Source organism: Onychostruthus taczanowskii, unplaced genomic scaffold, assembly GCF_017590055.1.
Source record: "Onychostruthus taczanowskii isolate IOZ18803 unplaced genomic scaffold, ASM1759005v1 scaffold1, whole genome shotgun sequence".
Classification (NCBI taxonomy): Eukaryota; Metazoa; Chordata; class Aves; order Passeriformes; family Passeridae; genus Onychostruthus; species Onychostruthus taczanowskii.
Genome location: NW_024496525.1, coordinates 7,411,293 through 7,533,188, shown reverse-complemented (window position 1 = coordinate 7,533,188; position 121,896 = coordinate 7,411,293). Strand labels below are relative to the sequence as shown.

Genomic DNA, 121,896 nt, shown 5'->3' with positions numbered 1-121,896 from the left:
TAGAATAAAAGGTTAGAAGTGTGCTGTCTTTTAAAAGAAATATGAGATTCTGGAGCAAAGCTTGGTGGTCAGAGATTAAATCATTGCATGTTCTGACTGCAGAAAAAGGAACCTTCAGTACCAATAGCTTGGACTTGCAAGCTAGTAATCCTACAGTGAGGTATGTGGGCCCTGGAGTTGAAACATTGCTGCATTACTTTCAAAGCATGTGGAAGCTTGCTGCTGTGCAAGTACATGCTTTTTCTTCTGGAGCTGTGTTGAAGGTCCTGTCTCGTTCAGGTCAGCTAGCTCTAGTGCCCCAACCAGCACCTCCCAGCACTCTTCAGCTTAAATAGGTCCTGAAGCTCAGGCAACATAAATCAAGGACCTCTGCAAATCAGGTTTGTCTGTGCTGAACTGGATCTGCTGGCATGGTGAGCTGTTCTGCCACCAGCTCTGAGGGTGGGTAACATAGCTCTTCTGTTCCCTTCACTGTGATTGTGGGCTAAAGCAGAGCTTCCCTGCCCAGCACTCTGAATGTGCTTCTGCAGGAACAGAACCTGCTTTCTACTGCTAATTCCTGCAGGGAGAGGAGAGTAAAAACAACTGCCCCCTAGGAGAAAGACCTCTTGACCTGGCTTCTGTCTGGGACCCTGCTGAAGCTTGCCTACAGACCACTCTGCTCGTTTCTGAGACTTCCCTACATGCCACCGCTTAAGAGGCAATTGTGATGGCATGGCAGCTCATAGGGTGTGCTAGCGGGGTGAGGGGGCAACACAGGGAGAAAATTAATGGCTGCAGTGGAAAAGGGAAGCAGCATGCTTGGAAAAGCAGGAGAAGGCAGTATGTTAATTCAAGTCTTGGGGCAGAGGATTTTCTCCTATTTCAGACAAAAGTCTCCATTGCTGTTTGTGATTTGCTTTTCTGTAGTGAATCCCACGAAAAGGTGAGAAAAGACTAAGAAGGAATCAAGCATAATCTGGTATGATCTGCACAGTGGTGAAAGAGAAGACACTCTGCCTGGCTCTGCTGTCACATGGATATGAATACATCTTACTTCCTGTCTTCCTCTTTTCTGATTTCTTGGTACAGCTCCTCTGCCTCTCTTCATGTGCCTCTGCAGCCCAGGCAGCTGCTGGATCCAAACCCACACAGGAGAGCAGATGCTCTTTTTCCAGTAAGACTGTGAAAGAGATTGAAAAGAGTGGGAGCCCAGCTTCCACAGAATAACAGCTTAGACTAATTATGTTTTTGTTGATCCCTTAGAAGATTTAGGTTTTTAAAGGTCTCAAACTTCCCCTTGCCACTGACTATGACTAGTCAGCCTGGGAAGCTGTGTGTGGTTGACAGGTCATTGGGAAAAGTACCTAGGAGGATGTGAGATGGTTTCTAACATTTTCTACATCAGGCCTGCAGCGTGCTTTGCAGGGAGGTTGATGTGGAGCCGTGCTGCAGCCCTGGGAGGTGGTGGTCCTGGAGACAGCACTCTGCCCTGAGTGCCCACAGAATGAGTCCGACGAATGAATTTTGTACTGTGCTGTACTTCAGGAAGCAAGCAGTGTGCAGGTAAATCTCAAATGGCAATTTAGCAGGGCAGGTTGCAATTACACTTAGAGGCATGTGGTCAGGAGGAAAGTAGGGCAAAACGTTATTTAGAAGCCCTGATGACATTTTCCATACTGTAACGCAAATACTCTAATCCCCTCATCGGGTGCCTTGGAAGCACCTACATTTTCTATCTAGGCCTGTCATCAGGTGCCTTGGAACCACCTTTGTTTTCTAAACATTTGTTTTCCCTGTAAGTTTTCACGGTACCTCCTCCTGCTCTCACAAACCTTAAAGCCATAGTTGCTCAGCAGCTGCACTGTGCCTAAATGTCACTTGGTTTCACAAGCTGCATGCTCTGTTGTTTAAGCTGCCCGCAGGGCTGGATTCAGTGAGCTTTTTACCGCTACAGCTTTAGCAGTGCCCTGTAATGTGGAATTGTACCATCGTTGCCTCTCCACTGCCATGCTTGTCCTCCCGCAGGGCTTGAAAGGCCTCGAGGCTGTGGCGCTGGCCCAGGTGCCAGCCCTTGTGCCACTGTGTGAGGGTTGCGTGTGGCAGCGATGGGAGCGGCTGCTTGGGCAGCTCCAGCGTCAGCCCAAGAGCCTTGCTCCCGTCAACCACCACAGCTTCAGTGGCAGATGGGCTCATCTCCATGGAGTGGGTGCCTAGATCCCGTGTGCCATGGGCCGCCACGGTGTATTCGCTGGCCGCTTGCCTACGGGCACGACTATGGCAGCACAGACACGAGTCCCACCGGGGCAGCGGTGCAGGAGGGCAGGCTGGTGCGCTGCCCGCGTCCCAGCAGCCATCTCCCGGGCTGAGCCCGTGTCACCCGCTCCCCGCCAGGGGGGCCCTGCCGCTCCGTCCCCGCCGCAGCTGCGGCGCCGAGCGCAGCCCCTTCGGCAGCCGGGCCCCGCTGACCGCGCCGGCCCGGCCGGGAGGAGGAGGAGCAGGAGGAGGCGCGGAGCCCTCCGCCCCCTGCGGCGGAGCGGGCGAGGCGTTAGGACCCGGCGGCGGCGGCTGGGCGGTGCGGGGCCGGGGCCGGAGCCGGAGCCGGAGCGGTGAGGGGCGGGGGAGCCGCGCCGCCGCCTCCTGCTCTCCTCTTCTTCCTCCCGCAGCCGCCCCTGCCCGTCGAGGCAGCGTTCCCAGGCTCTCCCGGGGCGCTCGGCATGAGGAGGATCAGGGCTAATGCCATCGCCATCCTGACCGTCGCCTGGATCTTGGGCACTTTCTACTACTTATGGCAGGACAACAAGCCCCGCTCGGCGGCTGCCGGCAGGTCCGCCGGAGGCGGTAGCGGCGGCGCCCGGAGCGGGCAGAGGGCGGCCGGCAGGCTGGAGCTGCGCCGGGAGGAGAGGACCATCCCCCTCATCGTGAGTGAGCGGCGGCCGCCAGCATCCCGTCCTGCCGCGGCGGGGAGGATGCTCGGGGAGGGAGCCGCCGGCGGAGGGCTGCGCTTTGCCTTCGGGTTGCTTTCTGTTTATTTTAGCATTCGTGCTTGTCACCATGGCAGCCGCTACAATCGGGGAGCAGGGTGGGCACTCTCGGGGGAATAGAGTAATGCCGTGGGTAAAGTGTTTGCGAGTTGTCTCCGCCGCTCTCAGCCCGGGCTCTGCTCCTCCGGCTGAGAGCGGTTGCCCTTGGCCGAGGAAAAAGGCGGGTGAAACAGCTGGAAGGTTTTAAGTTCGCGTTCGGAAGGTGCTCACATGCAGATATGTACGCACACACGCACGTATGTGATCACAGTGCTTTCCCGTCAGGAGCGGCTGAGAGCCATGACCTCTCACAAGCCCTTCCTCCGGCCGGCCGGGCTCCGAGCGCCGGGCCGGGGGGATGCGAGTGGCTACAGCTTGTACCAGCCTCTGCCTCGGCCCCTCCGCTTGGCTGCCAGAGGGCGGACCTGGGCGCCACTCGGACTTCAGACTCTTTCGAACCAGAGGCAGCAGTGTGAGGCGGGCTCAGGCTAGGGTTTGGGCATGGAGATGGCGGGAGCCCCCAGGGCTCCATTCCTAACCCGAGGAGTGATAGCAGTGCCCTGATGTGCTACTTCAGTTTTGTTGAAAGCACCACGCTCTGCCCTCCTTGGGTATCTGTGGGCTCAGTAGAGGGATAAAATTGAGCTCCTGACTTGAGGATGATGACGACCTTTCTGCTCTGTCCGTGGGGGTGATTTGTCCTCCCTTAAGCCTGTATAACAGCATCAATAAAGCTTTCCCAACTCTAGGCAATCGCTTCATAAAAAATAAATCAGCCCCTGAAGCAAGAAGTGGCCCAGCAATACCATTCCCAGGAGTGATCCAGCTGAAAGCTGTTCGGGAGCTGCACTGTGTGTCACTCTCTGGCTGTGAATCCATTTGTCAGCTGGTTACGCACACATGGAAGCGAACAAAAGCAGCAGCAGCCCGGTCAGAGTCGAGCAGGGGCCAGGCGCCAGGGCTGCCCGCCTCCCTCCTTGGCTGCCACTGGGATTTTTTGGCCTGTGTCTCGCTTTCTTTCACCTGTAATGCGGGGATGGGAAGTGTTTATAGGTGTTTGGGAAGTCCTGTGAATGTTTGGAAAATGCTGTCAGAGCAGTCCCAGCCCTCAGGCAGCAGGGTGGAAACTCTTCAGCTGAGCCCCTTGGCCATTGCTTGCAGCTGCTGAAACTCAAAAGTCAAGGCTGAGGCTCTCGGACAGAGCACTTCTGTTATTTGCTGCTCACTAGGGCTGGGAGCTGCCGGCAGTTCAGGCTGCTTTGGACCCTCTGTGGAGCAGGGCTGTGGAAATGAGCACGGTGAGGAGCTCTGTGCAAGTGCTGCTGTTGCTGAAGCCCTTCGGGTGCACTGGGAAATGCTCTTAGGCTGGCCAGGGCTGAGTTGAGGATTTAGAGCACTCCTGCTTTTTTGATTCCACCTTAGTGGCAGAGGAAGCTCTCCCTGAGCCTCTGATTTCTTGTGTGAGCTTGAACATGCTGGTGTAGCAGTTTTATTTCTCTGTTCCCCCGCTTATCCCTTCTGGTTTTTTATAGCATTTACTTTACTCCCTCTCAGAGGGCTTGTGAGGTTACATGAATCCATATTGTCTGCCAAGCACCTTAAAATCCTCATGAGGAGGATGCTGTGGCAGTGCCACACATGATTATGTTGCTGCTGTTTGGGGGGCAGTATGTGCTCATGGCTAACCACAAAGCCTCTCCTTACAAGATACACTGCCGCACAACAGCCACTCCAAATCTGATCCTGCTCTCAAAACTGTGTAAATCATTCCAGTGCTACTCCATGCCTGAAATCCCTTAGCAAGGAAAAATAATCATCCTTTGCATCTCAAGTCTCTCTGTAACTGGGGTCCTAGGATGTGCCAGCCTCCCACCAGGGCTTTCAGTAGCAGCTCAGATGAAGGAGGACCCCCTTCTTATGCACCTGGTTAGTGGGGCATGGTGGAAATTTCACATCCTGACCTGCCATGATGTATTTGGATAGAGTAGGAAACAGGAAGGGTTTGTGGTGTTTGGGTTTTCCCTCATGCATGCAGGTTTCCCAAGGGTTTGGTGGGTTGCCGTGAGAGGCAAGGTGGTAAAACGCAGTGTGTGTACTCATGTAACTATGCAGTGCTATGGCTGTGGGGAGCCTGACAGGCATAGCAGTGATGAGGCTTGCACAATGAGCTGTCCCAGCCTTGGCCTCTGCCTGCGCTGCTGGGGCAGGAGCAGGGAGGTGACTGCGTGTGGGCACAGGGCAGGAAGGTTGGTGGAGCTCTGGGGACAGCACTGTCCCTCGGAGTGTGGCATCTAGCAGGGTCTGAGCAGTGGGTCTCGTGGTCTGAGCTGTGTGAGCCTGAGGGCCGCTCAGGCCAGGGCAGTAGCTGTGCACACTGTCCTCAGCATGTGGCCACCTTTGTTCCCCAGCACAGCGCACTACCCTCTCCCAGCCAGCACAGGAAATGTGCCAGTTCTATTGCCCCACTGGGGAAATAACAAATCTAGAGAAGCAGCTGTCCTTTGGCAGCACAGAGCCCTCAACCCCGAGTTCATTCCCCTCAAAGTCAGATTATCTGACTTAATGTACGATGGTGGTCATGTATAAGGGGAGGTGTGCTCGTGCTCTGCGTGCTTCTCTATCCCTTGGCTTTCTGCAGAGCCAGAGACAAGCTGCCCGTTTTGATTCAGCTTCTGGTTTCCTCTGCTCTGCATGAGTGATGATGTTGGAGTCCAGGTTTGGGCTCATCTGCAAATAAGGGTGACTCATGTGACTTATGGGTCTCTGGAAAAATATTTTTTCAATTTTCTAAAATTGGCTGCTTTTCTGTCTGGGAAAAAGAAAAAAATCTTTCTTTTGGATGAGTGAGTCCAAGAGTTCTGCTCTTGCATCTATGCTGTGACATTTCAAATCCTGGGCAAGTGAAAGTGTATTGCATGGGTTTAAAAACTGAAGTGCTTTCTGGGCTTCTGTTTTTCTCCTTTATTCTCTCTTAATGTGAAGAATAAAAATCATCTCAGGTAAACACTGTAGTCAATTGCAAGTCTCAGCTTGAAACTGTTTTTTATTTGTTGACCTCATATTTATTAGCACAACTTTGAACTTAAAATCTGGATGTCTGACTCCTGGAGTCAGCAGGGAAATCTTTGAATATTTAAGCTGGGGCATGGAGCTGTCAGAGATCAGTGTCCCAGAAACAGCTCGTGCATTAATAGTGATCCTACAGATATCTGTTTTATAGATAGAAATCTTGACATGTGGCCTTTCTGCAATAAGCTCTTCACAAGCAGGCTCTACAGATGCTTGAAATGAAAATTCAGATATTGGGAAATGGCAGGGCTCACTTGGTGACGTGACTAGCTCCTGCAAGCTTCTCCCTCCACTTACCACGGAGGGTAGAAACACAAGTGAGTACCACACTCCTAGAAATGCATTTTTTTCTCCAGAGCACAGCATAGTTTCATATAGATTAGAAGGAGCCCTAAGACCTCTGACAGTTAGCTTGTGTGTTTTTGGAAGATGAGCTTCCTCCCTGAACTCTTTTCAGTCATTTCTAGGCAAAAAGTTGTTTCCTGTCTCCAGGAAATTTCCAAAGGCGAGAAGCTGTGCTATGTCTCTTTAGAAGGGCTTTGGCATCATTCCTGCACTATGTACAGGTGGTTAATTGTGCACCATGTGCTGCCTATCTGCTTTAGGATGGCAGTGATGAGCAGAGCCCAGGGCTCTGTTCCTCCCTGTCTAAAGACTGCAGCGTGGCAGGCTCGCCCAGCGCACTCGTGTCCCAGTGAAGGGAGCGAGGCCATTGCTGCAGCGTGGGCAAAGCTTGTTAGCGGGAGGGATGGTTGGTAGGCAGCTTTGAAAGAGAAATTTTTCTGTTGGCTGACTGTGAGCTGAGGGTGGGAGTATTTTCTCCTTTTCCCTAGTCAAATGCAGGATGTGAGGTTGCCCACAGGGTTCTCCAGCTTGCTGACTTCTCTGGGGTGGCAGGGAAGCAGCAACATGCCTGGAAGGTGGAGATAAAGGTGTCATTATTTAAATGCTCTGAATTGTGTTTAGGCTGATGCCCTGTTGCTCTTTGGAGCAGGTATGATGCCTCTTATCTTTGTAAATTGCTCTTTGGATTTTGGTGTGCTGTCTCTTGTCTTCATCCTGCCAGCTTCTGTGAGCTGTGTAGTTGCTCTGTGAGCCCTCTGGAGCCAGATTGGCAGGGGACAGGCCCTGTATTGTAATGCTGGCTCAGGTGACCTGAGCTCAGCCCTCCTGGCTGCTCCCTACCGCTGTGCTCAGCCTTGTAAAATGAGCACTGGGGAGATGAGATCAAGGTACCCTTTTTCCTTGTAGCTAAGGGTTTCTAAATGCACTGCAAACATCACTGAACTGTGTGTCACAAGCCTGTGGTGAGACAGCAAGCAGGAGATTCCACTAGGATGCTTGCCTCAGAACAGGTGGTGTGTGTAGGCAAAGAACAAGTTGGCGAGGAAAGATGTCAATTGTTTAATTCCCACATCTTGTTTAGCCAGAAAACAGGCAGTGGCTGGGCTTTACCTGCTTCTCTGAATTGCCAAACTGGCACATTTAGCCATGCTTGTATTTGCCATCAAGTAAGACCACCTTGATAGATGCTCTTCAGACCCTGGAACACCTAGTTAACAGCACGCTCTGCTGCTTTTGTTTTGTGTTGCCTGGGTATCTGAACCCACAGAGCAGGTGCTGGCTGATGTTCACCACTCATTCATCCATGATTTTATTCTCATCTCTTCATCACATTTCCTCTGTGTGCAGCTTTCAGAGGATGCTGTTTTCCTCACAATGGGGATAAGCTGCAACTTTAATGGTTTGCTAAATGATACCATTTTTCAGGGACCTGTATCTCTTGAGGCTCCTGCATGTGTGCCTCCCTGGAGGCAGGTCTTGTAGCCTCAGGCATGTAACTCTGGAAACAGGTGGATCCTTAATAAATAAAAAACCCCAACAAACACAGCAAGAGGGGTATCAGCACTATTTCCTTGCATTGGCGTACTGTCAGGCTTAATTTCATGACCTGCTGTGCTATGAAGAGAAAAGGCCTAGTTTTTAATGATGTGTCACAGTTCATTTGAACAGCTTCCTTACCATTTTACTCACAGCAGGTTGTGAGTAACTCCCTCTTGAGTTTCCTACCTTTTGGGGCAAGGATCATGTACAGTTCATTTGAACAGCTTCCTTACCATTTTACTCACAGCAGGTTGGTCCCTCTTGAGTCTCCTACCTTTTGGGGCAAGGATCACGCGTATGGCTCTGTAGGTTTCTTTCTGTCTTATGCTGGGTGTCAGTGTTTGAGTTTGCAAAGCAGCTCTGCTCCCTGTGGCTCTGCAGATATCTGGGCTGTTGGAAATGAGATGGAAAAGAAGCTGCCAGTTGCTGGGTTTGTCTGTGCTGTTCAGCCTGGCCCATTCCACTGCCAAAATCCAGCACCTTCCTGGCTCTTTCTAGCACCTGTATGGCCTCTGCTCTTCCCAGTTTGTATCAGGGTGGGGAACACAGCCCTTAATGCTTGGGGTTTTGTGACAGCCATTCATGCTGTGGCCAGACCCTTGCAGTACTGATTTTTTTTTTTGGATCTCTGTGGCATCTCTCTTAGGGCACATGAGGCCTGTGCCAGCTCACTGGGAAAGGATGACTTGGTAACTTTTTCTCTAAGGGTATTCGTGCAGGAGGAAGATTCAGTGACAGCTTGATGGTGTAATGTTTTATTTACAATGTTTATGTTTTAAAAATGTGAGAATGGCTGCTGTTTGCCTAAATGGCAGAAAATGATTTTATATTTAATTTGTCCCAGGGGCCCTTGTGATGCATAAAAATGAATGAAAATGAAGGAAATTGTTCACAATAGTAATGTTAATAAAATCCAATTGGAACCACTGGCTTTAATTGTTAATCAAAATGTTGTAGCTGCAGTGAGGTAGCTGGGGCTTAGGGAATGTGGTGGTCTGGGCAGCCTGGGAGGGTGTGTAGAAGTGAGGGGAGGGCCAGTGCAGTGCTCCTGAACATGATTTATTTTACTAGAGCCTTTTCATTAAATCAGTGGGTGAAGCAGTTGCAAGTTTTAGCGAGCTGAAGCATTCTTTATATGCAGCCTCTTCTTCAGTTAGATCTTTGCATATACAAAACTGTCTTAAGATTTAAAACCTAAAAATTTAGTGGTGTTGCTGGAAACAGAAAGCTTTGATAGATATCTCACGTTGCTGTTTGCCATGGTGAAACTTGGTCCAGACATTTTATCCCAAGGCAGGCAGGTTGAGAGTCACTTAAAAGGCAAGGGGAGAAGATGTTTTTTTTAGTGGTACTGAACTGGGACTGCCCATTTTGGAGCACTGAATACTGACTTAATTATTCCTGCTAGAAAAGCACTCAGAGCACAAAGGCAATGAAACAAACAGAGGCAAATGTATTGGGAATGAAGGATATGGGACAGCAGGGGACCCTGGCTCACCTGTGCATTGTCTCACTTCTGCAGGGGAAGCCCCAGGGCAGAGCTCAGCAAAATGGGATCTCTTGCTCTTCCTTGGCTCCCCACAGAATGCCAGCTGGTTGTTTCTATTCCATGTCACCTCAGTGAGAGTCCCAGGACCTTGCTTTCTCTTTCCTGTTTTGCTCGTGGATGCTGCTCTCATGTGCCACTCCAGCCCTGTCCGCCAGCTCCTGCAGTGGGCTTGTGGGCTCCTTGGGGTTGTCCTGTCAGCTGGCACTGCTGGCACTGTGTCTGGTGCCCAGGCCATGATCCACAGCACACCCCATCCTGTTGCATTAAGGTAAAGATTGAATCACAGTGAGACCCGTGGAGTGGGAGTTGAGCTGCCTTATTGACTGAGCTGAACTCATCTTCCTTACAGGCTCTTCATATCCCTCTATTTCCCCAAAGTCTAAAATCAAAATTTTATCTACTTCACAGGGCTTTTGGGCAGCTTAGCTTGCACATTTTGTAAAGGGCTGGAGATGAGAGAGATAACCTTAGCAAAACAAGTGGTTGAGTCCTCCCTTTGTATGTCCTCTGAACAAGGAACAGGATTAGCAGAAATGTATCAGGTCAGGGCCGATCTGCTGCAAGAGGAAGGGGTTGAAGGCACAGCATGGGCTGCTTCATGCACTGAACAATAGGATTTGTTAGAAAAGGCTGTGTATTACCCACTGCTGTCTTTTGCCGTGTCTTTACAAGCACATATTCTTGCAACTAATAAAAGTGATAAAGGACTGCAGGTGGACTGTCCGCTACAGATTTCCACGTCCCAGTTGTGTCTGGGGCTGTGGAGACAAGTAAAAAAGAATATAGTGGTCTCTTGGGCCCTGTCTCTGCGGAGAAATTACCCATGTTGTGATGTACTTTGAGCATATGGCTAGTTTCTCAGTGTTGGTAGAGACCAGGTTTCTGATAGGCAGCTGCATGCTCCCTTTGGGGATACTTTTTTTTGCCTCCTTCAGGGGCATTGTCCCGCAGAGACCTGCCTCAGCTGCCTCTGCAGGGCCACTGTGTCCCTGTGCATCCCCAGGATGTGAATGAAGCTGCCACATGTGGCTGCCCCTGGGCTGGGAAGCTGTTTTGGCTGGTGAGATGATGCTTGGTTGGTTGTCCTGCCATGGTGGAGCTGGAGGGTTGATTTTGCAGTTCAGGCTTCAAGGCTGCCATGGTTCGGCTGGGGCAGTGCTCTAACTTCTGGCTGTTACAGCATGGTCACTGATGACATTCAGCTAAAGCCACAGAAAATTACCTGCTTTAACCTCTTGTTTTCAATTCTCCCACTTCACAAATTTTTCATCTGTAAGCTGTAATATGATCTTTTTGAGGAGGCTTTGTTTAACAGTAGCAGAGAGAGAAAGCACCTGTGCTGAAATCTGTATCAGACATTTTGTGGGCCTGTGAGGGAAAAAAAAGGACTATTTTTCTTGCCTTTATTGTTTTGGATAACTGCCCTGAAACAGCTAGGGCTTGGCTGGAAAAACGCTTCTAACCAATGAAAGTGTCTTCAGAGGTTCTCTGAAAAAATCTGCAGCACAAAATTGGAGAAATAAAGCTTGCTTGCCTGCTGAGTGCCCTGAACAAAGTATTTGGTGCCAGAGAATGTCATGCCCAGTAATGCCATGCTGTAACTTTGTGCCTTTTGCTACCAAGTGTACAGTAAAAAGTGTCATGAGTAAGGAAGAGTGTGTAAGAGCTGCAAGAAGCAGTGCAGCTCCTTGGGTAACTGGTCAGTTAGTCTCTGAGTACAGGAATCTCGATACAGTGGCAGTGCAAATGGGAGCCATCACATCCACACAGTGAAATTGAAATAATTGTGTGCTTCCTATGTAGTTCCCTGTAGTCTTTTGAAATTGTGAAAAATAATGGTAAAGTGTTGGAGTTAGAAACTGTGAATGGTGCAAGCACTCACTGCCAAGTCCTGGTGTGTGTGATCATGCTGTATTTCCCAGGTGCTGTAATATGCATGTCATATTTGGTGGATTTTTTTTTCTTTATACCTTTCAGTGAGATTTATTCAGCTCTGGTTGTGTGGTAGGAATTATCAACCACCTTACTGCTGATGGAGTAGGCTGCCTTTGTCTCCCAGCCTTCTGAAATGTCTCCATTTGGCTGAACTACCTGTTTTATGCCTAAAGATAGGGAACAGCCTCTCACAGTGACCTCTGAGGGGTTGGCAGGAGCAGTGACAAACAGGTAGGGGCATAGCCCTATTTCTGGCCTAGGGATGCTCAGTTGCCCCATCCCTGTTGGTGCTTCACTTGCAGAGCTGGCTCCTCTGGGCTGGGGTGAGCACAGGGGTGTTTCTCTCATTGCCCAGGTGCAGGGTGGTGTTTATACTGAGCTTGGGTTGGCAGCAGAAGGATGGATGCTCTGCAATGAGGTAACCCTTCCAAAAATTCTCTTGGAACAAATCTGAATGAACTTGGTGTCTGTTTGTATCCTCCCTGTGTTTGGTTGAGCTGTGCCTTGGAATGCCACATTGCTGTGCCATGCCTGCTAGCTGAGTGGCCCCATGGGACATTTCAGAGCATTTCCAGTCTGTACTGGGAAAACTGGACCACACTGGCTGGGCAGCCCAAAAGGAAATTTGGGAAGGGCTGGGAAATAAGCATTCAGTCAGGACTAAATGTGAATCTGTCAGGCCAGGCAATGATGAGATGAGGTCAAGTGAGGTCTGGCCTTGGAGAAGCTGCCCAAGCACCCATCAAAAGCTGCCTTTGGCTGAGTGTGAAAGGATTTTAAGTGAGCAGTTGGACTGCTGGCTCAAGTCAGGTCCTTGAACAGACATCAGTCTCATGCTGCATGTTAGGTGAGCCATGAGGAGGTAGCTAACAGTGAAAGCAAACACTGTCCTTACAGCACAGGATACAGATTGAGTCACATCAGGTAATAGGAAAAATCTGCTGATCTGCCTGCATCACTCTCCTGACAGCATTATTAAAAATGATGCATTGTAAATTATTTAGTCATTAATTTTCCTGGGCCTAAAGCCTCATTTTCAGGACAGACATGTTGGAGTAGAAAGCAAACATGGTGGGGTGATACAAATTATTGTGTGTGGCAGGGCTAATGTGAAATACAGGTTATGGCTATTCTTCTCTCTGCTGCTGTTCAGCTGTTAATTGTGCATCACTGCCCTGGGTGGTTGGCACCTTTGCTACCCCTTGTATCTGTTGCTCAAAAGGGCTACCTGGGTGCTTCTGCACCCCTATCCGTTTGGATGCATCAGTCATGGCATGGCAATGCCATGGCAGTATTCTCTTGCCCACTGCCAGCACCCTTGGGGCAGTGGGTCTCCACTTGTAGTGAGGAATTGGAGGGGACAGTGTTCTTGTGAGGATTCTGTGAGACATTTGATGTGTGCAAAGCTGAGCCCTTTAAATCTTGATGCCCTAGTTAACGGGGATTTAGTCCTTCCAACCTGTCACAGTCCATCTCATTTTTCCCTCTTTCCTTTTAGTTAGAGGATTAAAATTGTCGCATTGAGCTTAAAGGGGATTGGAATGCTCTGTATTTTTCTTCTGCTTTTGCCCAATAGCTCCTAAGAGACATCATAAAGAATGGCCAAGAATGGATAAATAGGTATTAACACCACTGCAAGTGCTGAAGAAAAGGTGAGAAAACTCTCCCTACCCTGTTGTGCCTGCATCATTGCAGGGTCTGAGCAGGACGTTCACATTAGTCTGAGTCCACAGACTGCCTGGGGGCAGGAGCAGGGACCTCGGGCACAGAGCTGGGCAGGACCAGCAGCTGCAGGAGGGGAGAGTGGTGATGGGAACTGGGTGTATCAAGGGATGCCCTTCTTATTCTTCTGTACCTCCTGTACTCTAGGAGCTGTGTGAGGCTCACCGGTTCACCAGTGTACAAGAGGAACTTGCTCCTGCCAGTGGGCTGCACATTTAGAAACCCCAGTACTCACCGGTGTACAAGAGGAACTTGCTCCTGCCAGTGGGCTGCACATTCAGAAACCCCAGTACACAGTTCTGCACAGTTCCTTCACCTTGGCTTCAGAAGATTCCAAGATCTAAACTTTAAATGAAGAATCTTGACTTTTTTTGGGCGGACAGGAGGGAGGGGTGTGGCTGGCTGGCGCTGTTCACCATGAAAGAATACTTGAAAGTGTTACAAATTAGAAACGCAGGGTGACCATTTGGATTCCCTAGTTCATGTGGCAGCCAATCTAAGAACTTAGGAAATAATGCTGCACGTCGTGTTTATTAAACGTCCAGGAAATTGCTAAATTAAGTCTTGTGATAGATTCATAAAGACTAGGTAAATTTTGAGTATCCACAATACATCATCAATTTTCTTGTCCAGCTTTCTGTTGGTACTTTTATAATTCTGGTAGAAATACACCTCCCACTGCTGCATTTAATTTGCTGGCCCTGTGCAGAGCTTCAAGTGTGGTCTTCACCATTCTCTGTGGCAAGGACAGCCATGAAACATGTTGCCAGAAGGTTATTTTGAATCATTAGAGGCAATGTGTATCTTTGTGGTCTTGAGCAGGTGAGTTGAATTTGAATGGAAAATATTTCCATTGGGGTGAGAATTTGCTTTAAATTTTCTGTTCAATATTTTTCTTCCCAAGGTAAATTCCCATATCACTGTCTCTTATCTGAAAGGGATAAATTTAGATGCATTTTGATCAGTGCCTGTCAGTTGGGAGCCATTTGAGTCAGATGCTTATGCTGGGGTGGGCTCAGCATCTGTACAATGCAGAGACCAGATTTGCCCTGGGTTGCCATGGGGGTGACTCCAGCCATTCCCTGGAACTGCTTGGCAGGAGCTGGGTGAGGCTTGGCAGTGTGCTGAGGGTTCAGGTGCAAAAGAACAGACCTGGGGAGAAGCTGTTCTCTATGAAAACTCCCTTTCCCTGCCCTAGGTGTAACTCTGTGTACAAGGGGAGTGCGCAGCTCACAGCTGCATGTGTGTCTCTGTAGCAGGTTCTTTCTGGATGTGGGAGACACGTTCTGTGAAGAGATAGTGAGACAGGGAGACCAGTTGAATAATTAAACCATTAGGGGCTGCCACAAGCCTGCTTGGAGTTACCAGTTGCCTTGCCATCCTTTTTCAAGCAATTTGCATGTAAGAGTTGCGTCAGATCTCCCATTTGTCTTGCTCCTATCCCAGACCTCACACAAGGCCTGTAGTGCTGGGTGCTTCCTGTTTATCTGCAGATCTCTTTGGCTGTCCAGACTGCAGGCTCTTTTGTGCAAATGTGAACAGAAAAGGCAGCTGCTGTCCTGGAGTTTATAACCTCTGTACATGAGTGAGATAAAGAGTTGGGGGTAGAAAACATTCTTTCCCCCATTCCCCTGATGGAGAGCTGAGACTAAGCCTTGAGCTCTGCTGAAAGGAGACAAAGCATTATTCAGAGCTGCTAACCTCTGGTTATTAATTCTGATAAAAATATCAGTGAAGTCAAGACAGCTTGGATATTAATTGTGTACCAACATATTCAATGAATTTGCTACTGGATTCCAGTTACTATCCCAGAGACAATTAAAACTCTGTCCTGTGCTAGCTCCTATTGTAACTGGCCATCCCTCATTACATTTTGCATTGATAATCTATTTGGACCACCTCCCCACCCCTTGTAATTTCTGTGACCAGTGATGGGTTGGCTACCTAAAACCACTTTAGCACATATTGTATGTAACATGAGTGGGCTGGGACACCTTGGGGGAAACAAATATAGCTTGTGGCTGGAGGGAGCATCTTGGGAAATCCCTTCTCCCTGATTACCTCAGTTACTTCAAATGCCACCTTGGGTTTGGTTGTGCATTTCTTGTGCATTTCTTTTTGCATGTTCATTTTCAGGGAAGAAGTAGCATTTGCGAATAAGCTGCTAGGACATGAGACAGGTTAGAAAAAACTTCCTGGTGATGTGTAAATGTTAATCATTAAACCTGTTACCACGTAGCAACATGACTTCTCATAATGATTAACTTCATCACCAGGCTGTGCTGGAGTAAATCTCAGGGTGTTTGCTGAGCTCTGGAAGCTTCAGCTTCTCCCACTGCAGCCCAGCTGCTGAATGGGGTTGAAACACTCCTTAACTCCTTACTAACTCCTTGAAACAATCCTTAACTGGGGTGATAGAGCTTCTTGGGGCTGATGGTGCTTCTTCATTCTCAATTCTGCGTTTGAAGACTTACGTTCTCAGCCTAATCAGGGTCAAGTGAGGTGCCTTGTGTTACATTGTTTTTAATGCCAAATTACATCCTTACCCACGTGCTTAAACCAGCATTCTGTGTAATTTGCTCTTCTGAGTGGAAAATACACTGTAACATTTTTAATCATTCTCTCTGCAGAAAAAAAAAAATAGTTTTCATCAGGGAATATGTTCCTGCACTTTGCAGCCTGCACTCGTTTATTGTCTTGCTGCCCTGTTCTTTGTGCAGATGAAAACAGAGTGCTGGATGCTGAAATTCTTGTATGCCTGGTCAGTGGCATGTGGCACAAGTTGTCATGGGCACTACCATCTGACTGGGCATGTGGTCTTTTCCCTACAGGTTATTAATAGTCAAATGCAAGTACAGCAACATTGTCTGCTTTTGTAGGAGCAGAATTTTACCATGATGGATTTAGCTGGTTGTTCTCATTTTCCTGCAGATAGGAGTCTGAAAGTCGGGCATCCGCTGCTGCCACTGCAGACCCAGCTTTGTGCTGAGACGGGGTACTTGGCCAGTTCAGGCTCCAGCAGTCTGGACAACATCAACTGGAAGATGAAGAGTTACAAATGGATGGCCAGGCCTTTACCACTGTTGTTTTGGCCAGTGATACTGGGTCATATTGCCAATAATTCTGTAATGCAGGCAGGGAGAACTTGGCAGCCTTAAGTGTGGGGCCCCAGGGTACAGCCTGTACCTGGGCTGGATAACCCACTCTGTGCAGCATGCTGGAGAGCACATCTCCTGATCAGAGGGGTGAGGAGTAATGTTTCTAGGTCAGCAGCAATATGCCACCTCGAGAAAGCTCCTAACAAGCACAAGCACCTCAACATCCTTCAGTAAGTCTGTCCTGTTTGACACAGACTTGCTATTGCTTCTTGAATATCTCCACCTGGTGCTATTGGGGTAGTGGGAGTGGGACAGGATTGGTTCTGCAGAACTGGTTTTTCAGAATGGCTCTGCACTGTAAGCAGAAATGGGCTCTTTGGACTTACTTGAGGGGAAAAGATGGCCAAAATAGACCAAGAGCCTGATGATCTAAAAGAAATACCTTTGCTCCTGAAAAGGGTGAGTAAAAAATTCCCACCTGTTTGGTAGTGCCATCCAGGCTCCCTATAGGCTGTGCTTCCAGATGAACTATGTACAATTCTCCTGCCAGTTCAGTACCTCCAGTGTTACCAAAGTGTGTGAAAAACAACTGCATGGGAATCTCTTCAATGTTAGAGGGCAGCTCAGCTATCTGTTTTCAGGACAGACACCAAGGCTGGCAAGGAGGAAAGTATTTATACTGTGCTTTAGTAAGTGTTGACCTGAAAGAACTTGTCACTGTGCATTTCTCAAAAACATGTTTTAAAAAAACTCCATTAGCTTTAATGAAATTGATTTGGTACATTTCTCAGAGTGTGATGATGTGATGGCAATATTCGCCTTAATTTACTGAACTAGCTTATCTGAATTGGAGGAGCTTGCTCGGTGCTTACTTGGGATGAGAAAGATGTATGAAGAAATGTGGAGTGCAGGACTTTTTTGTCTTTATGTGTTCTCTTAGGATAGAGAAAGTGTGGAAGTATTAAAATATATTTAAAACAATTTTAATACATTTTGAATATTTGAATGTTCACTGAAATGTATACTCTTAATATTGCCTTAAAATAACTGCAGGCTCCCTGCAGATGCTGACTGCCTTCTGCAGAAATGACACCATGGCTCCTGGGGCTTCTGGCTTGCTTTGGGAGGTACAGAAACTATCTGATAGCTCTTCCTTTCCTCTGTCCCATTAAATAGGTTGCCAATATAAAATGCAGTAAGCACAATGCTATGGTTTTATCTATATTAGTGTATATTGAGCAAGATTGGAACCAGTGTCTGGAACCATCAGGAAAGATTATCTAAGGATGCTGGGGTTACAGAGTAGAATTCAATGTGACTGGGCTGGAGCTGGCTGCCCTTTAAAGATGTGTGGTTTGGGAAGAGAGGATTGCTGTTAGAGAGGCCTGTCTGCTCCTTCAGAGGTAATTTAACAGCCTGCCTTCCATTCAGGCAAAGGAAATGCTATCAGTGGATTTTTTCCTATTGTATTAAATGACCTGTCTGTATGTCATGGCCTAATTGTGTTACCCCAGAGAGCAGTGGATAGAGGATGATTTTCTTTGAAAGTTTTCTTTGCTGCATTGGGAAGGGGCTGTTCCCACCTGACTCAGCTGCCAGGCAGCCAGATTTCTCTCTGCTGGTCAATAAACAGAAACTGCGGTTTTATGCACCAGAGGCTGGGGTACTGGCTGCTGTAGTTACGACTTAATTGCTGTCAGAAGTGTCAGATTAGTAGGACTTGGATATTGCATCAAGCTAAGGATCTATCTACCAGAGATGTACATGTTGAAAGTGAATCCATATATCTACATTAAACAGATTTGTAGTGGCATCTGTTCTGCCCAATAGTTTTTACAGGAAAAACAGTCCACAGACAATAAGACTGAAACACTTCAATTGGTACTTTCAGTAATAAACATTTTTTGCATTGACAGGTCATGTGCACTTGACTCTTCAGAAATGTGGTAAGTGTTTAAGCATCTTCTTTTACAGATCAAGAGTCTGAAGGAGGCTCAGAAAGGTTAAAGTCTTGATTTACACTGATTGCTCAGGCTCCATTGACTTTCTCTTTGAATGTCTTTCCCGCTGGGCATTTAACTAACATCCCCTTCCTTGGAGCTTCAGTGCATGTTTAAATAGTCATGGCTCTTCTGCCGGGAAGGCAGGGCTAATAAGGAAAATTGAAGTGAATATACCCTGCTGATGCACTGTGCCAGCATGCATTGCCCCCTGAGGATGATGCCTCTCCTCACTGGGTATCTTTAGGAGGCAGCATTGAGAGTGCAGGTCTCTGTTTGCAAGTGGGACATCTTGCAGTGCTGCGAGGTGAAGGCCCTTGTAATAAGAGGCTCAAATGAGGCAGACAGTAATGAGTTGTCCAGGAATGGTTCATTGGCTCCTGCCTGGCAAAGGGAAGAGTGTCCCTGTGATTTGTGCTTACCTTGCTATGCAATTGAATTTTATCCTTGAACTTGGTTTCTGGTTCAGACAAAATCCCTCATGTGAAACACATGCCATTTGCACAGGGCTCTTAATTAGAAAAATTCATAATAGATATGAGCATCTTTGTCTTGTTATTTTGGCAGGGGATAGTGATTAATCACATCTTCAGAAATTCAGAAATTTCCTCAGAAATGTGTCTGTTCTTGTTTACTATTTCTATATCCTTTCAGTCCTTGATGTCTGCAGAAAGATGAGGTCCATTATGATATTGCTGTGCTACCATTTAAAAATGCAGGTGTTAGAATGGTAGAGAATTCATGGGATACTATAACCATTATTATGCTTTTAATTAGTTAGTGAACTAGTGACTTTTGAGTTGAAGTAGTTCCACAAGGCTTGCTATCTGTTGATCAGCAAATGCTTAAAACTTGCATATTCAAAAATATCTTGATCTGCTGGGATAAAGGGGAAAAATCACAGCATGCTGAAATCTTAACAGCTGCCCTCTCCTAAAACATCTATGTGCTCTTTTCCCATACTGCCACTAGAAAGGAAGGGATAGAGTGCAAAAAAATAATTTGCTATGATAATTTAAAATTTAACAGCTTGGCTTGGGGTACATCTTGGAACCCTGCTTTTTCTCCCTGCCCTCCCTCAGGTGGCCAAGGCATGCCATTTTGGAAGCATTCAAAGAAGAGAAAGTCCATTGTCTGTGCAAAGTTCAAGAATTAGAGGTTCAAAATGGCTTATTAGGCTCTTCTATGTGAATACTAGCTTCCAGCACCAGGGATTAATTGCTTACCTTCAGGTTTTGAAAGCTCTGTGTCTTTTGTAGAGAATAAAGAAAAACATTTTGCAGGCTGCAAAGCACATCAGCCTTATTGAAATGTTTGCTGGGGGTACAGCAGGGCCCTTCTCCTAAGCTAGGAACTACTGCAGAACTGATTTTGGTGGGTTTTTGTAGCCAATAACCCCCATTTATCTCCTTGGGGAAATTTTCTTTTAGCTGGTTTGTCTCCTTTCTTCCTCTCCAGATGGATATCATGGTATTAACAGATGGCTAAGGAGAAACGTTTCCTTCCCTGACTAAAAAGAAAGTGAACGTATGGAAGCTGTCTCAGCCATGAGTTTTGAGCCCTCTTCTAACTTGGCAAAGACTTTGCCCTCAACCCTGGAGCCTTGAGGACCAGTGTGGCAGGCAGAGGCAGATGGGAAGCCCACATGGGCAGCTTACAGGGGGAATGGAGTAAGTGTGTTTTGAGAAGGCCAGCATTGTAGCGGATGGGCTCACTTGTATGTACTGGGCCAAATCCCACTCTGGCTCTCACAGTATGTCAAAGCTGGTATTTTCAGCTGCATCTGTCCTTTTAATATAAAAGCTAGGTCAATGTGTTTAATGAAGACCTGCTCTTCAGTGGCTGCTGTGCGCTGCTGGGAGCAGTTAATTAAGTAAAACACTGTGGGTTTTAGACTAGCAAGGTCTTTTGGGTGAAGGACTTGGGTAGATCTGGAAGTAGATGTTTGGTGAAGCCATTTTGTGCTTTGCAGTGTTCCCTTTAAGCTGAGATGGAAAGTGTTAATCATTTTTCAAGGGCGCTGCAAGACATGACTGCAGTCTTGTGAACATCACTGATTGTGTCTTCTAAAAGATATTTATGGGACCACACAAATGACAGAAGTAGTAGACAGGTGTGGTGGCTTGCTGAAAGAAGTGAGAATATTTGATTTGAGAGCCTGCAGGCAAGCTCCTCTTGCTCTGAGAAGGCACTAATCTTATATTTTTTTCTGCAGGTTACGATGAGCAACCTATGCCATTCCTCCAGATTTTGCCAGGTGCTGGTAGGGACACTTTTAGGATGGTTGTGAAATGCAGGAGAAACTAGTCTTACCAAGATATCCCTCCATCTGTCTGCAAATAATGCCTGTATTTCCTTGTCCCTGGTACTGCCTCCCCTTTGAGAGGCAGAGGCTGAGTCAGTGCAGTCCCATACCTGCAGGAGATGTGGGCCCTGCTACATCTAGAGACAGAGGTCATCTTCCAGTAGCTGGACTGAGAAAACACTGAGGGATGTTAGTTGTATTTGGAAGGAGTGTGGGGGAAAACAGGAGAAGCAAAAGCCAGGTTATCTCTACCAGATGTTGGCTGTGGTCCCTGAGGTCCCTGCTTTTGCTCTATTGCCATGATGTTTGTAGTCAAGGTTAAAGCGCTTGGGTGGAGGTGAAGACACCATTCTGGTAATGTTTTGCTTCAGGTGGGTTGACTGCAAAGAAAATTCCTGTTGTTAGCCTGGTATTCCCAGGGGGGTATGAGAGGGATGATGTCTGTTACTTGCCTGGTAACATGAAATTGTGCAGTGAAGAGTAACATAAAGTCATTATTAACTGAAATAAGTTGACAGAGTTCTTCCCCCTCTTGGTTAAAAACTTACTGTTTCACACAGGTTAACACAGTGCTCTGGGAAGAGATTGAAGGGATGAATGTGTGTAGGAAAGCAGAGGGTGGGGATGGGTGTTCTATATATGCTTTTCCCACTTGCTGCTTCCCTACAAAATGTATCAGTCATTTGGAAATTGGTTCTGGCAATACTGCTCTCTGTGTTATAAGAGGAGGAGTCTCTTAAGGGCATATCTGATGGGTGAGGGAGTAAGTGTAGGATCTTTCATCTGTTGAGATGCTACCAGGTTGGAGATGGTCGTTTGCTGGGGCAGTTGCTGCACCCCCAGCTCCAGCTGAGCACTGAGGGGAGGACAGGGTGGAAAGGTGCCAGTTGGACCAGCAGCTCTCAGTTCAGCTCCAAGGACAGCTGGAGCAGCCTTGCTGGGAATGTTCTGCAGCTTGAGCCACTGGCCTACAAGGCTCCATAACTCAGAGAGAATATTAACCTGTAGATAGAAAAGTCTGACAGCCTCTGGCTCAGAGCATCTAAGTGATGTGGGATGGGAAGAGCTTGCAGGGGGCCTGGCAGGATGGATAAAGAAAACTAATTTGGACGGGAAGTACATTGCAAGTAGCAAGATAGGACCAACTTTGTTTTCTTTTTCTTTTCCCCCAGCTCTAGACTGCAGAGAACAGCAGCTATTTAACATTCCTGTAGATCTTCCTCACTTTCAGATAAGGAAAAAAAAGATTTTTTTTTTTTTTTAGGAAACCAAAGATATGGCTACATTCACAGTTTCTGAACTGAGTTGTATGGGAGATTTGTACGTTATTTGTGTCTGTATATACTGAAAGCCTTGAGGTCCTTGTTGCAGAGATTTTTTTCAGTACAGAGGATTTTTATCATCTTTGTACTTACTTTGCTGTTTTGTTCAAATACTAATTCACTTCTATTGTTTCTCCCACTCTTTGAGTGGTACAAACAAAATACTGGCAAGCAATTTGGACACTTGAGCAAAAGCACTGGAGATCAGAATGCCTCCCTGTATTTACCAAAAGAATTGATATACCTAATAAGGTGCCAAGCCTGATCAATTTGGCTGATGCACTTCCATCCCCATCAAGCAGAGGTTTGTCTTGAATACCTCTAAAGCCCCAGAGGGATGCTGCAGAAATGGATGGTGGAGCAAGCAGCTCTGGGACCCAGCTGCCTTCCTTCCTCTCCAGCTTCTCTTGTCTTGGGCACCCACAAGCAGGATTTGGGGCATCCAAGAACTGGGGACAAGCCAGGTTACCCTCCTGTGTGAGGGTGAGCTTGCTCAAGATGGGATCACTCACACATATATCCTTTGATAAAGTCACCAGTGGCTTGCAGTGGGTAGACTCCTCTTTAGCTGGAGGTGATCTCTGAGCCTTGCAGCAGAGGCCCCACCAGCCAAACCAATGAAACGCTTTCAACTCCATTAATTAAAACCACAATAAATGAGCATTTACTTGTCATTGCTATGAGAGTTGCAGTACCTCCGCCCATGGGATTTTAATGGATTTTTTTAGTGTTCCCAAGTTAATCAGCCTCCTTGAGATAGGTATCTTTTCTCTTGACACCTATCAGCATGTCTTAGACCTGGCACAGTAGGATTTGAACTGTTGACACTGCTTAATGCAGAGACATAAATTGCTGTTGCATTGTCTTCACGACAGTGCATGGTCCGTGTCAATTGTCTTTCTCAAAGGCAGCCATTTCTGAAGCAGTCTTTCTCATATTAAAATTTTGCCTTTAGTGAGGAAAATCACTTTTCTGCAATGAGAAACATGATTTCTTCCCTAATCTCTGACTAAGGATCAGTGAACTTTTGAGAGATACCTTTCTGCTGTCTTCTAATGAAATTATTCATTTTCTTGTTCTGCATGGCTGACAGATATCTATCAATTCCAGGCCTTTAGTGTTGCAGTACAAACGTGTGCTGCCTGTGTTTAAGGAATGATTCTTCATTTGCAGGAGCCATACCAGGCAGTTACCCTCTGTGAACTGGCATGCAGACGTGGGTTGTGTGCAGTCCAAGTGCATCAGCAGGATAGGTGTGCAAAAATTGTTCCATTTTATGATGAACATTACTCACAAAGGTTTGATGGTGGGAGACAATTTTCTATTGTTTAACTTCACTGGTTTCTAATGAAGTGTGCTGCTAAGCTCTTCTGCTCCACTAGCTTGGGGCATTGATTGCTAAAGTGCCAGCTTTCCAAAATTACCCAAATGTACCAAGTGTTTGACTATTAAAAAAAGATAGAAGAAATCTGCTGGCAAAAGAATGTATTTCTTTCTTATTCTGGAAGGATTCTCCTGTGGATAGCCTTGATTCTGAACATGACTACAGTTAATTTTATTTGATGAGTAAATAGTTGTCAGTCAACTTTTTTTGTCTTTTTCACATGCTTTGAGTAGCCTGTAAATGGTATGCTGAAAAACAAGCTGTTGTCCAAGCTGTGTGTTGATATGGCAGGCCTGGAAAACAGTCTTAGGGTAGATGTTTTAAGGCTTCTGTAGATCACTACCAGACCCTGAAGTAAACTCTAGCACTGAAGAAAAAGTTGGCTTTATGTTATTTGTGCTGGTCTTGTAAGCTGCTTTTGGCTGAGCTGTTTGAGTAAGAAGCTGAAAGTGGATGCTCCTAAGAATCTGATGGGTGTTCTGAGAAAAGTTAATCACAAGAGGTCCCCAAGAGGTAAGAAGTGCAGTGATGTGGTGCTGATCAGCGTGGGTAGGAAGCAACACCATGCTGGGTGCAGGCGTCAGCAGCGGCTTTGGTGAATGAAGCGCGCAGAGCCCTGCAGTCACAGTGGGGCTGAGGCAGGAGCTGAGCATCTCCTCAGCACCCTGCTCCCAGGCAGGAGGCTCTGCCACATCCACAGCACACTCAGCTTTCCTTCTCACATAACTGGGGATTGGCTCTGTGTGCACCGGATAGGGACTTATCTTTAAAAAACCCAAAAGCAGCTAAACAAGCTAAAAAGCACTGTGGTATTGCTATGGTAACAAACATCTAGAAATGCAGGCAGATCTCTGTATTAACTGTAGGCTTGGGCTTTATAGCCTGTGCCCTGGTGGTTGCGTATGCAATCAGAGACAGAAATGTGCTGTAAAGGGAAACTGCAGCAGGTTTATTATACCTTGCGATCTTTCCAAATATGAGACCTACTGCTCCCTCTGAGGCAGGCTATTGGTGTGTGTCTGTCACTGCCTGTTTGCTACCCATCCAGGCAATGAGAGATGAGTGGCCAAATTCTGGAGCACTGGAATGTCCTGCAGTTTGAGTTTAAGAATAGCTTGGGCCTTTCATCTGACATTCAGAGGGCTTAGACTATTGAAGGAAACAGGTATCACTTGCTACTTCCAGCAGTACATTCAATGGCAGGTCTGGGAGAAGGCAAAGGGAGTTCAGCTCCTTCCCTGGTGTGGTGCTTATTTATGTGTGCAGTAGTTCTGGGTTTTGCTGTGATTTCATTCTTGTTTTCCATTTTGCCACTGTTTTGAGCAGTTTTAAAATCCTACTAGAGGGAAGGTAGCAGAACACATTGAGTTTCTGGCAGAGATGGAGCAGGCCCTTCCACAGCATGTCTGGCATGGGGTTTCTTGGTAGCTTGGATAGCCATTTTTCTCTCCACAAGCTGGAAATACTGCAGGACTGGGCAATAGATAAGGAGAAGGGAAGGAACTTCCAGAATGGCAGTTAGAGAGGTGTAGGGGACCCTGCTATAATTATAGAGGCTGATGTTAGAAGAGAAACAGATCTGTCCTGAGAAGGCCTGGCTTTGAAGAGGAGAAAAGACCTCAAAATGACAAAGATGATGAGGGAACTGGACCATCTGCCTTGTGAAGAAATGCTGAGAGGGCTGGGCCTGCTCAGCCTCCAGAAGAGATGACTGAGAGGTGACCTTTTCAGTCTTGAGGGGAGTGTCAGAGGGTGGAGACAGGCTCTGCTTGATGGTGCTGAGCAATAGGACAAGAGGCAATGGGCAGGAAATGATGCACCTAAACAGGAGGAGGAACTTCTGTCCTCTGTGGGTGACCATCCACATGGAAGAGATTTCTCAGAAAGGTTGTGGAGTCGTCCTCACTGGAGATATTCAAGAACCATTTGGACGCAATCCTGTGCAATATGCTCTAGGATCACCCTGCTTGAGCAGGGAGGTTGGACCAGATCACCCACTGTGATCCCTTCCAATTTTACCCATTCCGTGATTCTGTGAAAATGCTGCCTCCTGAATATGAAAAGTCTTGTTTCCTGCATCCCTTCCTAAGGGTGATCCTGACAGGATTCTAGCATGTGTAAAGGAAGCTGCCCCTTGGAATGCAAAGACTTCTCTGGCTTACAGATGCTCTGGCTCCCCTTGCAGGCCTGACAATGATTTCAGGCTTCAAATTTTTTAAAGCTACGGTGTGTGAGATAACAGTGGGGCCTTGATCTGGACGCTTTTGGCATGCCACTTGTTTCTGTTGTACTTTGCACATGACTGCAGGGAAGCAGAGGAAGAACTCCATAGAGTTCAGTCTCCTGCATGAAGGCACACACTGGCATGTAATTATGTGCAGTTGTGCCAGTTAAAGCTTTTAGTGGACATGCATGACAGAAGTAGCTTTGTATTGACACTTACAATTCAGGATTGCCCTTTTTGTCGAGTGCCTAACCCTACAACCTTAAATATGCCTTTTTTATATTGGCTGGGGAGGAAATGATGAGAGAGAGAGCTGTAAGCTGTATGAGTGACAGCTGTGTAAAAAGCTGTATATATTGACAGATCATGAAGAGTCTTTCATCAGTACATGTTGCTTAACTATCTTAAATAGGGAGAAAGCTTGGAGAATACTGTCCTGGAAGTTGGCTGGAATCTGAGCAGTGAATGCTACTGGGCATGAGAGCTAATGTTCCTGTTGTGGTTGCAGGGACCTCACTGGAAGCTGCCTTTGTGCTAATCAAAAATAAGATTTGAACAGTTAAGTCTGTTTTGTTCAGTACAAGGTGCTCTGCTGAAGAGTGTTGCTCTTTATTGGCATTTGAGTGTGTTTCTGGTCCGACCACCTCCAGCACTGGCAGAGAGAAGCTGCCTGGAACGGGGCATGGAGATGAATACACTGCCCGTGTGCCATTGGCCCACAGTCTTGCCATGGTCAGACTCGTACAGAATGCTTTTTACATTCAATCAGCTGAGGTAAGAAATGCTTATTCTAGACTGTGATGCAGAATTACAAGCTAATTTCTCTTTCTCATTAACCTTTTGTAATGAGGGACAGGCCTTCTGCTCCATATCTATAACAGTCCTTTCAAGTTTTTGTGGGTTTTCAGGGTTTGGAGTTTTTTTAAGTTTATTTTGAGATATCTTTGATGCTTGAAACAACAGTTCTGCTTTTGGTTTTATGATTTTATTTTTAAATCTACTTTGAACAAACCTCTCAGCACATTTTTTTTGTTCATGTTTGTTCATTGCCCATGTTCCTTTGTGGAGCCAGAAATGCTGAAACCCAACAAGAGCAAGCCAGAAATGTGAAGAATGTCTCAACTCTTTTTTCTGTTTGGGAGAAAAAGCTGTTTTACAGACTCCATACCTCAAACAAGCTGTTTTGCTTTTACATTTTACATCACCACCACAACTTCCAGCTAGAAATTTATACATTATTTGTCTTCTGGGTAATGAAGGCCATTTACAACATAGTTAAAATGGTTTCTAAACAAGAGCCATTTTCCAAAGCAAATAAAGAGTTGTAAGAAAGGGAACTTTAGTGTGCTAAGCAGTTTAATTTTTCTAAAATTCTGAAAGATAGCAGGAAATTGGGTCCTCTGTGAGTACTCTGTGTGTGTTTGTTTCTCACTATTTTTATTTTTGTTGCAGATGAGATAGCAGGAAATTGGGTCCTCTGTGAGTACTCTGTGTTTGTTTCTCACTATTTTCATTTTTGTTGCAGCTCAAATTCTGCTGATGTCACTGGCAATTTTAACACTGAATTTAGCTAGTAATTTACAATCACTCACACTTTTACACTGTGTTTTTCTGAAGATGAACAATGCCTATGTGCTTCATGAAGCTTTGTGTGGAGAGGAGAAAGCAGAACTCACTGAGCAGTGCTCATCCTCATGAGCAAACCTGTGGGTTTCATGGAGCTGTGACAGGACTGAATGTGTCTAAGTTTACTTTTCATTCATGTTTAGGAAGGCTGCTGAAGGCCTGGGCAAGGTTCTTTGACAAGTGGCTTTTTGGAGTTGTTCTCTCTCTTTGGTGAAAGAGGTCTGTGTGGTGGAAAATGCACCTGCCCAGTGCTCCTTAGGCCATGGGAGGTAAGTGAGGCTGTTGTGTTGCCCAGGGCTGTGAGTGGAGACCACTCAGTCCTACTGGTTATACTCAGCCATCATACTTTGGAAGAGGAGAATTTAAAAAAAATAATCTGATCTTGAGAAGGGAAAACTGTCTTCTTGACAGTGTTGGTTCTACTCACACAACACCCTTGAGAAGCCAAAGGTTAGGATCTCAGCCCCAGCTATCAAAAACAGACATCCACATTTCTTGCTGTGACCCATATATGAACTTTGAGAAGTGAAATCCTGCTCACAGAGTGGAAACTGCTGAGCTGATCACTGGGTGAGCTGGATGGCCAGGAGAGGAGTCTGGTATGTCAGTAGTACAGTTTTTGGGTGAGAGGGAAGTGGGACTTGGTTGCATGACTGAGAGCTTTTTAAAAATGGAATTTGGGTGAAATTTCATTAGTTGAATAAGTGGAGAAAAATGCCAGATATACCTTTTCATAAATGAGCTCAAAACAAGCAGCTCCCAAAATCTGCCTGATCATATTCATGGTTAAGCCAGGCCAAAAGAAACCACTATAGCCCAAGGTTTCTGTAGTGGTGTTACTGATGACCACAAAACATTCAAACATTACTTGATTTGAAAATCAGTCTCTGTGTTCTTTACCTTTGGGGTTTTGAATTTCTAGATGTCCACCTTTTTCTTTTTTGCAACTTTGACCGGAAAAATTTGTCCTATCCCTAGAAAACTGTGAGTTTTCCTAAAAACATAATCCAGGAGCTGTATCTTTACGAGATCTTCTTACAATACAGAATTTTGAGCATTGTGTGTGCAGAATCAGATGATGCCCTTTGTATTGGACAGGGATTGATTGAGTAATAGATTTTAAAGATCCTCACTATCACTGTTTTGCTGCAGTTTGCACCTGCAAAATGAGACAAGGGGCTGTGTGAGGAGGTGTGGCACTTTATGCATGGGTGGAACTGTATTTCCGTGAGCAGTGGTGTAGCCATACCTGTCCTGAGTGTATTTTTGTGATGCTTCAGTGGTTCTGCTCTTCCTTATGTGCCCAGCTCTTTCCTGGTTGACAGTGTCTAAATGGCAGAGCTGAGGGGCTGTTGAGGGAGCCTCTATTATTAGTGTGATTGAAGTCTAGAATGACAGAGGCCTGCACAGCATAACACAGGTGTTTTTCATATTTGACAGGCATATATGAGCCCGTTGCACGATTCTTCATTGGTATGCATCCTTGATTAAATTTGCTGTTGGGGAGGTGAATTTAATGCCTTTGCAAATGGAGACCCAAACAGAAGCAGAGTGCAGCTCTGAGGGTTTTGTCAGTTCACATTGATTGCTAAGTCCTGGAATTGGAGCAATGCAGTAACTGAAAAATTAATCAATTAAAATGGAATATCATTTGGCTCCTAAACAAAATGGCAATGGCCTGATAGTCTCAAATCTTCACGGACGAATAGGCAGTGAGTTTTTCCACTATTAGAAAACAATGTTGCATGCCGCAGGGCTGAATGCCTAGCAGAGAAGATGTCTGAGTGAAGAAGGTCTTATACAAAGGGACTCATTTTTGTAATAAATCATGGATGTATATGCACCATCGCTATTGTCACTACAGAAGGAATGTCTGTACAGTCTTTGGCAGTAGATCTCATAGCTTCAAACCTCCAAAATACAAGTTTACATTGTGAGCTGAAGGTCATTCTTGAAATTCTCTAAGAAACCAGGTCATGATTCAGCAGTGACATGAGGAGCTATATTAAGTCACTCTGCTAAATGTCACTTTGGTTGTTGATTTACAGACAATTTGCATTTTCATATTGGGCCTGTCTGACTCCCAAACGATATGTCCTGTCTAAAGTTTTTCTCTGTGATGTTCAAAATTTAATGTGAGGAGGAGCTGTGTGTGTGGAGCATTGTGGTAAATTACTTGACTCATCAAGGTCAGAATCTGTTCAGGTGTTATCTCCTGGTAAGCCAAGGTCCGTGCAGGCTCTGGGGCTGTGGGCCAGCATGGTACTGGGCGCAGCTGGCACAAAGGCAGGGAGGAGTGTGGCTACTGGGGCCAGACTGCCACCCTGCTCCATCTGCAGGGTGTGCAGTGCTTCTCACCTGGTGCAGCTACCTGTGAGAGGAGTGACAGGGTCAGTCTGGTGATTAACATGGGGAGAGGGGACAGATTTGGAGCAGAATTGGTTTATATTTAAAATCATGACTGTTTGAGCAAGACCTGCTAACAAAAACACATTAGAGGAAGACAGAGAGAAATTCCCCCTCCTGCTGTAGGGCTGGCTTTGTCCCTGGTGGAGATGTGAAATCTCCTAAGGTGTCCCTTTGTCTTCCTGGCTCAGCTGTGCATGTGCACAGTATTTTTGTGGAGTGTGAATGTTGGCTAGTTGCAAAACCGCACTATTTTATGCTTAATCTTCTAATCTCAATTTAAAGAGATTTAATTCATCCTCATCTCTTGAGGATGAATGATTAAAGAGGTACTTCAGCTTCCTTTCTCTAGCCTTAGAAAAAGCCCTTACAGTGTGATCTTGAAGGCAAAGAAAATGAGCTGCAAGCTTAATATAATTAAATACTTTAATACTTTGGGTGAGTGGTGCCCACTTCTCAGTGCCAGCTGACCTCTGCCCATCTCTTAGGTAACCAGTTCACTGCTTACTGTGTTAGCAGCTTATGAGGCCTAAAGGTGCCTTCTCCTTTTCTGTGAAAATATCTGTGGTGGCATCTGTCACTCCAGACAGTTGTGATTCACTGGGAGGAAAGGACTGAATGTAGGTCACTCGAGTTCAAAGGGAATAGATTAGTACATCAGCGGGCCGGCACATACACATGTTGTGCCTGTGCAGACAGCGTAGGTGGGGGAGTGGGCAGAGGGAGATGCAGTTTATGTGACTGATGATTTATGAAGACATGGACCACCTTCATTTGAGCTGTCTTGTTGGCTTTTTGGCTGTTACCACGTGGCCGTGGTGGCATCATCTTGATACAGAATGCTATTTGTCAGTCTGGCTTGATACAGATGCTGTAGATCAGGGTTCAGGTAACACCCAAGTGGCCACTGAGTATCTAACAGAAGACAAATAACAGAATATTGTTCCTTTTTCTTCTTTGTTTTCCAGCTTCAAAATCACTGGGAAACCAGAGGCATTCTTTGCATATTTAAATGTCTATGAAGATAGGGATATTTTTCCAAGAGAAAAAAATGCTTCTTCACAATAGCACCTTTTTTACTCTGAAGGACCTCAAAACACACTTTTAAAGATTGTGTAGATATGACCTTTAGTAGGGCAGTATTCCTGCATACAGTAAATAACCTGGATGGCTTTTGCTGAGTAGATTTCCTGTGTGATACTGAACAGATGTCTGAATGCAGACAGCTTCATGTCCCTGTGACCATCTTCTCTGTGCAAAACCTTCATACCCAGAGACGCTGTGTCCCCAGCTACCTGCTGGGATCTCTCTCTGACAGTGCTGCTGCTTTGATGTGGGTGCCAGCATGAGCAGCCTAGTTCCTTAGGTATTCAAAGAGTATGCTGTCCTGTCTGTCTTCTCCCTGACACCAGATGTTGTCATGGATATTTATGGATACAGGGAAATGTGCTTGGAAAACAAGTGCTGTTTCAAGGAACAGCAACCCTACAGACCTTACACTCCCTGTGTTGGTAGTCAGCAGTTTTGAAATCTGTCCACTCATTATTTCTCATGAGGTTTTCTACATTGTTTTTCTCCTGGAGAGGAATACAACAGCATAAAGGTTCCTATGAGGAAAAGTGGCAGTGTTCATGTCACAACAAAGTTTGCTGAATAGGAAAAAATGGCATTATTCCAGGGTATGAGATAAAGACTGAATAAACATAGAAGCCAGATGTATGTGAGTCTGGACATGTGGGTGTTTTTTATACAAAATCAATGTACGTAAATATCATAAGTATATCAAACCAAAAAATTATATTGTACATTTGCATAATAGACATTTGTGTGCATTAGACCTCAAACTGAGGGAAGAAAGGCACCTTGGCAGCTACATTACCTCATCTGGGGACTGAATTTCTGTGGTTCTGAGCAGCCTTATTTCCTCCAAGCTGTTTGGAAAAGAGTGCCCTTAGGCATCTATCTTTGAAGCCCATTTTGCTTCCATTGCTTTACTTTATTCAACCCTCCTGAAAACAAAAGGCCAGAAGGATACCTTAGCGCATCATGTCCCCTCCCTCCAGCTATGGGCAATGTCTTCCTGCCTCTGGACATCTGGGCCAGAACACTGTTTAGGGTGTAATCCTTGTTAACTGCTGAAAGTCTCTTCAGGATTGAACAGCTGGGTCAAAAATGGACACACTTGATAGAAGTCATCTCCTTATGCTATATGTTATATCTATATATACTATATCTGCCTTGGCCAGCAGCAGAGCAGGATAAAGAGTGATATTGTGCACCTGTCACATGAGAGGTTGTAAAATAAATCCCAGCTTTTCAGGTTATCTTTCTCCCCTGAATATTCATCACGACTGTATTCAGAGGGGAATCCACATTGGCAGGGTTTATGCATTGATTGTTGATCTAGGTGGGCATGGAGAGAGGTTAGTTGGTGAGGAAGCCAGTCACTGCATGTGGAAGCAACTTCTTTGCGCACAGTGTGGTGCTGAGCTTGTGTAAGCAGCACAGCAGCAAGTATCCCATGTTCTTTGGGCTGCTGTTTGCAAAATGAGTGACACTGATGTGTGCTCTAGTGCTGGCACTTGTGCACACTGTTACTTTTGGCCATCCTCCAGCTGTCAACCCTCGCTGCATTGCTTGTCCTTGAGATTTGGGCAGACTGATCCAGCCAGGCTTTCTGGAAGCATCTCTTCCCTCCTGTAGACAAGGACATGCAGGATCTGGATGAAATACTGTGGGAAGGATGCTTCTCCACAGAGACACTAAAGAGATAGCTAAGCAGGATCATTAGGCAGAGGCCACGTGGCTGCCTCAGGAACAAGACTGTGAGTACTTACACAGGATAGCAAGGAGCTGGGAGTGTGGTGTGCTGAGAAGTTGGATGAGGGTATCAGAGAACCACTGCTCGTGACAGAGGCAGTAATTTAATTACTCAAGGGGTTTTTTTGCTGCTCCCCCTGTAAACTTCCCACACACTGTTTTGCTCTCTTGTGTTGCTTTCTTCCCTTAAACTGCCCAAAAGACCAGCTGACAAACCGTGACAAGTCTGCTTGAAGGTTAGCGACTAAACCTTGTCCACCAACACACTGTTGTGACCTGTAAGTCAGCAACATCCTGTTTCTGAATTCTTCACACCAACCACCCATGTCTGCTTGTGGCAGACATCATAGTATCCTGTGATGTTCACCTAATCCATGCTGTAGGCAATAACATGGAGTACATTGTGCCATCTTCTGTATCTCTTGGAGGAGGGTCTGAATGTTGCATCCAAAAATTGCTGGTTGTGGGGAGAACATTGCTATGGAAACCAAACAGAAATGTAATTGTTTCTCCTTTCTTATCTTGTACAGAATTTCCACCTTTGCAGGTCAGATTCTTGAGGATACTTTCTTTGTCAACCACTCAGTGTCTGGCAAAACTGTGAGGCAAGAAAAGAAGAACAAAATAGAAAATATTTGGTGGAATGGTATGACTTTCTAGTCATGAGGCAGGCATAGAGAGAAAACGCTTCTCAGGGTAAAACCAGAAGAGAATTGAGATGCAAGTCTTGCAGAGGTGTCAGAGAATTGCCTCTGCATGCACAGAAGGCAATAAATGCCCAGAGGCTATAGAAAAGAATAAGGAGGTAGAGAGGCACTTTGGGCAAGCATCAGTACTGGAAAGCAAACCCCAGCAGACAACCTCAGTTTCGCACTTTTACCATCCCATGGCAACTACAGCTCTGTCACAGAGTGACTCTGTCACGGAGTGTGGATGGATGGAATGCAGGAGAATAGAGATAGTGATGAAGGTAATTTCACCCCTAAGGAGTTACAGCTGCACTAATTACCAAGAATTAGGGACACGCCTGCCCTTAATAGGCCACAGCTAGGTCCAATTGGGATGGATATTATAAAATAATAGGTTGGCTGGTTGAGAAGTTAGTGTTTGTTGGCTGTGCTGTGGGGAAGAAGAAGGAGTCAGTACTGCAAGGAGCTGCCCATAAGAAATCACAGAGGAAGGTATGGAACTTTTGAGACAAGAGAACAACAGTGGAGAAACTCTATGAGCTGGTGACTATGGGCTCTTCTCAGAGCGCATTGGAAATAGCCCCTGCTGGGCATCTGCTGCTGGTCTGCAACTTGGAACTGGCAGCACGCCTCAAGATTGCCCAGTGTTAATGGCAGTAGAAATTCTTTTCAGACCAGCTAGGTGCCATGGGAGCTGATCAAGTTGCTTTACTCTTTCCATTGCTTTACTCCAGTTTGTGCAAGCTACAAAAGAAACATTCAAATTGGTCTCTGGGCTCTGCTGTCAGCACTTGCACTTCTCAAAGAACAGTGATGGTGCTATTTAATTGTGGTAATTTTAAAAAAAATGTCATAGTAGAAGTTCCATAAGTCCATGGTTCCCAAACCACCTTTAAAATGCTTTGCACAGTTTAATAAAGCATGAATGAAATAGGTCCTGTGCTGTTAGGCACTGGCTTTTGTTTCTGAGGACTAGGAACAGTTTTTTGGAGAAGGGTACAGATTTTTCATGAGATGTAACAAAAGCCATATGCACACTGGGATTCCTAGTGCAAACTGGAAATGCAACATACCCTCCAAAGCAAATGCTTTTGGCAACAGGTATTTAGCTCACGTGATCTTGCCGGTTCAGCCCATAGAGAGTAGGTTGCTCCCTTGGAATTTTTTGGGAGTTGCTGTAGCTCTCAGTCCTGCCCTGTGATCTGTGCCAGTTGTAGCCCATCCATGTACAGCGTGTGGGTTACACAGCTGAGCAGCACCTGTCTCTGTAGCATCCCCAAGCTCTGCTCCGCTTCCCAGCGTCTCACTGCTGGTGCTTGTGCTGTGCTGGCTTGTCCTCTCCGGGACTTCGGTTCAGGTCACTGGGACAGTGTGGAGTGAGCCTACAGAGAAATGTCACACCACGCAGGCCCCAACAGCACCAGTGGGGTTTGCAGAGGTGAACGTTTGTCCTGAGGGATGGGGATTTGCACAGCCAGCAAGCTTGTATCTCAATATGATGGGTTGAAATTGGCAGTAAACCAGTTCAGAGGAGAGAAATCTGCTGGGGGGAGTTGGCCATGCAGAGCTTGTTGAGAGGGAGGTGCTGGCAGGGTTGTGGGTCAAGGCAGTGAAAATGTGTGAGGCATGGCAGCAGGTTAAATTGAAGGGGGGCCTCAAGAGGTTTGTTGAAGTTGTTACTCCCTGGCTTGCTTTGTGTCCATACTGGTCAATTAGACCTTTCATGTCAGTTAGGTCTTCCATGGAAAGACACTTAATGGGGATGGCTTGCAATTGGTGCTTTTCACTTCTGGGGTTTGGCAGAGCTGAGGTAATTGTGAAAATTAGCTTAAAACAAAGGAGAAGCATGGCATCCCCTGCTCCATTTGTTGTACTGGCACTAAATGCTTGTAAGAAGTGCAAGAGCTGCAAAGTGTATGTCCTGTCACATAAAACTGCTGCTGGACTAATTTCACAGTAACTGTAAAATGATTAGTTGTGCTTGCCTTTGAGAGTTTTACATACTTAACTCTAATTAAGTAGTGATTCCTCATGACCCCTGGAGTATGGTTGTTCTTTTGAATTTGGCCAAGCCTGCTGTTAAAAAGATGCACCTTGGGGTCCTGAATTCCCCAGCTCTGGTTTTAGTGGCTGTTAGTGCAATGTGGCAGCTGGCGTGCCTGTGTCTGATGGCAGATTATGACAATGCACAGAGATGAGTGGCACTGTCTCAATTATAAGAGGAATCAGACCTAGAGGAATATCCCTGTGCTAGTCGAGAAATGAGGCTCTCAAGTTTTCGTAGACATGCACAGCATTAATTCCTTTACCTTAATCCCTCGCTTACAAAGTTAATTTTGCTATTTAAATAGTTTTTGCTCTCTTGAACCATGTCAAAACACAAATCAGAACATGCTTTCAACAGCAGAAGAGCATCTTTGTCCATTCTGTCACTGAAAGGGAAAAGTGTGTGTGAAAATGAGAAATGGTGAAATAATATTAGAAGGTCTACAGTACTTCCTGAAATTTTCATATGTGAATTTTTTTGGAGGTCTTAGCAATGTTTGGGACAAAACTTAATTTGTGCAAACTGTTTGCTAATCCCTAGTCTAGACACTCACATTTCCAGTGCCTATTAATCTTTTTTATCTTCATTTCTGCTTTAATGTAGTGCTTTTTTTTTTTATTTTTAAATATCTATCAGAGAGCAGCAGTCATAAGGAGCTGGACTCTTTCACTAGGCTCTTCTGCTCCCCTAACTTGCACTTGTATTTCCAGCCCCAAGCATGGGGATGCATGGTGTGTAACTACATCAAGGACCTATGGGATTGAACTGTCCTGTTTGTATGGTAAAAGTCTTGACTCTGCACTCAGCTGTACATAATGTACCTTTAATATGCTAAAGCTAATATCTGCTTATATTGACTACTTCCTGAAGTGGGAGATGTTAAGGTAAGGAGACAGGAAAGAGGAGGGTAGACATTAGTCTGCCTTTCTGATGGGGTTTGGCAGGGTTTCCTAGAGAACCTGTGCTGTTCCTGTCAAGTACCATTTGATTTCACAGCAGTAAATGTCCTGTAGTGCAACATCTATGTTCTAGGAATATAATCTGATAAAGCAAGTCAGTCCTTAAAGATAAGCTTTATATTTGCTTTGTCAGCCTAGTTCATAACTGTCTAGGCTGCACTCAGGATTGTGTTTGCTCTGCTTTTTTAATCTGACTTTTCTGTCATGTGGTTTGTAATAAGCTGTAATGTCTAGGGCATTTCTCAGGAGTTTCTACTGTGCTGTCTCTGCCATATTTTTTGTCAGCACAGACTTGGTGAACTGTAAAGGTCTGCAGTGCCCTTATTGAATTGCTTTTACTGTTTTCAGACGTATTTTCTATGTGTTAAAATAATTTGAATTCTAATCCTGTTAACTAATGTGTCGGGCATTTTTTCTGGATTTCCTATGGATTTGACAAACTTACTGTATCTGAATCCAAGGTATTTATGAAAATACTGAATAGTGCTGGATCTGGAAGAAACCCCTAAGTCCTGCTCTTACCCCTGTGCTCTGACAGTGAACAGCTAATAATTGTGCTCTGTCAGTAGCTTTCCAACCATTCTCACCCATTCTGCAGTAGTTTCACCAGACTATTACTTTTCTAGCTTGCTAATGACAACATCTTAACAGCCCCTACCAAAAACATTATCAATGTCATGATGTATCTGTCTCCTTCTTCACCATACCCTTGAGCCTGATTACTCCATCACAGAAGAAAATTAGTCTGGTCTGACATGACTGGGTCTTGACAAATCTCAGTTAGCTCCAATTTATTACCTTGTTATCTTCTTGGTGCTCATAGATGGATGTTTGGTTACTTGTTATTATCTATCGATTAGCTGTTTTTCTGGTAGCTGAAGCCAGGCCCTCCTAGCTATCATCCTCTGAATCCTCCCTTTTCCCATTTGCAGAGAGCACAAAGAGATACTGTCTGAGATAAAACTGCAAGTAGGACTTAACTCTTAATTTCCTAGCTCTTTTACCACTTTTTAATATATAAGTAATGTGAGAACCATACTATCTAGAAGAATTACCCCTGAGAGTTCAAGTTTAAATATGTCATGGCTTTTAGGGCAACAAAGGGCCTTCCTGTCCCTGCCCACTCCCCAGGACTGGAAGGAGTCTCCCCAGGGTCTCACAGCCCCTGCCCCAGTGATGCTGCAGCAGGGCTGGTCTCCAGCTCCCAACAGCCCTGCCCTGCCAAGGTGGGCCCTCATCCTGTCCTTCCCCAGAGAGGTATGGGGATTCCTTGGGGTGGGGCTGCCCTGGTGCCCACTTCTGGCTGGGGTGTGGGACTGTCCCTGGCTGCCAGACCCTGCTCTCCACTATAGGGATGCCCAACCCTCGCACTGTCCTGGGAAAAATGTCTCCTGAAGATATGTTGTCATTTCCAGTGTTTTCTAGTATGTTCCAGGCAACATAAACCAAAACCAGCTGTTGCTTTTGGGGGACTTGGAGGGGCAAGAGAGAAATATCAAAGGGTAAGTGAGTGATTGCAAAGTATTTAAAGGTGTGTCATAAGCTGGGCATTTGCTTCAAATCAGCATTGTTTTCTAGGGCAAAAGGAAAAAGAGAAATGGAAGCTGAGTTAAGCAAAACTCCTTGTATGATTTAATGAAAGAAAACATTTCAGTTTTTAGAGGCATGAAAGTAATTATTTTCTCATCATACTGAAAATGTAAATTCAAGGAAGATTCTAGGCAGCAGGCTGTGCAACCAGCCATAAAAGTAGCCAAGATGTTCCTGTAACCCAGGGCCATGCCCAGGTGATGTGGTGGTGGCTGCAAGGGGCAGAGGGGGATGACAGCTGCATTCCTGGAGAAGGGGTGGCAGAGCAGGACACTCTCTGCCTGGAGAAGCAGAGCAGAGGCAGACTCACCCACTGGACTGTGCCAATGTCTGTCCTACACAAGGGCAGATCCGTAAACATTGGCTTGGTTGTGTAGTGGCTGAAGGAATTTCTCAGTGTTGAAAACAATAGCTTTTTTTTCCCCATGAAAATGTTTGCCTCATTCTTGTTTGGTGAGAAAGGGAAATCTGAGCATCAGGCTAATTTTGGCTGTATTAGGTATAATTTTATGGGCCTCCTTAATTTTTTTTTTTCCCCTGACTTAATTCATCTTCTCTCCAGATGGAATAGTCCTAACCTCTAATGTTTCTTCATCCTCCAGTAGCTTCCTTCCAGATGCAGGTTTGACAGAGCTTGTGCTCTGGCCAAGGCTGCTGGGCTGTCACTGGTTCCATATAACTGCTCATGATGCTTTCAGTTTTCTGTGTCCCATTTGCAGTGCACTCAATTTGCCACATTTCCCATCTCGGCAGACTGAGTGCCGGGTTTCATTTGAGCTGTCCACAGGGATGCTCAGATTTGTAGCCTGAGTGGTCACGGTTCATTTGAAATCCATCAATGTACATGAGTAGTTCAATTCATTTTTTCTAATGTTCATTGTCTTGCCCTTCTTTATGCTGAATTTCATTTGCCATCATCTTATCTGACCGTCTGGTTCTCCTAGGGCTGTCTGCACTGAAGGGTAGCCCTTGTCAGAGAAAGTTGCAGAGATTAATGTTCTTCTAAGCACTCTCCTGCTTCGTGAGTTTGCTATGGTGTTGGGTCTCTTGAATTCTTTCCCAGGCCACTAGGATGGCTCAACCAACTTGCTGTGTGATACTGGGGACTATTCTCTGGTCTCTTGCCCTCTGTAACTCCTAAAAGGAGACCTTTAGCAGAGGGAGGATCGTGATCAAGCCTAGTAGTAGAGAGCATCCAAGCTATTTTACACAGAAGGATCTCAAGATATGGGGATTATCTGGTGCTTTGAAATGAGATGTGTAGGTGCAAGTATCTGCCTCTTGCAGCAGTTTTAGAGAGCTCTAGCATTCCCTTGCAAGGCTGGGAGTATTTTGTCTTTATGATTTAGTCTATCAAACAGCTACCACAGAAAATTTGTTAAACTTTTTATAGTATAAACAATCTTGATTGCTTTATAAGCAAGTATTTTAGAGTTTGTAGGTTGTTTCCAAACAGAGTCAGATACCTAATAGAGGGCCCGGGCTGTGCCTGTCCGCTCTCCTGATGACCCTAGTGAATGGTTTTCAGGTGCTGATATTGGATTGACTCTGTGGTTTAGGAAAGTTAGAGGAAAATTAGGAGAGGCGAGGGACAGCCCTGGTCTTTTTTAACTCTTGGGTGGTATTGGGGACAGTCATGGGCAGCTTTTAATTGTATCAAGGAGATCTGTGAGACTGGGCAAGTCTGAGCAAGGCACAGCAGGGAACCTATTAAATCAGCTGCCTCTCTGTTTGTGTGCAGCAGTGATTGTTGGAAGGCTGAAACTGCTTTTCCTCGAAATATGGTGTCTCAGCCACCTTGGCTGGAGACTGCTCTCAGACATTCATTGCCTGGAAGGGTTTCCAAATGCCTGCAGTCTCACACATTCTGTGTAACAGGTGCTAAAGGGAATTTGGCTCTGCCTGTGCTATCAGGAACAGCAGCTTTCATCCCAAGCTCCGTCAGTAAGGATAGCGAAACCTGCAATTTTCCTCAGAGATGGCAATTTTAACACCCTGTCTGTGAAGACTCTTGCTTTTCTTTCCAAGCTCTTGCTATCCTGCCTAGTCTGCCTTCACCTGTACCTGAGCGACTTCCAGATGTGTGGCAATGTCTGAACTTCCTACCTCTGTTTAAACATGGGCGGGCTGCTCTCCCTGATGCTCTGATGCTTGTCTCTGCTCCAGATGACGAGGGCTCCCCCGGGAGAGAAGAGCAGCCGGCGGGGTTTTGATGAGAAGGCTTACTTGTCCTCCAAGGTGCTGAAGGCTGGAGAAGACCCCTACCGCCAGCACGCTTTTAACCAGCTGGAGAGTGACAAACTCGGCAGCGACCGACCCATCCGGGACACCAGGCACTACAGGTACCCTGCAGCCCTGCTCCGAGCCGTGCTGCTGCTTCGTGCAGGGAGCCCGCTGCTCTCTGCTGTGGGTCTGTAATGTTGGCAAAGCATGTTTTGGGTTTTTCTTTGCCAGCTATGGTCCACTGTTGTGCTGAATTTCATGGTTCAGCTGGAAAGGTCTCAAATGCTTGGAGGGCCTTGACAAATTCAGTCCCAGCTTGGGACTTTTCTAACACATCTTTTTCCAGGTCCAAGCATCATCTTGTTTTAGCACAGCCCCTCCGCTGCAGCTCAGATTGCTCATTGGACAGTTGTGTTTTGCCTAACTGCCCCACACTCGTGGCTTCCCTCAGCATCCTTCTGTACTGTCTGCAAAGTACACCTTAGTTGCAGCCTTGCCTTACTCTGGTGTTCCTCACCTGCTGTGCCCTGGCTGTCTGAAGCTGCTTTGGTGCTTCTTTGCATCCTAAATGTCAGGGTGGGGTAGGGATGAAACAGTGTTCTGTGGCTTACTTGCAAAGTGCTTGTCATTCTGTCCTTGTTTCACTGAGGGTGCATTTATTCTGCTGAAAAAAATTGTCCTTAAATTGCTAATAGGGCTTGGATAACTATTTTGTAGTTTCTGGAGGACAAAAATGTAATTTAGTACAAAAAGATTCTTGAAAACTGTAGGTTTAATAGTTATAGGATAGTTTAGAATAGTCTACTTCTGTCCTAGACTCTACCTAGTATTGTGGTAGCGGGCCCTGCTGGGTAATAATGAGTATTGACTTTATGATTGTAGAATGTTGATTAAATGCTTTATTAAGCTATGCTATACTATATTATACTATTAAGAGAAACCCATTGCTCTTGCCAGACAGTCTGATACACATGTGGATTTAATTGGTTAATTAATTAAAACACTATCACCGAAGTCTAATTAAGAAATCTCTCTTTACTAAATAATCTCTATAACATGTTCCACATGTGCACAACAACAAGTGTAGTAAATGAAAATAAGAATTGTTTTCATACCTTTCTCTGTTCAGAGAACATGTAATTACCACAGCCTAGACCTGTGTATGGTTCTAGGTATGGTATGGTTTCAAAGCAACATTTCACAGTTGCTGGAAGCAGGAAACCAGGCATCTAACTTGATTGAAATTGTGAAAGGGATGCCAGGAGACATGGAGCTTTGTGAGCCTGCCAGCACTGACAGCCCTCAGAGTGTTTTTCAAAGACAAGCAGTCAGGACCATGGTTGTGGGATCCAAGTCTTGTGCTGCTGTTCTCCAGCATAGTATTTGGTACTGGCTTTTTGGTGACCCAGAGGCAATGGTGCCATGTTCTGTGTTGCTGACAAGTCTGCTGGCAATGCAGAATTTATGTTTTCTGTTAATCTGCTGTCATGTTCTGGCCTAAAACCAGCTCACTTCAAAGATAAATTATCGTTTATTGTGATCTGTGATAGCATGTCGAGCATGCTTTTTGTGAAGAGCCTCATCTGTGCACTTCAGTCAGAAAAGCAAAATATATGTGATTCCCTGCAAATATATAGCCATTTCAGACCCAGCTTTTCAAGGATTCTCTTGAGTAATGGATGGTCCAAAGTAGTATATAATCAGAATAAATAAACCTATTTCCATGTTTCTCCCCTTTACAGGGAGCAATTTGGGAATGAGCAATCTGTGTTTGACTATCTTATGTTATGACAATATTGGAATAGTTGCTGAGATGGCAATTCAGGATGAGGACTTATTTCAGCTGATACAAGTTAGATTGTGAACTTGGCTCTTTGTTTAAGGAATGGAGGAGGTCTTTATGTCACTAACATATCAATTTTTCTTCAGGCACCCAAGCCAGAGCATGGACTTTCTTGACTTTACATCCTACAAGCTCCTTCTGACTTAGCATGCGTCTGTTTCTTTGATCCAAAGCAAAGACACAGTCAACTTTTAAGCACAAACCTTGTCCTTGTTCTCTGTGATGCTGTAGTAATGCTGAAATACTGGGAAAACTTCCCCAAATAACCCATAAATCAGCCTCTTCTGCTTTTCCACTTCCTGATTCCTTAATACATTTTGTATGCATTACATGGAGTTATTTTGAAACAATAATAAATATAGTCTGTCTCAGGTCTGTTCTCATATTGTCCACTTTAGTCTTTATCAGGTTTCTCTATATGTTTAAAAATGGCTGTATGAAGCTGCTGTCCCCTTAATAAAACACTGCAATGAAAAAGTCATAAACCAGTGGGATTGAAAGTGATAAAACCAGTCTCAGTTTAGCAATAGTCATAAAAGAATAGTAAGTAAATGTGGAAGTACAAGTAGTGAGTCTGAGAAGTGAATTGTATTCCCTGTCTCCTGATGGAGATTCAGTCTATGCAAAGCCTTGAGTTGTTAGAAGTAGGTGTGGTTTCTTCATCAGACAGGAGATTAGAGCACACTGACTGCAGTTTGACACCATCTGGAAGTTAAGAAAGCAGATGCTTTGGAGGAGCAGGTCAACCCAAATCAGCTGTGCTTAGCATCTGCCAGAATTGGATTCAGGATTCATGTCTGTGAGTTGTTCCCCTCACAGAAACTTGGCTCTCCACAGGGAGAAGCAGCCTGGTGCAAGTTAGTCCTTGGTTCTGAGTGTGAGAATGTGTGTATGTACCTAACATTATAAAGTCAGATGAGAAGATAGAAAGAATTGCTCTTCATTGCCAGCGGGTCCATTAGTGTTGAGCCTCAGCAACTCCCCAACACAGATCACAGAACTAGCTGGTGTTTTTCTTTCTGTGAAGTTTGTGTCCAAAGAATTTGAAGTGCTTTATACAGCAATGCTTGGGTGTACCAGCTCCATGCATCCTTAGCATGTCCATGTCCTGTGCATGAATAAACAAAATTTTATGTGAATCACAGGTAAATCCAGGGACTATGACTGAAAGCCGGGGAATCCATGACTGAAACTGAGTTTACTATAAAACCTACATGTCCTCCTTAGTATGCAGTTTTGTGAGTTTGGGTATCACAGCCTCCAAATGTTGCTTTTTCAATGGGCACAGTTCTTTTTAAGCTCTGCCAGCCTTGGTGCAGCCCAACTGTGCTGGTTCTGATTTTAGCATATTACTCTCCTTTTAGAAATTGCAGGTACACTGTTGCAGTGCTACTGCTAGGTAATGTTTGGCTTACACTTCTGCTCTCCTGTGCTGCAGGTGCACTTCTGTACGCTATGACACCGACTTGCCAGCCACCAGTGTCATCATCACCTTCCACAACGAGGCGCGATCTACCCTGCTCCGCACGGTGAAGAGGTGAGTTCAGCTGGGCTGCCAGGCCTGCATGGTGGAGTCTGGAAGTGCTCTGGGGGAAAATTAGGCATTTTGCAGCAGCTAGACAAGTAGGGTGGCTGCAGTTCCCCAAGTGGTAGTGTTCTGCTCTCAAGATGGCCCACTAGGACGGGCCAGAGGCTTGGATTGGCATTGTGGGCGTATCTTCAAATGCAGAATGCATTCGCAGTTGGCCACTGTATGGCTCCAGCTGGGGGAATCTGAGCAGCAAGAAAGGGTAGCTGGGCCTGCATCCACAGGTGAGAACAGTCTCAAGTCTCAACCAAGCGTGAGCTTGGTTTGGAAGAGTGAGGGGGGACTAAAGAGAGCACTGTGTTGCTAGGTGCAGCAACCCAGCCCTTGCTCACGGTCCCTTGCTGCTAATCAGTGGCTGAACCTGATGCCCCAGCAGGTGTACCCTGGGCCTTGCACACAGCTCCTGCTGAGCCTGCAGGACACTTGCCATCTTGTACCAGTGTCTCCTCTTATCAGCAGTGGCCAAATCTAGCTAAGTAAATAGATGGCATAGGGCCTGTAGCAACCCCAAATAGATGGAGGTTTGCAGTCGTCTGTACCACAAAGCAACGTTCCAGCTGCTCCTTCACTGCCCTCTTCCATCACCCCCACAGAGCCCAGGGAGGCTCTTTTCCTTTTAGTTCCCATAGAAAAAAATGCCCTCTGACTTATTAAGTAATTTCTCAAAGGGTCTCTGAAGCCTGCAAGCAGGCCCAGGAACAGCCATTGAGGCTGAAGGGAGTGTGAATTGTCAGTGTAGTAGTTTGAGCTGATGGTATCACTAACAGGAATGCATTATTCATCATTGCCACTTCTTACCTTGACAGATCCTGTGGACCTAAGAAATGTGCTATATGAATAAAGAACAGTTTTTTTCAAATTGGCTTCCTGTCTAGAAGGCCGGGTTTCTGCCACCAAGTTTGGTGCTATGGTGTTTCCAGAGACCTGTATATATTGCATTGACATGTTATGTCTTTTTATTTCTATCATTTTCTTTTCATGTGAGCTATACAATGAGTTCTGCAGAGTCACTGTCCAGAAAATGGGCAGACTTGTTTGGAATCATGGTGCTGCTAGGGCAGCTGGAGGAGATTTCTACCTTTTCAGTCATAGGTCAGACAGTAAATAGATGCTGAGAAACCATGGTAGTATGGCCTCCTTTTTCTTGTCCTGGAAAGCCCAGAACTGGACACAGCACTTAAAATGTGATATTACCAGTCTCTCAGATGTGGTCCCCTGCAACCAGAGCCCCCAACCAAGGCCTTAAAAATGGGTGACCCATCTGTTCAGATTGGTACCTGCAATGCTGCTGCCCCTGGAGGACTGCTGTTGTGAAGAACTGACTGCACTCTGCTGTGAATGGTGTAGGGGATGGAATTTCCTCCCAGACCTCTGGCTACAGCTGGGGTCTTCATTGCCAGATGGTTTAAAGCCAGTGCATGCAATGGATTTACTCCTTCCTTAAATCACATCAGAAGTGTCAATAATTTATCCCTGTGTCATGAGAGATCCTGAAGGCTGAATCTTCTTTGGGCTCTACAGTATCTGCAGTGCCAAACAAGCAAGCATTGGCTAGTAGCCTTGTCTTTGAGCACTGAAGGTTTGACAACCGTGCGTGGAGGTAAAGGTTCACGTCATGGCTGCACTGCCAGAAGAGGCATAGGCATAATTCTGGCTTACAGGCTGATACTGATGTTATAGAGAGATTTGACGGAGCTCTTCAGGGCCTCTTCTGTAACCTGAGAGCCCCATTTTTCAGCAAAACTCATCTGAATGTGCCAGGCTGAGTTACTGCTGTGAGGGTAATTGTTGTTCAAGTCACACACACAGTCAGTGCACCAGTACTATGTAATTACTTTGCATCCCTGGCACTTGGGATAAGTCAAGTATCAAAGGGACAGGACTGTTCTGTTCTGTTGGGTTTATGACCTGGCTGTGAGTCTGAAGCAGCAGGTAGCATAAAATTGCACTGCTTGCTTACCTGCTGACTAGTCAGGCTTGCAGCTTGTCATTATTTCTATATCTGCAAGAGCTTTCTTATACCAGGTAGAGCATGATTATTTGGATAATTAGAATGAACCATTTGAGATGCATCTGGTGAAAGTTAAATATGATTCCACTGTTATTATGGGCCTTTTCCCAAGTTCAGTTATCATGATTAGACTGTGGGAATGCTATAAGAGAAATGGGTGTGAAGGAGGAAAACTGATGAAAATGAGCAGCACTAAAAGCAAAATTTTCTATGTCTGAAAACATTTTTAGAGGCCTAATCTTTTGAGGTGAGTAGAAAATGTATTACCAGCTGAAATTTTCATACGTGAGGTCTTTGCAATTGTGGCTTTTGACTATCTGAATCTGGGCACTCAAAAACCAGCCATAAGACTTCTGGAAATTCTAGAATGAAATACATGAAAAGGGTACTGGGACTGAGCTGATCTTAAACCCAGGGGGAGCCCAAATGCACTTCCCTGAGCCAGATACTGGCCTATTGCAAGGTAATTCAACGAAGTGGCAATGCTGGTACCAAAAGATCTTGGGAAGTGACCCAGGGATGATAGTCCTGCAGCACAGGCTTATTTCAGGGTGATCTAAACCTGGCAGCTCTAAGGGCCAGGTCCTGATCTGCATACCCTTCTTGCTAACCTCACATGCACATGTGAACACATGGACTTAAACGCCTCTGGCAGCTCAGCCGTTGCCTTCTTCTCCCTCCTGTCTCTGGGGTCTCTGCTGCTGGGTGGAAGCAACAGGAATGATGTGGTGTTGTTGCTCCTTGAGGATGGGAGAAATGTTTGTGGGAGAGGGGGAAAGAGAGGAGTGACCTTGAAGAGGAATAACATATTCCCTCAAGCACCCTGTTGCTTATCCCTCCTGCTCTTCAGAGACAGCATGGGCTGCATACCTGCCTTCTAGTGTGGACTCCGGCCATATGTTTTCAGTGTAGAGGGAGACAACTAGTTAAAAATATCCAGCAAGAGTCTAAAGAAGGGGAATAGGGGAAAAAATGGGAAATGGGCTGTCAGACAAAACCTATGAACATGCCAGTTCAAATGGCTTGTTGCTGGTATCCTCAGTCCTGCAGGAGATGTGTCAGTCAAGAGCTGCTTGCCTGCTTTGATCTCTTTTTCTTTGTTAGGAAATAGCTGTCACTCTCAAATCAGTCACTTGCTTGGCATCTGTTGTCCTTCAGAAACAATTGTCACTCAAAAGGCATTTTATGTGATTGATGTCTATGCATGATAAATCTTTAAACCATGCCTTCACTCTGCTGCTGTGACCATTCTTGCAGAACAAAAAGGTCAAGTGCTTTGTTGTTTGGTCCCTCTCTTTCTGATCTCAGGAAGTCATGATTGCAGGGACCTTTTGGTTTTGGTGCAAATCTAAAGGTGAATTGTGAAGCTCTAGGTCACTGGATTTGAACAGCTGTCAGTGGTTCAGTGCCTATGCAGAGGCCCTGTGAAAATTCTGATTAAGAGGATGCTGTTTTAATGCTGGAGCATTTGGTGTAGCATCTCATGTACAATGACAATTTAAATAATGGCAAAAAATAACATTATGTTAGAGCAAAGGGAAAAAATATACTCTTCTGCTAACATCCAGAATAAACAAGATTATCTGGGAACTTAGGAGGGGATGGACAGAGGAGAGGAACTCATTGGCAGTGCTGATGTCACGTTCATGCAAGAGAGTAAGGACTCTGATACTGAAAGAAGAAGGAAGCTGTGAGAAAAGGCAAAGGATATAGGGAAGCCATGAGATGAGGGGGGAACAGTCCATGTTTCTGCTGTAAAAGGCAATTGTCACTTGAAATTTGGAATTCTAATAATACATTTTTGTGCCTGTTTGTCATGGCGTTCTCTGCACCTCAGTGAGGGGAGATATTAGGATTATTGTGCTCCTTGTTAAAAAGACAGGGGTGACAAAGTGCAAAGAAGATGAAGTACCTTTCCTGAGGATCTGCAGCAAGCTATTGCAGAGCTGAGAGAAGAACAGGGCACTGTACAATGAGCTGTGAACTCCTCAAGGGATGTGTTCTCTCTGCTGGGGAATCAGTGGACAGGTAAAGAACAGAGAGCAAAATGGGGCTTTTTTCCCAGTTATGTGGGGTTGAAATACCTGAAACTTGTGGAGAAAATGTGTGTATTGCCCATAGTCAAGCTAGTAGAAGGAGGTGTGGAATGCCATTATATTGCAGTTTGTCTGTGTTGTTTTGCATCGTGTTTGCACAGACAAGAATTTCAGTGCAGGGCAACCTTGTCTGTAAAATATGCAGATGGTGGTTGTGCTGGGAGAAGCTGCACTTAGAATGGCACAGGAACAACCCCCACCTCCCACCCCACCATACTAGAGGATCCAGAGAGACATGAGCCAAGAGAAGCAAATGAGATTCAGCTTTGGAAAATGCAAGCTCAGTCATCTAGGGACATGTCAGCTCAAAATACAAATACTATGAGAGGTGTATAAAGCAATGTGAATCTGAAATAGAGTGGGATGTGATACTGAGCAGCAGAACAGTTGCAATTTTGCTTTTTTGCAGAAAGCAGAAACCTCTTCCAAACTCAGGGAACTTTTGCTCTGTATGCAAAGCCATCAGTGGTGTTACTTAACAAGATGGCACCTTCATTCCTGGGAGTATGGGACTATTCCTGTTGTCTATTTCCAATATCAAACTACAAAAACAATAAAATCCAAAAGAGAAAAAAAGCCAGAAATTTTTCTCCAGTATTGCTCAAAAGAGCAGGTACCACTGAAATGAAACAGGTTGCTAGAACTAGGAGGGCAGTGTTTGCCTCTGCTTTTAGTATTAAAATTTGCATAACTGCCATCTTCATTGGACTGCTTAAGCATCACTGAGCAACCTTGTTGAAGGCAATGAGGACCTGCCTGTGCACAGAGGTGTTGAAGGAGGCTTGGAGGGGGAATATGCTGTGTGATGGTAGTAAAGCAAGAGAAAGATTTGAAGAAGTTCATGGAAAAAGAGTTCAAGCATTTTAAATGAATGAGACTGGTAAAGAGGTCAGAACGGAACTGCTCAGACTCCAAAGTACCAGAATGCTTTGACATCTGAGGAGGTCAGAAGCTTTTCTCTGCTTTCCTCATGTGTGTCCTGCAGATGCAAACCTCTTGCAGACCCGAGGGTATTACATGGTGTGGTGCAACCAACCTGAGGAAAGGGGGTGCTTTCAGCAAGTGTCGTGCTGGTTTGAAAGACAGATAAACAAAAGAAGGGAAAAAAATCCAAATCCAGAATATTGACAATGCTTCCTTCCAAAGAAGGGAATCAGTGAGAAAGCCTGAGCAGGTGGCACTTGTTGCGCTGAGGTGGAGGAGCTCGTGCTGTGGAAAGTGGCAGCTCTTTATGCCCTCCAGCAGTGATGACTTTCACCCAGAGGCAGGCAGATGGGAATGGCCATTGGGCTGCCTCAGGGCAGGTGGTTCTCTCCATTTCACCTCTGTTTATGGGTAGAGCATGCTGCAGCATCCTTTGCTAGCTGCCCCAGGCCAGTCTCAGTCAGCTCCTGGCTGTGGGTCCTTGTAAGGTCTGGCTGTGTGCCACAGCTCTCTGGGATACTCTCACTTGTAGTTTGGTCCCACCAATGAGCACTGTTACAAGGGCAAGGTCACTGCTTCCACTTTTCTGGAGTTTGGTATTCCTGCTGTAATGAATAGCACAGCAGATTTCTCTCAGTCCTAACATTGTCATTGTTATGGCAGCTCACAAAGTGGCTTTTTCTTTCCTGGGTCCCTGCAGTGTTCTGAACCGCACCCCTCCCAGTCTCATCCAGGAGATCATTTTGGTAGATGACTTCAGCTCAGATGGTAAGTTTGGACCTATTTCCTTTACACTTATTTCTTGCCTTCTGTTTTCCCGTTTTTTGTTTGCTCTGTTGAGTCTCCTTCCCTCACAGATTCCCTCTTGTCTGTATGCAGGAGAAAAAGAAAAGAAAGTAAGTCTGTGTTTCATGTCCATGCATGGCAGAGGCCAGAGCTTCTTCCTCTCTTTTTCTTTCCATTGGGTCTTCCATTTCTGTCAGTGTGGCAGTTTTTGCAGGGTTGCCAGAGATCTCTGTCATGTTTCATTATGCACCATTTGGTGAGTTGTTTAGCACAGATATATATGTAGCAATGCTGTGCATGAGCAGAGCAGGTACTTGCAGACCAAGAGGCAAGAAGAGGATGTGGTGTAGCATACAGAAAATTGCTGCCTGGGGTCCTGCAGGCAGGCTGAGGTGAGACTGGCTGTCTGCCTCCATGTGCCTGGGATTCCAGGTATCCCTGTGGGAAGCTGTGGCAGAGTTTCTGCTTTGGACAGCACCATACTTTCTTCTGCAGCTTGGCACAGGGGTGGAGTGTCTACTGCATCAGTTCCAGAGTACCAAAGCTGCAGACTGGAGGCTCTGGAGTCTTTCCCTCTGTGCAGTTGCTCTTGCTCCTGGCTGTTGTGTAGTAGTAGTAAGGTGGTGGGCATAGAAGACTTCTTGCTTCTCCTCTGATGTGTTCTAGACTCAAGGACAATCTAGTTATGTACCATTTATAATGATCAATAATTACTCCTTCAGAGCACTTTACAGATAGCTGCGAGTGCCCACCTTGGCCTGCTGAGGTAAGGAAGCAATGCTATTTTGATTTTGCAGCTACTTGCTTATGTAGCTTTGGCCACAAAAAAAACATATTAAAGGTGGATGCTGAGATGAGGGATTTGAGTTTCTGAGGGCCTTAGAGTGTGTTTCAAATAAGTACTGAGCTGTGCTCAGCTGTTTAATTTCTGAGCACTTCCAACAAACAATCCTAAGTGTTCCACATTCTGCACCTAAAAATTTCAGTTCTTAAAGGGCAAAATGTTCCAGATCAATAGTGATGGATTTCTGGTACCTGTTCTGCACACGGTTCAACCATAAACTCCCATTTAGGCTCCTCAGTAAACAGGAAGATTTTTAAAAGGCTCCATCCTGTCACAGCTCTTATGTTTTTCACTGGCAGCTGGCTATTTGTGGCTATAGCCACTTCCCTGAGATACATTCATGAAGGCACTTCAGCACATGTTTCAGGTCTGACACTTTGCTTTCATACCTGCCTCAGTTTCTCCAAATATACTGAGAATTTGTCATCTCTGGCAAGTATCTACAGGCAGAGCCGTGTGCTCTGCTACTGCAGAGTGAACGACTGAATAAGGATTCTCATACCTGAGCTTGTGACTTGGCCAAGATAAGAGCATTGCCTTCCCTTGTAGTGTACCACTAGCAAAATCTCGATGCTCTGTAATTCAGAGCACCTGCCACTTCCCTTGGATGATGCAGGATCTGCCAAGGTGCCAGTGTAAGAGCAGTATTTCAGATTGCACAGATCCTTGAGAATGGAAATGCTTGTACGGGAGTGTGCTGAGAGGTGCACTTTGGCTAAGGGCCTTTGCATCCTCCCCAGAGTGCTCAGTCTGTGGGAAGGTGACAGCAGGAAAGAGGGGGCATGAGGCATGTAAAGGAATATGGAATAAACAGGGAAATTGGGGTGGATTTGATGGAGCGAGAAAAAAGAGCAAGTTAGAAATTGCTGTTCCTATGACATCTGCTAGGGCAGGAATAGAGAGGATGACAGAGAACTAAAGACTCAGTGCTCACTGGTGTCTGGGTGGAGCAGGTAACTGTTCCTCTCCCTCATCTTCCCTAGGTAGTGTAAATGAGGGGTGCCAGCAGTTTCTAGCAAGCTGCCAGCAAAGCCCTTGGTCAGGCATCCATGAGTCAATGTGCTGGTGTCTCCAAGGAAGCAGGTTGCATCCCAGTGGCCTTTATTAAATAAAATCAAGCAGAAACTGCCCTGAGAACAAGAGGCAGGAAATGCCCAGATGAGCCACTGAAGGCAAAGAGAGTGGATAAGATCATGTTATGTTACAGAACTCTCTTTTCCTTGGCACTTTTGTGGTTTGCAGTCCCGCTTCCCTGTGTTCCCTCCTTTTCATTAGTGCCCAGGGCCATGCTGCCAGCACGTGCCCCGTTGTTCTTGGGAAATGCTGAACAGGGGAGATGGAGGTCTGGCTGTTCAGAGGATTTGGAGACATGGGCTCAGCTGCTGAGGACAGCAAGCAGGCAGGGCTCTTCTGTGTACTCTGTAGACAACAGGATTGAGGCCATCATGCTGATTAATGTGATGTTAAGTGAAAGCAGAATTTTGCCTGCCATAGAGAAGCAGGAGGACAGTTAGTTGGGGCTCTCTGTTGAAGCCAAATAATTCATGCATGTGTACTGAATGTCTTTTTTTGCCTTCCCCAAGCTGAGGACTGCCAGCTCCTTACCAAGATCCCAAAGGTCAAGTGTCTACGAAACACCCATCGAGAAGGTGAGTGTGGAAAGCTTTCTAAGTACAAAGATCTTGCCTGTTTTTCCACATGACCCTGGTTGCCTCCCAGCTGCTTACATGTTGTTTCCTGTAGTCAGAATTTGTTTTTTCAGTATAAGCATTTGGAAGTTCTGTGGAGGGAGAACACAGCTTATCAACTCTCAGGCTTCAGGGGTCTCATGTAATACTTAAATAATGAGAAGTGGTGTACAGAGGCCTTCGCTGGAACAAAGATTATATTTTAAGATCTTTATGAATAAAGATCCAGGTGCAAGCCTTGTCCTTTTAAACACAAGCTAACTCTTGCACTTTCAAGCGCAAGATAACAAGCTGTGTAGGAGACATGGGAGAAGGAAAACCAATCATGTATCTATCAAAAGAGACACAATTAAGGAAAGTTTTTTGTCATAATTCTGCTGCATGCATAAATGACTTTCCCAGCTGCTCTTTAGTTTGACCCACATGTGCTGGCTTATTTCGAAAGCTGTCAGTGCACAGCAGGTTTGGAGCAAGGATCTAGAAGGAGAGACAAAAATCACAGTTTAGTTGACAAAGAGCATCCCATGTAGTGCGATGGTCTGTAAGAAAGTAAGGAGTCATCTGAGAGCCAGGCAAAGGACAAATGGAATAAAGGAGATAAGCAGTAAGGAAGGCAAAATGCAGAGAGTAGAATTTGGCCATGGAGAATTGGTGATGAAGGCAGCAGGGTGCTCAATGGGAGAGAGAGTGAGCAGGCAGCATCCAGGTGTCTGTGGGAAGGGCTGGAAGGGAAGAACAAGGAGCCAGGTGGAAGTTCTGTGTCGTGGACAGAAGTGACAGGAAAGGCCATTCACTGTGCTGGGAGGGCTCATCTGACTGTCCTCAGGGCATGCCCTGCTCTAAAGCTGCTCTCTGCTCCTGATGGAGATGTGATATATATATCTTTCCCTGCAATGGGCACATAAAGTATTTTTTCTGAAGGAGGCTCAAATGCTTCCTTTCCTAACCTTCCTGCTCCTTTGCTGTCCTTTTCTCCTCGTAGGGCTGATTCGCTCTCGGGTGCGAGGAGCTGAAGCGGCAGCTGCTGACATCCTCACCTTCTTGGACAGTCACTGTGAAGTCAACAGCGAGTGGCTGCAGCCAATGCTGCAGAGAGTGAAAGAGGTGAGCACCATGTTCTGCGCTGGGATGGATGGAGCTGGCCTGGCCTGTGCCGTTCTATCCTCTGGTCTCACATGCCTCGGCAGACTGGTGAGAAAAGGCCTGCCAAGGTACTCCTCAGGCAGGCTGTTACAGAGGAAGGTACAGCCTGAGCTAGATGGGAAAGAGATCCCTGATGGGATTCTGTTCTGCCAGTGTGAGAAGGCAGGAGGTGCAGAGTGATGGGATGCAATGCTGAGTGCTGGAACCACCAAATTGTACCTCTTGCAGGCATTGTGCTTCCTCATCCTGTTCACCTGTATGTAAGACAGCCCCTTGGGCAGCATACATTGTGCAATTTTTCCACGGTTTCCATCTCCCCTGCTGCTGGACCCTCCCCTCTGCCTTGTCACTGCCAAAATTTTCTTTCTATTAATGTTCCTACTGAGCTGCCACCATACATCACCTGCATGCAGGCAGCTTCCTGTCACAGAGAAGCTGCTTGTGACTGCAGGGATGTCCCCTTGGATGGTTCACTTGGCAAAGGATTGATGGAAGGCTGGAAGAATGAAAATGAGGCAGAAATATTAGCAGCTGTCACCCTGACTGTACTGCAGAGCTGGAGGGAGAGATCATACAGCTCTGCTGTAAGAAGAGGCAGGGGAGAGGGGATGGGAGAAGTCCTGCCTGCAAGTGGCTGTGATTGTTCCCCTCTGAAAGGAGGATCCCATGAAGAAATGGGCCTTAGGAGAAGGGGTGGAGTCTTTAATTTTGCTTTGTAAGCATGTCTGATTAGCTTAATATGAGGGAGCAGAAGAAGGTGAAACTTCAGAATTGATGAATTAAAAGCTTCTGCTTTTTATTCTTGTTCAATAAAGCCCATAAATGTTTACTTTACTTATTGATCTTTAAGTCAAGGTGCAGCACAAGAAAGAACCTCACTCATTACTTTAGGGAAGGATCTAAAATGCAAAAGTCTGTGTGCTAACTCTAGTATACAAATTTTTAGTGAGCAGATTTCAAGTCAACCTATTTCTGACTTACTTTCTACATTTCTGATGTACATCCTATTATAGATTTCAGTCTTGCCCTAGCCAGTCCTGGCACTGATTGGTTGGAGTAGTGGCTGGCACACCAGGCTGCCGGGTGGGTGCTGGAGTCTCAAGCTGTGCAGACACACTCTGGCTGGGCCACCATCACAGCTCAGAAGGGAAAAACATGAGTCCTCTTACCAAGGATGTCGGGCCACCATCACAGCTCAGAAGGGAAAAACTCTTACCAAGTCCTCTTACCAAGGATGTTCCATCCTAGCCAAGTGTGGTACATCGTGAGGAACTATTGCAAGGCACAAAATGAAGGTTTGATAGGAAAGGCATGGGTGCTGGCAGCTATCCAATAACAAGGTTCTGTTTCTGGCATTGCCAGCTCAGTTTTATCTTATATGGCAGCTGTCACAACACTGTCTTTTAATGCCCTGTCTCATGATGTTGAAAAATTGTTCAACTTCTGCAAACAAAAAAGGATTGCAAAAGAAAACTGTAAATGTCTATAAGCCTTAATGGCAATAAAGTACTCACAATATCTTGATATTATAATGTATACAATCTTAAATGGGGGGGTCTTGATTTATAGTACTTCCTAAGTAAATAGGATTATTAGGGGTTTGATAATTTCTAGGCTGATGATAATGAGCTAGTTTAAGGATGGCTGAGCAGAAGGTGTGCTGTCAATAGATATCAAAAGCAAGCACAAAACCCCTGGGACAGTGATTGATACCCTGTGACTTGGGCAGGAAATAAAGAGGTGTTTCTTAGCAGCATTCCTAGGTGTTGGAGTCTGACTCCATTCCCCTCATCCATGGAGTGCTGCTGGCTGGGTACCCACCATCTCCATGTTTGGATTTAGTGGCCACAGATCCTTTGCACAGCTGCCAGAACCATATTGGAGAAATCAGACAAAGATTTACATGTTCAACTTTGTGTTTCCTGATCTCTGGCAGCTTTGCTGGACATTCAAGAAAGTCTGATCCCTTTTTTCCCCCCTTTCTCTCTCTCCCTCAGGATTATACCCGAGTGGTGAGTCCAATCATTGATGTTATCAGCCTGGATAATTTTGCCTACCTGGCAGCATCAGCAGATTTGAGGGGAGGTGGGTATAATGAATGGCTTATGTAAGTTAGACATAACTGAGGGATGGTGCATGATAAATGTTGTGTTCTTTTCAGCTTTCCAAGAAAATAGAGTGATGATCTTTCTGATGGGTTATCTGTCCCTTTTTCTCTGCAACTTGCCAAGTCAGATCTTTTGAAGAGTTAGAACAAAACTCAACTAGCATTTTCCTCTTGACCTTGAATCACTGTCATAACATTTAGCAGTTTCAGGACTCAGTTAATTGATTAAATATCTCACTATGTCATCATTATGCTGCATGTACACTGGAGTCTGACAAGCACTTCCAGTTGCTGCTTTGATCTGGCAGGCTCTCTCATGGCATCTTGTGAAAAGCATTTACACCTCTCCCCTCACAGCTGAGCCCCCTGCAGCTGTTCCTGTCTTCACCCCACTTTCTGGTGCCCTTCTACATCTTTTATGGCTGGGGCTCACTTCTGCACCGCTTGCCAGCCAAAGGCTACCTGTTCTTTGGCTACCCTTAGCAATGGTATAGTGACTGTGCTGTGCTCTACTATCCACCATAGGCCATCTGTAAGTGCATGGTAGTCTTGAAGAGCATGGTGGGTACAGTGATCTGCAGGCCTTTGTTCCCAGAATATATCACATCCTACCAAGTCCTTTATTAAAGCCTCATAACTGTGGCTGACAGGGTTTGCCTTTGGTAAAACAAACTGGCTAGAATAGAATTACATCTCAGCCTGACAACACTCTCCTGAAGGTGTGGAGTGAAATTGAGGAGACATCTAATGCTAAGGAATGATGGTGCCAAGACAGAAGCTGGAGAGGTCTGAATTAGGATAGGCTATTGCCATTTTAGGAAGACTGTGAGGGAGGTCAGGGGAGGAACATAGGGACAGCCTGTGATATAACAGTGCAGACTCACTGAAAGCTAGTAGTACTGTTTTTACAATAAGAAAACCAATTTGGCATGTCTTTTTCCTTTTCAGGGTTTGACTGGAGCCTTCACTTTAAGTGGGAACAGATTCCTATAGAGCAGAAGATGTCCAGAACAGACCCAACTCAGTCTATAAGGTACACTCTGATGGACACTTCTCCAAATAGCTTTACTAAGCCTTCACCAGCGTGGCAAAGAGAGTACAGGGAATGCCTTGCTGAGGACAAAATGCCACAGTGTTGATGATGTCAAACTCTTCATGTTATTTTCTGAATACATTGAGGTCTATACCCGAAGTATGAGAGAACTGCTCTCTGAATATTGTAAGAATAGTGATTATTTACTAACATGCACTCCACCTCTACAGGCCACCTCTTCTTCTGTATGTTTGTTCTTGTGTTCTCCCTAACTCAACACTCTGAATGCCTCAGAAATCGCTTTGGGGTTTTTTTATTACCTCCATCTTTCAGATGAAAACTTCAAGAATGAAGCAGATAAACAGCAGTTCCACATGTGTAAAGCAGATCAGAAAACTGGATCTTACCTAGTAATGTGGGTATAGAATTACTCCCACCTACTAAATCTGCATGTCCACAGACAAAAGAGGTTCTGTTAGCTGGAACAGTTGTTGCCAGCCTCACTGCAGGATACATGGCTCTGAGACATGCAGAATGTAACAAATCCTGATATGAGGAGTTATGGTGCTTGTCTTTATAGGCAGACAGCTCCCTGTTTATAATCCAAAGGTATCATTTAATTCCTCTGTGTAATTTGTGAGCCTCTGTTTTGCACTCCAGAAGCAGCCAGCTTGCTAACAGCAGAGCAGTACATGCAGCAGCTTGTCACACTGTGTCTAATTGGTGAACACAGTCATCAAACAGTGCCCATCATTCCTTCACACTGTGCATATTTGTATAAATGCAAAAGGCACAGCATTACTCTTGTAGTGCTTGCAAGACCATCTAACAAAGACGTGAGGATGATTTAGTGAGAGGCATCTCAGAAACCTGCAGCAGGCTCACATTCCAGCTCTACTATTTTTCTCTTTTAAATGAGGTATGACTTGTGATGGCTGGACAAATTTGTCTGCCCTTTAAAATTAGTTTTGTGGTGCTACATATATGTGTGATTATTTTTTCTGGATTTCTGTTTTCTGTTCCAGAACCCCTGTCATAGCAGGAGGCATCTTTGTGATTGACAAGTCCTGGTTTAACCACCTGGGAAAATATGATACTCAAATGGACATCTGGGGAGGAGAAAATTTTGGTACGTTTAGACTGTTTCAAGGGAATGACACGCTAATGCAGAACTGCTTCCCTGTCTTCATTGCTTACCAGAGCTTTTTTGTGAGAGATCTGCTCAGCATGTCTGTGTAATGTTGGGGACATGGTCAGATAATCCCAAGGTGGTCAGAGCTGTATCACTGTCAGCATAAAGTCTGTGTGGTCAGGGCTACACTCTCCTACAGGCGTATTTGCTATTATACAGGAGCTTCCACAGTACAAGAAAGAGAGAGGAGCCTCCTGATATTTAAATTGTTGCTTGTTTTTGGAGAATATTCTTCCAGTTCTTCACATGATATTCTGTGTTGCCCCAGCTCTGAAGTGGCCAACCACTCCTGCAGCCTCTTCTTACACCTGTTCCTCTCTTGCAGATAAATCTGAATTGCTCTCTCAGCTTGACAGGTCAGAGATATTTTTCCTAATTAAATAAGCTTCTTTGTAAATGGAATTTGGTTACAAATAGACTCAGAATGCAAACATTTATATGCAGACTAGGGCATCACAAACACTGAGGACTTCAGAGGCCCAGAGTTGTTGTCCACTCACGTGCTGGTTTAGGGCATGGTGCTTAAACCCATCTCCTTGCACTTAGCAGTGGCACAGGTATGCCAGGCATCTCTCTTTGCCCCGTGTGAAGGGATGCTGCCATGTCACCAGGTGTTAATGAAAAAAGCAAGATGAGTGTTAAAGAGAGGTTCATGGAGACCTCAAGTGTTTGGGGCATTAATTTAGAAATGGTGCAGATGGAGCTGAGAAGATAAAAGCCTTACTTTTTGTAACAAACTTAAGTAGATTTCTCTGTAGCTAACATGGCAAAAAAAAAACAAAACAAAACAAAAAAAAAAAACAAAAACAAAAAACAAAAAAAAAAAAAAAAATAAAAAAAACCTTTCAAAGAAGGATTTGTATGGTGTTTCCTAGCACCTGGAGAACTAATTAGAAAGAATGAAATAGGAAGAGGAAACCTTTGTTGCTCTGAACACAGCTGGGAGAGTTGCCTCTTTGAGATGCTTTCTAAAACAGTTAAATAATATTTTGGGCTGATAATAGACTCTCAAGATACCACGTTTTAGAAACAAAATATCTATCAATGAGTGTTCTCTGTTTTCCCAGATCTTGATTCAGTTTTATGGTATTCATTATATTAGAAAGAGATATTAAATGGTACTTGCATTGGAATCTCAGCAGCCCTAGCAGCATCAGCTAAGCACTGTGGCAGAAGTCACAGGAAGCCTTTACTCAGGCATGAAGATCCCCTCCTTTATGTCCTTCAGGAGCAGAGTCAAACTCAGCTCCTTGCCATCACCAGCCCTGCTCCAGCGGCAAAGCCAGCCACTTGGCCATGCTGCCAGCCTCTGAGCTGTGACTGTGTGACATCTGTAGAACCCAAAGATGGAGAAGGAATATTTCTTAAAGCTTTTCTCTGTCTGCTTCTGCCCACCTGGGAGTCCAGTGTTGATATGTCCATAGCATGATGCTAAGTAGAGCTCTCTGCCATAAGTAGCAGTAAATTATTTGCATGCTTACAGCCTTCTTCCACATAGACCTGACCAAAAGCACAGAATTGCTCCACAGAATTTGCTTCATTCTCTTTTAAATAGCTCTTGTAAAGCCTTGCAGTGGCTGGGTCAGGCTGTGTGTGGCTCAGCCACATATACAGGGCTTGCCAGTTTTGCCTTTTTAGGAGGTTTTCCTGTAAATTCAGTGTCTTCTGTCACTTGTCCCTCATCCTCCATGAAGTCTGTTGCTGCTGAATGCAGAGGGCTATAAACCAACCTGGGTTTGACAACAAAATGTATTCATTTTCCTTGAAGAATTCAGAATGGTAAATTTAACCTCTTAAAAAACAGTTTACCATACTTAATTGTAAACTGGGTTTTCTGATCAAGGAAAAATATTGATAATGTTCTGAAACATTATTTATACTAAATACTACAATTTTGAGTGGGAAGGGACTGTTTGAATTAGGTTCTCATTTGTAAATGAGATGAGTGGTTCTGTCTAAGATGGTGTGAGGAATCCTCTCTTTGGAAATGGCCATCACTTTCAAATTACACATGCCAGACTGAGTTTTGTTGTAGGCCAAAGTGAGTCAGAAGCTCATTCCAGGAGAGCAGATGTCAGCTGGACACATCACCAGACAGAAACTTAAGTCTTGGGTTTTTTTATATTTGTTCGTTCTTAAAACCCTTCCTCTCTTCAAAGCTGGAACTCCCTGTTAAAAAGAATCTGAAAATAATTAGCTCTGGATAAGATCAGGAGAGAAAAGCACTAGTAAGAAATATACAAAATGCAGTCTAATCAAATGAGGTTTTTTACTGAGAAGCTACATTAAATACACCATCTCCCCCACCCTGCAACTCACTATTTGAACTACCTTTCAGTATACAGAGAGGAAAGCTGTGGAGAAAGATGAAGGTTGGGAAGATGTTAGTGTGTGTACATGGTTTCAAACATCCATTAGATCTGGATACATAATTTCTTTTTAATTTCTAAGCATCAGAGCTGCATAAATTGGGCATTACTGGAGGAAGATCCCAGCTGAGTAGTTTTTGAAGTAATCAGTCTATACAATCTGAATCCCTTTTGGAAAAGGCTACCTAGCCACCCAGCTAATTTTCATTTTGCTTCTTCCTTCTCTTTTCATCACCACATGAATTGAAAGTGGAAAACCCCTCTGGTGTGGCAGTGATTAAACTTGTGAGGACAGACCCATAAGCCTGAGAAAGGTCACATACCTTCTGTAATGCAAATAAGTGCCTGCACATCAAAGCTCCATGCTCTTGTAATCCTTTAGCAAAATGTTGAATCTAGCTTCAGGATAAGGTGGATTTCTCCAAGTAGCAGGATTCTCTCTGTATTTTCATAGTCATACTATATGAGACTGGTATCTGCCCTGAGCAGTTCCCCCAGCAGCAGCATCTGCAACACAGGCAGTTGCTCTAGTTCATTAGTAATGAACTAGAAATGTTCATTACAAAATGAGAAGAAGGAACTACTGGAGGGTGGATAACATAGAGGTATGAGGGAGAGGACTTAGCTCTGGACATTGACTCCCTATACCCTCATCTTGTTCTGTTCTTTCCCCTTGTGTTCTAAACTCCCTTTCTTCCTCACATGGTTTGCTTTACGCAGTAAATTCCTCCTTTCTCATTCCATCTTCGTGCAGGGATGAGAGTAACAGAAGTCCAAAACAGGGAAGGGCTGTGTGTGGGAGTGGTCTCAGTCTGTTGCCGGATGCCATCCTGGGTGCCTGACATCCTGAGCAGCCTTGAAGACCTGGTCGAATGCAAAGGTGTCTCACTGAAATGAGACCAAAGAGGAGCAGGACTGGAGAAGGCTTGGAAGTCCCTGAGCTGCAATGGTTGCCTCCATTTTAACAAAGGGAGGACAGTTTCTCCACTCTCAGCATGGCATTGCTTTCCCCGATTTTGCTGTTGCAGGCAATAGACCTAGAGCAGAGGGGAAAGAAAATTGCCCTTCTTGGAACTGTTGCAGCTGTATGACTCTTGGGGTCTCTTCCAGAGCTCTCTTTCCGAGTGTGGATGTGTGGTGGCAGCTTGGAGATTGTTCCGTGCAGTCGAGTGGGACACGTGTTCAGGAAGCGCCATCCCTATGACTTCCCTGAGGGCAACGCGCTGACTTACATCAAGTAGGTGTTGGGTAGTTCCTGGTAACAGCCAGGCCACCTTTGTGTTGGGCATGTCTAAATAAGCCTGAATTCTTTGTTGTGCTTTTCCCTGGTAATGGAGAACAGCTTGTGGCTGAGCATCTGTTCTCAAGGGAAGGATGAGTTGTTGTTTTCTGTGAACAAAACCTGTTCCCTTCTCTGCTGTTTGTGTTTGTGTCTCTTATTCCTTCTCAGCCTCTGGTGAGGGGGGTAGGGAGTAGTATGCCAGAGAGACACCCTGGCCATTCAGAGATGCTGCCCTGTGACATATGTGGGAGTACCAGCAGCCCTTGAACATCTCTGTTGTCTCTGAGCTGTACATGCTCTAAGATAAACCCTGTGGAAAACTCCTACTGCAGGACAGATGGGAAGAGAAAAGAGATGAGATGAAGTACTTGACAATGGAAGTGGTCAAGCACTGCTTCAGGGCCCCAGAGAAGATGGTGAAATCTCCATCATTTCAGATTTCAAAACTCAACCAGTCAAGACCCTGAGCAACATGAAGCTAGTCTGATTAGGGCAGGAGATTAGATGTTAGACACAGCTGTTTTCCCAGTTGAATTATCCCATAATGTTATTCAAATCTGGGAAAAGGGATACTGGAAATGAGTGTGATGGTGACAATCAGGCCCGGTGTCTCTGCAGAGGAAGTATGTCTGAAAAAGTAATGGTAAACTATGGCTAATAAATTTTTAATTTCTGAAGTGTTCTTGCAAGGCTTTGTAGATTTAATCAATCTCTATCCTTCCATACTGCCTACTCGGTTTTGTGTTTGGGGCTGTCCCCCACTACCTCCTAGCAGACAGACCTTGGGTCTGCTTGCAGGGAGGGCAGGTTCTGCAGCATCTGCTCCCCCGTGCAGGAACACCAAGCGCACAGCAGAGGTGTGGATGGATGAGTACAAGCAGCACTACTACGAGGCCCGGCCCTCGGCTATCGGCAAGTCGTTTGGAAGGTAAGCTGCCCCAGACCTTGCTAGGAGGGCTCTGGTAAACCCCTTGGTAGCAAGAAATAGCTTTTAGGTCTTCTCTGGGGCTAAGTGTGAGAAATAGAAGTGCTCTGAATGCTTGCCTTGCCAAGGAGGTTGTAGCTTGAGTGTCTGGCTAATGAGGTTTGCTTCTAATTCACTTAATTTTTTCCCCGGTAACACTGCGTAAGTCATTTGTTAGCAGAAGGCCAGAGGGATCTGTAATGAAATTAAAAGACCAGACATTTGAAGTGGCTAGACAGGAATATTTTTCTATCCGAGCATGCAGCTGTTGTGGAAATGTGAGCTGTATCTAGAGCTTGAGCTGAAGTTCCTGTGCAGATGCAGAATCCCAGGGCAAGCATGACTGGCTAGCACATGGGGCATGTTGCAGTTGGGCACTTCCCACTTTCCTGATGGAGGGAGGGTAGTTTGCCTGGTTTGTAGGGCAGGAGAGAACATGGCTGATGGTAAGATTTAGAAACACAATCTGCAGAATTGTGCTTCTTACAACACCTTTGCTAAAGCTGTTTTCAGGCCACATGGGATTCATTGTTATCACTTAGCAGTTCTCTGTGACCCAGAAATTGGTGATGGACACCAAACCTGGGATGAGAGGAGAGCTTGCTGTCTGTGCTCTCAAACTCCTGTGACTCCCAAATAGTGTAAAAATCCTAGGAGTGCTGCGTTTCTATGGGTTTTATCTGCCTGTGAATAAAAGGCTATTGTTGTATCAGTGTAAGGACTTGGCAAATGTGGTTGTATCTCAAATGTGTAGCTGTTTGCACAGGATAATGATGCATCTCCTACTTATTTGTGACAACCAGGTCACTTTTCTTGCTGTACACTTTGCTTTATTATCATGATACATTACATATGTTCATGAAAATAGCTCTGCCTACCTAATTTATCAGTCCTGGAGCTGACTGCAGCAGCTGGACTGGGGCCACATAGCAAGTAACCCTGCTGCTTGTGAAGGAAACAGACTATTGCATATTGTGTGTGGATATATTGCTCATGTGTTTTAGTGGCAAAATCTGCAGTTCTTGTTTGCCCAGACTTCCTAGTGACTTTACTGGCAGCATTGGCTGAATAAAAGCTGGAGCAGAGCATAAGACTGACTTCAGGCAATTTCCTGCAGTAACAGCTCTGTGAACCTGCATTAAATCTAGATTTTAGGGTGCTAATGCCTTTGACATCATCACTGATAATTGGCCCTAAAATGGACCCTCCTTCCCCTCAATTTTGGTGTGGATATAAAATCTAAGAACGTTCCCCTGAGGTGTGTGGCCTCATGTATATGTACAGTGGCCTCTGTAGGCTGAGAATGCAAAGGTGCCCAGGTACCACTGAAATGCCTTCCCAACACACAAGTGTAGTGTTACAGCTTAAAGACAAGAGTTCTTGGTTTCACTGCTCAGTAGGACTGCTGGAGGGAAATCCTCTTCTTCAGCCAGCTAAAGCCAAACAAATCAGCAGTGGAGGACTGCCGCAGCAGACAGCTACTGAGATGTTGAGTTCATCTCCGCTTTTACTGCCACCTTTTCCCAAAGTGCTTAAGAACAAATCATTAAGTTCTTCAGGTCTCAGTTCTCCAACCTGAGCCTAGACCTTCTGCCGTGTGCTAGAGACATGCTTTAGCACACACAGGTTAATCATCTGTATGTACCTAAGCACAAACTCTTCCTAGGCCTTTTCAGCAGCTGATTGTTGTGCAGGTTTCATGGTATGCCTCTACAGGGGCACCCAGAGGCACAAACACTTTCCTGATCTTACAGCAGTTTTACTGCACTGTATTATTTAACAAGGCAGGACCTGGGCCCTGCCATTGCTCTGAGCCAAAGGAAGTGCAAGAACAGCTCTCTGAAGGTGTTTGTTTTCCATTTCTATTTCCTGCCACTTGCCTCTCTCCTTGTCTTCACCTCAGGTCACTGCTAGTGCTCTGATTCTAGCAACAGTTATGTGGGAGAATGAATAATGTCAAAAAGGAATGTAATTTCCCTCAAACCTCCTGGCCAATCTTCATTGTTCCCCTCCCTCCTGTTCACTGCCTTATTCTCAGCAAACTGCCTGTGTTTCCAGTGTTGCAGACCGAGTGGAGTTGCGTCACAAGCTGAACTGTAAATCTTTCCAGTGGTATCTGGAGAATGTCTACCCGGAGCTCAAGTGAGTCAGTTCTTCGAATGTACAAATCTCTGAGGGACTGGGAGGTGGCTCACAATGGGAACATGAGCCTTGACAGCAGTGGGCAAAAGAGAGATTTATGCTTGGAAAAGGTTTTCTCTGTTCATCTTTTTGGTGAGAAACCTCCTGTGTTTTCCTGGCTTGTATTATCACAGCTCTGCAAAAGGTCTGCCTTCTGTTCTGCCCCACACAGCTGTCCCTTGGAGATGTGCAACCCTGGTGTTTTCAGAGATGTGGGTGCAGAAAAGTGCCAGTGCACTACATCCCTCCCAGTTTTGACTTGGCCTTTGCCCACTGGATGTTCTGTCTGGAAGGAGTTGAGCCAAGTAGAACTGGACAGCCTCAGTGCAGAGGTTTGGGTGGTTCAGAGAAGGGTCTAAGGAATGCCAGAACCAGCTGTCCCTGTGGCTTGCCCTGCCCTGGGTCAGGACACAGTGGTGTTGAGCCCTTGCTCAGCTGGGAGGCAGCCTGGGTACAGCTGTGTTGTTGGCCTGTGCAAACCAGCACACATCTGTACAGCTCAGAAAAGGCAGCACATCTTTGCACCTCAGTCTGTGGCTGTGAGTGGAGGCTGAAACATCCAGCTGTAGTGTGGCCTTGACAGATCTTTCTGCATTCCTACCAATGAGACAAGAATATGTGTTAGCTGGGGAGAAGAGTGAAAAAGGGAGAGGAAGAAGCAAAGCATATCAGTGTGATTGTGGCTTTTTGCTGGAAACAGCCTCTTTCAGAATTTCAGAATCATCACGTTAAACTGCTTAGGGTCCCCTAAAGATCCTGGTGTTCCTTCTGAAACAAAAGCACTAGTCCTCTGACCAAGTTCTCACTTGATTTTTGCCTCCTCCAGATATTTCCAGTGGACAGCATGATATTGTTCATTTTCTGTCAGATATAGGGAACTGTGTTTAGTCAGGGGCCAATTAAGCCCTTATAAATGTAGAAGTACTTTGGTCATTTCTGTGTATGAAGTACCATGCAACTGTCATTTTACTTCAAGGATTCCTGAAAAAGAGTTCATTCCAGGAATAATTAGACAAGGAGGAAGCTGTCTGGAGTCTCAGGCACAGGATACCACAGGGAATGTGTTGGCTGGCATGGGAAACTGTAAAGGGACAGTGAACAATCCACCTGTCACTCAGGTAAGGCAGGCTTCAGTTTGGTGCTTTGCTCCTGCTCCTACCCTTTTAATAACCTGAATGAAGAGGTATCTCTGGCCTTGGTGGGTTGATATGGAGGTGAAGCAATGTGAGGGGATAGAATGGAAGAAAATAAAGATAGTGCAGATGGTAATCTCACCCCTGAGTAGTTGCAGCTGTACTAACTACCCAAGATTAGGAACAGCTGCCCTTAACAGGCCACAGCTGTGACCAGTTAGAAGAAGAGTGCTATAGGAGAGTGGGTTTGCTGCTTGAGAAGGAAGCTGGAGTTTGTTGGCTGTGTTGTGAAGAAGAAGGAGTCAGTGGTGTGAGGAGCTGCCCATGAGAAATCACCAAGAAAGTATGGAACTTCTGCAAATAAGGAGACAACAATTGAACTTTTGCAAATAAGACAACAAAGGAAGGAAGAAATGGACCCTGTAATGGTTTTAGTAGTAAGCAGAAAAAGAAGCCCATCTCTCAGAGCTCTGTTGGCTCAACAGACTCAGCAATCAGGCATAGAATGTGAAGGTTTTCATCTCTCAGGGACAACAGGTGTTTAGATGCTCAGGGAGTGACAGACTCACTGAGAATCATTTTGGGGCTGTGCATGGCTAGTACCCTGGCATGTGGGTATGAGATTTTTTTTGGGATTAGGAACATTCCTTGCTCTGCCAGCTCAGCTGTAGCTGCAGATGACTTGAGTTGTGCTGTACTGCAGATGTGTTCCAGTATAAAGCACAAATAGAGTTTAAATAGTTGACCCCAGTGGCAGTAATGTGGTGCAGTTCTCCTAACTGTAGTGGAGATGTGATGGTGTATACAAGCTGAAGATCTGCACTCAGACTCTCTGTTGGTGACTTGAAGCAGCTTGAGAAAGTTGGGTATTTTATGCCAGAAAATGCATATTCACATCTGTTAACTGTTGGAAACTAGTTTGCAGCCAGCATTCAGTGTGCCTTTTAACCTAACTCACTGCTCTGTGTCATTACCACTTGAAATCTCTGAAACTTACTGCATTTTGTATTTTTTCCTTGGGGAAAGTATAGTAGTAACATTTGATTGGATCAGGTATGCATCTAGTCAGAGGAAGGAAAAAATTAATCAACTTGTCCCTTGTGCATGCTGGTGCTGTATGGATATGTTTGCATGTGTTTTGCTTTGTTTGACAATTGATAGGTCCCAGATACCTGTTAGAGAACGTGTGTGCTGTGTAAAATACGCAGAAGCAGTTGCACATCAGGTGTGTCAGGGCTCGGGATCCTCCTTGCTTTGTAGGCCTGAATCTGTAAAGCTGCAGAGCTGAGAATTGCATGGGACCATGGGTTAATCAGACACCTCAGATAGTGAGGGGAGCCAGCTGCAGGCTTTGAAATGGTGATGATGCACCAAGCCTGAGCATAAACTTCTGATCAGGTGACATCTGCTGTGGGAGTCTTCCCAGGGAGCCTTTTGTAGGAAGAGAACAAAAGATGCAGGGTTTTAAAATATCTGATAGCAAAAGCTCTCTCTCCTTCATCTGTTCGCTGTTGGAATCCTAATGGAACCTTTTTCTTATTCCAAAGGAGTGGATATTCAGTGACCCTTTAATTAGACAGCAGGACAAGTGTCTTTCCATTGCCTCCTTCTCTACTGGTTCTCAAATCACACTGGAAGCTTGCAATCAAAAAGATGGCAGACAGGTAGGTAACTGCACCTCTTCCTGATGCCTTCATTGCCACGTGCCAGTGTACCTGCATCAGTGCAGCCAGCAGGGGCAAACCCAGCACTATCAAGGCACATTCAAGTCCTTCCCCTCTTCTGCATCTCCCTCTCTGGTGTGTTTTGTGAGCTTGGATGCATGACAGAGTGTGTGACCAAGCAGGAGGTGCACGGTGGGTGTGTGCTCTGCCTGGGTCCTTGGCAGCATGGCTGGCTCCAGCTCAGCAGCACCCCAACTTTACTTCTTGGATGAGTTTTTGCGCAGCCAGATTGGTGCATGGATGAAGCATAGCACCAAGGAGAGGTAGGTGAGGCAACTGCTTTGAGATACCTAAGGGGAGAGTGGTGTGTACTATCATTTGCTTATTTAATTTGAAGTGAGATACCTATGTTCTTCTTTGTGCTGTCTTTGGACATGTGAGCAGACCTTTAAAACTGAGTGCATGCATCTCATTTAAGAGATACTGGCTGACATAGAGCACTGTATGTTCCACCTGAACTGCTCCCTAGAGGAAAAATACACAGCAGCAATGTTCCCAACAAAATACAGCTCTTTGACTTATGCTGTTTCCAAGATGTGCATCCCTGATCTGTCAGGATAAATCAATCCTTTTGCCTTGCAACACTAGGTAAAGGATGGCCTCTGCAATGGCTGGGATGCCCTCAACAGAGATGTGATGTGCCTTTTTATCAGAACTGGGCAAAGCACAAAAGGCAGCAACAGAACACAGGTAGACAGCAGATTGGACTTGTTTCACTCCTAGTTCCCATGCTTCCCTCTACACCAAGAGAGAGCATGTTTTCTGTCATCTAAGGCTGTGCTGACTCTGCTTTCTGACTTGTCTGTTGTTTTGATAGCCCAGAGGTAGAAGACAGCTCAGCTTTGACCTGTTCTCAGCAGCATTTTCTTTTTTCAGTACTTTCTAATACTATATGGATCCTTGAAATTAGTTTTTCCTGAAAGAAAACACTGAAATCCAGTCCTGCCCAGTTATGGAAAACCTGTGTAGACTTTCCTCTGGAGGGTTGGTTAATGCAGAAATGCCTTGAAGAGTTGTCACCATGAATACACTGGGAAAACTCTGAGTTTGGATTAATCTGCAAGGGTATCCCAGGTGGGCTGTGCTTGCCTGCTCCTTTTTCTTGTTGGCAATCACTCATCCCATTGCTGTGTAATTAGGTCACTTAGTTTCTCCTTATGTGCCTCGCAGTATTTTCCTCCCTGGCAGCAGAGAGAACTTCAGCAGCTGCCAAAATCAGCTGTCTTTCCCTGCTTCCTCTGTCACGGAAGGACAAGGGTCCCTCAAGGAGGGTGGAGTCCAGGCTGCATCAGAAGCCAGAAGAGAGATTAATCCACAGTAACACAAGCAGGCTTATTCTGCTGCTGGAATAGGATTTATTGAGTCTTGATATGTTGATTATATACAGGCTCATTAAAAAGACATACACACACTTAAGAATGTGAGCTGTTGTTTTCCATTACCTTATGTGAGCAAACTACTCTTACACCAAGGACTTGACCTAGCAGATGATTTAACCAACTGACTCTAAGCAAGGATTTGCTTAAGCATTTGAAATAATTAGAGACTGATTTGAATTGCAGATGCCATTCTAAACTGCCTTGCAGCTTAGGATATGGATAAGGTGGGGTGAAGTGGGAGAAATGTATTTGAATTTTTAATGTAATTTGGGTTTAAATGCTCTTAAACATTGGGGTCGTTTTTGTAGTCCCAAACTCCCATCTCAGATTTCTGCTTATAAAGCCAATTCTACTTGCAATGTTCAAGTTTGTTGTGTTCCTAGGGAATGTTGTTATGGTTCTTTGCTTCCATAAACACAACAGTAATTGTTGTTAACACTGACATTAGTTTTTAATTAGCTAGAAGTCAGTCATCTTGTAAACTATTCCATTCTCTCTCCTCCTGATATTTGAGAGGTTGATTTCCAAGAAAGAGCAAAGCTGGAAGGAACAAATTCCCTCAGTTGCCCTACAGCTTGCCTTGCCTCCCCATGGATAGTCACAGCCCAATGTGAAAGTGCTGGGGGAGAGCAGTGCTTCCAAACTGTACATGAGTGTACCCACTTCTCAGTTCAAGTGGGCTTGTCAGAAAGTCACAGGAGCTGAATGGAGAGTGGAGGGAGGGCAGCTGAGCTGCTTTGCAGAGCTGGAAATGCCAAGCGGGAGCCCTGAGTACGTGATGTGGTCTGAGTGGAGGAGGGTGAGCGTGGGCAGCCTGCATCACACACATCACATGTACAGTGTCCTAAGTAATGGAAGTCCAGCTTTGAACATCTTTCCTGTCACTGTCTTCAGAGACCTGTGGTGAATGATGTTTGGATTTGTCTGGATGTAGATTTCGTGTCTGTGTCTGAGTCATGTAAAAGCAGCATTTCTGACAAAAGATGGTGTATGTGGTAGCTTTGGTTTTTAGTGTCTCGGGAGTAGATGGGTTAGATCATTATGGCAGCACCACACGACTCCTAAAGTTGGTTTCTGCTTTCAAGCATGCTGAAACTGTGCCCATGCTACACAGCTGTTCTGCATTAAGCATGTCCCAAGGACAGATATTTTTTGTTTATTTTGAGGGCTAAAATCAGTCCATCTGACAAATAGGTAATACTCTAGCAGAGGCTTTAGAATATTGTGATTTGTGGTTAGAGTATTACCTCAAAATAAATCTAGAATTTTGCAAGCAGGAGGATATGAGACAATAGTCACACTTCAGATGATTTTTGATGCTGTCAGACTCCCTTGGGTTGAAAGAAACCAGAAATGAAATCTATTTGGCAACACGATCCTGTTGATCATTCAACAGCAACAGCTGGCACTGCTAGCAGAAGACCAGCCAAAAGCTATTCTGCATAATCAGAAGTAGATTTCAAAGCAGATGGATGTTATCCATAATGTTATTTGGAGAATAGCGTTTTTAGTTGAACGCACAATAAATTATTGCCTTCAGCTTTGTTTTTTGGCTCTGACTAACAGTAGGAGTGGTGTTTTAATTTGTGTTATAGTGAGGACAAATAGAAGGCAAAGCGAGAGTCAGACCCTAAAACAAGAGAATGAAAATGAGAAACATTGGCACAATATTTCCCAACAGAAAAAGAAATGCTGAGAAATCCTATTAAACAGCTATATTTCATTAAAATGTTCTGAAGGAATGTGACCTCAGCCTGAAAATGAAGACACTGAGTGTTCTTGTGAGACAAACACTACTTGAAATCCTCTGTCCCTTTGTATGCCATTGGGAAATTTTTCCCACTTCTCAGTGAGTACTCAGTGAGTATTACCTGAGGATGAATGCAACTTTAATATGGAGTATCTGAAAAGAAAAGGAGAGAGAGCCTGTCTGTCTTGAAAGCACCTGACTCAGCACCTTCATGACAATAAGTAGGTAAAACAATACTGGCAATATGCCATACCTTGAAAGTAGTTTTCAGGAGACAAAAGTTTCTCTTAGTTGTGATTTAGTTTTACAAATTTAAGTGCTCAAAGGAAGACAGTACTTGCTGGATGCTATGTGAGCTTTTCCATCTTCTGTCTCTGCTCATATATTTAAAATTTAGGACCAGTTTCAGGCTGCCCATGGCTCTGCAAATACACTCAATTACAACTTACAACATCCTTGGCCACTCCAGTTATCAGCTCTCCATACATTTCTGTTTGAAGCGTCTCAGTTCTCATGAACAAAATTTGCTTTTCTCAGCTGTGCCTCCTGAGCTTGGCCAATTCCATTGTTTCACAATTAGGATTTTGAGAGAAACCCTGCACTGCCTGGATTACTGGGGGTTAAAAGAAAACTTTTGATTGCCCTAAAAAATTAGACTAGTGCAAACCATTTCAGCTCTTGTGGATAGAAGAAGAGTGTCTATTTGTGACTTTTCTCTTAGTTATTGCATGTGGAATGCTTCTATCCAACCACCTAAAACTCATTTGAAATGATAGATGAAAAAGAGGGAGAGAGAGATTCGCAAAAAAAAGTGGGGAAAATTTTGAGTTGACACTGGGGAAGAGGATCAAGACACAATATTTCAAAGAAAAAATTGATTCTTTTTTTTCTTTCTCCATCTTCACTCCAAACCTACTCTGACCAGTAAACTATACTATCTCCATTTGTACAAGAAAGAAAGGGAGACCAAAGAGGATTTTCAAGCCAAAATTTCTCAGATTGTGCAATCTTCCAAAAGCTTTCCTTCCATGTACAGTCTGGTTATAATGTCTGGGTGTAGGAGAAGAGAGGACTCCCTGTAATATGTATGCAGGAGGTGTCTATCCTGTTTATGTTTTTGCTAAAGATGGTCATTACTGCTGTCATTTAAAACTTACCAGTCCAGGCTTCCCTTGTGGTCTGTGGAGAAAGCTGGGCCCTCCCAGAAGGGGTTTGTACCTTGGAACCCTCCATAAGTACATCACCAGGCAACTAGTTTAGACTAAATTGCTCCTTTCTGAGGTGGCTGACAGTGGGAGATGAGTGTCCTCTCTTCTGTTCCCATCCCTTCCTGCTGCCTGCCCCACTGAGAGCTCTGAGATATGATGTGTCCCTGCAGGGCAGGATGCTGGGCTGTCTTTGATAGTCTTGTGGTCTGCAGTCAGGCCTCGTGAAAGGTTCAGGTGAAGTCAGGGAAGTTGCTTTGGTATCTCATGAAGGGCAGAAAAGCAGAGTGTCTGATCAGAATAGGTAAAATTTGTCATTCTGAAAATAGCCCATGCATTTGAGATGAGGAGCCCTACTTTGGCTTTTACTGTTAGTATGCTTTATAACAGCTACATACCTGGCACCTCCCTACAGCCCAGATGAGCCTCACCTTCAGCTCTCACCTTCTCTCCTCCTTCCCTTCCCCATCTTTGCCCCACTTTACTTTGAAGAGAATGATCTGGGGTGACTTGATGTGCTGGGCTTTCCAGTGGTGTGACTCACTGAGAAGCTGATTGGCTTTGTCAGCAGCAGATGTGCTCTGGGGAGTGTTTGCTGTGTCCTGCTGAGCCTGTTGCTGCAGATCCCCCCTACAGATCTCACAGTGGGTACCTGCTCAGCATGGATGGGTGCCACAGCAGCAGGTCTCTCATCTGAAGGAATAACATGAGCAAGCCTCCAGTGGTGCTAGATTTCTCCTGAACAGGGAGGGGGAAGAAAAAAATCAATGTCTCTTGGTAATTGGCCTTGTCCTCCATCTCAAATCTCAGCACATTCTTTTCCAGCAGGGTCTTTGGTGAGCTGTGGGGTGTGTGGGAGGGGCAGCTGGCAGGCTTCCTCTCACACATGCACAGCAGAACACAGAGGGCGAGAATTCACAAATACAGGGAGGCAGTGGGAGAGTGGAGGGCAAGGAAGGGAAGTAGGTGTGCTTTGGAGAAAGTCAAAAGGCTCTTCAGTGGGGTGTCTGTGACAATGGGAGATGCTGGTGGGGAGGCTGTCGTGCAGCAATGGCACCAGCCAGGCACAGAGCGCAGCTTGCCAGGGGACCAGACCCCCTCCCTTGCACTCCATCATTACAGCTGCTGCTTTATGATATTAACTCTTCCTCAGCTCTTTGTAGGGAGGCTTCTGCCAGATGGGAGCCAGATGGCTCTGGGACCTGTGTAGGCAGTGAGTTGCAGCAGCTGGTGAGGGCATTGTAGTGCAAAGACTGCATTGTATCTTCCTGTCCATCATCACTGCATTCCTCTGCCCCCTTCTCCGTTAAAACCAGCTTCTTCCTGCTGCACAAACATCTCTCCTTTAGTGTTGTCCTGTCAGACAGGGCTAGCAATGCTGCAAATTGATGCTGCCTCTGGTATTTAGACTTGATGAAATATGTGATACAGGAGCAACAGATTCCTCTGGGCTTTGCAGCTGCCCTGCCCTCCAAGACACATTACAGCTGCCAGCAACATGTGAACATAACTGAATACCTTAAACCACTCCGCATGTGGCAGTCCTTTTGCTATGCTACCCAAGAATTAAAATGTTTGTAGGTTTTGACATTGTCCAGATATTGCAGGAAACTCTAAAATTCCCTTTGCATATCTTTTCTGCAATACTCTTGCAATATGAGGGCCATCATATTGTCAAACTGTTTCTTTTTCTTCATCGGTCTCATGACTTAGCCAAAACATCTTCATAATATACCTAAGCTCTTTACTGACTGAGCACCCAGACCACAATTCTTACTGGGTCATCTGTGTGACTGAAAAGAATAAAGGGAAAATCCCTGGAGCCTGGACCCTGGACCCCTCAATCTTCTCAACCACTTGAGCTCAGCTGTGCCCCACTGGAGATGAATGACACTGCCTCATCTGGGAGATTCCAAATCCACAGATTCATTTCTACTTTTCATTATCAGCCACAGTGTTCCCAGGTTTGGGGATTTTTTTCCAGCAGGGATGGAAGGTACAGTCCATTCCCAGCAGAATTTTAAATTCAAGGTTAGGATATATTTTTGTTTCCTGGTAAGTAGCATGACCAAAGTGGACCTTCAGGAAAGGGTTCTGTATGAGACCTTTTGAACGTGATGAAAGAAGAGATGAGGGAACAATGGATAAGAGAGAGATCCAGTCAAACATTAGGAAGTGTGATTTTTGCTTTGTATGGACAGGTTGCTTTCAGTGTTGGGAGACCTGTCAGTGCTTTGCTTGCCATGGATTGGAAAGCAACCATAGGAAGGTTTCAAGTTTTGGCAGGTATCTGGGTGCCCAGGACAGAGAACGACCCAGAAACTGTGACTACAATATGCTTTGAAAATGCCGTTACTTGCTGATTTTTTGTGTTGATAGCATTGCACAATCATAGAATACGCTGGGTTGGAAGAGACCTATCTGGATCACCAAGTCCAATTCCTGGCCTTCACACGACACTCCAAGAGTCACATCCTGTGCCTGGGAGCATTGTCCATGTGCCTCTTGAATTCAGCCCAGGCTTGGTGCTGTGACCACTACTGTTATTTGCTTTCCAGATGCTTCTGAGTATCCAGCCCTGTGACTCAGCTAAACCCTAACCCTACCTAACTGCAGGTATCATTAGTACAGGAATCCAGTGATTTAGAGATGCTGCCCCATGCCCAGATTTTCATTTTCACCAGCTGTTGGAATTTACTTGAGATTACCCTCAATTTGAAGTCACAGTTCTGTAGGGAAATGGAAGAAGTAACATCCTGTTTTTTCTGTGTCTTCTCACAGAAGTGGAAGATGAAAGGCAGCTTCATTCAACACTTTGTCAGCGGTCTCTGCCTGGAAAACCAGACTGGAAGAGTGGTGACCAACCCCTGTCAAGCAGGTGTACCTGGCCAACAGTGGGAGCTGCTACAAGCAACATGATGGTAGCACAGAGATCTCCTTGTTTCTTTGTGCATGAGACTTTGGGAGCAGAGGGGGATCAGGAAGGGAGGAATGGTTTTGTGTGTCTGACCCTAAATGTTTTCATTGTGCTCATCAGTAAGCCACCACTTCAGCTGAGCACTTGATGTTTTTGAGCTTTCCAGAGAAGAAGAGGGGGATGAAAGGAATCGGGACAGTTGTCAAAATCTTCCCAACTGTTGTCTTAAGTTCTCCTTTGTAGCTAATGCCTGTGCACAGCTGCACCTAGAGATGGAGGAGGACCCAGCCCAATACTTGCAGCTCTCCCCATCCTTTCCTTTCTCTGCATCCAGAGTCCACAACCTTCAGTCCAGCAGCTGAGGCTGTGCTTGTACAAACCCGGGTAGCTCTTTGGCTTCCCTGGCTTTTTGCTCTAACATCATGCATCATTTATGCATATGTCTCTCAGTGAAGACTGGCCAGAAGCATCATCATGATCAGTGGAGAGGTTGGGAAGGAGCTAGCAGATCCTGGGGGCAGATTTGTCACCTCTTTTTGGTGGGTTCATTCCTTCCTCTGCCCACAGAAGCTGCCCTACAGCCGAATGTGCTGAGGTTGGGCAGTGCTGACAAGAGAGACTGAAAAGGGACAGTCTGTTTTACCAGCCTAACCAGGGATTGTTTCAGGGACTATTCCCTGTTGAAGTCTTCCTTCCAGCTTTTTTATATGTGGAAGGCCAGCCCTGCCTTCAAGAGCGGCCCAATCCTGCAGGTTCAGTGTACCATGCCCTGATGGAGCCAGTCAGAGACAGGTGCCAGCACTTGGGGACGTTAGGGGAGCTGGGGCTGTTCTCTGGCTGCTCTTCCTGGTGCTACCAGCCACTGCCCACTGCAGCCCACACCAAAGGTGGTGCACAGAGCTGTGTGGGCAGCACACAGAGACAGAGGTGCTGCACGTGGCTCAGGCTGTGGCAGGAGCCCACCCAGATCCCCACTGTGACAGACAGAAGGGGACAACCCCTAGGTCATAGCAGACTTCTTGCTGCTGGCTGGGCAGGGCCACAGTTCTCATGCTTGTCTCTCCAGCTCTGCATAGCCCCTGTGAACAGAGCCTGGCATGACAAACCACCCACTCCCTTGTCTAGTTGCTTTTCCTTTTCTCTTTGAGAAAGGTGAGTCAAAAGTATGGGACTGCTCTACTTTTGACACCCCTCTCACTTCCCAGTGAGCACCTTGGGGAGAGGTTAGCTGGTGAAGCTGAAACTGCCCTCTGCACAAATGCTGCCTGTGTAGGCCTGCCCTGAAGAGGCTCCTTTGTGTTCTGGAAATACCAAAGACACTGGTGGTGGTCTCTAGCTAGCATCCCAATCCTGCTCCCAGTTACCAGTCAGCTCTAGCCACATGTGGGTTTTCAAACCTGCCAAGGGATGCTTATGTATTCAAATAAAGTCCCCACAAGTTTACCTTCTCCTAACTAGATCTGTTAAATTTTCCTTTTGAGATAGATTTTGTAAACCAACCCTCCTTTCCAAGAACCTGACAGGGGAACCAGATGGTGGGACCATCTTCATTAGGCAATTGTTTGCCTGGATCCTTTCTGATCTGTGTGGAAGAAACAGGTTGTGCATTTGGGTTCCGAACAGCTGGTTTTTTTAAATCAAGTTTGTATCTCTTTTTAATTCTTTCTCTAGCTTGGTATTAGCCCAAACAGTTGACAAAAGAACAGATAATGTTCTTCATACATTGCATGTGCTTAGTGTGAAAACTGGACAATGTTTTTTGTTCTTGGTTTAAAAAAATGAAATCCATCATGTGGCAGGAGCTCTTGTCCTGTCTCCCCCTTCACTTTGATATCAGATCCCCATCTCGGCCCTGATTAGCCCAAAGACTGACCTGCCTGCACTGTGAAAACTCACAAGGGAGCTCCTTTTGATCCTTACAGAATGGTGCAGCTGCTCTTCTCTGTGGAAATGAGGGCATTGACTCTGCAGTGATTTCTCTTTCCCTGTATAGAGGTGCTTTGGGCCAGAACCACTGAGGTCAGGAGAGGGCAGAGAAGGAAGGAAAATAGCCTAGGAATGGAATGAGAGCAGGCCAGACAGACCCACTGAGGGCAGAGATGCCATCCTATTAGCTACTGTGTTTTTAAACAAGAATATACAGGAGATGGTCTTTTCAGAATAGTATCATTATGCAGTAGGAGACAGGAACAGTCAAGTTCTTACTTACCTGTCTTGAAAAATATTGATGCAAAGACAGATGAAGGGCCACTGAGCAGGTGCTGTTTGTAAGCTCTGTATACAATGAAGTGTGAAAGGTTAGATGTTTTCATCAAAACACAGCCTAAGTGGAACACCTGCCCTCTCCACATTTCACTCTCCAGCAGCTTATGTGTTGCAGCTAACAGCATGTTCACTCCTCTACCAGGTACTGCCTCCTTCCTCCCTGCTCCCACCGTGTGTGTGCAGCTTTCTTCCAGTTCCTCCTTCATAACCACTCTGGGACCAGGACCCAGCTCCTCTACAAACAATGCTCCTGACTGCTGCAAACCACAGAAACTCTGCTTGTTTACAGTCTCCAAGCTCTGGGCCAGCCCCAATTCAAAGGGCTCTTGTCAGCACAGTGACTGCTGCCCTTGACTGTGTGTTTGGCCCCCGTGCTGGAGGCTGCTGGCTGCTCCTGGGGCACACACACCTGGACTGGCTGTGTTGATTTGTGCCTCTCTTCCTCCTGCTCTCCTGGCAGAGTGTGAACTGGCATCCTTTTGGGCTGTAAGCTGGGGCTGCTGAAGATGGGACACTCCTTCAGGTGCTGTGGTCTGGGGGAGGAAAGGGCAAAGGTGGACGTGTGCTAGATATCAGTAACTCAAATTGCTTGTGCAGTTTGGAGCTTCATTTTTTCATTCTACCTGGTTTTGGACATGTTCACCTGAGGTCACCTCCCAACTGCTCACTCTTCTGTCAGCTAAAGCATTGCTTTAGCCCAACTCAGACCTCCTCACACATCATCTTTTGGAAGCTGTTTGTTTCCAATGCATTGCAGCAGTTGCTGAAAAGGAGGTACATTACAAAAGGCTGCTGTCAAGTGTGGGCAAACTGAACAACTTCTTGGAATAAACAAAGTCTGGTTCAAACTCAGTATTAGCATACTCTACATTTCCCTTGCACTGAAAGGAAGGAAGAACAATGTTATCTCTACTTTTTTCCCCAAGGTCCACCCAGTGCCATGTTTTGTAACAGGTGTCAGGATTTCTCCAAGCAAACTGACTGTTTGTAACAGTCAGACCAAGCAGCTGCTCACCCTTGTTTTCCTGTTTACTTTAAACAGCCCCCTAGACTGTCAAGACAGAGAATTTGCATTGGTAATACCCTAAAAAGAAAGCTGTTACTGTATCAGAGCATCCAATGTAATTTCCTGTGCTGTGGACCAATGGGAGTTTATTTAAGAGGAGCTGAATCTACTGTTGTACAGAAATCGGATTCAAAAGGTTTATTTTTCCCACTCACTTGTAAGTTGCACTTTGCCAGATGTAATTTATGTGGAACCCAGATTAGTTTTCCTTTTTCTTCAAAAAAAGCATGTGCCAGAATCTGTTTAATGCCTGGAATAAAATCCATTTTGAAATAAGTGTTTCAGCCCGTTCTTATTCCCGTTTTCTTTCTCTGCTGGAGAAGAGCATCCTTTCTTGCCTGGTCCCCTCCTCTGTCTCTCACTGGGGTTGTTCCCAGATGCACATACTCCAGTTCTCTGCATGGGTTTGTGGGCTGCCTCAGGGGGGAAGCTGCTGCAGCAGCCAGAGATGCTACTAGGATACAGGGGTGTGCCAGCTGAAAAGGACTGGAATAGTCCTTCTCAGCTGGGTAGGGAGACAGGTATCCTTCCTGGCAGTTAATGGGCTGACTTTCATGCTGAAAGAAATAGCTGGGGGTTGTGGGGAATTAATTCTTCCTGTTAATCCCTCCTCGATATTTTCCTTAAGCTCGCAGCCTGCCTATTTTTTATATAAGCCTCCCAAAGACCTTTCTTCTGCTTCTGGCTTGAGGGCAAAGAAGCATTACCACCCACAGATGTTTCCTAGCATGTGCATTGCTGAGCTTCAAATATTGTGACTCCCCAAAGAGGCTGGTAAGCTTTTCTAACCTCATATTATTTAAAAGAAAAAGAGAGGGCAAAAAGAAAAAGAGATAGAAGGGAAAAAAAAGAGAGGGTAAAAAAATGAGAGAGAAAAGAAAGTCTAGCCAGCCAATTTGGAGACTGAGTTTAAAATTAGGGCTTAACAGCCTGCCAGTTCACCTGGCAGAGGCTTTTTCAAATTAGGATCAGCTGGGTCTGACAGTACAGAAAGCAGCTGTGCCAGAACATCTGTCTGAGGAAGGAGGGTGAAGGTATTCTGGAAATTAGCTGGTGTGTGGGGAACCACTGCTTATCCATGCTGATGTTTGAGTGCTGTGGGAGCTCAATAAAAAGGAGAAGAGTTGGGGCTTTCTCTCTAGTGTTGCTCTTGTAGCAGCAGATATTTGGGCTGTGTCCCTGGAGCCCTGCCCTGCAAGCCCTGAGTGATGACCACCAAAGTGCCCTGGAAACCAGGAGATTCCCAGGCTGTAGTGATGGCTGGGGAGACTTCTTTAGTCCTGCCTAGGAAAATTATAGGGTTTTGATCTTCTGAAGAGCCAGGCTGGGGGTGTTGGGAGGGAAGGAGAAATGGGTGAGGGGTGCGTTACCCTCTGAGGAGGATAGGGTCAAACATTCAGTGGTCTGACACAGAAAGTACAGAAGAGTTTGGAGTAGAAACAGGTGCCTCAAAAGCGACTAGAACATCATGTGGGAAGAATTATACGGGAGTAATTTTTCTGTTGGAGGCTGAAAACCTAGAACACCACATCCACAGCAATCATACAGCTGGGTCAAATGCAGGAGATGCTTTAGGTAAAAAGGAAAATCAAGTGTTGTTTGGATTTGTTGTTTTTTTTGTTGGGTTTTTTAAAATACTCAAATACTTTATTTGGAGCTCACAAAGCAGATTGTTTTCTTAGAAATAGAGGTATTCTTCAGGCTACATTCAGTAACAAATCTAGATGCTAAGAGACCATCTTTTTCTGCAATTTGTTAAAAGGTATTTGCTTGATACAGAGACATGGGAATGTCTCTTAATTCTCAAGACCCTCTGCTGTTGGGCTGCAGGGTGTGTGGAAGGGGATATCTCTAGCCCTCTAACTGGACTTCTTCAGCATTTTAGAAGTACATTCTAAGTTCAGAAGCATCTGGAAACCTGACTGGTGCTGTTCCCTCAGGCAAGCATCCTAACATATTCCCTGCATCCTTTTGCTCTTGGTCTCTGCTGCTTGGTGAGTGTTCAGACAGAGGCTGAAGAGCTCCTGTATCCCTCTCTTCTAGAGGGCCTAAGATTCATTCCTTCATCATGACTTGTGAGAACTTTAAACAGAAGCAGAGAAGCCCTGCAGAACTGCAAATATTGAAATTAGATGTTTAGATCTACCTGAAACAAAACTTGTTTTCAATGTGTTTGTTTAGCTTCTATAGTAGCAAAAAATCAGCAGTACAGTGCCCTATGAAAATAAGCAGCATGCTGGGCTTCTGGCTCTGCTTCTCCAGTGGAGAACTCTGTGCCCATGTGTGGACAGGAGGCATTGCCTTTCCATCACTCTCCCAGGTGGGGTGCAAGGTAGCAGCCATTCCCATTTAAGGGCTTTGTTTCTGTAAGGTGTTTTGCAAACAGCTGTGATATAGTCTAGAGCTGTGTTGAAAAATGTGTCTTTGCTGCAGCATGTTGCAAAGGAGCCACTGGGCAAGGGAAGCCTGGGGACATGAGGGAAGTGAACAACCTTTTGGTTTTTTGACTGATCTGCATCTGTTTGAGAAATACTGCTTAAATCTCTCCAGTGACTGACCAGTAATTAAAACCAGGCTAGAACAAGGTAGTATTTCTGTGCTGAAAATGACACTGGTTAAGTGTTCAGACTTGCCTTATTTTGAAACATTCCATCTGAATGGAAATAGCAACTTCTGCTTGACTTATTGATGAAATTTGTGCTTTACAAATCTGAGTCGTTGAAATAAATTCAGTTTCATCTGTACTGCATGGTGGGAAAAAACAAGAATGAGAGCAAAGATAACAAAATAATCCACTTGGGACAAAATTGTGTTTTGAATGAGATTTTGGTGGAAACCAGCTTCTCTCTCTTCGATTTCCATGGAAACTAGTACAGCTTACCATTGCCTGCAGCGGAGCTGAGCTTGGCAGTAACAGCAGCAGTGTGCTGGCTGATGAGCTGGCCAGTGCCTGGGGAAGGCACAAATTCATGAGCATTAAATGAACAAAATGGGTTCACTGACCCAAAAGGCCACCCATGAATCCCTCTGCACTTCCAGGTCTGTCTACTTTCTTTTTCCAATGGCTCTTCTCCCTGTTTTTTTTTGTTCAAGAGCTCAGGGCTGCTTTGCCTTTCCCCATCCCAGTCTCAACTGATGGGTGGATTTCAGTGTGCCCTGCTCAAGCAGCCTGGTCTCCTTGTGAGCACGGTGGCTGTTACCTGCCAGAGTGATCGTGAGCATTCCAGGCTTCATCCCAGCTCTTGAGGTCCCTTTTCACCTCCTGCCTTGGCATTTCTTGTCATTGCCCCTTGGGGCTGCCACGGGGTCTCCTGGTGGTTGTTTGGTTCTGACCTGTGGACCTGCTGCTCTCTGCTATTGGCTTCCCTTCAGCAGCTGGGTACCAGAACTGGCCCTGCAGCAAAGCTGCACTTTGGAAGTGCCCACAGCAGTTTCAAAGAGGGACACCTGCATACAAAGTGCAGAGAACAGTTTATTTGAAGAGATGATGTATTTTATAGGTCACCAAAGTTTGTGTGAATTTTTTACCCACCAAAACACCTTGTTTCCCAGTCCTCCCAACATATAATGAGGGCAAACCAGAAATCATGTCAATGCTGGTGTGTTTTGAAGGAGATGGCTGGCATTTCACCCCTGCTGAAGACATGCAGTGTTGTTCCCAGGGCTGTGGGAAGCAGAAAAGCAGTGGACAGGGAAGTGCTGAAGTAGGTAAGTGCTGAGCTGTGTTTAGGCTAAATCACTCAGGGAGTGAAAGCTGATGATGTGTCAGCCTGTTGATGAAAATGGAGAATTAAATATGCAACAGGTGTGGCAAAGTCTAAAAACGTACCAAAGGGTCTTCTGCTTGGGGTGGAATTACGGTGGGAATGATCAAGCTGGTTCTTTCCCAGCTCCTCTCAGAGTTTCAGTGCAGATTGTTCAATCTCTCAATTTTATCTCTCCGAAACGGTTCTTTAACTGGAGGCTGCGTGTCGTAATGCTGTTTACTAGGACAATGATGTCAAAGTCCCTCTAATTGCCCCAAGATGAAGTGTCTCCTCTGCTTTCTTTCTGAGGAGATGAAAGCAATGTTCAAAGAGACCCACTTGGTACCTGAGCATTTTTCAAGGCAATCAACTTTTCCAAGCTCTTTTCCCCCAAAGCAATCTAAATGCTAAATAGATCTTTAAAATAATTACCATATCTAAGACGAGGAGCCATTTTCCCCTGCAAACACCTGATGCTCATTAGCAACATTTAACGTGTCACACATCACCTCTGCTTACTCTAAACTTTAATGGCAGGAGTTTGTCAGATATCTGCAAGGACTGAGCTCATGCTGAAGAGTCGGAGAAAGCTCTAGAGCACAAATCCTCTGTCCTGAGAGGGAAGAGGTCTGTATCTCTTCTCTTCTCTTCTCTTCTCTTCTCTTCTCTTCTCTTCTCTTCTCTTCTCTTCTCTTTTCTCTTCCACTTCTCTTCTCTTCCACTTCTCCCCTCCCAGTTTCATGTTGATCTTGTTGAAAATAAATAGTGCCATGACCTACAGCAGCCTGGCACCCGTGTAAGCCAGGTACCCAAATCAGAGCTGAGCTTAGCCCGAGGCAGCAGGGTTTTAGAAAAGTTGGCTTCTACCTGTCTTTGCAGCTTCTCTTTCCCACATTAGACCAGGATACAGCTGGGTCACTGGTGGGTGTACTTGCAGCATCCCAGAGCCCTTGGCAGGCCCAGCACTGCCAGCACAGCTGGAGCCCCTTTGCCCAGGGACATCTGTAGCACCTGCTGAACTGTGAATCCCCCAGGGCTGCCACAAGGCTCGTGCAGTGGCTTTCCTGCTAGGGAAATCCATAGGAGGGGGCTGCTCACTCTACCTCATGTGGCTGGCAGGAATCACCCCCACCCTTGTACCAATGCAGTGTACCAGAACAGGAACAGACTCTTTGGGAAACTGGGGTTTCCCAAGGTGGAGCTGTTCTTAGCTCTGCCTGCTAAAGCTCTTCTACTTTGGACTTACTGTGATAATAAAGCTTGGTTTGAATAAAGGATATATGTTTCTAACCTAGTGGTTGAAGAGCTTTCAGTCTCTGGAGCAAAGCTTGGAGCCCAAGATAACTTCAGGAATTACTTTGCATTTTTATTCAGCAACTATTTAATTTCAATCTCATAAACAGCCTTTGGAACAGTGCCTGGAATGAAAGACCTTCCTGTAAATATCCCAGCTGCTACTAGAAAACTATAATTACTTCCCCTCTGGTGCAGGTCATCCTCAGATTTTCCATACCAAGGATTTCAAAAGACCCTCATCATAAGACATTCAATATTTTGTCCTCTAATTCCTCTTGCCAGCCCCAGAAAAGCCTATACCACTTGGTGAAACAGAGAAAGCTTTGGCTTTTGTCTTTCTGTTTATTTGCAATGGCTGTGTTTGGAGGAGGCTTATCAAATCAAGCAAAATGGAGGAACACTTTGTTTATGAGTTATCTTAGCACTCACACAGGTGGTCTGAACACAGCTGAGACTGGAATGCTTCTGTGTGGGTGTTGAAGCGGATCCTGAATTGTGAAGACTGAAATGTGCATATCTGACGTGTGTCCAGCTTTGGACAACAACTGAACAGAGACTTTTATAACTCTAAAAATCTAATGATCCAAATCCCACCTACACCCTTTGGATATGGGCTTCTGGACACCATACATCATCTGGGGTGCAGCCTGGAAGAGTCTGAAATCATCTGACTTTGAGTGGTGTTTTGGCTGGGATGCCACAAATCCCCTTTAATGCACACGTCTTAAACTTCTTATTCAAATGTCTCATTTGAATAACATGCCCTTCATTACCACAGGGGTTCTTATCCTGTAATGTACTGCAAACAAGGCTGAAGGTGTTGAGTGAGGGGAGTTCACAGGACCCTTTCATGGGTGTGCTTTGCATGGTAATGCTGTCAGCTGTGACCTCTGTGAGCTCGAGAGCCTCCAGACACCATGTTCATTAATAAAAAGGATGGTAAAATCTCAGACGGTTTTTTGGTGCTGCTCAGAGAAAAAGCAGGCACTGCTGTATGAATTCCCTGTGAATCAGCAGTAAAACCTGAACCCAGAGGACTGTGAGCATGTGTGAGAAGGGTTGTCTGGGGTTGTCTGTCCCTCGTGCCCCAGGGCTCCCACCAGCTGATCTGTTCAATCGCATCTTAATCTGACCATAATCCTAGCAAGTGAGTGAAAGGGAACCAGCAGGAAAGGGCCAATGCCTGCTGCAGTGAAGAGTGACAGGCAGATCCTGAAAGCTGTAAAAGGTTTTAAGGAGATCAATATTCCCTGTGCACTCATTTCTAATTGGGCTTTATTGCAGGTCTCTGATTCATGTAGTTCATTAAATGGACTCAGATGGAGTTTCTATAACTGAGTTTAAACTCCTAAGGCATAGGATCAAAATAGGAGCAGCAAGCAATTGCCAAGGCCCCTAGAACTCATCTTGAGAAGTAATTGCAGGAGTGCTGAAGCATTAGACTTCAAAGAAATGCAGATGTGGCTAAATCAGTATTATTAATTACATTTAAGTTTACAAAAAGAGGTTATCTGCCATGTTAAGGGTCACTTTAAAAACTACCCAGTGCCATGAAGTACATAGTTCAACTAATTTATTGCACCACTTGCATTCTGGGGCAAGTATTTTCTGAGTTTTCATGAAGCCCATGAGTAAGCAGCTCCTAAACAATAGCTGTATCATCTAGAGTTACATCATCACCAGGTCTCTCATTCTCAGGACATCATGCCCAAAACATCAGCCTTGTGGAAACAATGAGGAAAATATATGGAAAGTACGTGAAAAAGCCACTACCTTTCTACCTTAGATCTGCATAGGCCTTTTCATCTTCCCTGCAAAATATCTGTAGGAGATGTTTACCAAGTGAATAAAAAACAGCCAGCAAAACCCCCAAGAGCAGCGTTCCTCTGTATATCTGGTCAGATACAAGTGCCACAAAGCCCATTAGCCTGTTCCTGTCAATGACCTACACCAAGTATCTAGGCAAAAGCCTAAGAAGAGAGCAATTGCATGGTAGTCCCTCTCCCAAAACACTCTCAGGGCCCTCAGTTACTTCTGATGCACTGACATCCTGAGCCAAGGCTGTCATCCTTGCATTTAACAGCCATCATGGATTTCTCTTTATAAATAGGCTTATCTAAGTAAATAGGAAGAAGGTGTGTTTCCATTCTCTGAGGATGCTCTGCATTAACTAATTAGCACTACTTTTTGCTAGTTAGGGTGAGTATCAGATTTCTGACAAAGGTAGAGTAGGAGATTATCAGTTAGGTCGATGCATGAGTGAGGAGGGAAAAGGAGGAAGTGCATCAAAGTGCTTGTTAAACTGCTCAGCTGGCATGGGGCTGAGACCTGCATTTTACTTTTACATTCTTCCAGGAGCCAAGGGAGAGTCTGGACCAGACACACAGGTACTTTTTTCCATCATAATTATGTGTCAGATACATTGAGGCTGGATCTCTATTTTCCCTGTAAGTAGGTTGGAGTGATGTCTAACTTCTAAAGACAGCATGCCTGGAGGTAGTCATGAATTTTCTATAGAAATAGTTTAAACAGAGAAGTCAGATTTATGGAGCTTAAGTTGTGTTATTTGAGGTGTCCTTGGGGGCAGCTGGAGGCTGATAAAAGCTCTCATAAGAGGCATGTGGGGCTCTAAATGAGCTGCTGAGGTGTCCTCACCCAGCAAGGAGAAGGGGGTCTGAGGAGTGACACAGACAGTGAAGCCAGCACACTGAGCAGAGAGCTGCCTAGCTTATGCAACATGCTATCAAAATGTTTAGTCCATTAATTGTAACATGGAGGGAGGTGCCTGTTTTTCCTTGGACTTTTCAGAAGGGAAATACCTCCTGGAGCTATGGCTGACCTGATTTGAGTCCCTTTCTGCCAAGAAACAGAGCAACACAGTTAAATGTAGCTCTTACTCTGCTTATTTCAGACAAGCTTTGAGTTCCCTGGAATATCTGAGGTGAATGTCCTCATTAAGATCAAATACTTGGTTATTCTCATATGTTTCTTTCTCAAGCTTTCTAGTTGAAGTTATTGAATTTTGCATGAATAATGAGTGCTTTTACTTGGATATGATAGAGGCAAGAAATAGAGGGTACACTGAACAATTGTGTTGTGAACACAAAAACAAAACATGCAATTTTAGGGGACATTGAATGATTAATTCCTGGTTAAGACTAAAGCAATATCATTACGATGGTATGAAAGACTGGTAATCTTCATTTGGAGCTGCAGGTGCAGCTGGTGCAATGGTTATTTCATTGCACTAGGTTCAAAGACAGGAAAACCTGGAGAAAACTACTAGCATTAGCAGGGGAGAAACATAAATTAAATAGAAATTGAAATTAAACTCACTTGGCCCAGAATTTAGAAGGATACTAATGAAATGGTCTTCAGGAAGACCATTGCAAGCCAAGCAAGGAAAGCAGCACAGATTTGGCACTGGCTAAATTTCTAGAGACTGTGAGGATAGAGAAGAAACAATTCTAGATTGGAGGCATGCACTTTGAAGAGATGACTTGAACGCTGACTGTGTTTGCTATGTTCTGGTCAGTGCTTCTACTGCCTTCCAGTGGAATAGATGTACAAGCTACGAATTCCCTCGGGGACCAAGCTAATGTATTGAGAGATAAAGAAAACACCCCCTGCCCCTCATTTCCTTCTTGAACCTGAAAATAGCCATAGTTTAAAAAGAAATGTGAAGCAAGGTTTTTGTTTAGCTCTGGCAGCACAGACTATCCACTTTCCCTTGCAAGTACATGACTTGATACTGCATGAAGATGCCTTTGCCTCCGATAAGGGCATTGGTGTGGAAGCACAGGTGCAATTGCTTTTGTCTCCATTGCTAGTATGGCCTGCTTCTTACCTTCCCCTGGCATTTTGCAATGTCTCCGAGCTTTCCCTAATACTACATCACAGATTTCTGAGGTATTTTATATATTTTTTTTCTTTTACTTGAAATCTGGAAAGGTGTGGGGCGTATGGAGGGTTGCATCTGGGCGTCATGTCTGATGACCTCTAGGGACTTAACGTCGGTGGCAAGGCATTATTCTCAGTGTCCCATGTGAACCTTCATTCATATGAAGAGAATATGAGAACAAAATCAAATTTGACTCTTCTGCACCCTGTCTTTATTACTGGTGAGCAGTTATACTTTCTGTAGCCTAGTGAATGCTACTCTTGTCACCCAAATCCATTCCTGAACACATGATGGCTTACCATTTTCAGCACTGCCCTCAGTGGCCTGGGGAATACTGAATTTGAGCAGCTGTATGAAACTGGTCAGCGTAGGGACTCAGATTTCTCATTTTTCATGACATGGGATTTTCTAGTAGTGACTCCAATAGCATGATGGATAATTTAGATTGGAAGAGAGGTTCAGAAGTCATCTAGTCAAATGCTGCTCAGAGTGAGTCTAATGGATCTAATCAGATCAGTGCTCTGTCAAGCCTTGAATGTCTCCAAGGATGGATATTCCCCACCTCTCAGGGCAGCAGGTTTGTGTTGTGTGTGTGTGTAACCCAGTGCCCATGGTAACTAAGAAGATAATTTAAATTTGGGAGCGTGTTTCCTGCACGGCTAATGAAGTGATGCAGAAGCAGCAATGAAATACACCAGATGGAAGCACCAGTGCATCAGAGATCAGGGCAACACTAGTGTTGGATCTAGGCAGTGGCAGAGCCCAGACACTACAGCCTCCAAGTACACTGGCACATTTTTCACCTCTGCGGCTCTTGTTGACTTACCTGGCGCAAACACAGGCAGGTAGCAGCTACAGAGTTCCAGAAGATGTGTGCATGTCACTGATACACACAACAGCCCACAGTAAGTCTTGGCTGGGCACTGTGGGGGCACTGCAGGGGGTGCAGCAGCAGATGACTCAGGTGTGTACAAAATTGGTAACAAAACCCTTGCTAATGCTCACGAGGAACGGTGCAGAGCAGGCATATGCAGCATGCAAGTTTTACTTGTGTGTCACTGCAAACTCAGCACAAAGAGTTTGAATAAAACCTATGAATTGGAGCTATGCCTAAACTTCATCCAGATAGTGTTCCTAAAGGCATAGTTCAGATTACCATAATGAGAAAACTAATTCCTACAATCTAATGCTTTCCTATGACAAATCAAGACAGGTTTTACCTTAATCCTTTCAGATATAGAGAGGAAGAAGAATATTAGTGAGTGATAATAGAGAGCTGCCTTGTACTATGCAAAGCTGAGCATCTCCATTCAGTGAGTTTCAGTGGCAGACTGATTTCCCTCCTGTTTCCATGAATGGTACTTTGTGTTTGGGCAACACTGAGTAATATTATAGCAGACAATACACTCAGTGTGGAAAACTTGAGGGAATTGACTAGTATGACAGAGGTGCAAAATTAATTTTCTATTTTAATAGATGTACTCTTGTCCATTATCTATAGCTAGTACAAATTATTTATCATTTTACCTTGAAGTCCACACTTTTAGACTTTAAAGGCCAGAGGGTACCTACCATGAGTGGCTCAGATGCTCACCGAGGCTGAGAATCTTTAGCCTCACCCACAGCCCATCTCTTGCTGGACAATTGCTAACTGAAACTCCCTGCCCCCCTCAACCTATGATAATGGTAAACCACTTTGTTTCAATGCTCACCAGGGTCTAGAAAACACCAGATTCATAGCAATTGAAAAACCAGGAGGCTTTAATTATTTTGCACTTGTAACCCAGCTACTCTTGATTTTTCTGTTTATTAGGTTTTTTTTTGATGGATTTTCAGTGTAGCTGTGTTCCAGTACAATCAGACCCTTACTCAGTGGGGATTGCAAAACATTTATTGTAGATAAACAGACCCTTACTCAGTGGGGATTGCAAATGTAGATAACTGTTTATATACTCCAAAGTCAAGCAGGTGGAGCTTTCCCCTCTTCCCTCTGAGAGTAAGTCATCCTAAGAAGCAGCCTTGCTTTCAGTGCATCATGAACCAGCACAAATTGCTTGGAATATGGTAATGAGAACCCAACCAGCAACCTTACAACTTACCCTTTTCTAATGCAAGTCAAAAAATATTTCAACCTTGAAAATATTGTGGGTAGTCAAGTCTCCTCTTGCTGTGAACAGGTTTATTAGTTACTAAGGAAGATAACAAGGTGGTCTTGACTACTACTTTTTCCCTCCACTGTACATTGACAATGGTGATAAGCACAAGAACAGACTGATCTAGCAATGATGCTACTTTCCTGCTCTGCTTACAATGCATTGTGATGGATTGTGTCAGGATTTCAGTCTATTTTAAAAGAACGTGATGATGGAAGCAATAGCAGACAAGTATTTTAACTACCTAGCTTATTTCACCCTCAGAGCAGGAAATCAAACTCAATTCTGCTTTTCACAATTCTCCTTCAGCATACTGAAGGAGGCTGCAGAGTGGGATTCCTGTAAGAATGATCCTGGTATTATTGTGGTGTCAAACACAACTCACATTCTAATCTTAGTGGGATTACTCCCTAACCCAGTGCATTACTGACTGGCAGGAGCTTGCAATGGTAGATAAATGGGTGCTTTATATATACACCAATTTATCTACCGTGCTTGTCCTTGTTCTCAAAATATCAGGTTTTGGGCTTTTTTAAGTGACCAGCTGCTCTGCTTGTTGGTGCTGGCTAGCAGTCCTGTTCTCCCCCACAACACCCAGTATCCCTTTTGTACAATAGTGTGAAGTAGTATTATGTCTTTCTACAGCAAGGAACTGCTACTTCAGCTCAGCCACCTCACGTAACTTCACCCTACTATTGCTTAGTGAACAGCCCTGCCAAGAAATGACTTGTGCCATCCTGGTCATGCCTCAACTTGAAGTCCATGGCAGGCAGTCCAGAAGCTGTGGGAGGACTTCCCAAGTCTGTGATTAGCAAAGAATGGCTCCACAAGGCAAGCAGAGGTCAGGCAAGCACCTCAATTCCTCTGCAATCCTGGCATACAGCTCCTTGGTCTGAGGCTAGGCTTCCTTAATGGACTTGCTTTTAAAAAAATTGAGTATTTCTAAACACTTTGAAATACTAGGTCTCTGGATTCCATTCTTAATCCCTGTTTTAAAATACTGTACCACTCTCCTGCAGAAGCAGCCAATTAATTTCCTTTGTCATTTACTCCCACACTGTAGCAGACATGACCAGCACAGTTACTTGTATCTGTCCATACCTAAGAAGCACCAGATAATTTGCTGCAGGCAAAGCATGCATGGGATGACAGATTCTTTTTTGACACACTTTCTGTAATGGTACCATTTTTTATGGCTTTACCTGCAAAATGCTGAACCTCACTTTTATAGCAATTGAACTTGGGCAGTTATCAGTATCTTGCTATCAAAGTGCAGATGCCTCTGAGGACAAGTGCAACTGCAGGAGGTACTACATGCCCTGCTGCCATCCATTACTCAGTAGGAACAAAGAAGCCAAGTGAAGTCACTTTTCACAGTCTGCTAGAACAGCCTACATTACTGGAGTGACAGTCTACTAGCATGTAATGAGTTTCCAAGTGCTCACATCCCTCTCCACTAAATTTCTGAAGGCACCAGGTAGTTAGTGGGAGACAAGTTTCCAGATTCTTCTTTCTAGCTTGTTGCACATTGGATACTCTAGCATTTTTTCTCCCTTCCAGTGTATTTGGTCAGCTGCTCAGCTCAGCAGCAAATCTATTGTTTCATAAATAGTTAATGGAGTAAAATGAAGTGAAGGATTATAGAAAACTGCAGCTCAAGAACCATGCACTAGTTTTAACTAGTAGCTTATTTCAGAAAAAGAAAAAAATACCTGTATCTGGATGAAAAGGGGGAAAAGAGATGATGCCCAAGTTCCTTCTTCTAAAGTGGCCTACATACCACACTTTTCTATCTGCCTGCCAAATCTGGTTCCAGAGGTATGAAAGGACCACTTACTTGTATTTTCCAATTCTGTAAAAACTTCCATTAGTGAAATGACCGCAACAGTTTGTATGTTTTTTTTAAAAATAGTTAACTAACCTTTAAGTTCAAGACTGCAAACCTTCTGATTTCTAAAACACTTAAAATCATCTCTTCATGAAGTCCCTTTCAAAAAGCAGAAAGGTTAATTACCACCTCCTTTAAAGTTCCTTCTTCCTATTTTCTGCTCCAATGTAAGAAATTTGTATTTTATACTTGTTTACTGGTCTGAGTTTGCAGAGTTATGATAGTAGAGCCAAAATCAAGGAAGAGGAAGATTTTCTTAAATCAGACCAAACATAAGGTACCTTTGAAGGAAGAGCTGTGCTGTGTTCCAGTGCCTGATTACTAGAGACTCAGCATACTCCTTTGTGCTTTTCACAGTAAGGAAAGAGAACACATTGCAGGTTTTTCTTAAATTGAAAGCAAGCCTACAGAATGAGGTAAATGCTTATTTGACTTGATTTAAAGACTGCAAAATTGCATCCAAGAGAATATTGGAAATTTTACAAAAAAATTGAAATTAACCTCAAACATAGACTGCAAAATTGCATCCAAGAGAATATTGGAAATTTTACAAAAAAAAAATTGAAATTAACCTCAAACACGTTAGGAGAAAACATACTATTTTAGTATGTGCTATTGAGGAGGATACACTATAAAAGCTTTTAAAATAACATTGCTTGTATTAAATCTCAATGTTATTATATGGGCAATAGTGAATTTTCTAAGTATTACTTACTGTATTTAAGCTGGACATAAAACTTACATGCCTCAAGTATTTTCAGATTTAATAATCTTAAGTGTACTAATATATTTCGGACCTACGATGTTTTGAAAATCACTATTCTTTACAAAGGAAGCATGTTTTGATGTTAGCAGATTTAATTTATTTTTGGTCACCATAAATTCTAGAGCTAGTAGGTCTGATCTCCAACCTGTATTTGTGCTGAGAGGTGTAACACCCTCACCCAGTTTCTTTCTAAGAACTTATATCCCTTCAGTGACTTGATTCCCAGTCTTTGGCAGCTATTACTTAAGTAAAGCTATTTTCATTAAAGCTTTACTACAGACAGTCACTTTGCCTCCGATTCTTTTCAGCCAGTGCATTTGCTGTGAGGTCCAGGAGAAACTACTGATGTGTATTAGGAAGTTAAGTGCATTGGAGAGAAGTGCATTCCTCTGTCAATCCCAGAACTGCTCTTGGTCAAGTGTAATCTGTACAGTCTGTTCCTACAGCAGGCAAACTCTTAAGGCACAGAGTACCAATCCAGTCTTTTTCTACCTGCTCTGTTTCTTGGTCTGATGTGTCCTCCAATCCAAGTATTTTCAGTACAACAAAATTACAAAAACACCAGCATTTAAGATAGATGGAGGCAGATATAACTTATAGTGTGGGCAAACAGTTAAGTCTTTGTCATCTGTAAAGAGAAAATTAAGTTAGGGGCAGATTTTCATGGGAGCAATCTGCTTTGGCTATTCCTTTCTTGGGGGAAAATTGTAATCAGACTAATTCAAGGGGCCTGTGGTGTCATCCATTCAGCCTGCTCTCATCCATCACCAATTCCAGAGCAGAAACGCCTATATAAAACACCTCATAGACAGATCAGCTGTGCAGTGCAAGAGGGTTCCTGTGTTTCCCAAGAGATGCCCAGGGAAAACAGTACCACGACTAAGCCAGAACTTGAGCTGTTCTGTAATACAGGAAACAACTGCTGGTTCAGTCCACGTGACCTTTCAAGTCGTATCCTTTGAATAACAGGGAAAAAAAGATTTGTAGTTTTTGTCAAGAACCACAAAATTGAGCACTCAAGTTTAACTAAAGGGTAGATTTTTATTTCCCATTAAGACATCTCAAGGACATAACTGAATGTAAAAAACCCACAGAGGGGCACATACAGCAAATGTGGTGAAGTACAATGTGAACAGCCCCAGGGGTTCAAATAAGGTAGGACCATTAGCAAACTGGAGGAAAAAAACCCCAAAACTCTGCTGAAGATGCCGCCCTTTCTTCTCCATTTACACTGAAAAAAAATCCAATCCAACAAAATCCTTGTATCTCTAAAAATACAATCAGTCCTGGCTAACGAGTTTATCAAGATGGCAACAGGATGACTATAATACAAAACGTTCACCACTACACTCTGTACACAGCTGTTGTCCAAACCCCCCAAACCCACGCAGCAACGGTGCCCCCACTATTTGCTCGCTTGCTGGGCCTGCCTGCGGAGGAGAACGTAGATCTTCTCCTTTATCCAGTCTTTGTTGTACGGTTGGTACGTCTGAGTATCAGCACGGTAACTGCAGAGGAAACAGGAAATGTCAGCCTGCTCTGCAGTACATCTACCAGAAGAGCTTCACAGAATTGTCCTCGAGTGTATGAGGTACAAAGTGGTGTACACAAGGCAGGGTCAGACACGGGTGGGCATTGCCACTTATCACACGGATTTATCCCGTTCTCTAAAAAACAGCTGTCCACCAGCTCAGACTGAGCCTGAAACTAAACAAGATGCTCCAAGCACCACTGTGACACGGGTGGGCATTGCCACTTATCACACGGATTTATCCCGTTCTCTAAAAGAACAGCTGTCCAGCAGCTCAGACTGAGCCTGAAACTAAACGAGATGCTCCAAGCACCACTGCGTTCACATTTTAATTAATGCATTTAATTACTTAAGGGAGACAGCAAGTAGAGAATCTTAGTATTCTAGAGCTCAGCCTGCAGAAGAGTAGTTCCACCAGGAAACAATCTAATTTGTCTTAATGAGTCAAACACTTCTTCAACATTACTTCAAGGATTTATTTAAGTTTTCAAGTGTTAAACTTCTGTGTGGAATTTTTTTGAAAATTTTTAAGATCAAATTTTTGCAGGAGCAAAGGCAGACTCACAGATGGACATCGAAGGATTCTTGCTGTTGGTACTGAGGACAAGCTTACATCTAACAAGGATACTTCATAAAAAGCAAACTGAAAACAAGAACCCACAGATGCATTTTCTTTGCTACTCAAGGATAGTTGATAAAAGCAGTCCACTAGCAAGGGCCAGAGAATTCAGTTACTCAGGGCATGTTGAATTAAAACAGAATGAGACTGAAAAATGAAAGCAATCTGAATGAAGTTCTGTGTAGGTTCATGTCCTCCTATATAGTATTTTGTTCATGAAGATGGCACTTTCAGTGAATGATTCATCAACTACTGAAGTCCTGGTCAGTCTTTAAATCTTGATATGCTTTTATTTCTGACAGATAAGAAGGGTGAGATGGATAGTGGTAAGAAGGTAACTAAAAATCCCAAGTTAACTCATTCCAGAACAATTTATAGTTCTTACCTAAGGAAAAAACCCTAAGCATGCTGTTTCTAAGGAAGTGTTACTATTTAAACCCCAGCATGACTGGATCAAGGCCCAACAAAGAGCTTCAGTGTATGTTCATACAGCAGTAGTTCTAGTGCAATGTGAGAAATGCTACTTTCAGGAAAAGTTACTGATTTCTACCCTCCATCCCCAAAGCCTTTCAGAGCAGACCTCAAGTACTTCAGAAAATTTCCGTGAACAAGATATGTGTATTACACCTTGTGCTGTGTGTGCCATCTGCTGGAAAACTATAAGCTGAAGTAGAATTTGGCATGACACTGATTTTAGAAGCCTAATTAAGAAAGGCACAAGACTATCCTAGAAAACAGTTGCTACCTCCTAAAACAAGTGGCTAGTTTCAGTCTGTTAGATAAACTTTCATCCTGTTGTATCTTGATCAAAACAAACTTTTGGCTGCAATGCACTTCTGTAGCCTTCTATTCTACCACAAGTACTGCCCTCAGCTGAAAAAAAAAATCTGTAAGCATTCTGGCTCCTGAGGAACTGTACCAACAGCACAAAGAGAAATTTAAAGAGATTCTAGTAGTAATAAAATAGTCAGCTGTCATTAACTGTTGGATTTCAGTTGGCTTCAATGTGAGTAAAATCCAAGTGGAACTCTTAGTTTCTAAGCCTTCTTTAGAGGTACCTTGTATCTATGCACTTAATTGGAATGGGCAACTTGCTAGGGAGCTGCAATACTGCTGCACCACAGTTACTGCTAAAAACCACACAAAACAGCATCATGTTAAACTCACACAGAAGAGTTTAGAGGGAACACTTGTGACTTTCCTAAGTCACTGAAATGGACTTGTACAAGTGAACTTACACAAGACAGCTGAGGTCTGCCAAGTCATCAATGAAGTCAAACAACTGGCTGATATCATATGTAATGGATGGACTGTTGGGATTCATTCTCTTCAGATGCTCTTCATACATTTTACAGACTCCTACAGAGAAACAAGATTAACCATGCAATATTAAAAGACTGAGCTGAAACTTTTTCAGCTCTTGATCCACAAATAAAAGTTTAGAGATTATCACTGTAAAAGCAACCAAATTTTCTAGAGCTGAAATTCTTTTGTTCCTAGCAATTTGTACTGAAACATAATACTATAAAACCACGTAAGATACATGGAAAGCAAAGCTTTCATCATCTAGGGGAAAAAGTTTTAGTTCTGTCAAACATGTAACTTTCCAAAGGACATCTGGAACTCCTAATAATTTTAAGACAGCAATGAGAACATATACTCTTACTGCACAAACACTCGAGAAACAGAAGAACTCATAAGAATGACCATTATTGATCCAAGAGTCAAACTGGGTACTGAGGTAAGAGTGACAGCACAAAGCTGCATACACATTTAAAGCACTTTTATTTATTTGAACTAGTCCACTAATAATTCAGATAGACTTGAGAAGGATGTAATATTAAAATGGGCACAGAGAGTTTACATGGTCTTGGTTATACTTTTGTTTGCCTCACAAAACCTCCTGCAAGATTAATGTTAAGTGAACTACAGCTCTAATATTTCAATCTTCTTTTCATGCTCATTATGTGTATCTAAGTTTTGCAGGATCTTTACTCTGGCACATGTGCCATGAAACTGCAAGTTATGTACCAATTGCACACAATCCTTTATTTAATGTAGTATTTGCAGCAGCAATCTTTGCCTTACAATGCTAAGAAAAGAAGAGTGAGAATTAAGTGCTGATCCTGCAATGAAATGCATTGCAACAAGTCTGCTGCATGGGCCCAGAAAGAATATCATCTAATCTCCCAAACTGGATGTGCTTTCATCTAGTTAAAAAAAACCAGACATTTAATAGAAAAAGGGAAGTTTTAGAAACAAATAATAACTAGTTTTAGTTTGCTAGAACATGAGTAAGCTAAAAGCATGAGGGTTTTTGTGAATTACCTTTGAAAAACATGAAGAGCAACTTATTTCCTTACTAAGTTTGTGAATATGTCAAAAATAGGATTTAACAACAGTTTTTAACTCCCATGCCTGCATCCACCCACCTTCCATGCATTCATTCACTGACTCATAATCAGCATATGTTCTGCCTTCTGGCCTCTTGGTAGGCTGGACAAGCAGAATTGTGTGAGACTGGAAAACACAACAAGCACAAAAATACAGGTTACTTGCACACTTTGAATGATTTTTGTTTGAATTAGGTTATTTATATGAAAGAAGGAGTAAAAAGAAGTGTAATAGTAAAATATTAGACTAGCAATCAAGGACACAGGCATTTTCCACATAGCATTTACTATTTATATAAGCTGTGTTAGTAAGTTTTGTTTCCAACAAGTCCTATCAATCCTTATGGAAGTTTAAAATGTATAGAATCACCAGGAAAGCAGCTATTGTGTTGAAAAAAAATACCACAGAAACAGTTTCTATTTAGAAAGACAAGCAATAAAGCCAATGTATAAGAGCTGTGGCATTAGTGCATTTAATTATTTTATTCCAAATGCAGTCTGTTAGTAAAATGTTCCATGCTCCAATTAAAGAGCAATGAGGGGACCAAACTTAACCACACTGTCAGTCTCACCTGAAAGATTTCAACTAAGTTAGCTATTTTGAGTTATTGATTTAACTTCAAGGGAACATCAATGATACAAAATCTGCACTTAGCACTCAAGATTAGTTCTTGCAAAACAGATGTACTGGCTTTTCCCACTTGAATGAGTTTACTTAAACAGTAATTATGGCACAGAAAACTGTTCCAAATGTTGGAGTCCATAAGCTTGTTCTTCTGCAGGGAAAGCTTAGATGATTGTACACTCTGTGGCTTCCATTATTTCCACAACATTTTTCACTTGGCTACAGCAAGTAATTTGAGCAAAGAAGCAAGATTTTTAAAGTGTACACAATCTGTGATCTGATTAACAGGCTGCACACACAGAAAGTTTGCAAGCAGGCTGCAAATGGCCGTTTGCAGTGCTGCTAGTTGGGTCCTACATTTTCAGTGCCAATATACGAGGTGAGCACACAGCCCAGGGGCAACTGCAGGGTAAGACATCGTTTGGCTCAGATTAACCAGTGGCTGACAGAAAAATCCTGACCCATACTTTGGAAACCAGTGAATATACGAATTCAGTGCTCATGAAAAGCAGTGACAGAAAATAGAAATGGCAAATGTTAGGATGCAATGGAAAAACAACCCAAACAACAGGACAAATTCTTATCCCATAACTGACAGTGTTCCCATCCTTGGAATAGTTTTCAGTTCTTTAAATTGTCTCAACACAGCAGTAGCAGATTCTGAGAAGCTCAGGAAAATGTTACACAGAGAAAAAGAAGCAGCAAGACTTTTCCTAATCAGAAATAGAAAAAAGGGGAATTCTGAGCTGCATACTGTAACAACAAAAATCATATAAAGGAGAGTAGATCATTTAAATCCACTTTCATGTATGCCAGAGGATGATTGATTTGAAGGGAATTTCCCAAGGGGGGGCTGCTATCTGGCTGTTCCTAAGTGCATTGTACTTGAACAGGCATGTCTTGGCAGGGAGTCCAAATAACTGCCAAAGATTTCCATAAAATAATTTTTCCAGCACCATCATTTTAATTAGATGGTCACTGAGGAGTGCTAAATGAATGTATGAATTCTGAAATTATCCAAGTAATCGGATTATAGAAAAATCAGTGAGCCACACATGTAAGCCAGTTCCTTCAGAACTTCACAGCAGAAATCATCTGGGCTTCTGACTTTAAGCCAGTTATCACTTCAGACATTATACAATATCTATTATCAGATACTGGCTCAGAAAAATATTTAAATTAATACCATTGGATCACAAGTATTGTAGAATTAATGCTTTCCAAACATTTATTTGGGAACTTGACATTATTTTACTTTAAAGGAAAAAAAATTTGATTTGATAAAATTGCTGGTCCTGTCCTACCATGTAGGTACAAAAAAATGACAAGTTCAGAAGCCTGAGGGAAGTCCCCTCTGACTATGACCTGCCCCGTGAGCCTTGGTGACATGACCAAAACAAGGCAAGATCCACAAACCTTTCTGCATTAGCACCAGTTACCTGGAGAAGCCCAATATGGACAGTTATTATCATACATATGTTGAATTTCTTTGCATTTTCCTTAAAAGCACAGTTGTACTGGCTGCTTTGAAGCAGGACACAGAATGAGACACCACATGGTTTATATTATACCAATTTCAAATTTCTAGACAGCGCTTTAGAAACTGCTCCTGCTACTGAACGCAGAACCCTGTAAAACTGGTTAAGGCAGTGCCAAGAGCCAAACCAGAAGGACTTAAAAGCCACGCAGCATCTGCCCAAAGAGGCTTCCACCAATTGTCGGGTACCTGACAATAAAGTGGAAAGGAAAAAAAGCTCCGAAACAATAAAAGTGGAAGATAAACACATATTGTAAGGGTAAGATGTGCAGTGATGCAAATACCAACCAGTAGCACACTGCAGAAAAAGTGGTCTACAAATACCAACCAGTAGCACACTGCAGACATCTACATGGCAGGCAGAAAAAGTGGTCTCAGGACCACCTTCCATTCTGGCCAACAGGGACAGGGCTCATCATGGCCGAAGCCAACTGCACTGGAGCAAGAGCCAGGCAGATAAGGAACTTCGCTGCAAGCCGACAAGCAGCTGTCCTCCCACTGCACAGCAACAACTTGCTTCAGCACATCTTCATTTATTAGATCAACGCAACAAACCGCGTTGATAGCGAGGCCTTTGAGCTTCAGCGTGCCGTTCCCAGAGCCCACCAGCGCAAGCTCCCGCCTCTCCCTGCTCCGAGCAGAGGGGAGGAGCAGGGAGAGCAGCACGGAGAGCGCGAATCAGCCATTTAAGGCCGGCTCGCTCGACGGGCGACACTCGCGGGAATGCGCTGGGCTTCCAGCGGCGCCCTGAGAAGGCGCCGAAGCTGCCGGGGAGAGGGGCGGGAGCCTCATCGCGCCGCTCCCCGAGCGCCGCCGCCGCCTTTGTGCCCCCGCCCCGTCCGGCCCTGCCCCGCCAAAACGTGCAGCCGCCCGCCCGGGCCCGCACCACCGGCCGCGGCCTTCCCGCCCGCAGTGACCCGGGGGACAGGGAGAGGAGGGGAAGGGAAGGCTGCCCTGGCGGGCGCGGTGTGCGCGAAACGCGGCGATCCGTCCCGTCCCGTTCCGTTCCGTTCTCACCATGGCGGCTCCGCTCCCTCAGCACCGCCGGGCAGAAGTGGCGCGCGGCGATCCCCCACAGGCCCCCGCGCCCGCCGGAAGCGCCGCCGCGCCAACGGCCGCCACCATAGAGCCGCTCGCGCCAGAGCGCCGCGCGCGCACGCGCCCGCAAGGCCGACGGCCAGGCTGGCGGGGGCGGGGCGCGGCCGTCGCCATCTTTGTTGCGGGAGCCGCTCGCTGCCCATCGCGGGCCGAGGCGCCGCCCGCCATCTTGGAGTGGGGCAGCGCGCGGGGCGGGGCGGGCGCGGCCCGGAAGGGGAAGCGCCGAGGTGCCACTTGGCCGCCGGGGCCGCGGCCGTGGGTGCGCGCTGGCAGCGCCGGTTCCCCGCCGTGCCCTCGGCCCCGCCTGAGGCTGCCGCGCCGTGAGGAGCCGCCCGAGTGTTCGCTCTCCCACAGCCCTCCCTGCCGCCTCCCCTGTGAGCAGCACGGTGCGGGTGAAAGTTCCCCCGCCTCAGGTGAGGGCCGGGCCCGCCTGCCGGGGGCCGAGCCGCTCCCGCCCCTGGCCGCGCACCCCCGGCTGGGGGCCGAGCCGGCCGCTGCCGCCGGGAGAGAGAGACATGGCTGAACGCCTCTCCTGGGAGCTCCGTGTGTGCACGGGTTAAGGCGTGCGGTGGGGAGAGGTGGAAAAGTTGCTGTTGGATTTCACTTCAAGGGAGCGGACAGAAAGCGGCGAAATGGATGACTTCCCCTCCATCTGCCTGCTGTCCCTGGCCATGCTGATCGCCTGCTATGTGGCAGGAATCATACCCTTGGCAGTTAATTTTTCCGAGGTAAGGCAAACTCGTTCGTTGCTAAAGGAGAAACCAGGGAGATCTGCTAGCAGGAGCTGGTGCCGTCCCCTTGCAATACGGCAACGCTGTTAAGGATGAAGCTTTATTTTTAAAAGTTATAAGTGCAATATTAATTTTCATTCGAAACTGCCGTGTAAAAATTATGCTTGTTTCACAGTGGCCGTTTGAACTTGTCAGATTTGAGTCGAGTCTCTGCTACAGGTGAAGCGAAATCTCGGCACGTAGTGTAAGGACACGAATAAGCATGGCTATTCTTAGAAGCTTGTGTAAGAAATGGCTGAAGTCAGTGATTATCTCTTACGTGCCTGTGGGCTACTCAAATGAAGGCCTTTAAAAACAATTCCAATAATATTCTCGGAAAAACTTTGATTCACAATTTTACTCACAGCTTGCACTGTTGAAAATTAAACCTTGGCTCTTTGGTTACTATAGAACTTCAAGTTCCTGCCCCGTGTAACTCAAGGCATTCTTTCAGAAAAATATCTTGGATAAGTAAGGTACTGTTAAAGGAGAGGGAGGGTTTCAGAGATTGTGTGAGTTCCCAAACAGTACAGGAGTTCCTGATTAAACATCTTTGTGTACTTCTAAGAAATAGTTGTTGAGGTGGTGGCAGTTGTCACGGTCTCTGTAGGTTTCCTGATATCCTCCCATACCCGAGGGGTTTTGCTCTTTCTAAACGATGGCTCTTTTTTAGAGGCATGGTGTAGCGAGAGTTTAGTTGTACTGTGGTAGTAAGAGCACTCTTATGAGGGGTTCCCATTTCTCTTGGGAAGCAAGGTGCTGAAGGAGAAATGTGCCTTTGTCTCCCATCAAGTCAGAGGGCTGCATGGAGTTTTAGCGTTGCTTACTGTGTTGCGCTTGTTTTTTTAACAGGCACATGTATTTAGCAGAAATAGTTTGATTTCTCCTATAAAAGTGTATTCCTTTTGCCTCTCTGTGTAGGCTGTTCTTATTACATTTCTGTCTTCACTACACCTAGCTATTTTGTACTGAAAAGGAGATGGAAACTTACCTTGAAACAATAACTTGTTCTTTCAGTGATCTTTAAAATTCACAGATGTCCAAGTGAAGGCAAGCTATACTATGTATTTGCAGTTGTAATAAATCAGTATTACTTCTGACACTTTCCTCTGTGTTTATGTGTGTATGCAAAAAATACTGCAGTGTTGCAGATAAAAATAATTATTTTTTCCTTGTATGTTACTATATTTTTGCAGAATTACTTTATGAACAGCAGATGTTGACAGTTTATTTTCTTGTGTAGATTGCCACTGTATGACAATTTACCAAGTGTAATTATTGTATGTGCAAGTATACAGTGCATGGTTGTGGGAACTTTACACTTGTTTTCATCTCTTGCATATTACTGAGTTGAGTCTGAGTCTCTTGCATTGCTGTTGGAGTTTTCTCCAGTAGTGCTGCAGTTGTTCCCTGTGGTCAGGTTTGGCTTGCTTTCAGGAAGCTGGTTGTGCTTCTCCTAGTGCCTCCTGCTTCTGTGCAAGTGCTGCACATTTCAGTGAGACTGAACAGTTTGTGTGGTTACAGTGCATGAAGGAGAGTGGATGGCATAATGATGATATGCAACAAGTGGTTTCCTGCTATTCAAATGCTGATCTCTGTCTCTAGGTCCTCAGCAGTTAACATTAGTGTTTTGGTAGTGCTCAGGCTTCTCATTGAATGTGGAAGATGATGATGATTCTGCCACTGAATGTGTGCCGCACAGTTTTTAGGAGGATCTAAACCCCCATGGTTGCTGCATGTCATGTGATAGGGGTTCTTAGAGGAGTTGAGTAATGGCCTCTGCCAACTGTCATATTTTAGACCCTACTTTATGTTTGTGTAATTGGATTTTAGTACGTGGCTTTGACTTTAGCCTGTCAGCATAGTCAGAAGGATGAATTTATTGGTGAAACCGAATGTAATTAGTTTAGGAGGAAGACATAGCTGAGCTTTTTGCCCCAAACTAGAATATAACTAGGAAGATAACTCTAATAGTAGCAAGTATTGAAAAACTATGTGTGGATTTTATTTTTGTTATAGAAATTATTCCAAAAATATGAATAAAACTATTGTTCTTTATTATAAAAACATTAGGTTTATATATTGTTGTTAAGGTTTAATTGCAGATTCTTAATGTTTATGTAACAAGTAACCCCCTTCCCTAACCTCTGTTAATAAAAGAAAGTAAAGAAAGCATTTTCATTCTTAAAGGTGATACTTGTTTTGTACTTAATTGCAGGAGAGATTGAAGTTGGTGACTGTTCTGGGTGCTGGGCTCCTGTGTGGAACTGCCTTGGCTGTCATTGTGCCAGAAGGAGTACATGCACTTTATGAAGACATTTTGGAGGGTAAGAACCAAATGGCCTCATTCAAGATAAATTAGATTGTAGTGTGTTATGATATACTGAGGCTTCTTTTTGGAATTTTTAAGAAGAGATTGATGGAAGAGCTTCACAGCAGCATGACACAAAGCAGGCATAGAAATGCAAAACTACCATAGGCATGATACTGCACGTTGAGGGATATGAGCAGACTGCAGATCGATGACTCTTGCTGAGTTACCCAGTCATTTGTGGGTCTGGATACTATACTGTTCATGGAATAACAGCCTTTTATGACAGGTCATCTGTAGTGTTTCTTTTTTCTGTGTTTTCTGGGGAGAGTTTAGCTTCCACTGGAACTTCAAAGGGAGTGTAAGGGTGCCTTTGGCAGAGAATGAAATTATGGAGTATCGGCTGCTTCTCTTTGTAGTGTAGGCTGCTTCTCATTAAAGCAATTGCAGGAGGTGTTTTACAAATCTGTGTCCCTGCCCTAATAAGAATTTCTTCTGAAGCTGAAAAACATCTTGGAATTAATGTACTTAGTTGAAAATTATGGTTATATATTATGGTTATATAGCCACATAGTTATGGCTAATTTACAGAGTAACAGGCGTTTCTTCTTGGGTAGTGGTATACATTACACATCTAAATCTCTGTGTTCAAGCATCCAGTTTTAGTCTCCTGTCATTGTTGTAACCACCTCATCAACTCTAATGAAGAGCTCAAAGTGAGCAGAGATTGTGTCTTGCAGGGATGTTTGTGTGGAGCATGTCTTACAGCCAAGAGCCTTAACAGACCTCAAACTGAGGTTATGACATTGTTTCGAATAGCCAGGGCTCATCACCTCTGTTTGGAGTGCAAAATTTTGCTTTTGCTTGCAGACTTGTGCTATTAGATGACCATTGCATGTATGAGATTTTTCCAGTACACTCAAAATCAAAACTCTGAAGGTAAACAGCAATGGCTTACTGATTGCAGGGGAAAGCACTGTGAAGTTGAGGCTGTAGAGAACCTTGCAAACATCTCGTGTGCTGTTGTTGCTAATCTGGGATTGAAAGGCAACTGTAGTCCTTTGCTTTTCCTGTAGTACTGGGTTTTGTTTCTAAACTTCTAAATTTCATTTTAGCAATATGCTTTAATGTATACTGTTTTAGTTTCCACTAAATTTATGTTGTTCTGCTTAGATTTAGAATAAATAGAAGGTAATAGATAAAATCATCCTTTATCAAGAAGTGAAAGAAGCTGTGATTATGCCTTTTACTGTACTATAATTTGTGCACTCTGATGTCAGATGTCTCTAATGAGCTGTAGTGGGTTTGCTCTCCATTTAGTTTTAATTCTGGGTAGAGTGATTTTCTCTTGTAATGGAACAGCCAGCAATGAATACAATTGCTGTGAATATTTGCAGATTTTAACACTTTTTCACCAAATGGGGCATACTGTTCATGTATGACTCCACAGCTTGCTGTGTAGGGCTGTATGGGCTGCAACTTTGTGTAGTGTGTGGCAAAAGGACACTTCACAGTACTGCAGTAGTAATAGCAGAAGTATTTACCTAGGACAAAAAAAAGGAGCTTGTGAATGGCTTCAGACTCGATGTCTAACTCGCAGTATTGTGTCTAACAACAGTCCATCTGAACTTTTTTATATTGCTAAGGGACAGAATTAATGGGTATTACAGATGTAACTACAAAAATTATTTCTAATATTTTTCCTAGAAAAGTAAGATATTCAAAATTAAACTTAAGACTGTGAGAACAGCTTTCTCTTTTTTTTCAAGTTCACCTATTTACATAATTAAACCTAGAAGAAGGGGAACATTGAGGTATATTCATATAATTGGAAAAACAAAAAGAGAAATCTTTGCTTTCCCTCTTTCAGGTGTAGCTTAACTCTGACTGGTTGCTTGCTAGCAAGCATTTTAGTGTTTTCCATTGATACAGAAGTTCTTTACTGGTACTTCTGTATTTACCTATGGGTAAGCAGGCCATGGAATAAATAACTTCTGATTTTCAACCTTGTGGGCTGAGGGCAAATAGCATATCATGACTTGGATTATTCTTTGATTATAAACCTGTGTAGTGAAACCTTGGTTTGGGTGCTACCAGCAAATAAAATTCCTTTGCTGGCTTCAGTCCTTTATTTTAACTGCTGAAACTGTATAATCCCTGTCAGAAAGATTGCCCTGAGTTATACAGTTAGTTCTATGGCTTGAAATGATCTGAAGCAAAGTCAACTTCATAATATAGATGGCAAAGATCTTGTGTGGTCCAAAGTAGTTTTATTGATCAATCTTGTTCAGCAAAGATCTGTGTGAAATCTTTGCTACCAAGCTTATTCTGATGTGCTTTGACTGTAGTAATGGCATTATGACATTTTGTGTAGTGAGATGAACGTACACTTGTCTCATCCAAGAGGATGTATGAATATTCCAGCAAGACAATGACTTGCTAGAGTAAGTCAAGTTCTTGGTATAAGCTTTTGAAACTTCTGAAGAGTAGTTGCCATCCAAAAGACCTAAAAATGAAAAACACATGGGCAAGTATTATATTATTCTTTTTGAGCTGTCTAATAAGCTTTTGGAGGAATATAATACACTTAAGATAGCTACTTTTGGAGGCATGAAAATAAGCAGGATGGCTTCTGCTGCAGTGTTGGAAACAAAAAGGTTTAATAAAAGGCAAAATAACAAACAGAAAAAACTGAGCCAGGTGCAAGAGATCTTGCTCCTGGTAAAACACTTCACAAAAGCAATTAGTTTCTGTGTTTATAGGTGCAAGAGATCTTGCTCCTGGTAAAACACTTCACAAAAGGAATTAGTTTATTTGTTTACATCCCTTTCTAGTAAATTGCCCAAGCAGGACTTTTTAGCTCTTAGCTACCCTTAAGTTTAAAGTGAAGTTTCTAAAGTAGCTTTTCACCTAATCGATAAGAGAAACTTTTGGGCTTCTTTCCTTTTTAAAAAAAAACCCCAAAAGATAGTTTTGCAGCTCTGTCAATAAAAGGCACATTCCTACAGACAAGCTTTAATAGCTTGTGTAGGGAGAGGAAACCACGCATCATTCATCCCCAGTGCTTGGACTTTGGGTTTCTGGGACATGTAGACATCTGTAGGTCAGTGTGCCTGACTTAGCTATTGTTGTAGTCTGTATCAATGGGGTGTATCAATACTAGCTTGTTTATGTCTCAGCATCAGTTAATCTTCTTAAAGATGGTATTAAATCTTTTAGTGGATGGAACCTATTTTATCTCCTCATCCTGTAAATGAAGGTAATGAAGTAACTGCTTGACAGTATCTCTGAATATGGACAAAATAGGCAACTTCAGTTAAAAAAGGAATTACACAGCAATTTTTGTGAATTAATTTGTATTTAAAATGCAAGCTGGTTTATAACATATTAATGCTTTCTTTGCTTTTCCATGCTGAAGATGTATGAGGAGAAACCAACCAGGCTTTGCTAAGAAAATTGCCTGAGAAAGACCATAACCAAGGACTTCTGTGTATTGTCCAGGAGAGTGTGAGGGAGGCTTTTGGCAGAGGAGGAAAGAAGTGACTATGTCCTGTTTAGCCTCCTGATGTGTTTGCTTGCCTGTGACAGGAAAGCATCACCCAGCGAGCGAGATGCAGCACGCGATGGAGTCTGAGAAGGTGGCGAAGATCCCAGCGGTGCACGAGCATGGCCACGACCATTCCCGCTTGCACGCCTACATCGGTGTGTCCCTTGTTCTCGGCTTTGTCTTCATGCTCTTGGTGGATCAGATAGGCAGCTCTCATGTGCACTCTACAGATGGTAAGTAAAGAATCACTTCAATTAGGCTTGCTAATTAGTCTTAATTAACAAGTTGCCTTTTTTTTTTTTTTCCCTAATGCTACCAGGGTGTAATTTGTCCAGTCATGTCCAGAGTTTCAGTAGGTACTTTAAAAACATAAAACATAAAGCAAGGTCCATGTGAAATGCTTATGCTGGAAATCTATCTCAGAATTCACCATAATTTGAGAGCTTGCCTCAATAACATGTATGAGCACATGTGCTGTGGGGGTGGAGGGTGACTTGACACTTGAGTTACTGTCTGTTTTACAGTATCACCCATAGGGCATTTCTTTGGCTTTTCAAAAAACTTCAGGTTAGTCTTATATTTGTTTGTTTTTCTTACTTAATTGTTATATATGTAAGTAAAATGTGCAAAGAACTGCAAGTTATCTTAAGCAAGATGGCAGGAATGATTAGAATTAAGCTCTGGTACTTTAACTGCATAGCTGGACCTCCCACACTAGTCTAGAGCCTCACATACTTCAAAATACTTCTTGCTTTATGTAAAGATTTGTGAGCTTTGTGCAAGACTCTAAAAATGCCTACAGTTGCCTTTGTTTCCTGCCTGTGACTTCATGCTCAGAGTGTAGCTTGAAATGCACCAAAGGTGTTCTTTTGTTTGAAAAAGTATTTTATTGCCTTTGGCTGCTCATTTTTTTCCACACAATGTCCTCTGATGCTGGAATTTGGCCCTGAAAAAATAAGGAATTGATCTTAAAGGAAAAGTAAAGCACATACAAAGGCAGGGGGACATGTTTTGGCTGGATTCCTGTCAGTTCACAGTGCAGCTTGTTTGTATGGGGATACTGTGGTGGGACAGATGAAAGGCCAGTGCAGGGACTATGGCAGTTGTGTACTCCTGAAGAAGTGTAAATGGAGCCACAGCCATGGGTAGCTGATTTGCAGAGCTGTTCTAAAGAAACACTGGCAATGAGGGTGGCAGGGACATACAGGTGAGCAATTTCCCAAAGGATTCTTGGTTTGTATGGTTATGACCCTTTTCTGTGTCTCTGATCATAGCAAATACCAGGAGAAGACTGTGATCTGTGTTAGAGATACACCCCATAAAGTAGAATATGAAGTTTTATCTAGCCTCTACCTGTCACAGGAGATGTAGCAGTGTTTTTGTAATGTTTTTTAAAGCGACTGAAGAAAAACACTTTTCTCTTGAACCAATCAGTGTCTTGTAGTTTGTGTACCAAGTGACTGGATGTTACTTTGTCTAAACTAGAAAAATTCAGTAAGCCAAAATGAAGGTTTGAAGTCAAATGTGATTCTTTGTTTTTAGTAATAGTCAATCCAAAACAATTGTAAAGGAAATGTTTTTTTGTATCTCCTCCCATTTGACATGAGTACACCATTGCTGTCATGCAAGTGCAGCTTATGCAATAAATTACTCACATGGTTTCCCCTTCATTCAGAAGATGACCAAAGAGGATGCATTAGTTTAGATCTGACTCATTGGGAAACTACATGTGTGCCTGGGAATGAAGAGAGACTTGAGGGGTAAAGGGCAAGGCAGGAGGAAAGAAAAGGACTGGAATTTCTGTTTTGGCATCACTGCAGACTTACTGCAGGTGTGCTTGCAGCTGTTGTACAGACCACTGGGATAATTCAGTCATGGCTGTTCAAACTGTCTGATATTAAACAGCTGAATAATCAGATGTTTCTACACTTTGTAGGGCTTACCCACCCTGCAGTGATTCTTTGTAATGGTTTCACCACTGATGGTGTAGTGGTGGATATTGATGTTGTCCTGTTGTGCTGCATAATGAGCTAACCTGCAAATGTCAGGTAATTCTGGTCAAAACAGTGGATCTCAAACAGCTCTGGCTGCATTTCTCCTTTGTGGTGTATAACATCAAAGGAAAATCTTTGCAACTGGTGCTGTGACAAGTAGACTATGTTGTTTACTAGCAACTGCCAGGGAATCACTGCAACAAAAACTGACCCAGACTGTCACCTGAAGGAAACTACAAACCTTGAGCTGTGTGGGGAAAAATCATCCTGACTCTTGAAGCAGCTCTAAATTCTTGGGATCCAAAATAGCTTTTGTTTTTCGTGGTGGCACAGACCTTTAACATTTCATTTTAGGAGGTTAAGAAAATCATCTGCTTCTGCCTATCAGAGGGATCCTGCAAATTGCAAAGAATTGTCCATGAGTCTGTCACTTGTTTGTTAGCAGAACTTCAGGTGACTTGAAGGTGTTAAGTGTCAAACTACTTTGCAGTAAATCTAATGCGGAAATACAGTAGCTGGTAGTCTTGAATACAGCTGCCTAAGCAGCTGGGGGAGATGTGTACAGTGATACTTGCAATATTTTTTCTAGCATAATTTATTCATTTAATCTCTTTATCATAACTGTTCTCATTACTGTTTCAGATCCAGAAACTGCAAGATCAGGCAACTCCAAAATCACCACAACACTGGGACTAGTAGTCCATGCTGCAGGTAATGTGGGACCTAGTGTTAGTGCTTGACAAGTGTATGTATTGGTGTGTGGGTCATCTTTATGTGTGATGGAGACATTTGGGTTTTGCTTTTTTATAAAAGAAAGAAAGAGGAAAAAAAAAGCAGGGAGAACTAAGGATCTTTCCCAGAATTAACTAGGAGCTCAGATGGTTCATGAAGTTTTATTGGGTGCAGAATTTTCTCTTTTACTCTTTACTCTTCTCTTGTTTTTTCCATCTGAAAGGCTGTGTGATGCTCACTCTCTGCCTCTTCAGTTCTTTTACTGACTCCTTTAGCTGCTAAATTTCAATACACGCTAATAGATTTGATAAGTTGTATGAAACATCTTTGGATTTGCTTGTTGGTTGATGGTTTTTAAAAAAATACTAATTTAAAACAATAGTACCTTGTAGGAAAAAAAAGGACTTTATAAGGTGGAGCACAAAGACTTGACTGAAACACATTTAGGCTGATTTGCAAGGATTGACTGTTACGTGTGTGTTACAGTCAAGCCATGTTCACATTGTGATTTTTCACTATATATGTATAGAATAAATATGGTTGCTCTTTCATGTCCTGCTGAAGGTTGTTGTCTACATAAGTCAGAAGATGTTGATCAAAAAGATACTTCTTCACCAAAAAAGTGTGTATATATTAAGGAGTGCTATAGTATTCATTTTTTATTTCGTTTAGACAGTGTATTTATTGTAAGTGATAAAAAATATTTACAATAGTATTTATATTTGAAAAATCATTTAAAGGGTAATAATTAAAATTCTTGCAATGCTTAGTATCTAAACCAGAGTTTTTAATTAGAGGGGAAATCCCTTCTAGTATAGAAGACTAAAACAACTAAACTTGTTACTTGTTCTAATTTGAAGGAATGTGTCAATACAGAGTAGATTCCCATTATGGTTTTTATGGTCTTGGGAAATATGAGACAGTTCTTGTTGAGGGTTTTCTGATATTCTGAAATGTTATGGCTTAACAAACAAAGGCAAGTGAATCCTCTGTTGGGCTGCTATTGTTAATGGCAATTTTCAGTAGTAGAGCTTCTTAAATCAACATGTTTTCTACTGTCAGCCTTTGAGGGGATGGGGGAGCTCATGCAGAAGAATAATCTGTGAATCTGCACTCCTTTTTCAGCTGATGGTGTTGCACTGGGTGCAGCAGCTTCTACTTCTCAGACTAGTGTCCAGTTGATAGTGTTTGTTGCGATCATGTTGCACAAGGTGAGTTATCATCAAAAAAATCTTACTTGTTCTTCAAAAGACTGTTAACACTCACAGGAATTGCTAAAGATCTACAGTTTCATTAGTGATGTAATACAGAAGTGTTTAATGCCTTTGCAATGGAGAGGTTAGTACAGTGTCAAGGACCAGAAATCACGGGTATGAGGTATGACAGAAGAGCACATGATTGATGCTAAGTCTGAGTGGGGTGCAAGTGAGAGACAGTTCTGACTGCCTGCTGTCTGCCTTGATTGCAGAGGTTGGGAAAAGTCTCCCAAAAGTAGAGGGGAAGAGTAGCTCTTGAAGAAATGTGTCAGCTTTACACTGACTTCTTCTGAAGCTGGTATGGTAGTGTTTGTTTAACAAACAAAAGACCCAAGGTTGTTATTGCAGTAAGAGACACATTCAGAGAAGCTCTAAAGGGTGAGGCACAGAAATATATGCTAGTGCATTTGGAGGAAAAGCAGTTTCATGCTGATTACAACAGTCTTGGTTCTGTGATGTTCATCAGAAATGGGGCAGAATATTTGTTGTGAAGGGTTTTAGTGTTTAAAGGGTTAGTCTCGTGAAACCACTGGATATCAGAGTACTAAATTACAACAATTAACTTCTCGTTACCTCTGTTGTAGTAGCTTCGACATCACTCATATACCATTTTTGTAGGAAAACAAATGTTTTGCTGATGGTAACAAGCAAAGAGTGGATCTTGAAGATGGAGAGATCTTTGCTAAATACTTGTGTGAATGTGAACCTATTGGATATGCAGGCTCTAAACATACCTGTGCAGATGAAATTTGCCTTATGGTAGCACATGCACAGATTGCAGTGGTTAGTCAAATTCATAGCAGAAATCATACATAATTACATGTTCAAAATGGTAGGAAATGCATATCATGTCTTTTCTTCAATGTTCATACAAGTAATTGTGGTTTACATAACTTTGAGGGTGGCAATGTCACTGTCTCGTCTTGGAGCTTAAGTTACAGCTATTGCCAGGTGAAACTTGCTTTTGTTATTCTTAATGTTCTTAACTGACTTCTTTAATGGTACAATTTTAGAGGAGGAATATTTCTCCTGTGAATATTTGGTAATAGAAGAGAAACTTATTTCTTCTCTGCTGTCTTTTTTCTGTTCTTCTGATCCTGTCTGATTCTTTTGTCTTTCTCATATTTTTTTTACTAATGATTTCCTTCTATTTAAAAAAAAAAATATTCTGTGTATAAAAATGCTTAGGGTATTTTAGTTTTATGTCTTGCCTCGGAAATGTCAGGGTGGATTTCTTTTGTTTTTATACAAGCAAAAGTATAGTAAATTCCGTGAATAGTGGGGCATCTATGCCTTTTGGATAAGAAACTGGATGCCAGCAGAGGGAGAAGGAAGTGTTTGTTTGGTTCCTGGTGAAAACAGGAATGAACTAATCAAAAGAACTCAAGTCTTTGTTAACATGCAGGTTGACTCTTACCTATCTTTGGGCAATTGTTTCCCTCCCCATGTTAATTGTAGAATTTTCCTACTGCAGATGAAAAAACTGTCTGTCTAAGGATGTGTGATAGTAACAGGATGGAAAATGAAATTACCTAAGCTGATGGAGTCTTAGGAGTTATAGCAATGACTCTAGTCAGAATGAATATTGTAGTATTTATAATGGCTACACAAGTACATGTTTTCAGAGAGCCAGAACATGAGTTTCCATTAGGTTTGGTTATTAAGGTGGGGCAGTCTGCAGAATGCTCCTAATTTGGGTTAGCTGCAGCATGCTAGTGCCCGCCCTGAATGTCTTCCAATTCAGTCCATTTGGGTGTAGTAAGTCCTATTTCAAGCTTTTCTCATTTTTCAGGGGGCTTTAGAAGGTGTTGTGTTAGCAGTGAATGTTGTTTTTTGCAGGCACCAGCTGCCTTTGGCCTGGTTTCCTTCCTGATGCACGCTGGGCTAGAACGGAATCGAATCAGAAAACACTTGCTGGTCTTTGCATTAGCAGCACCTGTTCTGTCAATGGTGACATACTTAGGGCTAAGCAAGGTAAGTCCATGGTTTTGTTCTGCCCAAAATCTTGCTTCGTGGTGAAGTCTGGGGAAAGGACTGTGATATGAGTTTCGTATTACACAATTCCAAACTGCTGGAGATATTCAGCAGAATGAAGATGTAAGAAAAGTTGATGAAAAGGTAGCAGTGTGAATGCAGAAACCAAATAATAATTCATGCATTTCACATCAGAATCAGTGACATAACTCCTTTATAGAGTTTGATGTAGTTTTTTTTAATAGTCTGATTTCTGGTTTTTATCCTTTCTGCTGCTCCCCGCTGAGAACAATTTAGTCATATAGCAGGTTTTATGTGATGCCTATTTAAATAAGTGATTTTCAGCATTGTTGCATGCATTCTTCTTTTAATATGTAGGTAGGAAGTAATCTCCTCTAGCTTCCTCCACCATCCCAGAAGTGGTCCTCTACATTCAAAGTCTGTGTCAGAAGTTGAGTCCTCAGCTAGAACAGTCTTTGTGCCTTACTCCATGTGTGTCTTTGGTCTGTACAACAAATGGCCTGTGAAGTGACACTGCACATGAGTTTATCATCTCTGTCCAAATTAAATGTTTCTGCTTCTCATAGCATATCCTGGGATGCTCCTGTATTTCTGAGCTGTTTGTCCTGCTGGTGACATGCGTGGTGTGGCGTGTTGTAAAGGATAAAACGTGATCTCATGAAACTCAAGGCATGAGAGGAAAGATTAAATAAATCATCTGGGCTAATCCTTTACTTGCTGGATAGGATTTATATTTGACATTACAGTGCAAAAGACAGCAGAAAAAAAGGTTGGGTCTGTAAACAGAAAAGAGAATTCTCTTTGAGCACTGTTTTGAAGTGTCCTCATCAAGGGTTGGGTTTACATTTTGCCCTTCAGAAAGAACAGAGAATTGATAAGGCATCAGGGCTGTCACAATGGTTTTGTATCTTCCTGTTTGGAAAAATGACCTGGGAGTAAACACAAGAGTTAAGATTACACCTGAGTTGGAAAGCATTGAAGAAGCATTTGAATCTGATATGTGTGGGTTTGCATTTCATTGCATTTACTGATCTGTAGCATATCTTAATCCTGTTATGCAGAAGATGCATTTCTTCATGAAGTTCACATGGAACTCCTGGAAATGTTTTGGATGTTTAATTCTACATACAAATGAAGTATTTAATGAGTGATGTTCTGGGACTTAGTTTCCAAGAGCAGTAGAGAAGATATTTAAAGTCTAACATCTTATTTGAACCCCTTGTTTAGAAAAAGGGAGGAAAAAGTCAGCCTTGAGGATCTTCCCTAAAATCTGTGGCTTTGCAATATGAATTTTAGTTTTTTCAAAATCTGTTTGCTATATTGGCTGTGAGCTGATTGAACAAGATGCAGACTGTGACTTTCTTCATTTTCTAAGGGTTCTTTTGTAAGGGTTTTTTCTTTTGTAAGTCCAAAGTGAAGTAACTAGCAGGAGGGGTGTCTTTCTGCTCCCCCAGAACTTCAGGGTGCCAGTTACATGTAAGGTGCAAGACACAAAAAAAAAATCACAGTAAACCATTGTCATTGTGAGACAAGACTTGACAGAGAGCCTACTGTTCCTGGATACTGGGAGATTTCTGCTTTTTTTATTACTGATTGAAGAACTTCTGCTTATTCTCACTTTTTCTGCTCTTTGTGTTTCAGAGCAGCAAAGAAGCCCTTTCAGAAGTCAATGCCACTGGAGTTGCTATGCTGTTTTCTGCTGGGACTTTCCTTTATGTTGCCACAGTTCATGTTCTCCCAGAAGTAGGAGGAATTGCTCATAGCCACAAACCTGAATCAACTGGAGGAAAAGGACTCAGTCGTCTGGAGGTGGCAGCCCTAGTATTAGGATGCCTTATTCCTCTAGTTTTGTCCATTGGACACCATCACTAAACGCTCAAATTTCAATGTTCTCCTCCTTTGATAAGACATGAGCAGTAAATGTCTGCTGCTCCCTTTATCATTCTTTTCCCCATCATTCATCCCATCCACTTTATGGAGTTCAGAGGGAATCTTGATTGCAAAATGAGGAATACTGGGAAAGTTTTTAGTGTAGCAAAATGTACTTTGGCAGCCGGACACAAATTCTATGTAATTTTCTTCTCTGAAGACATTTGCTAATTTAATTGTTACTTCTGGCCCTATTCTCAGGGAGGATGGAACTTGAAGTTTAAGAAAGGTGAGCAGGGAAGAACATAGCGACTCCTCACAAAATTGCAATCACCAAAGTATCCTGCAGTTCAGCTTTCACAGCTGAGAGCAAAACCCAAGGATGGCTGCGTTGTGAGAGGTTCAAGTCTCACTAATGAAGAAGGGGGCTCTCCCCTGTCAGTTCTGTGTTGTCCTGGCAATGGGACTGGCCCCTGTGATGCTTGTCACTAACTGTATTGCAGAAATGGGCTGCACTGGGAGCTCTGTATAACGCTGCTACTGTCACAGAGGTGTCACTTGATAGGAAAGAAACTATGCAGATAATGTGTAGGATTAGAGGAAGAAATCAGCTGGTTAAGAAACACTGCAAAACTCATTTGCACTATTCCATCGTTTAATACAAAGGACAGAAGCAAGAAGAATAGTGTTTTGATTTTTATTCAATTGCTAATAAATTCTAAAAGGCACTGTTTCTTGAGAGATAGTCTTCTGCCAAGCCAGTCAAGTGTCAAGCACCAAAAATATCAGCAGGAATTATGTAGGCTACTGGGATACACTAATGCTTCTGTTGAGAGAGATACCCATAGTGCCCTTTGAAATAGAGCTGTTCTGGGCTGTGATGGGTGGAAATCTGATGGAGACAGCTGTTGAGGGACCAGAGAACTTTACTAGCTCATTTTCAAAAACGCTGAACTGCTGAAATCCGTGGGGGCTGTGTGGGTTTTTCACTAAATAAAGGTATTACGGCTAACAAAACAAGATGTTTAGTTAAATATTTATGCTGCAGATAGAATACAAAGTGTTTCTAAAGGAGTTCTGAACAACAAAAACTCAAACCCACCAAAAACCAATCTGCTGGGTTCCCAGTGGACCTGTTAGACATTTTGCTTTTCCTTTGGGAATTGTTCATTTGCCTCCTACTCATAAGCATTAGTTTTGGTGACCCTGCTGGAGCAGTTTCTGCCAATTGCTGATGTCTCTCACAACAGAGGAGTGGTACAAGATCCCTCCATTTTCAAGGCACAGCTTTGTCTTACCAGGCACCATTTCCCTTATGCAAAACATGTTATACTGTAATGTGCATTGGAAAGTCAGGAATGCTTGACATGCTCAGAATCAGCATAAAATTCTTTCTTTAGGGGAAAACTTTTTAATGCTGGTCCCCTTTTAAGCTATACTTTGTCTGCACTTTTTGAAGATAACTTGCCAAATCTATTTTTCTTTTTTCGTTGTTTTTTTTAAAAAAGGATCTTGAAGAAATACCTTCTTAACTGAAGTTCTTCTTGTTTCCATATGAATGACTGTGACTGTTTGTCATGCCATTTATTACTTAAACTGCAGAGCCCATTGTGCCTCTAAACTTCTTTACATTTTTGTTATTGTCCTGTTTGTCTTTTAGTTCAGAGAGTAATGGGTATGGCCTGGCTCTTGGACTAGTGATGGCTTTGTCTGTTGGCTCTGTAACAGTACTGATGTATCCCAGGATTGAACCTAGTATTGATTCCCAGGAGTGCTTGTTCATTTGTGTGTTTTACTATGTAAGGTCAGTGCAAAATTATTAGAAGTCATGTTTTCCCATAAGACAGTATTTTCAGATAGAATTAGTGCTTCAGGCCTAAACTAGCATTTTTTTTTCTATTAGACTTTCAATATTGTGCTCTGAAAAGCCTCTGCAAAATTAGTGATGTGGATGGGATCCTCTTCTGTGTGTTTTTCAGGTTTTTTTGTCTGTTTTGGTTTTGGGATTTTTACAACATATGTAATGCAGTTGATAAGTGACTGGTTTAAAAAGTTCAGCAGGACAGGTTCCTAACACATGCAAATGATACACAGGGATGTTTACTCCAGAGTTCTGTTCTTCCTGATTCCCCCTAGTTACCTTCTTCCTTAATAATCTCACTATTTTACCATGTTTAATCCTTCCACATAACCATTTCCTAAAGCTGGAGGGCTTTCAAGAGCAGGAGATAGCTTAGTGCAGCACTAGTGTTTGCCTTTCATAAAGCAGTAAGTTTTTATTCTTGAACCTCTGCCCTGTCACTTGCCTGTGCACCCCACCCTGGGAGTTGACACCCTGCCCGAATTCAGCCTCACTTTGTGTGTTAGTAACAACAGCAGTGGTTGACAGAGGAGGAGGACTTGCCTGTGCACCCCACCCTGGGAGTTGACACCCTGCCCGAATTCCCCTTCAGCCTCACTTTGTGTGTAACAACAGCAGTGGTTGACAGAGGCTTCCCGCTCCATGCCTTTTGTTCCCGTGCGGATAGGACCTTTTTACATGGATGAGGGTGTGGCAGCCGGCTTTTCACTGCTGACATAACCTCTGGCGTATTACTCACGGGTGCCCCTGCTGAGGGGTCTTGTCATCTTTCCATTTTCCTGTCCTTCACATCATGTTTCCAGTTTCTGGGGCAGCCATCAGAAATAGTAGTGCTCAGTTTAATGATTCATGAAGTATAGGGGCCAAGTTACAGCAGCAGGTGAAGGAATTTAAATGGAAACATTGGCAACTCAAAATTGGCACAGAAATTCTAAAAACATACATTTCGATATTTGGTTAAGTGACAGAAGACTTCAGTGATTTTTGTTTTTTCTTCTATCTATTTATAATTAGCAACAGCATGTTGTTTTGGCTGCCTGTTATCACTGAATTACTATTTTCAATTCTGTAATTGAAACCGCAGTGACTGGAGAAGCTTTTGGTTATGTTGATACTGAAAATGTAAAATTTTATATTATCAGTCCTTTCCAAATTTTTAGTACCAAACTGAGGATTATTTTCTCGACGCAGAGTATTTTAATGAGTTAAATTAAATGGTCCATTTTATTATAGCCCTTTTTTTCTACCTATCTCCCCATCTGTCACAGTAATCCAAGCATTGCATGTAGGCAAGGCCATCTGGTATCATTTTCTACTCCTTTGGAGACCTTGGTGCAAACAAATTCCTCTTTTTGTAATAGCCTCTCTGCCTGTTTTTTCTTCTGTGAGGTAGGTGGCAGTAGGTCTAGCAGGTAAATGCTTAAACCAAGTGCCAGCCATGTCCCACTTTCCTTCTGTAAATCCTTCTAGGAAATCCATAATATTCTCATCACCTGTTTCTTTTCAGTTAATGATTTCTTAATTGGCAATAGGAATTGGACTAAAGCTGTTACTATTGATCCTCATGTCTTCAGGTACTTCCCCTACTGTTCTAATGCTTTTATTGTTCCTTATATAAAGAAGGGAAATATTTCTTTTTCAGCACTCAATGGCAGAGGCAGAAGCTGCACTGACATTAATTTAAGTAAGGATGGCAGAGCTGTTGCACCAAGACAGGATTTTTTGGTTGTTTTGGCTTGTCAGATGGCTGGGTGTTAAACACAGAAACCCACTGTTGACTCCAAAGAACTATTTCCAGGTGGATTATATAAAAGGCTAATCTTACCCAAGAGGCCCAGGAAAATCACTGTGTTTATTCAGGAACTAGTTCAGAGCCTTCAAGGAGCTTTTGACAGTAGCAGGTGTGTCCATGGGGTATCAGCTGATTGCAGAAAAGAGAGAGATGTTGTGGAATAAATGCTCTTGCTGCTCCCTTCCTGTTCTGTGCTGGCCCTTGGGAAATAGAGAAGGAGAGTGTACTTGTATTCTATTGAGGATGGAAGGAGGCGGAGTGATTGCAGTATGGTGAGAGAGTTTATGATGAGTATTGGATTCTTTACCACAAATTTCAGATTCCTGGTCACATCAAACTTCTTTTAAAATATTTGTTTTCTTTACTGTTATATCTCTTAGCAGCCTTGGCTTTCCAGGGAAAAACATTTTGTGGTCATTGCTGTTTACCTTACATGTTTCTCCATGTATGGAACTGTAATTTTAATGTCTTTTTTCCAAACCATTTGTACACGAAATCATTCCATGAATGGCTGCCTTATAATTTTTCCACTTTAATTGTGAATGGTTAAAATAATATTGCCGTTTTCAATTTGTTTTATTATATTAAATTTTTACTAGGTGCATTGCTTTGGAGTTGGTTTGTCATTTACTGCCTGGGGATTTCTGACAGCTCTAGTGGAAAGAAATGACAGTCTTAAATGGGATGCAAGCATTGCAGACAATGTTTTATTTTTGTGGGAGTGTGTTTGCTGCTTTTCTTTATGATGTCTGAGCACCTCTTGCAAACCTGGAATGTGAGCTGCATGTTGGGAGGCAGCGTAGCAGGTGGATTTGGATATGGCTCTGAATGTGTTCAGAGGTATTAATGCAGAGATGATGTGACAGCTCGGCTTTAGCGGGGCATTTGGCAACTGTGTCTGTCACAGAGTGTTTAGGGGCTGGCATTGCCCTGAAGCTATCTCCTTCTGCACCCCTAGGGAAATCTTTGGAGCTTACAAGGCTGGGACCTTTGGAGAGTAACAAGGAGATGATGGGCTTAAGGTTGCTCTAGACCACTGTTGAATGACTTGAGGATCCTTTGGAACTAAAGGAAATAATCTTTTTTCCATCCTTGCTCTCAATCTCTTGTCAGTCCCAAACCAAAAATCTGGCACTAAGTCTGGCTCCATCCCCTTTGCATCCTTCTCTCAAGTATTTATTATATACATTGATGGGATTCCTCTTAGAGCTGCTGAGTTGACATAGTGTACAGATATTCTCCATACTTCCCAGCTGCCCTCTGAGCAGGACTGGGGTTTAGACCTGCATTTTCAGAAAAGAGAAAGGGGAATGGTGCTGTTACAGGATGAGTGATGTATGCATTTACAAACTTCATGCATCCATTTAAGAGATAGCACTTGATGGAGATGATTCATAAGCAATTCATTAAAAAAATTGATTTATGTTTTTCTGCTGAGCTTGCTGTCTACAGACTTATCTAAGATCCTGTCACACAGTGTTTTAGCTCTTTCACTCAAGCAATAAGCAATCCTCTCAGCTTGTTGCTTGCATTTGATTTTCTGGTAGTTCATAGGACTTGTGTCTTTAAGGAAGTGTAATCTCTTTATACTGGCTTAAGCACAAGAGAATATGATTAATGTAAAGTCAGTAGGAGAACTGAAGCAAAGGACAGAGGTGCTGTTAAAGCTGGCACAAGCAAATGTAAAGCAGTAAGAAGGGAAAGCCACTCTTTTTTCCAGGCAGACTTTTTTTTCGGCAAGTAAAACTCAGTTTTAATGGTAAAGCATTATGCAGTATATTAGCATTCTTTTAGTGTATTTAGTAAACATGTCACCTCTGTAACTGGAGATTTAATCACTGTAGTCTGTGGTAAATCCTTTCGGAGATGTGAGGAAGTGCTTTGGGTGCATTTATATTACAAACTTAAATTTAGGAGCTGTGGTGTTGCAGACTTCCTGGTGATTGCTGTAGAGTGTTCCTTCATTTGTTAAGGAAATAAAAATGTACATCAGCATTTTTATGAGCGACTCATTAGGGATGAGCACAGCACCAAGATGATGAGCTGTCATCTATTGTTCCAGCTGACAAATTAAGCCATTCTTCTACTGATATATGCAAACCTTATCCAAGTATCCCTGCAGGCAGAATTGCACAACATTCCACCCTCCTTATCACAGCACTTCTCCCCCTTGTCTGTCATGTTGAGAGATTAACAAACTGTTATTGTGGATGGGGGTTAGAGAAAATTGCCTCGTTCAGAAGAACTTGTAGACCTAATAAAAATTAAGCTGTATCATGCTGACTGACACCAAAGCTGCATAGTATTTGGAAAATTTAAAAGCAGAATGATATTATTAGGGGGAAAATGGTTATTGTGCATCTGTGTGCCCAGCCAGTATCTGAAGTAGTGGTTAACTGATAATCTATGATTATAGTTATGTTGGAGTCTGTGGAGGTTAATGGGCTTCTGCTGTCTGAAGGAACACTTTCAGTGAGCTACGCCTGGTTACACAGGGTTGAAGAGACCTGCTAAAAGCCCTGCTTACAAGCCTTACTAGTACTCTGGGGGAGTCTTACTGTTGCCTCTTACTCAAGTGTTTTGTGCCCTCAGAGGGTGATGCTATCGGTAGAAGGAGTCGAGTTCTAAGACTGCAATGGATTTCCCATGTTCTGTTCTCTCTTTTTGACAGAGAAACTGACAGGTGATTGATCTTGAACAAAACTTTGTACCTCTGGTATCTCCTCTGTGCAGACACTGCAAGTGAAGATGACTGAGTACAAGTGGATGAGTAGGCAGTGGATCTGGGAGCATTTCCATGTTTATCCCTGCAATCTAAACTTCAGCATTATGAAAGAAGCCTCATCTACAAAAGCTGTGTAGCTTGGCTCACAGGAGAATAAAAGGAGATGGCCCTCTTGGACTGCTGTATGTTGTAGAGAGCAAAGTCCTCGATGCCCTTCCTCGCCAGACATTTTATTTTTCATTTGGCTGCTGGTTCTCCTCATCGTTGCGCAGTTTGTAATACAGCTGTCATGGTCTGCTGCTATGATAGATGGCAGCAGTAGATCTTTGTGCCTCTGTACTTAGATAACCACTTGAGAATGTGGATAGGAAGGAGGCAAGAGGTGTCTTGTGCCTTCCCTGCGTATGTTTGCAGCAGGAGTCCTGACCTTGCTGTGACTGGCTGGATGAGCAGGACCAGGAAGGAGGAACTTGAAGTGGTGGCTGCTGCAACTAGAGCTGAGGGGTATTGCACAGTGTATAGGGGAAGAGTGTGAAGAATGCTGGTGGTGTGGGCCCTGCAGTTTCCAGTCCTGAATGAAGTCCTAATTGTAGTGTCCATACTTTTTAAGGCCTTGCCTTCAGTGATCACAGCAATGGTAGGTGTAAAGGAAGCGCTGAATGTGTATGCAAGAGCACTTGTGGTCTCTGTGTGCATGTGTGAGGCATTTTACGAACTTAAGATTAAATAAAAACGGGGGTTGGCCAGTTCTGTTTTCCTGGATATGTATTTATTGTTTAAAAGGCCTATGAATTTCTTTCTTTTGATCAAAGGGAAGAAACTGGGTAGAAATTAGTGGACTGCAATCAATATTGATACCTTTGCAGTTGAGAAAGTTACCTTTGCAGCAGCTAAACTGTTTTCAGAAACTTGGAGAATGCAGATATACTAACTGGTGTTAAAACAGCTAAAGAGTGTGTTTTTCCAGAATGGGCAGCCCTGGATCTCATTTGCTCCTTGCTGGACTGTTTTGTCAGATCTGAATTCTGCTGGTGGTTGTCTGGTTGTTTGCCTGCCTTAATATGTAGAGATATTACGTTTCCCCTCCTCCTTTATTCTGCCAGGGAAATGCTAACAAATCCTTATCTTTTGAAGGAATTTTTTGACTGCCCATGGTACCCAAACTACTGCTCTGGTATATGTATTCTTGTGATGTTCTGGATTTAGTACCAGTGTCACATGGGAGGAGCAGTGGCTGAGGGAAATCAAGTTATGTGCGTAGATTCTGAGTTGGAAGAGACCCACAATGGTCATCAAAGTCCAACTCCTGGCCCTGCACAGGACAGCCTCAGTCAGATAAGAAGCCTATTTAACTACTGAAGCTCCAAGCATTTTCTGTTTGTCAGCCATGTGATCATTTTGTGGTATTTAGACTTGATGGGGGAAAAACTGGTGCCTTGCAGGAGGCCTTCAAAGATAGCTGACCACTCTGATGTATTCTGAATGATGGCTTTTTAGCAGAAATCTTTGTTTAACAAAACAAAACACCAGAGTAAATGAGTTTTCTTCCAGAAGAGCTATCTTAGTAGGATTTTTTAAAAACTTAAATTGTCTTCTTTTTGTCCTGAGAGAAATAGTAATCGACTATGGTATCTGTTCCTGAGAAAGCTACTTCCCAAAAGCCAAGCTATGGGGCTGACTGCTTGCTAGCAAATCCCTTTGCTTCAGTAAACTGATACATTATTTTCTGTTTTCCTCTAAGTCTCTCAAAGTGGTGCTATATCCATGGCAAAAATTTGGATTAGTTACGACTCCTGGGCCATCCAGCATGGATCTGAGTGCATTCTAAGGGCTGGGACTGGTGAAGGGCTTTGGCTGAAACAGGTCACTGAGACCATGTAATTCTTATCAAGGGATGATGTTAAACGGGGTTATACATCTCTAAGGGTGATGTCTGATGGGGTTCTACTGGGGCACTTGACTTTAATGCCATTTGCTGAGTAACTTTTCTTTGAGTTCTGCAGAACAGCTCCGACTTTCCATCTGACACTGAAAATTTAATCATTGTGCAAAAGAAACTCTATGCTCTGTTAGTGTATCTCACTAGAGGTGAATTGATGGTAGTTGCTTTTCTACTTAAAACAGCCTCTGCACGCAGCTGTGCACCC

At 43.9% G+C, this 121,896-nt stretch overlaps 3 protein-coding genes across 3 annotated transcripts; 2 read left to right on the top strand and 1 right to left on the bottom strand.

Annotated features, from left to right (window-relative positions):
* The first annotated feature begins 2,668 nt into the window (after positions 1–2,668).
* On the top strand, positions 2,669–77,580 carry GALNT16 (polypeptide N-acetylgalactosaminyltransferase 16). The gene is made up of 16 exons (XM_041396152.1): positions 2,669–2,900; positions 39,798–39,973; positions 43,136–43,234; positions 49,017–49,084; positions 51,530–51,595; positions 52,617–52,738; positions 54,775–54,862; positions 55,833–55,917; positions 56,943–57,046; positions 60,589–60,715; positions 61,596–61,688; positions 63,783–63,866; positions 64,882–65,023; positions 66,586–66,702; positions 73,878–74,017; positions 76,421–77,580. The coding sequence occupies exons 1-15, from the start codon at positions 2,697–2,699 to the stop codon at positions 74,013–74,015; spliced, it is 1,713 nt and encodes a 570-aa protein (XP_041252086.1). The 5' UTR covers positions 2,669–2,696; the 3' UTR covers positions 74,016–74,017; positions 76,421–77,580.
* Positions 77,581–92,115: 14,535 nt separating this feature from the next.
* ERH (ERH mRNA splicing and mitosis factor) lies at positions 92,116–98,954 on the bottom strand. Its single transcript, XM_041400910.1, has 4 exons — positions 98,817–98,954; positions 95,677–95,764; positions 94,483–94,603; positions 92,116–92,602 (listed from the first exon to the last, which is right to left on the bottom strand). The coding sequence occupies exons 1-4, from the start codon at positions 98,817–98,819 to the stop codon at positions 92,500–92,502; spliced, it is 315 nt and encodes a 104-aa protein (XP_041256844.1). The 5' UTR covers positions 98,820–98,954; the 3' UTR covers positions 92,116–92,499.
* A 157-nt stretch (positions 98,955–99,111) lies between these two features.
* On the top strand, positions 99,112–115,757 carry SLC39A9 (solute carrier family 39 member 9). The gene is made up of 8 exons (XM_041397988.1): positions 99,112–99,310; positions 99,508–99,625; positions 101,886–101,994; positions 105,567–105,758; positions 108,162–108,230; positions 109,377–109,462; positions 111,347–111,481; positions 113,144–115,757. Exons 2-8 carry the CDS (start codon positions 99,530–99,532, stop codon positions 113,372–113,374), a joined length of 918 nt encoding a protein of 305 aa, XP_041253922.1. The 5' UTR covers positions 99,112–99,310; positions 99,508–99,529; the 3' UTR covers positions 113,375–115,757.
* Positions 115,758–121,896: the final 6,139 nt, after the last annotated feature.

Coding starts and splice junctions, on each gene's coding strand:
- GALNT16 (XM_041396152.1), top strand. CDS start 2,697: ATGAGGAGGATCAGGGCTAATGCCATCGCCATCCTGACCGTCGCCTGG. Junction 54,863..55,832: donor ATCAGCAGATTTGAGGGGAG/GTGGGTATAATG, acceptor TTTCCTTTTCAG/GGTTTGACTGGAGCCTTCAC. Junction 63,867..64,881: donor AATGTCTACCCGGAGCTCAA/GTGAGTCAGTTC, acceptor TTTTACTTCAAG/GATTCCTGAAAAAGAGTTCA.
- SLC39A9 (XM_041397988.1), top strand. CDS start 99,530: ATGGATGACTTCCCCTCCATCTGCCTGCTGTCCCTGGCCATGCTGATC. Junction 101,995..105,566: donor TTATGAAGACATTTTGGAGG/GTAAGAACCAAA, acceptor TGCCTGTGACAG/GAAAGCATCACCCAGCGAGC. Junction 108,231..109,376: donor ACTAGTAGTCCATGCTGCAG/GTAATGTGGGAC, acceptor CTCCTTTTTCAG/CTGATGGTGTTGCACTGGGT.
- ERH (XM_041400910.1), bottom strand. Junction 94,604..95,676: donor AGTGAATGAATGCATGGAAG/GTGGGTGGATGC, acceptor GTTTCTCTGTAG/GAGTCTGTAAAATGTATGAA. Junction 92,603..94,482: donor GCAGACCTCAGCTGTCTTGT/GTAAGTTCACTT, acceptor TTTCCTCTGCAG/TTACCGTGCTGATACTCAGA.